This window comes from Epinephelus lanceolatus, chromosome 21 (genome assembly GCF_041903045.1).
Source record: "Epinephelus lanceolatus isolate andai-2023 chromosome 21, ASM4190304v1, whole genome shotgun sequence".
In the NCBI taxonomy this organism is placed as follows: Eukaryota; Metazoa; Chordata; class Actinopteri; order Perciformes; family Serranidae; genus Epinephelus; species Epinephelus lanceolatus.
The window spans coordinates 35,076,007-35,218,920 of record NC_135754.1 but is presented as its reverse complement, the minus strand read 5'-3'; the positions used below and the strand labels follow the sequence as shown (position 1 = coordinate 35,218,920).

General features: G+C 42.0%; 8 protein-coding genes across 13 annotated transcripts in view; 6 read left to right on the top strand and 2 right to left on the bottom strand.

The window, feature by feature from the left end:
• Window positions 1-5,291, top strand: part of ankfn1a (ankyrin repeat and fibronectin type III domain containing 1a) — a 167,460-nt gene extending 162,169 nt beyond the window's left edge. For all 3 annotated transcript variants that reach the window (XM_033611087.2, XM_078163443.1, XM_078163442.1), the window contains 3 exons: window positions 1-18; window positions 2,883-3,671; window positions 5,161-5,291. The exon at window positions 1-18 is cut by the window's left edge and continues 175 nt beyond it. In XM_033611087.2, the coding sequence (XP_033466978.2) occupies window positions 1-18; window positions 2,883-3,645 (781 nt within the window). In that variant the 3' untranslated portion in view covers window positions 3,646-3,671; window positions 5,161-5,291. The remainder of the gene's footprint in view (window positions 19-2,882; window positions 3,672-5,160) is intronic.
• Window positions 5,292-25,039: 19,748 nt separating this feature from the next.
• Window positions 25,040-27,649, top strand: nog3 (noggin 3). Its single transcript, XM_033612011.2, has one exon. The coding sequence runs from the start codon at window positions 25,427-25,429 to the stop codon at window positions 26,096-26,098; it is 672 nt and encodes a 223-aa protein (XP_033467902.1). The 5' UTR covers window positions 25,040-25,426; the 3' UTR covers window positions 26,099-27,649.
• Window positions 27,650-38,992: 11,343 nt separating this feature from the next.
• On the bottom strand, window positions 38,993-46,235 carry LOC117246623 (chromobox protein homolog 2-like). Of its 2 annotated transcripts, none has more exons than XM_033610484.2 (5): window positions 46,152-46,235; window positions 46,025-46,068; window positions 43,719-43,784; window positions 42,684-42,753; window positions 38,993-42,602 (listed from the first exon to the last, which is right to left on the bottom strand). In XM_033610484.2, exons 1-5 carry the CDS (start codon window positions 46,215-46,217, stop codon window positions 41,184-41,186), a joined length of 1,665 nt encoding a protein of 554 aa, XP_033466375.1. In that variant the 5' UTR covers window positions 46,218-46,235; the 3' UTR covers window positions 38,993-41,183. The 2 variants fall into 2 exon arrangements, with proteins under 2 accessions (XP_033466375.1, XP_033466376.1); XM_033610485.2 differs by having other exon boundaries at window positions 38,993-42,599.
• A 3,694-nt stretch (window positions 46,236-49,929) lies between these two features.
• On the top strand, window positions 49,930-53,754 carry cox11 (cytochrome c oxidase assembly homolog 11 (yeast)). The gene is made up of 5 exons (XM_033610711.2): window positions 49,930-50,067; window positions 50,953-51,319; window positions 51,396-51,551; window positions 51,914-52,039; window positions 52,659-53,754. The coding sequence occupies exons 2-5, from the start codon at window positions 51,008-51,010 to the stop codon at window positions 52,845-52,847; spliced, it is 783 nt and encodes a 260-aa protein (XP_033466602.2). The 5' UTR covers window positions 49,930-50,067; window positions 50,953-51,007; the 3' UTR covers window positions 52,848-53,754.
• Window positions 53,755-55,210: 1,456 nt separating this feature from the next.
• rab40b (RAB40B, member RAS oncogene family) lies at window positions 55,211-86,366 on the top strand. Its single transcript, XM_033610687.2, has 6 exons — window positions 55,211-55,852; window positions 73,247-73,307; window positions 76,983-77,043; window positions 78,157-78,234; window positions 80,102-80,324; window positions 82,987-86,366. The coding sequence occupies exons 1-6, from the start codon at window positions 55,711-55,713 to the stop codon at window positions 83,277-83,279; spliced, it is 858 nt and encodes a 285-aa protein (XP_033466578.1). The 5' UTR covers window positions 55,211-55,710; the 3' UTR covers window positions 83,280-86,366.
• A 1,536-nt stretch (window positions 86,367-87,902) lies between these two features.
• On the top strand, window positions 87,903-102,414 carry LOC117247166 (prolyl 4-hydroxylase subunit alpha-1-like). 2 transcript variants are annotated; one of them, XM_033611473.2, is made up of 15 exons: window positions 87,903-88,059; window positions 91,593-91,676; window positions 92,040-92,136; window positions 92,627-92,778; window positions 92,872-93,009; window positions 95,689-95,943; window positions 96,428-96,618; window positions 96,714-96,890; window positions 97,428-97,498; window positions 97,788-97,887; window positions 98,424-98,477; window positions 98,601-98,666; window positions 98,749-98,817; window positions 99,528-99,624; window positions 100,190-102,414. In XM_033611473.2, the coding sequence occupies exons 2-15, from the start codon at window positions 91,598-91,600 to the stop codon at window positions 100,258-100,260; spliced, it is 1,617 nt and encodes a 538-aa protein (XP_033467364.1). In that variant the 5' UTR covers window positions 87,903-88,059; window positions 91,593-91,597; the 3' UTR covers window positions 100,261-102,414. The 2 variants fall into 2 exon arrangements, with proteins under 2 accessions (XP_033467364.1, XP_033467362.1); XM_033611471.2 differs by having other exon boundaries at window positions 87,912-88,201.
• Window positions 102,415-103,695: 1,281 nt separating this feature from the next.
• On the bottom strand, window positions 103,696-116,555 carry arg1 (arginase 1). The gene is made up of 8 exons (XM_033611474.2): window positions 116,159-116,555; window positions 116,004-116,076; window positions 113,129-113,303; window positions 110,239-110,398; window positions 109,582-109,676; window positions 105,363-105,467; window positions 104,983-105,119; window positions 103,696-104,398 (listed from the first exon to the last, which is right to left on the bottom strand). The coding sequence occupies exons 1-8, from the start codon at window positions 116,288-116,290 to the stop codon at window positions 104,235-104,237; spliced, it is 1,041 nt and encodes a 346-aa protein (XP_033467365.1). The 5' UTR covers window positions 116,291-116,555; the 3' UTR covers window positions 103,696-104,234.
• Window positions 116,556-119,461: 2,906 nt separating this feature from the next.
• Window positions 119,462-142,694, top strand: heatr1 (HEAT repeat containing 1). 2 transcript variants are annotated; one of them, XM_033611773.2, is made up of 45 exons: window positions 119,462-119,575; window positions 120,705-120,863; window positions 120,953-121,169; window positions 122,647-122,788; window positions 123,308-123,409; window positions 123,514-123,654; window positions 123,898-124,109; window positions 124,280-124,413; window positions 124,545-124,632; window positions 124,964-125,065; window positions 125,398-125,515; window positions 125,636-125,743; window positions 126,841-126,939; window positions 127,073-127,161; window positions 127,253-127,449; window positions 127,757-127,878; window positions 128,804-129,013; window positions 129,405-129,579; window positions 129,667-129,815; window positions 129,962-130,154; window positions 130,253-130,425; window positions 130,852-131,016; window positions 131,118-131,360; window positions 132,354-132,485; window positions 132,646-132,749; window positions 132,944-133,090; window positions 133,265-133,383; window positions 133,486-133,607; window positions 134,482-134,610; window positions 134,717-134,941; window positions 135,189-135,318; window positions 135,641-135,819; window positions 136,002-136,054; window positions 136,151-136,274; window positions 137,312-137,452; window positions 137,545-137,849; window positions 137,974-138,124; window positions 138,215-138,385; window positions 138,726-138,860; window positions 139,506-139,610; window positions 139,712-139,874; window positions 140,568-140,713; window positions 140,952-141,110; window positions 141,372-141,480; window positions 142,467-142,694. In XM_033611773.2, exons 2-45 carry the CDS (start codon window positions 120,722-120,724, stop codon window positions 142,553-142,555), a joined length of 6,459 nt encoding a protein of 2,152 aa, XP_033467664.2. In that variant the 5' UTR covers window positions 119,462-119,575; window positions 120,705-120,721; the 3' UTR covers window positions 142,556-142,694. The 2 variants fall into 2 exon arrangements, with proteins under 2 accessions (XP_033467664.2, XP_033467663.2); XM_033611772.2 differs by having other exon boundaries at window positions 126,838-126,939.
• The last annotated feature ends 220 nt before the right edge of the window (window positions 142,695-142,914 follow it).

Below are 142,914 nucleotides of genomic sequence, written 5' to 3'. Positions count from 1 at the left end.
CCAGATCCACGAGCTCAGGTGAGAAGATTCATCTTGTTGTTAGGAACACATTGGCAGCAGCAGCTCAAACTGTACGTCTGCTCAGATTCTCACTTTAATGGAAGTGATGTATTTGTTATTTGTTCAAACTTTGTCTGATCATACATTTAATGAGAATCTCTAATGAGTGACACCAGCTGTGTTTGCTTCAAAGTGATTTTAGGATGATTCAGTCTGGATTAAGAGATAAGAGACTTTATTTTCATCCATCTGTATACGGTGTCGTACCTGCTCCCTGGTGCAAAAACAAAAACAAAAACAAGGAATAATGAACATTCAGACACATAAGGTGTAATAAAATATAAAAACAGGCTCCAACATGTGCTAATGGGAGAAAAATACAGACACTTTTGTCTTCGCTCCCATTTTTTGTGAGTTGAAGTTAAGATTTAAAACTTTTTCTATCAACACAAAAAGCTTGTTTCTCTCAGATGTTCACAAATTTGTTAAAATCCATGTTCGTGAGCTCTTTGCCAACATAATCCATGATATATTCATCTGACTTATGTAACACAGGTGTGCGTAGGGATGGTCACAAGAAAGCAACACTATAAAATGTGCAGTTTGATCAACAACTTTAAGGGAGCATGTCACTGACATGCTGACTGCAGGAATGTCCACCAGAGCTGTTGCCTGTGAGCTTTCAACCATCAGACATCTCCAGTGTTGTTTCTGTGAATTTGGCAGTACACCCAACCAGCCTCAACACTCTGTCTCATTCCCTGGGTGTCCGATACATCAGCCTGGTCAGTGGCCCTTAGGCTTCCCTCACCAAAGCACAAGGTACCTTAAAGCGTCTGCATTAGATGCACTGGCCTTTTAACTTACTCCAATGTAATCCCATCCGTGGCAATAACATAGAAAGAGCGAGAACGTCTGAGTAGGGCAGATCATCATCATCATCAGGTGACACACTCGTTAAGTTACTGTAACAAACGTGGTTATATTAACCCATGATTGTCTTTCTAAACTTAACTAAGTAGTTTTGTTGCCTAATCCTGTTTCCTCTGATGAAAAAAGTTTGTTTTAAAAGGCACTGCCGCATGTAATAAGTTGAAATTGGCATGTCCATAACTGACACTAGAGGGGCTAAAGGGTAGGACCACTGACCACGCAGCTGTATTTGACAAGTTGGAAGTGAGAACAAAGGAAGTGGCTGGTCTCAGACGATCTTGCAGGTGAAGAAGCTGCATGCGGAGGTCCTAGATCGGCTCACCAGACTTTGGTAGTCAAAGGTCATCGTGACCTCACAAGACATGTTTTTGCCTTAACTCAAGAATTCATGTGTTAATTATGACAAAATGTCACCCAAACGTCTGACAGGATGAATGTGATGACTTTTTATATCCAACATGTCGAAGATCACCTTCACATAATGATCAGTAGAAACACTTTTCTGGCCGTTACTCAACGTCATATCTCAGGAACAGAAGGGGAGACATTTGGTCAGACACTGAATTAGTGACACTAATCTTGAAACTGTGCTGATTGTATAGATCTTCTGTGTGTGAAGCATCCATGTTTTAGAATATGTTGCTTCTTTGCAGTAACATTTGAAGTGTTAGCCCCTTTTCCACCAACATTTCCTGGAACTTTTATTGCCTGGAATTTATTTACCTTGGTAAAAGAATTCCTGGTAATCTGTGTGGTTTGCGTTTCCACCACACCTTAACGTTCCGGAAAATGTATTCAAATTAGCGTGATGACGTAGATGATTCGTCGTGTGTCCTGTATTTGGCTCCGCCAGCTTGTTTACTGGTAACATGGCAACATTAGTGCGGGTGTAGAGAGTCAGGGCTGTTTAAGACATAACGTTAGTGTCGGTGGATGAGAGACTGTGGACGGAGCATATTGAATATCACTGTCTACATGTTTACATGTTCATGCTGCTGAACACATGTATTGATAAAGTATTGGCTTCTTACTCGCTAAGGGTTAATGTCACTGACAGTAACGAGTGTAGCTGCCATCAACTCAAGTCATTTTCGAGTTATCTTCACTTCGTTTCCACCGCCGCCACTCGGCTGTTCACCGGTTACCGTGTCACATCAGTGTGTGTGTGTGTGGAGGAGTTAAGCCCCGGCACAAAAGAACCGATACCGTCAGCGCTTATCAATACTACGGTCTTTAATATTTTAGCCCCAGGGCTAATTTAGCACCAGGTTTCGGTACCCATCCTAAATCATAACAGAAAGGAAGTGAAGCTTGTAGAAATTAATTTAAGTTTGCAGCGGCTGCCCGTGCCAGGAAGTGCGGAACGCTGCAAGTGTGTGTGTCCCACCAATCAGTGTTCCTCAGCACACAGCCCCGCCCCTCAAGAATTCCGTGGGAAAGTTTGGGGTTGAGGGAAAGTTTTTTACCTGGGTAATTTCGGTGTAAATGTGCAGAGGTGTTTCAAAATGAGAAAAGTTCCTGCGGTGGAAAAGGGGCTATTGTCAACTGTCGTGACTACACATGACTCTGAATTTAAAATGTAACTGCAACTGGTTCACAGAGGCACACACCCTGACATGACTGTCTGATTAAATCTTAAATGAAATGTCTCTTCAAGATCCTACAGAGTTTCATTTTAATTATTTTTGTTAGTTTTAGATTCACATTAGTAAAAGTAAAACGATGGTTATTGGTCATCAGACAAATAAATGGACCATCAGATTAAATAAATTAAATTTTTGCTGTTGTAAAAACCAGTCAGAGTCTCTGCTGAGTTCAATCAGTCAACAACCACAGTCTGAACTTTGTCTGTTTGGAAACTGGAACTGTGTGCGATCACGGGACATGAACGTCCTCCTCTGTGTCCCCGTCATAAATCTGATGGATCATGTTTTCCTCCCGTCTCTCAGGTACAGCGTCTGCCCCCCCACAGACCTCCCCCTCTCCCCATCGGTGAAAGATCCTAAATCCTCCCCCCTCCTCCCTCACTCCCCCTCTCTATCTACAGACTTCCCCCTCTCTCCTTCCTGTCTGCCTCGCTCGCCGTCCTTCTCCAGAACCCTCCCCACCTCGCCGTCCCTCCCCCTCTCTCCCAGATTCTCCAAAGACCTCCCCCTGTCCCTCCCCCTCTCCCCGGCGCTGTCCGATACCACCAAGACTCTGGAGGGCCTCTCGCTCTCCCAGAGCCACCAGGACGGCGTCGTCACCCCCCTCAGGGCCCTCGCCAACCCCCCCGCCAAACGCAAACTGCTCTCCAGGAGTCACCGGGGCCAGTACTTCAGCGGGCCCCAGCGTTGGCTCAGGGGCCACAGCGGGGAGAGCCACACAGGATCTTTATCTGAAGGCATCTACACCAAGCAGCTGGACCTAGACCTGCCTCCGCCCGGGGACACCACCTACGTTAGCCACGCCTCCTGCGTCCTGGAGAGCCGGAAGGGCCGACACCGAGAGCCGCGGCCCCACGTCCGCAGGATCTTTGTGGAGCCCTGCAAAGAGCTGTCGCCGGGCCACGAGAGGAGAGGCTGGGAGGAGGAGGAGGAGGAGGAGGTGAAGGCTGCAGGCGTGTCAGTGGTCGTGGAGGGGGAGGAGCCAGAGGGAGCTGCCACACAGGACGTAGACTCAGATGACCAAACGAACGCCCAAGTGTCAGAGATACTCAGCAGCACGCTGTAGAGTGGGACAGCAGCTGGAGGCAGCAGGTCGGTTCACCTCAGACACACCTGAGCTTTTAAAGCTACACCAGGCAGAAGTTTAGATCCTCAGCACTGAACGCCAGAGTGCACAAACGTGTCGTCAGATCCTTCATCTCTCCTCTCGTTTATTATCTGACTGCGTATAAAACAACAGCTTATCACGAGCAGCAGCTGCATCAGTATCTACACAGGATGCTTTCAGGTACAGTATTGAGTGTAGGTCACTCAGAGCCCAACACACAATAGACGTAAAGTGTAAAAATACACTTTACGTCACGTTTATACAAAACTCACAGTCTGTCAAAAGCTTTCAGCACCTCACATGGTCCTCCTCTGCCGTTGTTATATTTTCATCCGTCGTGTTTTAATGACTTCTCGTCTGTTTTGGGCTTTTTAATGCTCATGATAATGGTTGAAAGGTCAGCAGAAAGCTGTTGAGAGCTGTGATTGTTCTTGTAAACAAACCTCCAGATAAAAAATAAGGCGACGTTTCAATAATTAACACTTCACACCTGCTGCTGCTCAGCTGGTTGTAAAGTTACAGGTTGTAAACAAACTGTAACTGTAGTGTATCTTCCCTCTCTCTAACTATAGTCACAGAATCTCTTACGTTCATCTGCGTGAATCACAAAATCGTTGGTAACTTTAAAGTCGCATATTTTAACTTTTGGTCCAAATGACATCAAGACACTTTGTAAAAAAGTGACGAATCAACACATGAGAACAGAGAGAACATTTTTCCTTCAAGGACTAAATTTTGTATCACATCCTGATACCTTAACAACATAATAGGTTGTTTGTGAATGACTCACAAAACGATGACTGTAACCTTTAATAGGCACAGTTTCAGACACGCAGTTAAATTTTGGAAAGGTCGCAGTTTGGTTAGTTTAGGAAAAGTTTGTTATGTAACTTAAGTACATGCATAAATAATTTCAGTTAACCATCATCTCTCTCGGGAAAAGCTTGTGTCTCCAAAACGGCTAATTTCCAGGAAAGGTGACGGACCATCAGTAGTAGCTTTAGCAGCTCTAATTCACCCAGTGGTGACAGCAGCACGTAAGCACGTTTAAGGAAAAAAATTACAAGGTTTCTGCCCACCAGCGACAGTATGTTACACAAAAATAAAATAAGACAACGCTGACTTTTGGTCTCATGGTTAAAAGTCCTGTCTTTGTTTGACTCATCCGTCCACCCGACCTCTTGTGTCACCTGACTTCCTCCTTTGCTCCCGTCATAATTACTCAGCCACTAGACGTCACCACTTAACAACAGACGTAAATATGAGTCATTAAAGCTGCTGTACAAACAACCTATAGGGTCACTTTTTGGGGAGGACGATCCTCTGAGTTCACAGTTAAAACGCTCGCACCATGTGTCGCTGCCCAGTGTAGCTTTAAAATGCTCTCAGGCTTTGTGAGCGTCAAACCGAAACATCAGTTCAAATCAGCACTGTCTCTCTCTCTGTGTCTGTGTCTGTGTCTCTCAACAACAGTGCTGATTGGCCGGGCCTGTTTCGACGAGCCGCCCCCCCCCCCCACCTTCAGACCTCCATAGATTGTAAACTAAACTAAAAAGTTGCTGGTTCAACTCCGCCAAGTCTCAGAACCCATGGCATCGACTGTTACAAAGAAAATAATCAATGCAACGAGAAACCGAGCACTGCTTCTTCTTCTTCTTCTTCTTCTTCTTCTTCTCCTCTGACCAGGAACTTTGCACACTTTGACTCTGCACGTCAACCAAAAACACAAAGCTGGTTCCACTGATTTATTTTTCCCCAGTTTAGTTCAAATCTCTCGATCAGATGGTTTGGTGGCCCGTCCTCAGAGCATGGATTCTCCTCTACTTGAAGTGAATGTACAGTTGAGTCTGTTTGTGTGGTTGAATCCCGTCTTTGTTCCTTTGAGCTGCTCCCAGCAGGTTCTAATGTGGTCCAATGAGTTTAACGTGGTCAGTTTAAAGAGATGATATAAATATATATATGAGTCACTAAACACAGACCACTACAGAAACCTTAAAGTATTTTTCTAGTCTCCGATGAAAGATATTTTACCTGAGACATTGATGAATAGTCAGAGCTGTATTTTGTCGGCATGAAGTAGTTTGTAGCTGTCGTTTGTTTTTGGTTTTTGGACTAAAGCTTTGTGTCCAGTTCGTGCCTCCTCCTGGTTCAGCATGACGATGTCAGGGGTCGGGGGGGGGTTTAGCTCGGGGGGGGTCAGGATCAGTCTGCACTTTGCCTCTCGGACTCTGACAGTGTTTGTGTTGTTGCTTTCTGTTTTCGGCTGTCGTGTTTCCTCAGAGGCTGCTGGTGTGTTTTATGTTCCACGTGCACCAAACATTGCAACCATTTAATTTCTGACGCGGAACTCCAGATTCTTCAGACGTATGCACGGCCTTTTAAAGAGTGCGTTTTTAATGTTTGCACATTGAGGAATAAAAGCTAATTGAATATATTTGATGCAGTTGGGCATTAACTGTGGCAGCTTCTCTCATTAATGACTGTATGAAGTTTCCATTTACAGGCTGTGTTTGAATGTGTAGCTCAGAGACTAAAATTACAACCAGACTGACACTACAACCCTCGTACTGCAGCGATCCTTCAGTCGTACTGCAGCCGCCTCTTCGTTTTGGTGGGTATAAATATGTTTATTTGCTTTTTCTAAGGAGAGTTAAAAGATCAAATTTCTGTACGTTCAGTTTGAAGCTAGAGCCTGGAGGTGATTAGCTTTTCACCAAAATTAGCTTAGCATAAAGAATGAAAGCAGTGGGAAACAGCTAAAAATGCTCCCACTAATCAACATGTGATATTTTGTTTGTTTTCTTGATGAAGAAACGTGGAGACAAGCTAGCTGTTTCCCTCTGCTAACAGTCTTTATGCTAAGCTAACCTCCAGAATCTCTTTACAGATACCCATCTTCACATCTCACTCTCACAAAGAAGGAAAATAAACATATTTCCAAAACTGTTTCTTTAACATTATTTTAAAATTGGTTGTTTAAACTCTAAACTACTCTCTGGTTGGTTCTTTCTGTTTTCATAACATTAAATTAATTTATCAGATTTTAGAAAGTGGCAATGTCACGAAAAAAATGTCAGAAACACGAGCGGTCAGACGATCAGACAGTTTATAAACATTTAATGTGGAGGTCAGACTGAGAGTGTGTTCTCACATCACGTACTGTTTATTTTAAAGGTTCATTGTATATTTATTTTATGCATCACCAAATTTAGTTTTGAGATTTGATCATAAATGAACAATTTAGATTCTGAATTTGATTTTTCAGAACCATGTCTGCTAGAAAACATAAAATGACTCAGTGTGATTTAAAGACGATTCTCGATAAAAATTTGATTTGTTTTTGCAAATTTGTTTCATGTACAGATGCTCAACTTAAAGAGAAATTACAGTATGGAAGATGCGCAAACATTTTTCATGCATGAAAAAATAAATTTAAGGAAAAGGAAATATATGTACATGTACACAGATGGACACAAATATACTCTTAGGAAAACATAAATAACATAAATCACATATTACTGATTATCAACCTGACCTGTAATGAAAACAACAAAACAAAAACATTTCTAAAAGTGTGACTAAAATTAATCAGTTACTATCATGATCTTTTGAGTGTTCATACCTGCGACTACCAATATTTGTAAGCAACTTTACAAAAAACAAGCCCAAAGTCGCAGCTAATAAGCAGACCTGGCAACCCTGCAGCTTGTCCTCCTCACATTTCTTCCGTCCTCCTGCGTGCTGACGTGGGACGTATCCCGCCTCTCATTGGCTGATGCTTTTTCTCATTCTTGTCACACTTCTCCAGTTTTCTAGCATGCCAGATATCCAGTCCCAGTCACAGACGAGGGGGCGACTTGCTCGTAGGCTTGTTCACACATGAAGACTCGTTGTGGCAGACTATCTGCCGACTCACCTCCGACCCAAGGTGGCTCTCAAGATCCTCTGCGACGTCAAAATTGAGGTGAAAATCGTGAAATGTGAACTAGGCTTTAATCTGTCTGAATTTAGTATTTTCAGACTCGTGTCATAGAGCCTGTTTACACCTGGTATTAAAACACATTTCGGTGATCCAAACACAAGTGGACAGCTGAGACACATTGCCGTTCACACCTGTGTCTGTCATGATTTTATTTCTACCTACGTCCCTTAAACGAGGAGGTCAAACGGCCCCACAGTCTCGCTAGCATGCTCGCTAGTTGTGTTGCTACAGCTGGAGTTATAGAGCGTTAGAGTGCCGTCACCAAAATAACGATAGCGTATTTTCATGTTATATCCTTGTCAGGGACGCATCAGGGCGCCTTAACATTTAAACCACAAAAGACGTGGTCAAATGCGTCCCAGACCACCTCGGCAAGTGGTTTGAGTGATCACAGTGCATCATGGTGGTTGTTTATACCTGTATTTAGCGCTGACCACTTGTGACAGGATCTCCCAAGAGGCCAGGTATAAATTTTAATTACCTCCACCAAGGAGGTTATGTTTTCACCAGCGTTGGTCTGCTTGTCTGTTTGTCTGCAAAATAACTCAAAAAGTTCGGAACGGATTTTGATGACATTTTCAGGAAAAGTTGATAATGGGACAGGGAACAGATGATAAAATGTTGGTGGTGTTCGGTTGAAGCGAAGTGGATAGAATAATAAAATGGCGGGAAATCCAGGCTGCTTGGCGGAGGTCTGCGCTCTCTGAGTGCTTTTCTAGATTTTGTTAATTGTTCAACTTCACAAAGTCAAACTCTCAGAACAATTGTTTCACGAAGGAGGCGTCATTGGTAGTCCGCAAATCTTAGACCTCAGGCTCCTTCCAGCAGTGCTCATTAAATATGTATATAAATTAATTTAATAAGTAAAAACACAAGTTCAAAATAAGTTTGTCTGATAGTTTGTATCCAACATGTCTGATCACCTCACCGCTCGAGTTTCTTCTCACCGACATCATTAAAATCTCTTTAACTTTTTGAAACATTTTCATAACCAATAAAATAAATGACCAGAGAAACAGAAATCAAACCCCGGTGTTAATGAACCAAACCTTCTAATTATGTCAGCGTTCACTAACTGACTGTGATGTCTGATTGGTGGCAAGAGAAGTTGCAGCAGTTCAGATTTACGACGTTGGATTTTGTTTTTGTCTGAGTTGATGTTTGCATTCAAGGCTTCAGTCTGAACGTTCGTCCTCAGGTGTTCAGTCAGTTTATGTAGAGAAAGGCTTTTATTCTGGAATGTTAAACCCCACCTGAAGCTTCAGTCAGGTGTCTCCAAACACACGACTCAGAAACTGTTTGTTAACTTGTGAGGGCTCCGATCTTCAGCCTGTAATGTGACACACGCTTATGTATTTATTTCTGTCTTCATGTTTCTGACACACAACCTCACCTCCAGTATTTTTGTTACCACACAAACAAACTGAGACAAACTTCTATCTGTATGTTTTTGATGCCACTTCTGACTTTAATTTATTTGCAGCAAATGGACGATATTTTTTTTCCTTTGGACTACGTTTAAAAAAAACAAAACAAAAGAAGGCTCCAGTGTTTTCATGCATTTTGACATTTTGCAACCTGAACTCACATGAATGGATGTATTTTAACAACTGAAATAAACATTGTCTCATGTTGGATGTTGTGCACTTAAACCTGAGAGTTTGTCTTCTGTCAGACGTCGGTGAAGAAGCTGCGGACGGAGGTCACCTGCCACAAAGCTGTACTCTATAATAATACATTCAGTGTCTGAATTATACTGTTGTTTCTGTTATTGAAGAAACAGCTGATCATAAACTTTTCAATACTAGTGATAATTAAATGATTTTTTTTAACCTGAAGAAACTGCTGGTGAAACTCTTCAGCTCAGGACAAACACACAACCTGTGTGTCACTTTTCATCACTGCTTCGTCCTCACTGCCATATCTAAGGCATTCTGGGTAATTGAGTCAAGCTCTGCCAGTCAGAGGAGGAGTTACCTGAGAGCTGCAGAGGAAGTGGTGAGTTACAGATCATCGTCTCACTTACTTCTACTTCTCATGTCATTTTACTCACATTATTTCATCTTTTCCTTGTGAAGTGTTTAAACTGTTTCCTGTTTAAAGTCTCTCTCTGTGAAAAACACTTGAGGTTCTCCTCCAATCAGCACCACTCTGAAGACTGGTTACCATGACAGCAGCAAGATAAGTGCACCTCGTTTCACCAGCATTTCTGTAACGTTTCGGCTCATTGAAAAGGACAGACAGATGGAAACATGGATGTTTTACAAAAACTACTCAACATTAAAATACACTTAAAGTACCAAAGGTGAAAGTACTCAGTGTGCTGAATCATAATCTGACTATATAATAATGAAAACTCTGTGTGTGTGTCTGTTCCACGTTTTTCTCCTCACTGACTTGGTCAATCCATGTGAAATTTGGCACAGTGGTAGAGGGTCATGGGAGGATGTGAATGAAGCAATATTACATCAATTGGCCAAAGGGGGGCGCTATAGCAACCCATTGAAATGTCAAACTTTGAATGGGCATATCTCATGCCCCGTATGTGGTAGAGACATGAAACTTTGCACAGAGATGCCTCTCCTCATGAGGAACACATTTGCCTCAAGAACCCATAACTTCCGCTTATATAGACTTTCCGCCATTTTGAATTTTTTGAAAAACACTTCAAATGGATCTCTTCCTAGGAAGTTTGAGCGATCTGCATGAAACTGGGTGAACATAATCTAGGGACCAATATCTAAAGTTCCCTCTTGGCAAAAGTTGGAAAACTTACTAAAACTGAGCTTCTATAAGGCAATGAATATTGCGGAGGGCGTGGCTCATCACATAAAGGTGTATAACATCTCAAGGGTTTCACCCATCACCACGCAACTTTGTAGGCATATGACCACACATAATCTGAGGGGACCCCTCCATTATTGACCCCATCAAACAAAATGGGGGCGCTAGAGAGCTCATTTCTTATCTAGGCCTAACCGCCATATGGATTTTTACTAAACTTGGTAGATATGTAGAACAGGACGCCTCAAGGTGACTGGAGAAATTTAACTCTAATTGGCAACTGGGTGGCGCTATAACAACAGAAAAATGCTTCAAAATGGCTAAAATGCGACCGATCGCTGTGGCTCCCCCTGTGGACCAATGTTGGTGTTTTCTAATGTTTGGTATGACTAAGTCATGGTATGGTATGCTGTACATAATCACGGAAACTGTCAGTGTGTCATTCTGTCAGTCAGTCATTCTGTCTGTCCCACGTTTTTCTACTCACTGACGTGGTCAATCTATGTGAAACTGCACATAGGCATTGAGGACTGGCATAGGTAGAAGGTGACAAAGCTACCAATGGGTATGGACTAGTGTCTATAATAATATTGGATTATAATTATTGTTGCATTAATGTGTTCATCATTTTGAATGGATAGTTCATCATTTTTAAGTGAGGATGTATTAAGTACTTATCCATAGACCGTACATTACATGCAGCAGATGTCAGTCAGCACGCCTCCAATTTAGAGAAACAATCTGTAGTATTGACACAGAAGCTCAGCAATGTACTGCTGTGGACAGGTCTTCAGCAAAATGTATTTCAATATCAGTTTAAAGGCTCTGTATGTAAGAATGTGGCCAAAACGGTTACTGCACTCAAATTCAAAATACTGCCGCGGGTCGTGTCCGCCCCCCCTCCACTACAGATTCGAGGTAGCTGGACAGCAGCACGCTGGAGACTGATTTGTTTGCCCACGGACGGCTGCTGTGGCAGGGCCGCGTCACTGGGTCCTTGATCTTTGGTTTTCCAGCGGACCGCAAGTCCGGCTTCTCTGCTGCTAACGCAGCTGCCGGGATACAGCTGAGGAGGAGCCGGCTGCTAATGCTATGTACTGGGACACTGCTAATGCTGCTTGCCGTGCTGCTGTAGCTCAGTCGTAACTGTAACTGATGCTGAGACTCTACTGACTGCGTGACTGGTAGACGGCAGTGGGTGGCACAACAGGCCAAAACACAAATTCAAAACATAAACATGATTTGCGGACCGTAAATTTTTTTTTAAATGCGAATATTCTGGCTGTACTATTGTTGTCGGTGAGATCAGTATGTTATATGAACATTATTCCTTAGTCTCTGTGACATATTAGGAGGATTTTACGACTATTTGCTTTAGATTTCTTACATATAGCTCCTTTAAGTGTATGCTATATTTAGAATATTTTCTCCATTTTACCTCAGTCTGTTCAGACAGTCCTCTTAAATGTGGGCGGGGTTGTTGTCACTCACTGCTCCGTCCAGCACTCGCTGTATTTCCTCATCAGCGGTGACACAGATGGAAGTCTGCACCTGGTTTATCGTCCACAGAACGAGGCTGCACGCCCACATTTTCACAACAAAATAGAACAGGCTGCAGTGAGAGTCTCTCTCCATGGGATATTTAAAAATAGCAGCTTTGTGCATTTAGTCCTTCTCAGGCAAGCTCAGGGGTTTAGTGTTGCTGTAGCCCACAGGAAGTGAGGATTAGAATATATGACCTTCACATAATCCGCTCCAAATTAATCTGTATTTTTAAAGTCATTACTAAAAGTGTGTGTCATATAAAAACTAAAGTGACAGTCAAAGTTGTCACAGTGAAATTTAAGGTGTGCTGATGGATTCACGTCATCAACTCATGCATTGAGTAACATTACAAGTTAACGTTCCACCTTAAAAGTTGCCGGCAGTCGACCCAGTGAATGAAGTTATTTTTTTCTCTTTCATTTTATAGTTGTAGTTTACTGATGTATGAACAGAGGTTACATAAAACCAGAGTGACCGTCCTCTACTGACCAATCAGACTGCAGGGTTTCTAGCTCCACCTTTTAGTACCAGATCTGTGTGCTAGGTACCCCAACAGAGGGGGGACCAAACATGGGGATGCTAAGGAACGCTTCTGCTGGTACCATCCACAACTTTTACTGTGGAAACAGAAAAAAAATGAACTGTTCTGAACTGAACTGCGCAGTGGAAACAGGGCTGTAGATATGGATGCCGCATTAATGGCTTCCTCATCAGAAATCGCTGTCTGACACAAAGGTAAAGTAGTTTATTAGTAGTATTTATTAGTTATATTTTGCATTAATAATCTGAATCTGTAAAGTAACTAAAGTTATCAGATGACTGTAGTGCAGCAGAGAGTTACGTGTTTCCCTCTGACAAGTAGAAGTAAAAAGCTGCAGAAAATGAAATGTAACTCAGACTTTGTGCTTCAGTACTTGAGTACATGTACTCTGACTGTCTGCAGACATGAGTCGAGGGATTCCTGCGGTGTTACTGGCTGCTGGACAGAAAGCTCTCTGGTGTCACTTCCTGTCAGCTGGTTTCTGTGTGACTGGAGGTGTCGGAGGAATCTCCTGACCGACTGGCAGCTGAGCTGCAGCGGTCGCAGGACGCCGTGTGGGAGGGTGTGAACCAACTGGAATCTCACACCACCGCTGGCGGGGAGTTTTCCCGCCGGAGCGCTCGAAAAGCATTTTGGAGCGTCGGTCCAAACCACAGGATTGCTGCTGAAGGAGTCAGAGAGAATCATTTATTCACTTCAGACTGTGAACTGCAAACTCTGCACACAAACATGTCGGAGTAATGTGAAGGAATCAGACAATCTGCATGTTTTTATACCACATCTGTCCCAGATTATTAAAACCAGATCAGACTTTTATCCATGTCTCTCCACCAACATGTCCTCCTGAAGGAGATTTATTTGTATATGAACAGTAATATTAGCTTCAGGTCCGTCACTTCACATGAACACAGTGACTTTATAAACCAAACAAAGAATATCTAGTTCTGCTGTGAGTCCTTAAAGGAATACTTCCCTGCAAAACGACCTTTTTTATAAATCAAGCTAATCAAGATTAGTCGAGCTGTGTTACCTCAAACTCATCAAGAAAACGTAGCTTTTCTCATGCTTCCATGGAGAACGGCAAACATATCAATTAACTGATTGATTGGGGACCAGGTTCAACAGCAGCAACCGTATCAAAGCATCCATTAAACTCACACACAGCTCATGCAGTATAATCCATCCTGAGGTTTTGTGTTTGTTTTTTTCAACTGGATTTGACAAAAGCTGAACGTGTCTGGAGCGACACCGAGTCCTGATATAGAGAGCGAAACTTAAAGGGATAGTGCACCCAAAAATGAAAATTCAGCCATTATCTACTCACCCATATGCCGAGGGAGGCTCAGGTGAAGTTTTAGAGTCCTCACATCACTTGTGGAGATCCAAGGGGAGAGGAGGTAGCAATGTGAGCGTGGTGCACAGAGAGGCAGTCAGAGCTACAGGCTACAATGAGGCTAAAAACAGAGTTCAAATGAGGTTTTTCCAAACAGCTTTTTATGTCAGGGCTTCAGGACACTTGGATCACTACGGACGAGCAGTATGGAGATATTTTGTGGTTTCAATTATGTGTTTTTGGACGTTTGAATCTGGGGCGCCATCAGCCTCCATTAGGTAGAGTTGTGTTGCTACCTCCTCTCCCCTTGGATCTCTGCAAGTGATGTGAGGACTCTAAAACTTCACCTGAGCCTCCCTCGACATATGGGTGAGTAGATAATGGCTGAATTTTCATTTTTGGGTGCACTATCCCTTTAATGTTGAGCTCACGTCATCAGGACGGTCTCACCAGGCTAAAATATCTGCAGCTGGAAACCCAGTGATGACTCGGTAACAAATAACCAGTTTTGTTGTTTGTTGGTCTCGAGCAGAGGTCTGCAGCTCGGCAGGCGTCTCTCCAAGGTGTCACACGATCCACCACCCCCTCCACCTCCTCACAAACACTCAGCTTATACACTACATCACTTTAGAAATGTTGATTTGATATGATGAAACGTGCAACATATTTGTGGTTTGCAGAAACAGTGCCAACGTTTTCTTCTCGGCTGCAACACAAGAATCTTTAAAATAATCCTTTAAATTACAAACCCTGCAGGAACAAACCTCCTCGCACTGACTGTTAAGAGTTTGAATCTGTGCTGAAGAGTTCATTTGGATTTATTGGGTAAGATCGGGTTTGGGTTGATAGTGAGCAGGAACAACATCTGGTTCAACATCTGTATTTCACAGCAAAGTCTCGTCTTTCCAGAGAGAACGAGGACGTTAAAGATAATGTATTCTTCTGGCTGCTTTGAAATGATAATTCTTCTTCTGCAGAAAGAATGAGGGAGGGAGCTGGTGAAATATGAGCAGAGGGGGAGCAAGTATTCAGATCTTCTACTGCAGTAAAAGTACTAATATCACACTGTGAAAATGTTCAAGTCCTGCATCCAAAGGTATTTAATAAGTATCATCAGCAAAATGTAGTAAAAGTACTTAAAGTGTGTGTTGCAGTGAAGTGTTGGATGATGTCGGTGTTTTCCTTCTGGATGAATATCCCTGCTGCATTCATGTGTCTGTGTCACTTCAAAGGTTAAAGGTTGAGCTCGTGTTAACTCCTGTCTCTGCTGTTTTATTTAGCCTCAGGAGAAGGAGCGTTTACTGGAGTGGTGGAGGAACTGTGTTGACCTGTCTCTGCCACCTTGAAGCCTTCTCACTAAATGGAGCGTCCAAATTGCTCCAGTTTGTCTCACCATCAAAGGAGCGACACAAACAACGAGCCGCGGTCACGAACTGTTTGTGCTTCGTGCTGGGAGGCCGTTTGATTCGCTGCGAAGATTAAAACTACATTTACCAACACAGAGTGAAGTGGACGAGCCACTGATCCACTGCGCTGGGCCGTATCACCGCCCCGCTCTGGAAAAATCAAAGGAAAGTGTGATTCAAAACATGTGGATACGTCCGTCTGTCTGTCTGTAGTGGAAACACACAGCAGCAAAGTGGGATCTATGGAAAATGTTAATGGCAGTACGAGGCTTTTGATGATAAGTGAACGTGATCGCTGGACTCTGACGTGACGTAATGTTTTTACCTCCAGAGAAAAGTGACAATCTGGCTGCGTCTGTGTTTGATGATCACAGTTTCTGTAGCTTCAAGTTTAAAACCTTTTTAATCAGAATCAGGTTTCATACACGCAGAGTTTACCTTTCAGTGCAGAACAATAAAGGATAAAAGCAAACACTGTTCTGCAGAAGTTAAGAAACAAATACAGATATATAAAAATATGTTCCTGTTTCACCATATATAATGTGATTTAATACCTGTTCCATGATTAAGCAGTGAAAATATAGAAAGAATAAAGAACCAGTGGGGACAATAAGGCCTGAAATATTTAGGCAGCAGTTTATAACAATAAATCCTGATGACATAATTGTATTTATGTGACCTGGGCGCAGATAAGTAGCAGAGAATGGATCATCATTTGGCGTCTTTGAGTAGGGCAACGACCAAACGTTTGTCGACCAGAAAGGTCATTCGCCTGCAAGATTTCATTGGTCGCTTAGTCGCAGAAAAAAATGTGACTCTCTCAGGAGCAGCACCTTGTCAAAATAAATCCAAACCTATATGACTGGACCATGTGAGAGTTTAATTTGAAAGGACAGACACAGGAAGTGTCCACGCTCAGCAGTCAGACAGGAGTCAGGTTAATTTCCAGGGCTGGTACCTGCGGTTATTCCACAGCCCAATATCACAGATTCAGCTGCTGCCATCTTCATCATTTGGAGCCAGAGTCTCTGCAGTACCAAGTTCCCGCCTCTCTGCCAATCACCAGCAGCACCATTGATCGTGAGCACACCGATTGGCTCACACAGCTGCCGATCATGATGTCAAACCCCATTTTTATAGCCTTGCATAAAATTAACGGTGCACCGTTTTGAGCTGAATTTTTGTTGGACACCTCAAACACCTCCTCACGTAACTATAGAAACTTAAACAAGGTGTGAGCTGGTGGGAGGGAGATCACTGGGCAGCTGAAAGCTTCTAAATGATCATCGCTAACCACAACCTGCTGCTGGTGTTTTAAGGCATGTATGCAATAATCTGTAGTGGAATACATTTTAAAATTTGTCCTCCCAACATTAGTATTGTGGCTTCTAAATAAATTCAAAAATAGCCGCCCACAGACGCCTTAACAGGAGATCTGATGGACTCATTGTCTTTGGTTTAGTTCTACTCACTGCTTGATGATCCAGGTGCTTCAGTTGGTTTTAGAGGTGACTGATTTGCAGGATATGTGGAAGGTTGCAAGACGACGTTATCAACTGATTGTCTTGACTGTTGGAATTTAAAAAAACTAAGTTAAAATCAGCGGGGTGTTAAAGGGAAATTTCGGTTTATTTCAACCTGTCTCCTATCGTCCTAAATTTGTTTCAAGTGACTAGTGACATAAAAATAATAGTTAGCATGTTAGCCGTTAGCCTAGATAGTAGTAGTAGTAGTAGATAGTAGCGTCAGACCTGTTAAAACGTAAGTGAACGGGCAACCTTCAAGTGCAAAGTTAGTCCACTAAACAAGCTTTTTTTCCACAAAGACCGCCTCCTATCGTTAGGATAAATGTCAGAGAACATATAGAAAACGACATGTAAACGTGTTGTCTTACCTTACCGTGAAATCTGCCTGAAATCTGCAGGCACAGTATGAGATCGCTGCTTGTTCTCGCGATATTTCAGCCACACTTTGGAAAGCAGAGCTAAATTGTAAACAAACATGGCAGCACACCAGTAAGGTAAGACAACACGTTTACATGTCGTTTTCTATATGTTCTCTGACATTTATCCTAACGATAGGAGGCGGTCTTTGTGGAAAAAAAAAGCTTGTTTAGTGGACTAACTTTGCACTTGAAGGTTGCCCGTTCACTTACGTTTTAACAGGTCTGACGCTAATATGCACCCCGGCTGTATCTAGGCTAACGGCTAACATGCTAACTATTATTTTTATGTCACTAGTCACTTGAAACAAATTTAGGACGTTAGGAGACAGGTTGAAATAAACCGAAATTTCCCTTTAACAACTTTGTCAAACAATAAAGAACTAAGATTAACCACACACTCGGTTAAACACTGTAACCTCGTGGCGTCTTCCACACTCCACACTCACCTCAGCACACCTGCCTTTAATTAAAGGTTCCCGATATGCCAGGTGGCCAGGCGGTGCATTAGAGTGACTCAAAAAATAATAGGAAACTAGGACTTGCTAGAAATGGCTCTAACAATTATATGTCGTCGCATCTTAAGTTAGCTAATGTTAGAAAAATGCTTGCTAGCTAACGTATAGCTATGTCAAAAGAATGTCACATCACCAGCCGTGGACGTATTTAGAGACCTGGATACAGCGTTGAAGGTGAGACCCTGTTCATTCCTGTGAAAGTTGGTCAGTGGCGCATGAAGCCAAAAAAGTTCTGTTTCCACAGTATGAAATTACGCAAAATGATCGGCACTGCTTCTGCATCATTGCGCCTACAGAGCAGACACACTAGAGATTTCCACCAGCTACCAATGGTTCAGCGCGTCGCTAACTTGAATGGGGATTAAATGATTTAGGCCGTGTTGACACGAAAACGAGCCGCTGAAAACAGAATCGCTTCTCATTTTCGTTTTGAAAAAAGTTCCGCGTTCAGACGAAAACCTTTTGACAACAGCCGACATGCGCTTCCTTCTACAGAGTGGTGATGTATAAACAAAATGGCAACCACATGAACGTTTGTCTAGACGGACGATGAGGTGGAGTTGCTACAGTAAATTACACTTTGCTGGAGAAGCGTTGATAAATTTGTTGTCCATTGTTGTTGTGATGGTCAAATTCTCACACATGCCTAGTGACTGGAACCATAGAGAGCATGTGCGAAAAGGTGGTGCTGTTTCCAAAAAATTGCACTCTGGAAACTTTTTTCAATACGTTGCGTTTTCAAGGACCCAAACGGCTGTCGTGTGAACGATCGAGGTGGATCGACTGTTTTCAGTTGAGATCGTTGTATAAACGGGACCTGAATCGTGCGGCTCCTCTAGACTTCCCAAATGTTATTAGACCGAACGGATCAAATCCTGAAGTCATTTCGCAGGTTGTAACACTCAAAAATATCCACTTATTTATTTATCTCTTTCCCAGTGTAAGTCAATGGTAAAAAGTCTTATTGTTCCCAAAGGCTTCACATGATGGACCCTGTAATCTGCAGTTCCACTGTTTGGCCACTATGAAAATTGGTTTCAACGCTTCGCTCACTTCCTGAGGGCTTGTCACCAAAGTCATCCAGGTTTACCTCTGCCTTGTTTCCATGGTAACGTTACAGAGGTTGGAAAAGGACGGACAGGTTGGTTGCTGACATATTTTTAAGATGACATGAATTATGGTTTGACAGTAAAGGCCAACAGACCTTTGTGGACATTGTCTCTGTGAGGCTACGTGCTGCTCCGAAATAACTTTAGGTGTTACTCATTTAGATATACACAACATCATTATATGATTCTGTCTGTCAAGCTTGTCCGACCTCACGATGATAACTGGGGGGGGGGGGGGGGGGGGCTTTGGATCAGTCAGTTGGTCAGCGGCTGTGTTCCATATCTCTCTCTCTGTTGCTGCTGTCTGTATATCTGTGTTAAAATAAAACCTTGACAGTTCTTCTTGAATCCTCTGACAGTACCAACAGAGGCAGCTACAGAACGTCAAATACCATAAATATGATCAATGACGTGGTTTGACGAGATGAAATCTCTCTAACTGGTGTTAACGTCTCCTCAGAGGCTGGCTGCTGCCTTCAGGGCTCAGTGGTGACATTTCCCTGAAAGTCCTCGCAACCTCCAGCAGATCCATCCGAGCGTGAACACGGGTCTCCTGTGGGTCCTTCTCTGGGACCCTGATATGGAAGTGAAGGATGAAAGGTTTACAAAGAGACAGGAAGTCTTATCTGACTTCCTCTCCACAGAGATATGACAGTTTAGCGGCGCCCGTCACAGACTGAAAATTACTAACAAACTCCTTTTTAACAGCAGACAGGAGGGAGGAGGGTCACAGGGTGAGGAAGAAGAAGAACTCATTCTGGATCACTGATTCCTAACCCAGCCTCTCTGGTAAGAACTGCTTTGGTTCATTTTGTCTTAAAAACTCTTTTCAAATGCAAAATAATGGAATTTTTACATCAATTAATTTTGACCTTTTTCACTTTAATTTGACAGGACAGCTGAAGTGTTTGAGGGCGACTTCCTGCAGGGGATGACCTGCAGCAAAGCCTTTGTAAATGGTACAGCAGCTCCGCCCACTGAGCCACTGGACACCTCATCATGCTCATTTTCACCACTGGGGCTTTCAATTGATTTAAATATTTATTCATTTATACATACGATTAATCACACGACTTTCCTTAGTTAACTCGTGATTAATCAGAAATTAATCGCACATTTTTTATCTGTTCTAAATGAACCTTAAAGGAATATTTTTCAAATTTCAATATTCGTACCAACATGGGAGTGGACAAATATGTTTACTTTATGCAAATGTATATTTATAATTATTGCAACAATCCAACACAATGACAGATACTGTCCAGAATAACCTCTGAGGTTCTGACTGCTCACAACAGGCTGAAAGCATAACATGGCAAACTGGAATCACGCAGGCAACAACAGATGGACATATTGACCTGAACGTAACATTACTTAGAGACACTAAAGCCTAGTTCACATTACACGATTTTCACCGCGATTTTGACGTCGCAGAGGATCTTGAGAGCCACCTTGGGTTGGAGGTGAGTCGGCAGATAGTCTGCCACGACGAGTCCTCATGTGTGAACACGCCTACGAGCAAGTCGCCCCCTCGTCTGTGACTGGGACTGGATATCTGGCATGCTAGAAAACTGGAGAAGTGTGACACGACTGAGAAAGAGCATCAGCCAATGAGAGGCGGGATACGTCCCATGTCAGCACGCAGGAGGATGGAAGAAATGTGAGGAGGACAAGCTGCAGGGTTGCCAGGTCCGCTTATTAGCCGCAACGTTGGGCTTGTGTTTTTTGTAAACTTGCTTACAAATATTGGTAGTCACGGGTTGCGGCTTTTTGGGCTTGTTTCTAAAGTGGAGTTGCTTATTTGGGCTTGCTCTCTAAACGTCACCTTTCTCTATATATATGTGTTGCTTTTTTTGGGCTTGTTTCCATAGCCCTGGTTGCTTGTTTCTCTTCCAAGATCTGGCAACACTGACAAGCCGGCAAGCAACAACAACAATGGCGGCGTCCACAGGATCACGGGGAGCGCGTTGTGTTTGGACCCAGGCCCTGGAGGCAGATCTGATTCAACACTGGGAAAAATATCCATGACTTTACCATGTGTCGTCTCCAAGTTTGGTGACGTCACCGCGTTATCTGGGGCTCAGTCGGCGAGGGCTCGGTGGAGAAATCTTGTGGTGTGCACACACAGGTCATAACACAGTTGGCGAGACTCCCAATGACAGAAACACACGTCGCCAGGTATGAACACTCAAAAGATTATGAAAAATCGTGTAATGTGAACTAGGCTTAACACAACATAGTGTCCAACTTTACACTCATAAAGGTTCATTAAACACCCTGTTTTTAAGGAGCTCGACGTACTCTGGTTGTAAAATTCACATCGACAGTAAATGCAGATAACTTTGGTCTTTGTCGATTTGTTTCTGCTCGCCATCCATAAAGTTACTGCTATATCACTTCCTGATTTCCCAACCAGGTGGGCTGAGTTTCATAATTATAGAAAGTATGTGCGTTAATTGCGTGTCAAAAAAATTGGTGGCAACCACCAGCTTTCACCTGGGAGAGCAGTGTTTGCGTCCTGTAAGATTCTAAACCCTGTTTCTCTTTCCTAAACCCAACCATGTGAGTGTGTTGAAAAAAAACAACGTTAATTTGCGTACTGATGTAGTGCTTTTATTTTGAAAGAGACTGTATGCAAACTGTACATTTCCTGTGAAAACAGAAGTGTATTTTGAAAACAGACAATGCATGTAACAGGCTGAAGTTGACACGGCGTCCCAGAACGTCAACAACCAACACACCCAGGGTACCTTGGACGTCATATGTGGACGTGGAAAGTCCATGACCAAACGTGGACATGTGACGAGGTCACAGTGAGAGTGTGACAGTAGAGACAACCCATTCAAAGGTCGGCGTACAGTCAGCGATGTGCCCTCTGGACAATATAACCAGTATGTGCAGGGAATGTTTGGTAACTAGTAACTTTTCTCAGCAGGTAGCACTCCAACATAACAAAGTAACGTTACCCAGTGCTGCTGTTGGTGGACTGAGGGACGTCTCTTCAACCACAAACCGTTAAAGCTCCACAGTGTCCGGTCTGTGATGTGACTTTATGACGCAGAGTCTTCCTGTCACTAATGACCTTTTACAGAGTAAAGAAAGCTGCCGCTGCTCTCAGGTCACACCACTCGCTGCAGCGTTACAGCTCCGTGTGGACACATTAACCCAACAGGAACCAGGTCCACACATTCAGGGCCTGTTTGTCCCCATCTCAGCGCGGCCCAGAGCAGCACAGTCGGCCCTTTATCTCCGCCCGGCTTCTTCTGCATTAGTGTCTCAGACAAGAGTTGTTTTTTTATCAGCCTCATAATTCAACCTTTACAACATGAGCAAACATACCAACGGTCTCTGCCTGCAGGCTGCAGGAGTCCCAGCTGCGGACTGACCCAACGAATTGTGACCGTTTAAGTGTCTTTATCTGCTTCCACACTTCATTTATAGGCTGCTGGAATTAACGTTTTACTGTTACAGCACTTTTCTTCCACACTTTATAGTTTAACTGCAGAAAAGCCTCATATTTATTCTTTAATCCAAATATTTCTCAGAGAAGATGAAACATAATCAGCCTGAGTTAATCCTACTTAATTAAATTTTCAGTAATGAAATGTTTAATTGGTTAAGGAGTTAACATTAAAGCGCCGTCAGTGTGTGGAAACAAACCAGGCTCCAGTGAAAATGTTGCCTGATCTAAGCTGCAGGCTGATTTATTTATTCTGACGTGTGATTTTATTTCCCTCACAGTTGAAGATTTTCCACAGTTTGAGGCTGAATAAAGTTTCAGATGAACTCTGTGACTGATATGTTTCAGTTCATCTGCTCCAGTTGAAATCCTGACCGGATCAGTTTGAGCTGAACTATATGAACGGACATAAAACAACAGTTTGAAGTGAAGAGAAGCTCTGCTGCGTCAGTCTGAGCACATGATGAGAGCTCTTCTGACAGGTCGTCTGTCTGCGCCTCTGCTCAGGGGTGTAAATACAGATAGTGCAGTTGCATTAGGGCTCATGGGGTGGTGGGGGCTGTAGAGAGAGCAGGCCCATGCTCAAAGAAGAACTCACGTCAAATTAAAAGTGGTGCAATCTGTTGTATTTATACCCGCAGCTCGGTCACCAGAAGAAAATGTTGCCATTGTCCATTCCTGCAAAACAAAGATACGTTACATCTGGACGTTTCATACGTGTCATATCAACGTATGAGCTGACTTTAGCCACTTCTACACCGCCTGTTCAAGGCGGGAATTTCACGCCATTATGCCGCCTCGCCGCTCTGTATAAAAGGTACAATTGAAGAATTGGCATACAGAGTTGTCTCGCCTTTAAGCCACCATGGGAGGTAGTAACAGCTCCGAAACAGAGTCTGTAAAGACATGACATCAAACAGAATGGGAGCATGGATGGGCAGGACGGGTGTGATGTTGTGATGCGTTATGTGTACAACCCACTGCTGGAGATTTAAAATGAGCTGTTAGCAGTTAGCAGCTAACTCAGAGAAGAAAAACAGGGGCATATTACAGTATATATATATTTATTGCAGATTGCAACCAGCTGTAACTTTGGAATTCCTAAAAATTCCTTCAGTGTTCAGGAGTTTTTTACCAGGAGCTGAATTATCCACAGAAGTCTCTTCCTCTCTACACAAACAGACCAGCTGATTTAAAGCTGTAAAAACACTGAATAAATCAGTTCCACGTTACAAATCAGTGTTTTTCCAGCGCTGCTCGTGATGGAGGGGGCTGCTAACTACAGTGGCTGATGAGGAAACACCGTTGTCCCTATCTAGAGCCAGTGTTTGGTTTGTCCGTTCTGGGCTACTGTAGAAACATGATGGTGCAACATGGTGATCTCTGTAGACGAGGACAGCAATGTCTCTATTTTTTTATTTTTTTAAAAAGAAAAAAAAAAAAGTTTTTAGTGGCACCACCCCCGCTGGAAACACAGCACCTCGTCACGAAGAAACATCCATGTCTGAAGGCTAGAAGGCGTCAAGAAAGGCAGCAATAACTCGCTAACAAACTACTGCTTCATCAGTAAAAAAAAAACAACCGCTTTTTGTCGCACCATCCCCGGTGGAAACACAGGGATGAGTCGCAAAAACACCCATGTTCAATTGATAAAAAGCTGCTGAAAAAGCCATGACGACTCACTAAAACACAGCTGCTTTATTAGTAAAAGGACAACTGTTTTTCATGGCACCATCCCCGGTGGAAACACAGCAGCTGGTCACTAAAAAACATCCATGTCCGGGGGCTAGAAAGCTGAAAGAAAAGCAGTGGTGACTCGCTAAAAAACAACCACTTTATCAGTCAAGTAACAACAGCATTATGGGTAAAAAAAACAACTGCTTTTTTTGGCACTACCCCCGGTGGAAACACAAGGATGAATTGCAAAAACACCCACGTTCAGTGGCTGAAAATCTGCTGGAAACACAGTGATGATAAAAAACAACCGCTCTTTGGTGTTTGTTGGTGTTTAACAGTGGCCTGCAGCTTGGCGACATCACACCTAGGTGTCACACCATCCACCATCCCGTCCACCTCCACGTGACAGAGTCAGCTCAGATACTACGTCACTCCAGAAACGTTGACATGAGACGCATGAAATGTACAAATGTATCTGTGGTTTGGAGAAATGTAAAATGGCAGCATGTTGTTGTGGTGACCTCCTGCAGCACACTGCTGCCTCTGCTGCTGCACTGCACCTCATTCACACCAACACACTGCAACACAAACCAACACGACCACTAAAACAACCACTGCATTCATCTTCACCAGCACCACCACAACCAGCTCCACCATCATCATCACTCACTGCATCCACAGTTCTCCCACTGCAACCAGCTCTGCACACCGCTCGCTCTGAAGACAATGACTCATCAATATTACACATCATTTACACATCTTATGAAATATATGATGTTCATGTGACTGTGATGAGTTGAGTTTATAATTCTCTCTCTCTTTACTTTATATTTTATTGATCTGAGGACTTCTACAGTGACTGATGTGTCATCATGACGTCAGTAACTTAAAACTTTATAACTGTACTGTAGTGCTACTGTCAGCCTATTATCGCTGCTGAAACTACGTCATCATCATTAATATAATGAGGGTGCTTGTGTGTAAACTGTGCGTGCCTCCGCGGGGTGGGAGGAGGGAGCGGGGTTACATCACCGCCCTGCTGGATATTCGGGTGCAGTCAGAGGCGCCTGTAGTTGGGCTGCAGGAGGAGCAGAAGAGGAGCAGCAGAGGAGCAGAGGAGCAGCAGCCGGTGCGCCAACATGCGGACTGAGAGCAGCGACCTGCGGGCCGCTGAGCCGTCTCACCGGGACCTGCTGACCGGGGCAGCTCGGGGCTGAGTCCTCTCCCGATCATGGACTGTGACGCGTCTCTCTGATCCACCAGCTCAAGTCTGAAAGTTACTGACAAGTTTTGGAGCGCTCGCGCGGTTCCTCCCCCGGTGTGAGCGCTGCGTCTGCTGCGCGCGCTCAGCTCTGACTTGGATATCTCCCGCGGGGCGCGCGTGTGTTTCTCGTGGAGGATTACCTGTGAACACTGTGACTGGGTCACCTGGAGCCGCTCACATGGATCACTCGTGTTACCTGTGGGCTGTGTTTGTGCTCGTGCTCTCTCTGGGCTTCAGGATAGAGGAGGGCATGTGCCAACACTACTATCTCCTCCGGCCCATCCCCAGTGACACTCTGCCCATACTGGACATACAGGAGGACCCGGATCCGGTGCTGGACCCTCGGGAGAAGGACCTGAACGAGACGGAGCTCAGGAGCGCGCTGGGCAGCCACTTCGACCCGCACTCCATGTCCCTCTCCCCGCCGGAGGACAAGTATTCGGGGAGCGAGGACGCGAGCGAGGCGAACCTGCGGCAGAAGCTCTCCGGAGCGATGCCCAAAGACATCCGGGCCATGGAGTTCGAGGTCCAGCACGGCAAGAAGCAGAAGCCGAGTAAAAAACTGCGGAGAAGGCTGCAACTGTGGCTGTGGTCTTACACCGTGTGCCCGGTTGTTTACGCATGGAACGACCTGGGCATCAGATTCTGGCCGCGCTACCTGAAGGTGGGGAGCTGCTACAATAAGCGGTCTTGTTCGATCCCTGAAGGGATGTTCTGCAAAGCTGCCAAATCGACTCATTTTACGATCCTGCGATGGCGCTGCCTGCAGAAAAAGGGGGCTCTGAAATGCGCCTGGATACCCGTTCAGTACCCGGTCATATCAGAGTGCAAGTGCTCGTGTCTCAACTGAAAACGACTCTGTGCTGCTGCTACAAACTTTTATCATGATTTGAATGCACAAGCAGCAAAACAGCTTCATCAGACATGTAAAGAGTCAGGAACACTCGTTAAGAACTCTGTCATTAATGATTTAAACACATCTCTCTGTCTTGTTCCAACATCTTGACCTGAAAAATATTCATGTAAGAAAAGTTGGACTCAAACCAAAGTGTCTGAATCAGCTGAGGAGCACTGCGCAGGGTCAGAATGTAAATTTGATGTACATGTTTTTATTTTATTTTTATGTGACGACAGAACTTTGTATAAAAAGGAAGGTCAGTATTATTAATGTAATCAAATCTACTGTATTTGTTCAATGTATCTGGATTGTACCTGTTTATATTTATACTGGAGATATTTCCTGAGGTTCAAATGAATTTATGGAGACGTGAAGAGTTCTGCTCCAAACATCAGAGATCTGTTTGAATCAGAGCTCTTCATGACAAACTCCTCATCTTCAAGAGCTGTAAAATAAAAAGGGACAGTTGGTTTATAAATCACGTGACTGAGACTCTGTGTTCCTTCATTTACTGCAGTAACAGTACCGATACCACACTGTGAAAATACTCTGTTACTGTGAAAATGTTCCCTCAGTATGTGAGTAGGGGAGACCGGGGCTGGTTGGCACACTTTTTACTCTCTTACATTTTTCTGTGGCATAATTTATGTCAGAATATTCTACGTGAAAGGTTAATGTTTCGGCTGTAAAAGAAAAATGTGAGCGTGTGCTTGGGCAGTGACTTGCGGCATTAGAAACCAATGGAAAAAGGCGTCCTTTAATGTCGGCGTGATACGCGGCTGATTGTCATTATAGTTTAACGGGGCCCAGCGGTGACGGGGGGGACAAAGAGGAAAATTAAGGCAGCAAAAGTCCAATTGGGGCGCGAGGGCCGATGGATGGGTCCGACAAACACCGACTTTCACCAAAGAGAGCATGTGTGTTCACGTCCCATAAGATATAAGATTCTAACCACGTGCTTTTGGACGTAATGCTTTTATTTTGAAAGAGACTATGCAAACTGTACATTTCCTGTGAAAACAGAAGTGTATTTTGAAAACAGACAATGCATGTAACAGGCTGAAGTTGACACGGCGTCCCAGAACGTCAACAACCAACACACACGGTACCTTGGACGTCATATGTGGACGTGGAAAGTCCGTGACCAAACGTGGACATGTGACGAGGTCGCAGTGAGGATGTGTTGCTCAGTGGTGTTGTGTGTCCACCAAAGCGGTTTCTTTCCCTGTCACAGGGCACGTTAACTCTTTCCAGGGGCATAAATATAGACAGTGTAGTTTCGCTGGGGCCGAGGGGCCCGTAGAGAGAGCGGGCCCTTGCAAGTGACTAATTAAAGAATGGTGTCATTTGCTATGTATGTCCTCAAAGAACAAACCCATCTACATCATGGTTTACTTAATTATTTTTTGTTTTTCAAAATAGTCAGCAGCAATCTAAAACAAAATTATACACTTTTTCTACATCAGCTATACAATCTATAAATAAACTATAAAAACAATTCAATTACAGGCTCAATTTTCTTTGATATTTTTGTCAGATATGCAGCGATGATTGTGGGTAATATGTGTGTTGATGTTGTCCAGTGTCAAATGTCAGTATATGTTGGATGTGTTTCCAGTCACATCTCCTCCAGCTGCAGATCAGCGCTGACACACAGTCCTGTCCTTACACATAACTCTCTCTGCGGTGCTGCTGTAGCTGACGACACACGGGGAACCAGCAGGTGGGTTTTCAGCTCCGGTGTTTTAATCTGCGCTCGTCACAGTGACTGACTCACACGCCATATCATAGGCCCACAAATATTTATCCATATCTGACCCTCCCTGTGTCTAAGGAGATTCATTCATTTTAAAAGTCTGGGCTATTAAATTGTTCTATAGCATCAGTATTCTTAATATAATCAGTTGATTAAACCCTGTATGTGAACACATGAATGTGTCAGACCTGAGCTGTAATAAACAACATGACCCTCATCCATTCAAAATCAACATTAGTGCTTCTGAACTCGTTTTTGGTGAAAGTAGTGTAATAAGTAACTAATTACACAGAGAGTAATATTGTCAAGTAACATTTCTTTAAATTGAAGGTAACTAGTAATATGTAATCTCTGTGTCTCACCACAGAACATCGAACCGGACAGATTAGAGAAATCTGACACACACTACAGAAGTTAACTTTGGGGATGATGATGTCACTTTCAATACAACCTTACTAATGTTAAATATCTCTGTAACGCTGCATTATAATTGATACATTACAATTACTAACATTATTCAAAGGGAGAGCTTGGGAAGTATTTCTAAATTCAAAATAAATCATAAAAATAAAAAGTGAGATGAAACGCCACAAGAGGAAATCTGGCTTTCACTTGTGTTAGTGAGCATTTTAAAAGACTGACACTTTTAAATCCTCCCATCACTTTGAATTAGTTCAGTCTGAGCACTACAATACCCATGAGCCTCAGCTGCTTCCTCAATAGCCAGTCAGAGGTTTGAATCAGAACCTGTCACAGTGTAACTAAACATCAAAACTGGTTCACTATCAGAAACTTCTGTGGGGTTTCTCCTAAAGCAGGCAGCAGCCATCTTTTCCCACAATATATTTTAATACAGAAATACAGCCTGTGGTTTGGTCTGCAAGATTCAAAGTTCCAGCTTCTTTTGTTTATCAAAGAAGCAGAGCTGAAGTATTCACATCCTTTACTCACGTAAAAACAGCACTACCACATCATCTTACTTCAGTAAAAACACCAAAATATACTTAAAGTACAAAAGTGAAAGTACTCATGCAGAATGGCTCCAAAGGACAAGCAAACCATCACTGGCTCTCGATAAGGAAATTCACGTTTTCACTTGGACCACCATAGTTAGCAGCCCCTCCGCGACATGCAGCATCATGAAAACCGTTTTTTTTTATGGTAAAAATGAAGAGGCCATTAACCATCAGATGACGGGGACGGTGAAGGACGGGCCGACTTACAAGAGAATCGTCGAAGGACTGACCAGCCGCGGCTTCCCTCCCACGTCACTGTTTACGTCACACGCTGAGCTACACGTTTTGTTACTTGCTCACGCCCCCCATTGCCCTGAAAAAGGTGCATTCTGTATAAACAAAAGTAGGTAGGCGGCATTTTGCTGCACTCCCCGATTTTGTTTTTATACTGCCAATGCTGAAAGAACACTGATTGGGCTTTCCTGCAAATTTGCACAATTCCTATTTTAAAAAGGCGAGAGAAAACAAGGTGAGCAGACATTAGCCAATTCTAAGCTAACGGCCAGTCTCTGACAGGCCAAACAGAACTGGAGACACACTGATTTGTAATGTCTAAAAACCTCCTGAACAGTGAACTCTGAAGGAATTCTAACTGGTTGCTGGACACTAAATCCCCCTAAATCTTACACACCACTCACTGAAGAACAGAACTTGAGTAAATGTACTTAGTTACATTCCAGCGCTGCAAAGTAACAGATATTCTCTGATACAGTTGTTCAGATGAATTAGCTTTAAGACGAGTCAGTAATAAACTGACTGGTGTGCGTTCAGTTTTCGTTGTTGATGTACAAAGCAGCCTGAGTATCAGACGGCTGATCTCGAGATGTTTTAACGAGTGTTCTGCTGCAGGTTCAAAGCTCCTCAGGACTTTTTCATCTTGTGAGATTTCACTGATGTGAAGCCGCCGTGTCCTTGACTCTGAGTCCGTCTGTTATCATGAGACTCTCAGGTTTATATTCTTTCATGTTTGGATGAACAGTGAGAAGATAATGTGTCTGTGTGTTGATGTTGAGTGTTTGTGATAAACTGAAGGATGAAGTCTTCCTTTTTGTGTTGCCAAATAAACTCTTTAAAAACCCTCTTGTGTGGATACCACCTGACATGTTCCACCCACTCAAACACCGTGCAGACCAAGCCCCCCCCCCCCCTCATGGCAGCAGTACTCCCCAATGGCAGTGGCCCCCCAGCAGGATAATGCACCATGCCACACTGCAAACATGGCTCAGGAATGGTCCAAGGAATGTGACAAAGACCTCAAAGTGTCAGCCTGACCTCCCAATTCCCCAGATCCCAGTCTGAATGAGCATCTGTGGCACGTGCCATTAACCCACCTCACAACCCACTGGACTAAATGGATTTGCCGCCAATGCACTGGTGCCAGACACCGCAGGACACTCCCAGAGATCCTGTGTCCATGTCTCAACAGGTCAGAGCCAGGTCCGATCCAAGGAGGCCCCACCTGGGATTAGGGGTACATCTGGGGTACCGGCACATTACAAAAATCCTTGAGCAGATTGGGACCTGCGAAATTTAGAAGCCAAGTCGACACCTAGAGCTTTTTGTCACGCTCCACAGGCCATTTCTACACAATTTGTGTAGTGTGGCATGCTGCTTCTTTCAACTGGGGGGCCACTGCCACTGGGGAGTACTGTTGCCATGAGGGGGGGTACTTGGTCTGCACGGTGTTTGAGTGGGTGGAACATGTCAGGTGGTATCCACATGAATGCCAGAACCAAAGGTTTCCCAGCAGAAAAATGCACTGGAACAAGTTATTCACTTCATCTGTCAGTGGTTTAAAGGTTTCTGCTGATCAGTGTATGTGCAAGACTTTTACTTTTAATTGAATATTTTCTCAGTGTGTTCAAACAGACTCTTATCACTTCAGGGTGGGCAGGTATTCAGGTCGAGGTCAGGACTGGTTTCGATCTGTGTGTGTGTGTGTGTGTGTGTGTGTGTGTGTGTGTGTGTGTGTGCGTTCCCTTTCATGCCTCCGTTTCGACAGCTCTGTGTTCAGGGAGGATGTGATGTCTTGATGATACTGTAACAGTCCAGCATGTTTTTTAACCTGTTGTATGTGACTGTGCCCTCTGATGAAGAAACAGCTGAACGGTCCAAATTACATTAGTTTTTATACTTTTAAAATTTTAAAAATCAAGAAAATTTCTCTTGTATTTCTATTTTTTGCTGCACCATAACTGACTGAACTGTGACACCACTGCATCACATAGAAACCGAATTCTGTGTACCGTTACACCCCTGTCCATATCAGTGAACACTTCTCCTTTCCCAAGATAATCCATTCCCCTGATGAGTGTGACACATCAAGACAGTGATCAAACAGTATCGTCACTACAGAGGTGTGTGTTGGGATGGTCACAATAAAAGGACACGCTAAACTGTGACACACCAGGTGTTTTTAAATAGGAGTTGTGCAAATTTGCAGGAAAGTCCAATTCAGCATTGGCAGTATAAAAACAAAATTGGGGAGTGCAGCAAAATGCCGCCTACCTACTTTTGTTTATACAGAATGTGCCTTTTTCGGGGCAATGGGGGGCATGAGCAAGTAACAAAACGTGTAGCTCAGCGTGTGACATACTCCGAGGGAAGCCGCGGCTGGTCAGTCCTTCGATGATTCTCTCATAAGTCGGCTCGTTCTTCACCGTCCCCGTCATCTGATGGTTAATGGCCTCTTTGTTTGCGAGGACAAGGAGGGCGCACAATTCCTTGTCTCCCCAGTTGCTCATCTTTACAGTGTCTGTCAGGTTTGTGTTTCCCTCTTGCTACTAGCTGCTCGCTAATTCCTGCTATCAGCTGTTTCCTGTTTATCCACTGCCAGTGGGTCGCACGTGCGGCATCATCAACAGCTCCTCCCACAAGTCATCAACAGCCCCTCCCGTGGTGGAAGGGCGCCTTGTTCTTTTAAAACCAAAAAGGTTCAGAAAATTGGGCACCTCGGATCAACTCGGCAATCGCTCGCAACTTGACGGCAAAACGGCCCAACATTCACAGAAAATCTGGCAGCGTAAAAGGAGCTAGTGACACAGATGCAGCATGTCGCTGGCAAGCTGACTGCAGGAATGTCCGCCAGAGCTGTTGCCTGCGAACTGAATGTTCATTTCATGACCGTAAGACATCTCTGATGTTGTTTCTGTGAATTGGGCAGTACATCCAACCACCCTCACAACTGCATGTCAGTTACGGAGAGAAACAGCTGTCAGGTCAAGGCCATGATGAGGATGAAGAGTATGAAGGTGAGACAAGGGGACTGAACTAACGAAAGTTCAGTCAGGAAGACAATACTTTTTATTTTCAGGCTGTTTTTTGTTGCAAGTTTTGTTTCTCAGCCATTCGGTCCTTGCACATACGCTCACTCACTGTCTCTAGGTGTCAGTGTTCGGGGCTGTCAGTGAGTCATCAGCTGATTCACAATCAACCAATAGCACAGCGACACAACCTCTCCGTCAGCCTATCATCTTACTGCTCCTCATTTTAAATATGGTTCTTCCCCTGCTGTAGTTCTTTCTTGCTGCAGTCGTATGCATCCTCCACCTCCCCATCACCACCTCGTCTTTACGGATTTATCAGCCTCATCCTCCTCAGCAGCCTCAGAGTCATCAACCACCACCACCAGTGTGTGGACTCCATGGGGGGATTTATCCTGCTGCCGCGCAGATGTCCCTCGATCACAACATATCTCCCTCTGGTGTCCAAGTGCCAAAAGACCTCTGTTAAATCTTAATCAGCACAAATCATCTGTTAATCTGTAAACACATTTTCTGTATTAAATATTATCTTGACTTTGTTCCTCTGTCTCTCCTGACTGAAACTCTTCAGCCGTACAAACAAATTGTTGCATCACCTGTTGCGGCTGCTGGTCTCACATGACACACAGGTGAATACGCTGGATGTGGAGGCCCTGAGCTGGTGTGGTTACATGTCTGCAGTTGTGAGGTTGGTTGGATGTACTGCCAAATTCACGCAAACGACACTGGGGACGTCTCATGGTCGCGAAATGAACACTCGGTTCGCAGGCAACAGCTCTGGCGGACGTTCCTGCAGTCAGCATGCCAACGACACGCTGCATCTGTGTCCTTCTACTGTCACCATCCCAACACACACCTGTGTCGTTATGATGCTGTTTGATCCCCGTCTTGATATGTCACACCTGTCAGGTGGATGTTGCTCAGGTGGTAGTGGTAGTAGAAGATTGGTGGTTCGATGCCCGGCTCCTCCAGTCTCAAGTCACATGTACACAGATATACAGATAAATGTCCTCCCAGACACAGCAGTGAACACAGTGTGTGTGTGTGTGTGTGGGCAGTCAGTGTGTTCTGACAGGTAGGACGAGTGGGAGAAGTCGGATGTTACACTGAGACAATTCAAGGTCTTCACTCTGGTGTGAGGAGACAGATGGCTTCTGCAGCCGCCCACTGACAGGTCTGACTGCCGCCAGCACACACACACACACACACACACACACACACACACACACACACACACATCAGTCCTGCTATCTGTGTAGTTTTCAGCGTCCTCCGTCCCCATAATCATTACCCTGCATCATGACTACCCACTGAGGAAGCAATGTCTGTGGACGTCCAAGTCTAGTTGATAACACGTCCACAGACGTTGCTTGCTCAGTGGGTACTTAAAGTAAATTTTATGTGAATACTTTTGTACTTTTCTCTGATGCAGGACTTTTACTTGTATCAGAGTATTTTTACTCTGTAGTATTACAGCTTTCACTGAAGTCAAAGATCAGAATCTCAAGACTTTTTTTGTCACCACTGATAAAAAGAGTAAGAAATAAAAACTAAGGAATACAAACTGACACACACACTGGGACTTGTCAGTGTGTGTGTGTGTGTGTGTGTGTGTGTGTGTGTCAGCAGCAGATTGATGACAGTCTGGTTGTGTTTGTACCAACATGGAGACTCAAGTCAGACACACACAGTCTGCTGTTAGGTCATCCCACTGTGTTTGTGTGTGTTATTTCCTAATCATTTCCTGGGTGATCTGGTGTGAATAAAAGGGGGAAACATCTAATGAGACATTTTTGACCAGAATAGTTAAAAAAAAAAACCTGTCTGGAGCCACAAAATATATTTGAGCTTTATATGAAGGTAACACAGCCGATTATGTTTAAATCAGCCTATCAACATTATTAACAGGTCAAAATGAGCATTCATGAATGTTTGACCACAACACAGCCTCTCTGGAGTGGGATAGTTTGTTTGGCAGATGTATGACGCACATTTTAGTTGATAATATGTGAAAATGTTTTTCTTATTCGGTGTATAGGTGCCACATTTTTACTGTTTGAGAATGTGAGAACTTCTGAAGACTTACATCAATGATAAATGAAAATTAAAATGTTAAAAAATAACCATTATTCATTTACATGTTGCCGACCCCTGGCCAACATGGAGCGCACAATTTAACATGTATGAAGACTCAAGTTTCCAATAACCTCCTGAGACCCTGTGTCCTCATATGAGGACCTCACATTTTGGGTTTACTGAACCTTAAAGGGATAGTGCACCCAAAAATGAAAATTCAGCCATTATCTACTCACCCATATGCCGAGGGAGGCTCAGGTGAAGTTTTAGAGTCCTCACATCACTTGCAGAGATCCAAGGGGAGAGGAGGTAGCAACACAACTGACCGTAAGACATGGACACTGCCTTCATGTGTGTTCAGGTGCTTTCGCTGGTCTCGCGCACACATGACTGCGGTGCCCAGAGAGGCAGTCAGAGCTACAGGCTACAATGAGGCTAAAAACAGAGTTCAAATGAGGTTTTTCCAAACAACTTTTTATGTCAGGGCTTCAGGACACTTGGATCACTACGGACGAGCAGTATGGAGATATTTTGTGGTTTCAATTATGTGTTTTTGGACGTTTGAATCTGGGGCGCCGTCAGCCTCCATTAGGTGGAGTTGTGTTGCTACCTCCTCTCCCCTTGGATCTCTGCAAGTGATGTGAGGACTCTAAAACTTCACCTGAGCCTCCCTCGACATATGGGTGAGTAGATAATGGCTGAATTTTCATTTTTGGGTGCACTATCCCTTTAACTTTATTTTACTTAACTCAGACCTGTTGTCCTTGTTCATGGACTCTTTTGGTGCCATCTAGTGGTAGTAAGAGCACAATACACTAATCCATGTAAAAACAAGATGGCACCCATCTCTGCCAAGTCAGTCTGCAGCCGATCCCGACACAAAAGTGGATAAGGTCCAGAACCTGATCACATTTTATAGTTGAAACTTGTTTATTTATGATTAAAAATGTTTGTAGTTTGATATGGCAACAGATTTGACCAATTTTAGCAACAATAAGAAGATAAGTTGTTGATAATTAGGAATTACTTGTTATTATCATCTGGTTTGAGGACAGTGGGACTTAATTATGATTCACAATGTTTAGTTTTTTGTACTTATCAGGTCCTACTGATCCCATATAGCAAGGAGAAATTTAAAAGCATACCAAACAAAAGTTCGGGTCTCAGGAGGATAAGAAATTAACAAATTATCAGATATTATTAGAGACAGATATTCGTCAGATATTAAATATTTCCTTGTACTTTCAGTACATTCTTCTGGTGATATCCCTGTACTTTTACTTAAGTAGGATTTCATATGCAGGTCTTTTATTGTAATGAAGTATTTCTACTTTATGATGTTGGTACGTATGTGTGGGAGGAAACCAGGGTAACGTTTTAGTTCTATTAATAATTTCCTACATAATCTGGTGCAAGTGACGAGGAGAACAGAGGATATTTGCCTCCGTTCCTCCCTTGATCCATGTTTCTCTCACACACCTTTTAAAATGTATTTTTTACAAAGTCAGGCATCCGTCTTTCTGTTATCTTTTGAAACAATGATTTCTCTCTGTTAGCAAAAGACATGACAGTGTTTATTGGTGCTCCGGCAGCAGAAGAAGACAATGCGTAGGATCCACACTCTATATATATATATATATATATATATATATATATATATATATATATATATATATACATGGAAAATAAGCCAAACATGGCGTGCACCAAAAAATATTTGAGTTTCAACAGTCAGGCTTCCACCTCACTGTCTGCAACGCCAACTTCCTGTCTCCAAAATGTTGGTTCACATGGGTCAAAGTTTCTCCCATCATGTTTTTATACATCACAGCGTTTGTGTGACAAGTGGCAAACTCCTCTTTCAGGCCTCGTTTTGTGCGTACGCAGTGTTTATAAATGAGTTCCTATGAAAGTTGTTCAGTGAAGCCAAAAAGCTCAGTTTCTGTGGAATGAAATTACCCAGATCTTCTGCCTGCTGAGCCACTGACTTCCGGTTCAGCACTCAGCGAGCTTCAATGGGTATAAGATGATTTAATCTCGTGACTCTTTTAGACTTTTGAAATGTTATCAAACCAAATGGATTAAATCTAGATCATGAAACGAGTCATTTCATCGAGGTTGTGACGCTCAAAAAAACGTATCCACTGACTCACAGACGTTTCTTTCACAACATCAGTCTACGGGAGAAAGTCTCTGTGGGCTCCATGACATCACGTGACACACTGTTGTTGTAACGCCACTTTTGGCTTTGTGTTGTCAAGCCCTGCACTGTTCCTGGGGGGTTGGTTTGGAACAAATCCCTGTGCAGGGGCGGACTAAACCATTGTGCACCTTTAAAGGGTGAGAGCTGCCCCAGAGAGCTTACACTATTTTTTTTACACAAAGTAGAGGAGAAACAAAAAAGTAGAAATAAAACCAAACTTTTTATTTCAGGCTTTTTGAGCCTGCCCTCCTCCCGCTGGGGCCCCGGGTCATCAGTTCAACACTCCCCCTGTACAGACCTGTTTCCCCACATAATGATCCGTATTATTGACTTCTGTCACTTTAATAACACCGATCATATTTCTGCAGTAAACAGAATTTAAATGAATGACTTGTTCTTGTAATGAAGTATTTTTAGATGTTGGTATTTGTACTTTTACTTCAGGAGAAGATGTGACAGGACTCGTCCACCTGTGAGCGTGAAGCAGTGTATCCAGCAGCCACCAGGGGGCAGCAGCGAGTCGCTGTCTGTCATTCAGACTCCATTAAAATAAATGACTTGTGTCAGTGTGACAACATGTGAAGGTGTGTGTGTTGGTTCTGACTGCATAAACTACATGAAGCCGAGGCTGCGTCAGTGTGTGTGTGTGTGTGTGTGTGTGATCACACTGCCCCACACTGTTCACACACTGTTTATACATACCAGTGTGTGTGAGGGCCCCTCTGTCTGTCGCAGCCTGTTTACTCAAACTTTATTTTGGGAAAATTCCACCAACTCTCTGCACGACTGTGGACATAAATCACCGACGCTGCTGCAACCTCTGTCACTCACACACACTCACACACACACACACACACACACACACACGGACCTGCAGACATCGTGTGTGTAAGTGTGTGTGTGATGAGTTGTGTTTTTGTTGCTGTAACTATACGAACATTTACACAAGTGTTTTCACAGTTTTTCTTCACATTTCAGACACAAATATTGTTTTTAATTTGACAGCTGCAGTTATTAATGTAATAACAGGTGATATTAAGATGATAATAACAATAATAATAATAATAAAGTGTCATTCTGCACTGGGATTAAATTAATGTTAAATCTGATACATTCTCTCATAATGCAGACAGTTATTATTGATTGAATCTGTTTGTTAATCTGTGTGTTCACAGGATTTGTTCGTCTGTTTCATTTCAGATTATAAACCTGGTAATTTGGTTCATCAGTACATTCATAAATATGTTTATTAATCTGTGTGTTCACAGGAATTATTATTATTAATGCATTAATTATTTAATTATTTATTAATCAATCATTTACACGGTTTATCTGTTTATTTAAATGGTTTATTAACTGTTTGTTAATTTTATCTTCTCACTGAATTATTCGACTGGTGAACGTTACCTGACAAAATGTATGTTTCACTTTTTGTCACACAGATGGATTTATTAATCCATTCACTGTTTATTAATGTGTTCATTTATCAGTCTGTTTCCTCATTTAAGTTAAGCTCAGTTTATGAATTCATTTGCACATTTAATTAATGATTTTACATGACTAATTAATTCACATCTGATCAGTGTGTTCACCGGGGTTATTAATCCATTCACTCAGTTCACTACTTCATTCCTTCTCAGTTTAGTGAGCTGTTTGTTTACACAGTTCACGAGTCGTGTAGATTATTAATCCATTCATTGTGTTTATTATTACATTCATTCACTCATTAACCTGATCAATCAGTCGGTTCATCGATCTCTCAGTTCACTTTATTTATTTTCCTGTTTTCTAAATCGTTTAATCCAGTTTTATGGTGGGTTCATTTAATCGTTTGTATCCACAGTGTTCATACACAGATTATTAATTGTTTGTTTGGTTGGTTTTCAAGTTTTTCATATGCACAGATTATTAATCTGTTCTTCACTGGGTTAAGTAAATCTTCATCTTTAATTCAAACAGTTTATTAATCCATTGGGTTTAATTTTTAACCATTTACACAGATTATTAATCTGTTCTTTCTTTGACTTCATTAAATTCCACACACAGATCAATAATCCTTTCTTTCACTGGATTTATAAAATTGTTTTTAAAGCAGATTATTAATCCGTTCTCACGCTGAGTTCATTCAATTGTTGCATTTAGTTGTTTGTTCACACAAATTATTCAGTCCATTAGTTTGCTGGGTTTATTAAATCATTTGTGCACGCAGATTATTAGTCCATTCTTTTGCTGGGAATATATAATCCACCTGCACATACAGTAGATTATTAATCTGTTTGCTCAGTTTATTGTTCCGTTTGTGGTTTGTCTCAACAACAAAATGAGTAAATAGTGTTTGTGATAGGTGATTCAACAAAAGTATAAATTACAAAAACCCAGATTATCTCCTGGATTTTACAAACAGACCGAAAGTGGAGCTGATCAGGTCAGATTCTTCTTCTTCTACCTGGACACACAGGTGGAGTCACTACAAACAGTCCAACCGAGACACCTGCTGGTGAAGATGTGAAGCGCAGTCACAGCCTGAAACAGTTTAGTTCTTTAGGTACTTACGGTTTATTTCAAATACCTTGAAAATGGCAGAGAGGCACACAGGCTACAAGAATCTGAAGCTAGTCAGCCAATATGAGCACCAGATAGATATCGGTCATCACATGAAAAAACAAAACATATTTACAAATATAAATTAACACATATTTCAACTCCAAAAGACACTGTGACAGCCAATGTATTAAAATGGTATAAAATTGGTAAATAGAAGTGATAATGGGATGTCAGCTTACATTGATACTGTGCGTAGTGCAAGGAATACTGTCAATAATACAAATCAATAAACAAGATCATTCACATTCAATAACAGCTTTGGTCCGAAGAGAACTGAAAGACGAGGACAGAAACCTGACGGGTGTGTGTGTGTGTGTGGATGAAGATGAACCAATCACAGACGGACTTCACTTGTTGTTGTTTTTTTTTGTATGTTTTTGAATATTTAATTTAAACATGCTGCCCTGGATGAAGCCACATATTTAGTTTGGATACAGGTCCGAAAAGCACAACATGTCCTACTCAAACTAATGGTCACAAGCAGCTGAGTGGTGGCAGTGGGCTCGATAGACTGGGAGGAACCTGAGGCACTGGAGAGGTGATGATGTCATACATCCATCTGTAGTTCTTAAACCTTGTTTCTACACCGTTTAATAAAACGCAGTCTGTGAGCTGAGAGGAGATCCGTCACCTGATCTGAAAACCCAGCGTCGGTCATTGGAAAGGTAAAAAAGAATCATCTTCACTCAAAGTCCTCTTACTCGCTTTTTGTTTTCTTTCATTTGCACCGTCATGGTCTTCATCGCTGGATGGAGCTGTCACATGACCTGTGATCACATGATCAAAAATGCATTCACATGATGACAATGGAGCAAACTGTATCTGCCGATGAAGACCACGAGATTAGGCAGAAGACCGAGTAAGTGGCCTTTGACTGACGACTAAGTTGTTGATCTACTGTCCAAACCAAACTCCATTCATAAAAGTTATGATTTAACCCCCGACTGTGCAGAGTGAGGTCTGTGGTTTTTGTCGGAGCAACGAGGATTTTATATCTTTTTGTTTTCAGTTTTTAATTCTAAACCGCAAACCAGCTTCCATTCAGAAAACCATTTAATGCCACTCGACTCTCCTCAGTGAGGTCTGTGGTTTCTCGGAGCAACTGGGACTTTATTCCTTTTGTGTCTGTTTTTAGCTCTGGATGCTTCACAGCAAACCAAACTCCATTCAAGAAAGTTACGATTTAATGCCTCCCGACTCTCCTCAGTCACGTCTGTGGTTTCTCTGAGCACGAAGAATCTCATTATCTCCGCTTTGTTTTTTTTGTTTGTTTGTCAGCAGAGTTACGTAAAAACTACTGCACCGATTTTTATGAAACTGTGGAAGGGTGTAGAACGGGAACCCCTTAAATTTTGGAGCGGCTCCAAAAATCATTTTTCACTTTCATTAACACTGCAAGGTTGGGCGTTTGGCCTTGGTGGAGGTCTGTGCTCTTGTTTTAGATGCTCCACCACACACCAAACTCAGTTTTATATTTAGGTCTCTGCGCCAGATGCTTCTGATGCAAGTCTGTGGGTTAATCTAAGCAGCTGGGACTTTGTTTCCAGGAAATGATCTTGAGGTATTAATTATTAAGTGCACCACCACAAACTAAAGTCCATTTACCTCCCTTATATGAAGGTGGAAGCAGCAGAGATCTCAGAGAGCTGATCTGCATGTCTGGAGAAAACAGTACAATTGAACTGAGACGCTGGTGTTTGAAGACAAGTATCAGCCCTGCAAACTGTGACTGCAGGACGATGGGTGGAGGAATAACTTCCAGGACTGAATAATAATCCTTGGACTGTCACTCCTCCCTCTCAGGACACAGACTGCGTGTTACTATCAGGTGCAAACAGGGTCTAAACTTCAGGGTTCCTACACTGTTTCAACAACCAAAAGGGATTTCATATGCAGTATGATCTCTCCACCGTGTGTTTGTCTTCTACTACTTATGTAACATCACTGGATTACTGAAACCACACAAACTGTATCGTCTGTTCGGCAGCACAAGAAGCTCCCAGACTTTTTTGTGCATTTCTAAACGTATAAAGAGCCGAGAACGCCTGGATCGTAGGAACCCTGAGAGCTGTTGTAGGAAGTGTTGTAGGACAGTTCAGCTCAGCTCTGCAGTCGTCCTTCAGTGATTCCGTGAGTTGAAGAATCCCACGCTGGTCGGCGACTCCTTCACTGTCACCGTGATGAAGTTGGCCGTGACGTCTGTGACGAATACGTGCTCCAGGAGGCTCCGGGCCGGCCGCCAGTCTGTCTCTGTGTCGGACTCCGTGGCGTCGTTGCCGAGGCTGGGCCTGCTGTTGTTTGGGTACAGCGAGGCGTCGTGCTCTGATTCGCTGCTGCTGGTCTCATCTGAGTCGCCGGTGCTGAGCTCATTCAGGCTCCGGTTCTGAGAGCCGAGCCCGTGTTTCCTCTCCTCGTGCCTCCCGCTGCTGTTTCCCCGCGCAGAGCTGTTTCCTGTCATCTTCTTAGTGTCTCCTAACATCTCCTTCCCCCTGTCCTCCCTTAACCTCGCCTGCTCTGCACCGCCGCCTGCTGCCAGTCCAGACCGCTGCCCACTGGCTGATGTTCGAGTCTCTTTGATCCCACCCACTCCTCCTTTAACAACCATGCCGCTGCCGCTCCTTAAGCTCGACCTCGACGACGCAGCTCCGGCGTTGTTCCCCTGAAGGCTGCTGCCGGCCGGCAGCTTGCTGACGCTCTGCAGGTTGAGAGCTCGGAGGTTGAGTGCCTGGTTGGCTCTGTCTCGAGGCGTGGGTGAGGATGACGCTTTGGAGAGGTTCTGCTGCTTGTGTTGAACCAACCCAGTGCCGTCGTGCCTCCTCTGGTTCAGCGGGGAGCGCTGCACCGCCGTCTGGCCTCCCCCGAAGTTGCCGTGCAAACCCAACGACCCTGAACCTCCACCTTGTTTCAGCGCGGACACCTTGTACCCGTCTCCTCTGCTGCTGCTCGTTTCTGAGATGGAGCGCTTCAGCTCGGACAGAGAGTTCTTACTTTGTGGGGACGGACTGGTTTTGCTGTAGGAGGAGGACGGAGACATGGAGCGACTGGTCCAGATGCAGCTGAGGGATCCCGGTTTGGAGGCGGCTGTCTGGGAGAAGGAGCTGGCGGAGGTCTGGGAGGCGGAGGCGGCCTCGTCTCTGGAGGTCCTGCTCAGCCCGGTGTAAGTGAAGCTGGCCGGCTGCAGAGGTTTCTTCACCCCGGGTCGAGGCTCCTCCCTGGGTTGTCTGAGCACCTGGTGGTGGCGTGGTGGAGGAGGAGGTGGAGGAGGTGAAGGAGGAGGAGGCGGTCTGCTCTTTGCTTGTCTTAACGCCCTCAGGTCAGGGTGGAGCGGCTTCCTCCCACGCTTCTTCTTTCGGGGAGGGTCGGGTTTGGCGAGCACAATCTGAGGCCTCTTCTGGGGGACGGGGTGGACACGAGGGCCGGGCTTCGCTTTCTTTGTGTGCTCTTCATCCTCTGAGGAAGAGGACGAGGCGGACGATGTAAGGCCAGAGGAAGAGGAGGATGAGGAGCGGCTGTCTTTTGTGGCTGCCGGTGCAGGCTGCTGAAAAGATGAAGAATAAAATGACTCGAACTGAAGTAAAGTTTCTTCTGTACATGAAACACTGGAGGAAAGAAGAGTTACCAGAATCTTCCGCGGTCGTCCTCTCGGTCTCTTTCCTTTCTTCTGGAACAGAAGCTCTCGCTCTTGTTCTCTGAGAAACATTTACACAATATTTCACATCAAACATGCAGATTCATATAAACAGGTGGACAGACTGTTATACGAATATGTCAGCTTGTAAAAAACACACTTTACATTGAAGTACAGTGAATATCTGGCACGGAGCTTTTAATTTGAAGCGTCGTTTCCTGTTACTGAGTGAGTGACAAACAGACAGCAGACTGTGTGGACCTTAAACTACTGACTTAGAAATCTGGACCCCGTGGATGGACCACTTAGGAACCACTGATTTAACACATCTTACTGCTAAGGGGCCGTACACACGCCATGTTTTTTGCACCCTCACATCCATTGTTTTCAATGTAGAGGCCTGGCAGGCACGCTAAAACACCAACGTGACACCATCGCTGTGCGCACATGCTCCTGAGCACCTGTTTTTCAGGGCACCTCACAGAAAAAGGCACAAGAGCAGCACCTTGCACCCGACCTCACGTTTTCCAGGCGGCTCAAGACGCAGCATATGCACGGCCTCTAATTGGTCCTGTTGCTTCAGTTTATTTTGAGGTTTAAAGGTTAATTTACTGAAGGCCATGAGATGTGGTTGAAAGCGCTGGAACATTTCCAGTGAGCGGACATTATCCTAAGAATTTTATGTAAAACTAAAAACAGTGTTGTGGAGATTTGTTACTTTTCTCTGTTTTATTTGAATATATGTGAATGTTTTGGTCGGTCAGTCGGAAAAAAAATTAACGTGAGAACATCACCTTTAAAAATTGTTGTTTTTCACCAGACTAAAAGATGAAGGGAATATATCGCTATAAAAACTGACAGATTAAACAATAATAAAAATAAGCTGCAGCTCAATGTTGTGTCTTTTGTCTTTAAATCACTTCAATCTTCATCAATATTTGTTTCTTTACTTTCAACAACACCTGCTACTATCTCAAAATGTCCCATAAAAATAATCTACTTACACACACACACACACACACACACCTCTTATGGAAAGCTGCCAGCAGCCTCGGGTCCAATATATTTTCTTCTGGCTCCCAACTGTTGTGCCTGAAAACATCAGAAAACTGTTTTAACACAACAGAAAAACTTTAAAGACGAACAGCAGGATTAATTAAACCTCTCCTCTGTATTTTATACTTTTAGTTTTTCAGTTTGGGTTCTGTGTCACAACTTAAGACCTGCAGCAGGTGATTTTTATGGACATTTGAGGGGCGGCACAACAAGCTGAGACCAAAGTACTGAGATATCATCACTTCATATAGTCGACAGAAACAACTGGAAACAGCAGTTTGTGTTTGTGAGAGGAAACTGAAACTAAATGCATACAGTCATTTCATCCATTTTAATTTTAAAGTGAAGTTCAGTGAGTTTAAACTCTGCTTGATTCAGCAACATGTAAACTATGACAGACCCTGCAGGATGAAGGAGGTTTAACTATTTATAGTTAATGATTGATGATTTCAGTCATTTTTTAAGCAGAAATCTCGAAACATTCTCATTTTCCAGCCTCTAATGTGCAAATATTCTGCTTATATCTGATTTCTGTTGCTGCAAACTGAATATTTCTGGATTGTTGTTCAGACAAAACAAGACGTGATGAGCATTTACAATCATTTTCTGACATTAATCAGGATTAATCAAGAAAATAATCGGCAAACTAAGAGAAAATGAAATAATTATTTTCAGCCCTAATTATAACATATAATCTGAAGTCCAAATAAAACCTCCAGTGACACTGAACCTAAACTGGTGTCATACTGGTTTGTGACCACAATAACTGGAGGGTTAATGTACACATTAAAGCATTTATTATATTTTTTTGACATTTCATTTATGATTAAGCAAAATAATAATAATCATTAGAGCAGTGGTTCTCAACTGGTGGGTCGGGACCCAAAAGTGGGTCGCAGGGTCATTTTGACTGGGTCACGGCTTCACAAATCTTTTGTGAAATATTGTAACTTTTTTCCTCAAAATTTTATGGCCTTTTCTTAAAGTTTTACGATTTCTGTCTCAAAGTTTTATGATTTTTTTCTCAATATTTTGACTTTTTAACAAAATTTTATGATTTTTCCTTGAAATCTTACTTTTTTCTCAAAATTTTATGATTTCTTTCAAAAATTTTACGACTTTTTTCTAAAAATTTTAACTTTGTTCATGTAATTTTACAACTTTTTTTCCTAGAAATATTTTCTAGAAATTCTCAAAATGTTAGTCTGTATATTACATACAACAGTCAATGCAAAGATGATGAATAGACATGAATATGTGCCAAAAGACTACTGTATTTCATGAAAAAAGTCATAAAATTTCAAGGAAGTGTCTGTGAAATAGTATTTGAGTGGAGAGTCAAAAATTTGGGTCACGACTTAATGACTGAGGAAAAATGTGGGTCCTGAGGACAGACCAGTTGAGAACCACTGCATTAGAGTAATCAGTGATAAAAATAACTGTTGTTACAAATGATTTAACACAAAGTCTCCACATCTGTCACACAGTGTGTTAAATTAAAGCACATCTTTGGGATTATCATCTCTGTACATTGCACACATTATAATTTATACTGTGCATGTTTGCTTCACTTTAAAATCAAATATATCTTTCATATTTTTATCATCAATCCTTAACTGTCTCAGTACTTGCTTTTTATTTTCTGTTAATTATTTATTATTATTATTTTAATTCACTGTTATGCACGAAAACACCAACTCCTTGTTTGTGAAAACCTTCGACCAATAAACCTGATCAGATTATAATATAAAATATAAACTATAGTCCTAATATGACACAGTAGAACATGTTTAGTGTGCAGCAGGAGTCCAGTGACACTGAGCAGCACCCAGCTGCACAGATGATGATGTTTACTGGTGTCATACTGGTTTGTGACCATAATAACTGGAGGATTAATGTATATGAGCATGAAACAATTTCTGTATTTTCCGTGTCTGATCCTGATGCAGGTGAGCCAGAGGAGCCTGCAGCCTGCACTGGTGCATCTGGTCCATACACAGTATATACACATAGTGGTGTTAGCATCAGCTGCTCGGTGTGGACACGGCACAGACAAGCGGAATAATGAGAGCAGAAATGGCTGCTGCAGCTCAGTGTATCGGCTCCGTGTTTATCGGTCAGTGTGTTAAAGATAAACCTGCTGTCTATATTTGTATTGTGTGGATAAACTCCCCCGGCAGCAGAGTAAACACCGCGGCAGAGCCCGGCATTGTTTGGTGCCATTTTTCAGTGTATGTGTCGTTAGCATCTGTGTGGCTAGCAGCTAGCTTACTTACTTAGACGACCACCCTCTCCACTTCACCAGATACTCAAACTTCCCCTGTGAAAGAGGAAACAAGATGTCACAACATGTCCGGAGGAAACTACGGTTCCCGCTGAGCCCTCAGCCGCCGCTGCTCTTACCTTTCTCGGCCGTTTGCTGAGGATGCATTCCGCATCAAATACCTGGCCGACTGTGACCCCCTCCATTACTACAGCAGCCCCGAGGAACGAGCACGGAGAGCGATTTTGACCTGCCGCGGCCACCGTAGATCATTTACTATCACATTTATAACCACTGTATAAACCTGTTTTACATCCTTTATTATCACATTTATAAACACTGTAAAAACCTGTTTTATTCCTTTATTATCACATTTATAAACACTGTATAAACCTGTTTTACATCCATTATTATCACATTTATAAACACTGTATAAACCTGTTTTACATCCTTTATTATCACATTTATAAACACTGTATAAACCTGTTTTATTCCTTTATTATCACATTTATAAACACTGTATAAACCTGTTTTACATCCATTATTATCACATTTATAAACACTGTATAAACCCGTTTTATTCCTTTATTATCACATTTATAAACACTGTATAAACCTGTTTTACATCCTTTATTATCACATTTATAAACACTGTATAAACCTGTTTTACATCCTTTATTATCACATTTATAAACACTGTAAAAACCTGTTTTATTCCTTTATTATCACATTTATAAACACTGTATAAACCTGTTTTACATCCATTATTATCACATTTATAAACACTGTATAAACCTGTTTTACATCCTTTATTATCACATTTATAAACACTGTAAAAACCTGTTTTACATCCTTTATTATCACATTTATAAACACTGTATAAACCTGTTTTACATCCATTATTATCACATTTATAAACACTGTATAAACCTGTTTTACATCCTTTATTATCACATTTATAAACACTGTATAAACCTGTTTTACATTCTTTATTATCACATTTATAAACACTGTATAAACCTGTTTTATTCCTTTATTATCACATTTATAAACACTGTATAAACCTGTTTTATTCCTTTATTATCACATTTATAAACACTGTATAAACCTGTTTTACATCCTTTATTATCACATTTATAAACACTGTATAAACCTGTTTTACATCCATTATTATCAGATTTATAAACACTGTATAAACCTGTTTTACATCCTTTATTATCACATTTATAAACACTGTATAAACCTGTTTTATTCCTTTATTATCACATTTATAAACACTGTATAAACCTGTTTTACATCCATTATTATCACATTTATAAACACTGTATAAACCTGTTTTACATCCTTTATTATCAGATTTATAAACACTGTATAAACCTGTTTTACATCCTTTATTATCACATTTATAAACACTGTATAAACCTGTTTTATTCCTTTATTATCACATTTATAAACACTGTATAAACCTGTTTTACATCCATTATTATCACATTTATAAACACTGTATAAACCTGTTTTACATCCATTATTATCACATTTATAAACACTGTATAAACCTGTTTTACATCCTTTATTATCACATTTATAAACACTGTAAAAACCTGTTTTACATCCTTTATTATCACATTTATAAACACTGTATAAACCTGTTTTACATCCATTATTATCACATTTATAAACACTGTATAAACCTGTTTTACATCCTTTATTATCACATTTATAAACACTATAAACCTGTTTTACATCCATTATTATCACATTTATAAACACTGTATAAACCCATTTTATTCCTTTATTATCACATTTATAAACACTGTATAAACCTGTTTTACATCCTTTATTATCACATTTATAAACACTGTATAAACCTGTTTTACATCCTTTATTATCACATTTATAAACACTATAAACCTGTTTTACATCCATTATTATCACATTTATAAACACTGTATAAACCCGTTTTATTCCTTTATTATCACATTTATAAACACTGTATAAACCTGTTTTACATCCTTTATTATCACATTTATAAACACTGTATAAACCTGTTTTACATCCTTTATTATCACATTTATAAACACTGTATAAACCTGTTTTACATCCATTATTATCACATTTATAAACACTGTATAAACCTGTTTTACATCCTTTATTATCACATTTATAACATCTGTATAAACCTGTTTTACATCCTTTATTATCACATTTATAAACACTGTATAAACCTGTTTTATTCCTTTATTATCACATTTATAAACACTGTATAAACCTGTTTTACATCCTTTATTATCACATTTATAAACACTGTATAAACCTGTTTTACATCCTTTATTATCACATTTATAAACACTGTATAAACCTGTTTTACATCCTTTATTATCACATTTATAAACACTGTATAAACCTGTTTTACATCCTTTATTATCACATTTATAAACACTGTATAAACCTGTTTTACATCCATTATTATCACATTTATAAACACTGTATAAACCTGTTTTACATCCTTTATTATCACATTTATAAACACTGTATAAACCTGTTTTACATCCTTTATTATCACATTTATAAACACTATAAACCTGTTTTACATTCTTTATTATCACATTTATAAACACTGTATAAACCTGTTTTACATCTTTTATTATCACATTTATAAACACTGTATAAACCTGTTTTACATCCTTTATTATCACATTTATAACATCTGTATAAATCTGTTACACATCCATTATTATCACATTTATAACCTCTCTACAAACATGTTATACACTTTAATATCATTATCATTATTACATTAATAACCTATGCAATATTATCACATTCATATCATTTGTAACATAACTTCTGTATAAACCTGTTACACATCCTTTACTTAAGTACAATTAAAACCATGAAAACAAATATATCAAAGTATTAAAATATTACTAAATTATATAGTTAATTATTAATGATTGGTGGAAACTTGAGCACCTTTATCTTATTTTATTTTATTCTATTTTATTTTATTTTTTCTCACGATTTAATGTGTATGGTTTTTATTTCATTATTTATTTTTATTTAATTTTATTTTATTTGTTTTTATTTATTTATTTTTTTCTTTTTTTAATTAATTAATTAATTTATTCATTTATTTATTTTTATTTCTCAGTCTGTTTTCACTGTGTTTCATGTTACATTGTTTTGTCATTTGTCTGCTGAGTGGATGTCATCATCTTTCTGCAAAACTAATCTAGCTACGGGTATAAATAAATTAACCTGAACCTGAACCTGAACCTAAAGCATTACTTTAAACAATGAAATTATTAAAATACTGCTAAAATGATAACAACAAATTATTAATATATTATTGAAAATAAATATTTCAAATTATTAAAAAGAATTACCTAAAATATACCAGTTAAACTGCTAAAGTTTTATGTAACACAATTATGTTAAATTGATAAAATATTGCTGAAAATACGTAAGTTAGATTGCTGAAACATTACATAAAATAACTGTATTGATTAATTAAAATCTTACAGAAAATATACTGGACAAACCAGTATTACTTTTTACTGAAATTAATTATAGTAAATTATTATATGATATTACTGAAAATATGCAGATTATACTGCAGAACTATTAAATAAAATAATGGTATTAAATTATTACAATATCAATTAAAATATACCAGATAAACTGCTTGCATATAACTGAAATTAGTATATTAAATTACTAAAATAGAGCTGAAAATATACCGAAAATAAGCTGCAGAAATATTAGTGTAAATAATTATATTATATCACTAAAATATAACTGAAAATAATTATGTTAAATTATGAACTGAACTGAATTGAAATTGACAACTCTTAATCAAGTTTGTCAACACATTATAATCACCGTATTATTAATAAACACCATATGACCTGTGTGTGGGCGGAACCTTTGTGCCCGCATCTAATAGAGGAGCTAATTCTGTGTTGCACTCTATGTTTCCGGTGTGTGTTTCCGTCTAAGATGTTTGGTAACATGTTTCTGTTCAGCGGTGAATGACAGCGGAGTTCCTCCTCAAAGGTAACAGCGTGCGAAACATTATTTTAAATATTTATATGTATTATATTTATATATAAATTAAACGTGTTTTCAACCAAACTAGTAGTTTTGTTAGCATGGTGGCTAAGCTAAGCTAATACGCCGGTGACTCCTGGACACTGCAGGTCAGAGACATTTACTGGTCCCTCCTTCTGTTACAAAAGCGAATTTAAAATAAATATTTCAGACAAACAACCTGTTCATTCAGTATAATTAAAGCGAAATAGAACCTTTAATTTCACTTTGGCTTATAACAGTTGTATCACCTTGCTTTACTGCGGTTAAACTAACTCACGAACCTCGTTCAAAAACATGACAATTTAAGACTTTTATGGGATTTCACAGACAGATATGTAAACTACAATACAACGGGATACATTATGAGGATGGTCGGTGTTCGCTGGTGTATTCGGCAAACATGGGACCAACCTAAATGATTAAAATGTCAGTTTTAGCAAGCACTTGGTTTCTACTGACCGCCACAGATAGGGTAATCATATTTCTGGCTCAATCCACATAGAAAAGTTGGTGCTTAGAGACTGACTCATATCATAGAGTGACTTTTATTAAGTTGGGGTTAGTATTTAGTCCTATTAAAACAGGCATATGTCATGTTAGTTGGCAACCTGGCACTGAAATTAAACCTTTTTTGAATGGAGTTTGGTTAGCAAGTAAGGTGGCATCAAAATCCAGCTTTTTTTGACTGGACTTTGGTTTGTGTTCTCACCTTCTGGAGGAGTATTGGTTGGATTTATTTATTTCAAATGTGAGCGTTTCTAATATTTAATAGACTAAATGATAATATATATATATATATATATATATATATATATATATATATGACTGCCGCTGTTTGTCCTCCATCAGGTGAGTTCACCCCACCGACCCAACCTCAGGTGTGGACTAACTGCAGGTACCAGCCATGCTGCTCCCCCTTCTTCTGCGCCCGTCCCTCCGCTGCTCTCAGGCCTCTCAGGTCCTGTTAACACGATGTGTGCGCTGCGACGCCTCTCGGACACTGCACTCTCAGGCTGAGCACTTCCTGCGACGGAGGCTCCCCCTGCGCCTCCACACACAGAGCCGAGGCACCAAGAGCCGAGGAAGGAAGTCCAGGAGCCAGGAGGAGGATTGGAAAACCAGGAACAAGACAGTGCTGACGTACATCGCCGCTGCAGGGGTGGGGATGATCGGCCTGTCGTACGCTGCAGTGCCGCTCTACAGGCTCTACTGCCAGGTGAGGAGACACTTCCTGTCCCTGATGTGCTCAAGCTCAGCACCTGCATGTGTGACCTTTCTGTTTTGTCTGTCAGGCCTCGGGGCTCGGCGGCATGGCGGTGGCCGGACATGACGCAGATCAGGTGGAGACGATGAAGCCGGTGAAGGAGCGGGTCCTTAAGATCACCTTCAACGCAGACACACACGCCAGCATGCAGTGGAACTTCAGACCGCAGCAGACAGAGATCTACGTAAGATCTGGTTCCTCCTCAACACCAACACTCCTTATCAATAGAAATCAGATTATTGTACAGCAAGTCTCGTGAAAACTCTGTGTGTGAGAATGTGAAGGCGACACATCTTAAGTCTCTCCAACCTGTCACTTAACAAATGTTTCCTCAGAAGTCTTTTATTTCTTATTTAAAGCAAATCTGACGGCAGTTAGTTTATTTTTATGCTGAATGTTGATCTTGTTTCATGTGATATGTTTCTTGCCTTATTCTTTCCATTATTGGTTGAAGACTGAAATAAATTCAAAGTCTGGCTGCATGACGATGACCTGTGGATGACCTTTCTGAGATTAATCAGAAACTTTAATGTGTTTGTTGTGCAGGTGGTTCCAGGTGAGACGGCGCTCGCTTTCTACAGAGCAAAGAACCCCACAAATAAACCCATCATCGGCATCTCCACCTACAACGTGGTGCCCTTCGAGGCCGGACAGTACTTCAACAAGATCCAGGTAGTGTAACGTCATACTAATATTATCATTGTTATTTTTATCTTTATTTGTAGTGTTTTTGTTACCTTAAAATGAGTCGTTGTCTGCAGAGGTCGCCATATAGCACCACCATGTTTCTACAGTAGCCCAGAACAGACAAACCAAACAGTAACTCTAGATTGGGACATTTGTGTTTTTGCATCTCTACTGTAGTTCGCAGTCAGAAAAACACTAATTTTTGCAACATGTAACTGCTTTATTAATTGTTTTTACCGGTTTAAACCGCTATTTTTTGTTTATTTTTTGGAGAGAAAGAAACCTCTGTGGATAATTCAGCTCCCGGTAAAAACCTCTGTAACAATGAACACTGAAGGAATTGTAACTGGGAGAAGTTATAGCTGGTTGCAATCAGCAGTCCTCACTGCTCAGTGTCACTAAATCCCCCTAAATCTGAGGCACTGGACCTTTAAGTGTGTTCCTTCTACGTCTTTAACATTCTGTGTGTTTATGTAAAAAAAGCAGCCTGACAGAACGGTTTTATTATCTTTGAAAGTGATTTTTCACAATAAAAACATTTAAAAGAGGATCCAGATTGTCTGAATACATCACAACTAATATTTCTGTGGTCGTCCCTCTGCAGTGTTTCTGCTTCGAGGAGCAGCGACTGAACCCTCACGAGGAGGTGGACATGCCCGTCTTCTTCTACATCGACCCGGAGTTTGACGAAGACCCCCGGATGGCCCGAGTGGACACCATCACCCTGTCCTACACCTTCTTCGAGGCCAAGGAGGGTCAGAAGCTCCCTCTGCCCGGATACAGCTACAACTGATCCGTACACACAGGGAGGGTCACGGAAACCATGTGAATGTGAATGTGAAATGCATTGCCCCCCAAAAAAGACTTAAACCAAACAACAACCAGATTTTTTTTTTTATTAAATCAAGAAAAAAGCTTCAATGTAGGTCTTGTTGTTTTCAGTGTCTCAGAGTTTGAGGGTCCACTGTAAAGGTTGTAAACAAAATATTCTAGATTTTATTCTGAGAATAAAGTTAAAATATTTGAAGAAAGATGTGTAATATTCTTCAATAGAAAAGTCAGCGTCCTGATTTAATTTAATACGAGATGGGAGCAGGGTGTCATCTGAGGTTTCACATAAAAGCAGCTTCAGGATTCATGTATTCACTCAGTGTAGCCTGAGAAAAAGAAGACATTTTGCAGATTTTTTTTTCTTTTAAAAAGTTGCATTTTCCCCCTAAATATTTTACCTTAATTCTCAAAATATCACATTTATTTTTTCTAACAGTGGTCCTAATTCTCTGTAACAGAATAAACCAGGTGTTCACTCATCCTGGAAAACCTGGAATTCTTCAATGCAGCTTCACAGTCATTGAAAAGTCCTGAAACAAGTTTAAAGTATCAGAATCTATAAATTCCTTCTCGGTGGCTGATACACATTTGAAGGTGTCGAGGTGAAACCTTTCTGAGAAAAGAGTTCGCTGGATGAGTTTTTCTACATTTCACCTGAACTGAGGAACAAAAACTGTCAGAACTCTGGAGACTGAACTTTTCTCTGTCGATGAAAGACATGGAGACTTCAGACCCGAAGACCTCCAACTGTTGGTGTGTGTGCATTCTGACATCTGAGAGACTGTACATGTATAAATGAGATCATGATTACAGCTGATAATTGTTTTAAAGACTGAAAATATATGAATAAATTATGACTACAAACTGAATCTGGACCTCTGCAGAGATTTCACTGAACCGACAGTTGTTTTTAAAGGTTTTTAAAAATCACCGTTCAAGATTTTCAAACCAGTTTAACAACACAGCGATGAAAACATTCGAAGACGTGAGACTGTTAATGGGCAGCGTGAGAGAATTAAATATTTAGGATCTATGTTGTTTTACGAGCTCTAATTTCATGAACAAAAAACTTGACATTAAGATGGTGCCGTGCTGCGATAACTGTCGCCAGAGCCATTATGTTCTCAGGTTGTCCGTCCATCTTTTCCGAGGTATGTACATCCGTCTGTTTATATTAATGTTGGCCTGTCTGTTTGTACGTGTGTCCCATTCTCATGAGCACGACATCTCAAGAACACCTTCAGGGAATTTCTTCAAATTTATCACAAACGTCCACTTGGACTCAGTGATGAACAGATTAGAATTAGGTGGTCAAAGGTCACTGTGACCTCACAAAGCATGTTTTTGGCCATAACTCAAGAATTCACACACCCAATTATAACAAAATTCCGCACAAATATCTTCTAAAGGATAAAAACAGGATAAAATAATGAAGGTCAAAAGGTCAAAGGTCAGCTTGACAGTGACATCATCATGTTTTAACGTCATATCTCAGGAACAGAAGGGGAGACAATTGAATTGGTTACTCTGATCTTGAAATTGTGCTGATTGTAGAGATCTTCTGTGTGGGAAGCATCCATGTTTTAGAATATGTTACATCTTTGCAGCAGCATGTGAAGCATTGACAACTGTCCTGACTTCACATGAGTCTGGACAGATGTGAATTTTTGTTCTATAATTCAGTTTGGACACCAGGTGGCAGCAGAAGAAAAGCAACACTTCAGTGCTGCATGTTTGAAGGTGGCATTTGTTTATACAGGAATCTGGAGATGATCCATAACTCCGCTCTGAAATGTCATCGTTTTGTCTAAATCAAATGTGACAGTAATGAACAAAAACAAATTATTAATTCTGAGATAACAGTGGCCTCGAAAAATATTTGAAGGGTCCAGTTTATCACTCACAACTATGTTTCTATGAGTTTGTAATCACCTGTTTTTGTTTTCATAACCGTAGTTAAGTTAGATGTCTCTAAATTCCAAACACTGGACCTTTAATTAACAAATTTTCTTCCATTTAAAGTCTAATTTCAGATCGTTATTAATGTCTTCAGATAATGCATGTGGGATTATTTTGATCATGTGATGTTGGCACCAAGGATGATCTGTCATGCTTTTATTTTGTAGACTCAGAAAGGAAGTGGTGCGGTCATCTCAGCCCGTCCAGCCTGACGTCACTCCTGGGAGCCAATCAAACTCCTGCTCGCGTGTGTTGACGGACGTCTTCAACGTCAGGCATGAGGTTGCCCTAGCAACTCACAGGGTGGACCAATCAGACGGAGGCAGGAAGGGCTGAACTTCGCCCCCCCACCACCTCTCCTCCTCTCCTCCGCCATCCCCATCCTCGACACCACCTCCGCTGGAGCAGGAGGCGGAGGGAGTGAGGCCACAGACCCATCAGCTCTTCCTCCTCAGTCCGGAGTCCTGGAGCCGAACTGAACCAGAGGATTTTTACCTTCGTGCGTAAAAGCGCGGCGCGTCCAGAGCGCGCGGATGGCACAGAGGACGCAGTAACCGCGTCCTGTGATTGTTGTCAGTGTTGGTGGTTCACGCTGGACACTTGTAGCTCTTCTGGACACAGGCTGAACCAGGTGACCCAACTGTTTGTTGCGTGTAAACAGGCGCAGAGTCTCTCGTGGATCGCGGGGAGACTTTAACCGTCGCGGATTTATTTCGGCGGACTTTACACGTCTCTGTCTCCCGTCCTCCCGCTTTGGACCGGGGTGTTAAAGGAGGAGGAGGAGGAGGAGGAAGAGGGGGTGGTCGGCTGTGTGCTGCCGAGTCTCATCTCATGATGGGACACGGCAGCTGTCATCTGCCGCGAGGATGAGCCACAGAAGCAGCCCGGCCAGGGCGTATGACTTTCTGCTCAAGTTCCTGCTGGTGGGGGACAGCGATGTGGGGAAGGGCGAGATCCTGGCGAGCCTGCAGGACGGAGCCACCGAGTCCCCTTACGGATACAACATGGGTGAGTGACCAGCGGGCTGGAGGGGGGTGTGGGGTGTGTGTGTGTGGGACTCAGTGGGTGGAGAGGAGGTCATTTATTTATCTCGAACCCGCCTGTCAGGTTCTTTTTGGGGGTTTTACGCGCATGGATTTCCTGGTTTTACGCACGGGTTACGCAAGGGCGGAGAGCTCTGAGCACTAGAGGATCAAACCAGATCAGATCCAGGAGCTCTCATGACACAAACCAACTCATCACACACACACACACACACACACGATTTGATGATTTACTGGTCGGTTCCTTTGGCACTGAATCCCAGGCTAAAGTCTAAAGTTAATAAACTGGGACACACTAAAGCTTTAGTCAACAGTGTAAAGTACCGAAGTACGTTTACTCAAGCACTGAACTGAAGTACAAGTTTGAGGTACTTGTACTTTTCTTGACTGTTTCCATTTTCTGCCCTTTTTTTAATAACTCAAGTACAACTCAGTTTTACATTTTCAACAGCTGTTGTTATTGAACAGCTTCATTCTGTAGAGCCGTAACAGTGCACGATCATATCTATGCAGTACCTTATATTGTGTGAGCTTTCCCCTGGCTTCTTCCACATAATCACCACATCCTGACACAATGTTAGACAATCTGTCACCATCAGTTTCTCCCTCGAGGTCCCTTTGCCAAATCAGTTTCACACTAAGAGATGTTATCACACAGGAGGGAGTTAGTTACTTCATAAAGCTGTGAAGCCTTGTGGCTTTCCAGTGGACATTTGAGATAGTTTATAATTATGTTATCAGCTATATTGTAGGACTTTGACATAATACAACTTCTTATCTGTAAAAACGTCCTCGCTCAACCAGATCCTCAAAACCACGGGAATGCCACTGCTTCCAATACATAGTATAATTTTCTGCTCTTTTATACTTCTCCTCCTCCTCTACATCCAAGAGGGAAATATTGTCCTTTTTACCGCACTACATTTATCTGACAGCTTTAGTTACTTCACAGATTGAACATTAAAACCATATGACAAGCTAATTAATTAAAATATAGTATTGATGTTTGATTGATTCATCATCTCACATGTATCTGGTGACCCTTTGCAGGGCCCTGACCCTGAGGTTGGGAACCACTGGACTAAAGTAACTAAAGTTAAAACAAGCTTGTGTTTCGGGTAAGAACTGTGTAATCATAGGAGCTTTAAAGGCCTTATCCCTGGGGGGACGCCAGAGAACCCCAGGCCCCAGTTTGAGAACCACTCTGCAGTTACACCTCCAAAACACTGGTTGGTGATGGAGTTTCTATGAAATGCTGTAAAGTTTAGTTGATTCAAAACACACATTAAACACACAGTAAACACGCATTAAAAATGGCTTAATAAAGACAGTTTCAAACACAAATCAGCTTCACTATAACTCGCAGCATTCACAGACAAAGCACTTGTCTTTATCTGGACACATTTTCCCCACAAATACAACATGCTAATGTTTTTAGCACAAGCCTATGGCATTTTACATTGTATAAATTAGCCTAGCAGCTAGCAGAGATTTCCTCTGCTCATATGAAGCCAGGATAAATCACACACAGGACTTAAAATGCTATTTTTGTGGAGGCTTTATTGTCTTCACAATTCATTGTTTCTTATCTGTGAAATTAAAGTGAATAAAAGCTTTGTTTCCGCTGAGGGAAATGGTCTCATCTTACAGAGACAGACAGGAGGTCTGTGTTGCTGAGAGGCGTAGTTATATTTCTGGGCAGGTGCATGTCAGCCTACGTTGTAGGGTACAGTGCAGGCTCTACGCTGACACAGAGCCTACACCGCGGGTATACCATTGATTCGATGCAAAAATATAAATCCCGCATAACACCTAGCGCTAGCAGTGGTTGTGGGCGGGATGGAGGCCAAATCCAGAATTTTTCAGTGAGGCAGAAAGAGTAGATCTGCTTCCAGACCCCTCTCAGAGTTTTTATGCCTCTTGGCTGGCGATAGTCATGGCCAGAGGAATTATGATTTTGGGTTGTCCGTCCATCCCATTCTCGTGAACGCGATATCTCAAGAACCCCCCCCCCCCCCCCCCCCGAGGGGATTTCTTCAAATTTGGCGCAAACGTCCACTTGGACTCAGTGATGAACAGATTAGGTTTGGCGGTCAAAGGTCACTGTGACCTTACATCAGTCTCATTCTCTTGAATGCAATACCTACAGACGACCTTGAGGGGATTTCTTCAAATCTGGCGCAAGCGTCCACTCAGACTCAAGGATAACCTGATTGGATTTTAGTGGTCATATGTCAAGGTCACTGTGACCTTGTGTGAAAGCAATATGTCAAGATCACCTTGAGGACATTTCCTCAAATTTGGCACAAATGTTGACTTGAACTCTACAATGAATTTATCAGATTTTGGCGGTCAAAGGTCAAGGTCACTGTGACCTCACAAAACATGTTTTTGGTTTTACAGCATCATCCATATTTGAGGCATTGTTAACTGTCATAACAACATATGACTGTAGATTGACATGGATGTAAACTTTAATTGTAACTTGATTGGTCTGCAGAGGCATACAAACAGGAAGCGGTAATTCTGTTTTTTTTATGGAGGAAAATCATGTTAAACCAGATACTCGTATGATTATACTCGAAACGTTTCTGGAGGGGGGCTTAAAGGAAAAAACCTGATGTGTTGAGCTGTTACTGCAGACTCTGCACAGTGTGTACTATGTTGCAGCTGAATGAGGTCTAATGTTGGCAGATGTTGATTTCTCCAGCGTGTCTGTGCACGTCGTCTCAGCAGCTGTGGGAAAACATCTTCACTTCTGTCAGCAGAGTCTGTTGATCTGCAGTTGATCTGCCTGCTGTCGTCCTGCAGCGTCACTCAGTCTGAAACTGTTTCACCAATTATAAAGAAATCAGGACGTTCAAACAAGAATGAGCCGAATCACGAGAAATTATTCGTAGATTAACATCCGTCACTGATGTTTGATGGACAGAATTAAAGGAGTGGTGACTGTCTGCTGTTAGGAGTTGTTGAGTTTGGTGGAGAGAGTGAAACTCAGTCATTAAAAAGTACACTGAAGAAGGTGTTCCTGACCTTTACCAACAACATGAAAGTAGTGACCTGTTAGTTGCCAGCTTTGCTTCAGACTGCAGTTATCACAGTGAAACTGCTTTTTATATTTTCATGATAGAGTATTAAATGATTTTGTCCCATCAGACGCAGGAAGATTCAAAGTGTTCTCCAGGATGGAAGTGATGTGTCTGACTTCCTGGACAGTAGGAGACGGTTGTAGGTTTGCAGGGTTGGTAGTGTTCGTCGTCAGTGCCCCTCTGTATCCGTTAAATTTACATTTCAGTAGTTTGTATGACAAACTTTGGCTGACATGAGGCGTCAGTGATGTCAGGTACTTCTTGATTATTTAGCGGCAGGTTCAGGTTGATGTTATGGATTAAATCTACCATGATACATTTTATTACATTTTATAATTCAGCCTGTGATTTACAGTTTAATTGTGTTGTATGAATTATAAGATCTTCATCAGTTCCTTCTGCAACTGAAACATAGGTGCAGAGAACAAGAATACAGAAGAACAAGGGAGCAACAACTGGTTATTTTAGAGGAAAGGAGGAATAAATTATCCTCTATTTATTATTTATTCTTGTAAATACTGGGACCTTTGGGGGTTCAGTTCTGGTAAACAAAACAATTACCTTTCTTTACCCCCACAGGTTTAGTCGTGTATTATAACTAGACATAATTATTTTATAGGTTCCACAGAATATAATAGAGTGTTGTTGACACAGTGTTTCCCAGATGTTTGTTCTCCAGCACTGCACCCTGTAAGAAAACACTGTTTACAAAAATACTTGCAATATAATTGATTTTCTTAGTACCAACTGAGCATGGTTTAAACACCACAGCCTACCTGAGTATTGTTGCTGAGCGTGTCCATCCCTTTATGACCACAGTGTACCCATCTTCTGATGGCTACTTCCAGCAGGATAACGCACCATGTCACAAAGCTCACATCATCTCAAACATGACAATGACTTCACTGTACTCCAATGGCCTCCACAGTCACCAGATCTCAGTCCAATAGAGCACCTTTGGGATGTGGTGGAACGGGAGATTCTCATCATGGATGTGCAGCCGACAAATCTGCAGCAACTGTGTGATGTCATCATGTCAATATGGACCAAAGTCTCTGAGGAATGTTTCCAGCACCTTGTTGAATCTATGACACCAAGAATTACAAAGGGGGTCCAACCTGGTGAATTATTTTTATCAATGCTGGCATGTTTTTTGACAGTTGCAAAACAATGACGTCAGTTCAATCATCAGTGCTGCTGGAAACTAACAACAACAAGGATTCATGGTGGAGAGGAAGAAATGGTTTGAAGTGTGTCTTCATTTCATGTAGAAACATGACATCAGTGCTGCATGTGACGTCGGTAAAATGATAATATCAAGTAAGACTAGAAACACCAGCAGTATGATGAAATATCTCTCTACCAACATGGGCCTAACTTCCATGAGTCCCATGTGTTTGACACGCTACACACAAGTGCCACAGCTTCCCAACCAAGCAGCACATCTGTTATCAAGGATAAATATCGTGTTGTAATAACATCAGTACCACACAGGCAGGACGAGGAGAGTTTCTCTTTGACTGAGAAAACCTTAATGAAGACTAATGTTCTACAAATTTACACTGTGTTCAGACTCACAGATAATAAAACAGTGTACTCGGGTACTGTTCGCGTGTACTTGGGTACAGTTCGTGTGTACTCAGTACAGTTCGTGTGTACTTGGGTGTAGTTCATGTGTACTCGGGTACAGTTCGCGTGTACTTGGGTGTAGTTCATGTGTACTCAGTACAGTTCGTGTGTACTTGGGTACAGTTCGCGTGTACTTGGGTATAGTTCATGTGTACTCAGTACAGTTCGTGTGTACTCGGGTGTAGTTTGTGTGTACTCGGGTACAGTTCGTGTGTACTTGGGTACAGTTCGTGTGTACTTGGGTACAGTTCGCGTGTACTTGGGTATAGTTCATGTGTACTCAGTACAGTTCGTGTGTACTCGGGTGTAGTTTGTGTGTACTCGGATACAGTTCGTGTGTACTCAGGTACAGTTCGTGTGTACTTGGGTACAGTTCGTGTGTACTCGGGTACAGTTCGTGTGTACTTGGGTACAGTTCGTGTGTACTCGGGTACAGTTCGTGTGTACTCGGGTACAGCTCGTGTGTACTTGGGTACAGTTCGTGTGTACTCGGGTACAGTTCGTGTGTACTCGGGTACAGTTCGTGTGTACTCGGGTACAGTTCGTGTGTACTCGGGTACAGCTCGTGTGTACTTGGGTACAGTTCGTGTGTACTTGGGTACAGCTCGTGTGTACTTGGGTACAGTTCGCGTGTACTTGGGTACAGCTCGTGTGTACTTGGGTATAGTTCGCGTGTACTTGGGTACAGCTCGTGTGTACTTGGGTACAGTTCGCGTGTACTTGGGTATAGTTCATGTGTACTCAGTACAGTTCGTGTGTACTCGGGTGTAGTTTGTGTGTACTCGGATACAGTTCGTGTGTACTCGGGTACAGTTCGTGTGTACTTGGGTACAGTTCGTGTGTACTCGGATACAGTTCGTGTGTACTTGGGTACAGTTCGTGTGTACTCGGATACAGTTCGCATGTACTTAGGTACAGTTCGTGTGTACTTGGGTACAGTTCGTGTGTACTCGGATACAGTTCGCATGTACTTAGGTACAGTTTGTGTGTACTCGGGTACAGTTCGTGTGTACTCGGATACAGTTCATGTGTACTTGGGTACAGTTCGTGTGTACTCGGATACAGTTCGCATGTACTTAGGTACAGTTCGTGTGTACTCGGGTACAGTTCGTATGTACTTGGGTACAGTTCGTGTGTACTCGGATACAGTTCGTGTGGACTTGGATACAGTTCGCATGTACTTAGGTACAGTTTGTGTGTACTCAGGTACAGTTCATATGTACTCGGGTATAGTTCATGTGTACTCGGGTACAGATCATGTGTACTCAGGGAATGTTCATATGTACTCGGAAAGTGTTCATGTGTACTCGGAAAATGTTCATGTGTACTCGGGGAATGTTCATGTGTACTCGGAAAATGTTCATGTGTACTCGGGGAATGTTCATGTGTACTCAGGGAATGTTCATGTGTACTCAGGGAATGTTCATGTCTGTTCGGGTATGGTTTACATCAGCCATTAAAACCAGCTGTACCAAAACACAGAAGTGGACTGCTGTTTAAGGCGAGTAGCCGTTAGCGTGTAGAGCCGCAAAGACATTTTTCAATGCTGCCGATCTCTGAAATCTGCGTATGCATACAGCACGTGTTGATCTCATGCTCTAATGGCTGATACAGTGAAGGCAGATGAAAGGGGCGCTCTTGACATTGTCTACAAAACATAAACAATGTAAACAACATCACTAAAAGTGAAAAGAGTCCCAGTAAATACCTCGTTTGTACCTGATTAATCCAACAAAATAACACAGTTGTAAAATGTCTCTGTGATTATATTTTCATGCTTCAGATGTAAATCATGAAAAAACAATAATTCCTAAAAGTGAATGTTTTATCTGAGTACTTCATCACACTGGTGCAAAAAATCATAAAAATTCAATGTGAACCAATATAAACATAACACTGCGCATGTGTGTGTGTGTGTGTGTGGTGTATTAATAAACGCTGGCAGCAGCTGCTCATGACTCACTCTCACTCTGCAGGAGGGCGTCTAGGACGAGCCGACGTTCTGCAGCTTTACACATGATGTAACTGTGAGGTCGACGACTGTGACTTTATACATTTATTGATCACATTTATTAATCTGATGTCATGACTGAAGCATTTACTACCTGTTGTTCTGGGACAGAGCCAAGCATCTTTTTGTAGGTGTGTTTTGTTTTCATGTCGAATTTCAAGTGATTTCAACATTTTAACTGACAGGAAACTTCAGCTTTATTTTACAGTGAAACACTCTGTATGCGTACTAATACAGCAGCAGAGCTTTGTGTTTTCAGAGCTAATGTCTCTGCTTCACTTTGTGACTCTGACTCTGAAAAGACAACTGGATCCTCACATGAACATGAAGCTCTCCTGCTGCAGCTTTTAATATTTCAGGCGTTCAGCTGACAGCAGCATCCGGAGTGACTTCAGTGTGACAACAGCGAAAAACCTCAGTGCTTCAGACTGCTGACATAACCATCAGCACAGAGGAGGTCAGAGGTCAGGGAGGACAGAGGTGGAGTAACATCAGAGGGATTGAGGAGACTGACTCATACTGGACGCCTGAGCACACATATATAAGGAGTGAGCATTGTCTCTACTGTATTCTGTTGTAAAGAACAGACTGTGTTTATAAAGGTTATGGTACTAATTATGTCTGGGCGATAAGGCCAAAAATGTTGTCATGATGAAAAGGTTTGTATCAGATATTGATAATGATAACAATAAATGTTAAAGGAACAGTGTGTAGGATTTAGTGACATCTAGTGGAGAGGACTGCACCCAGCTGAAACTTCTCCCATGTGCCATAACGTGAGCTCCCAGTTGGGATTCCATCAGTGTTCATTGTTCAGGAGGTTTGAACCAGGAGCTGGTTCTTCCTCTCTGAAGTAAACAGACCAGGTGATTATGAGTGCTGTATCGTAGGCAACTGGACTTGCTTGTGTTTCTTGAAGACATTTTGCCTCTCATCTAAGAAGCTTCTTCAGTTCTAAAGGACTGGTTCGGAGTTGCAGGCTTTAAACCCTGTGTGAGTGTGAACCCTTACAGAGGCGTAGGGGTCAACTGGGAGCTCTTAAGCCTAGTTCACATTACACGATTTTCATCGCGATTTTGACGTCGCAGAGGATCTTGAGAGCCACCTTGGGTCGGAGATGAGTCGGCAGATAGTCCGCCACGACGAGTCCTCATGTGTGAACAAGCCTCTCGTCTGCGACTGGGACTGGATATCTGGCATGCTAGAAAACTGGAGAAGTGTGACATGACTGACAAAGAGCATCAGCCAATGAGAGGCGGGATACATCCCACGTCAGCACGCAGGAGGACGGAAGAAATGTGAGGAGGACAAGCCGCAGGGTTGCCAGGTCCGTTTATTAGCCGCGACTTTGGGCTTGTCTTTTTTGTAAAGTCGCTTACAAATATTGGTAGTCGTGGGTTGGGTTTTTTTGGGCTTGTTTCTAAAGTGGAGTTGCTTATTTGGGCTTGCTCTCTAAACGTCGCCTTCCTCTATATATATCCGTCGCTTCTTTTGGGCTTGTTTCCATAGCCCTGGTTGCTTGTTTCTCTCCCAAGATCTGGCAACACTGACAAGCTGGCAAGTAACAACAACAATGGCGGTGTCCACAGGATCACGGGGAGCGCGTTGTGTTTGGACCCAGGCTCTGGAGGCAGATCTGATTCAACACTGGGAAGAATATCCATGCCTTTACGATGTATCGTCTCTAAGTTAAAAAACATAGTTTGGTGATGTCATCGCATTATCTGGGGCTCTGTTGGCGAGGGCTTGGTGGAGAAATCTTGTGGTGTAAACACACAGGTTGTAACGCAGTTGGCGAGACTCCCGATGACAGAAACACACGTTGCCAGGTATGAACACTCAAAAGATTACCATAGTCTCCGCGAAGCAAAATCAGGGTGAAAATTGTGTAATGTGAACTAGCCTTTAGTTTCAGAGTCGTTAAGGTCACAGTGTGAGTCGTTAGGGTCAGGTGGGACCACGGGTGAATGGGTGTGAAGTTGCCTGGGCTCCCAGACAACTTCACACTGAAGAAGCTTCTTGGATGAGAGGCGAAGCGTCTTCAAGAAACGCAAGCGAGTCCAGTTGCCTACGATATAGCACTTATGATTACCATGACCTGGATGACTGAGAATCTTCACCGACAAGACAGACCATGTGATTAAAGCCGCTGAAAACACTTAATAAAGCAGTTTCACATCACAAATCAGTGTTTCTCTGATACATGGTGGCTGACAGTTCTGGGCTGCTGTAGAAACATGGTGGTGAGGGGCGGGCCGATTCATCTACGTCATCGATAATGAAAATACGTCAAATTGCGAAATGTTCATCGGTGCGTCGCAATAAAGTAGGCTGCACCCAGAGAACATGCTACAGCTGAAAGCCTCATCTACAAAGAGAAAATGACTTCTTAAAAATACATTGCCAGTAATTATCTAAACTGTGGCTTAATTACATCAAACATTTGTCAAACATTGGTTAATTTATATCGAAGAAAACTACGACTATCGTTTTGTTGCCCGGTCCTATTGTCATATTTCCATCATGAGCTAGAGCTCTTTAATCACCTCATCTCATTGTGTCCTCTTCTACACAGACTGGAGAATAAGCTCCACCAGCTTATATATTATATTCATGCAACAGGAGTGGATTCAAACGGGCATCATTTTCTAGAAATTTGGTTAAAATGTGTTGTAAATGTTCCTTTAAAGCCTTTGGTTGGTTGGTCCACCACTTCATTTCAGAGTTAAACACCTCAACAACAGCTGCTGGATGGATTGTGATTAAATGTTCTTCATGTTCCCCTCAGGATGAACCGTTATGACTTTGGTGATCCTCTGACTTTTCATTTAGCGCCATCATGAAGTCGGCATTTTAATGTATCCAGTGCTTTGGTTTACGACCTTCTGACCTCATACCTGCAGAACTAATGACATAAAAACCAACTTCTGCCCCACAGTCGATGAATAACTCGTCCTAACAGTTAGAAGTGACCATGTGCTGCGTCGTGTCGTCCAAAAACAGAGCTGAAATGTTTGATGGTTAAAAAAATAAAAAGCAACATCACATCTCTGTATTTTTCATGTGCGAGCCGACAAGGTCACCCCAATCTGTATGAGTGGGATCACACATCCAGAGGAGTGAGTCAGCCTCTCCTGGCAGCACCAACAGCATCTCCACTTTCTTCATCATTATACCCCCACCAAGCCACACACACACACACACACACACACACATTCGTAGAGTTTCCCTGAGGCTCGACTCTCAGGGATTTTCAAAGCTTGGACTGTTTGCTGAAGTGTTTTTGTGAAGTTACACAACACTCAAAAAGATATTACGAAAAGAAAGAGGCGTTCATGGGCGTTAAAAACTAATTGTAAACAAGCAATTCTTTATGTGTGAGTAATTATCAACGCCACATAAAACATATAAAATAAACGGAGAGGGTGTTTGTGTGCATTTTTGTGAGCTTGCGTCAGTGTGTTCTCTAATCAAGGCTTCCCCGTGTGGTTTCTGGCACCGCAGCTCCTCTCTGGACTTGGCTGCAGAGTGAAGCCCCCATCGGGGACGCCTGCCTGCGGCCTCCACGGTTGTTGATACTGATCCAGTGGATCCTGCAGATGTCCCGTATTTTCCCTGCAAAACTCCCCCGACAGGGAGGCAGCCGGCCACAGCTATGCCTCCGTCTCCCGTCGTACCTCCTATTAAAGGAGGTGACCCAGAAATGGCAGACATTTAGGCTTCGCCGCTCTGGTTTTCCATCAGCTGAGCCAAACAGCCTGAAGTTGGGGAAACCGTGTTGTCACTGGCTGGTTCAGGAAACCCATCAAAACCCAACACATCTCCCCAGAGAGCCAGAGTCCCCTTAAAGGATAAATGCAAACTAGCTGGAGTGGCTAAAAATCTAATAACTCTCTAATAACCCCGTCACACTTTTATTGAGCTGTTTTATTGTGTTATCAAATCTCAGCATTTAACTTGGTGCATATAAAGTTATACTCACTGATTTAAAGGAAAACTGATGCTTTTTTATTTTCTTTCATATATACAGTACAGGCCAAAAGTTTGGACACACCTTCTCATTCAATGCGTTTTCTTTATTTTCATGACTATTTACATTGTAGATTCTCACTGAAGGCATCAAAACTATGAATGAACACGTGGAGTTATGTACTTAACAAAAAAAGGTGAAATAACTGAAAACATGTTTTATATTCTAGTTTCTTCAAAATAGCCACCCTTTGCTCTGATTACTGCTTTGCACACTCTTGGCATTCTCTCCATGAGCTTCAAGAGGTAGTCACCTGAAATGGTTTTCCAACAGTCTTGAAGGAGTTCCCAGAGGTGTTTAGCACTTGTTGGCCCCTTTGCCTTCACTCTGCGGTCCAGCTCAGCCCAAACCATCTCAATTGGGTTCAGGTCCGGTGACTGTGGAGGCCAGGTCATCTGCCGCAGCACTCCATCACTCTCCTTCTTGGTCAAATAGCCCTTACACAGCCTGGAGGTGTGTTTGGTGTCATTGTCCTGTTGAAAAATAAATGATCGTCCAACTAAACACAAACCGGATGGGATGGCGTGTCGCTGCAGGATGCTGTGGTAGCCATGCTGGTTCAGTGTGCCTTCAATTTTGAATAAATCCCCAACAGTGTCACCAGCAAAACACCCCCACACCATCACACCTCCTCCTCCATGCTTCACAGTGGGAACCAGGCATGTGGAATCCATCCGTTCACCTTTTCTGCGTCTCACAAAGACACGGCGGTTGGAACCAAAGATCTCAAATTTGGACTCATCAGACCAAAGCACAGATTTCCACTGGTCTAATGTCCATTCCTTGTGTTTCTTGGCCCAAACAAATCTCTTCTGCTTGTTGCCTCTCCTTAGCAGTGGTTTCCTAGCAGCTATTTGACCATGAAGGCCTGATTTGCGCAGTCTCCTCTTAACAGTTGTTCTAGAGATGGGTCTGCTGCTAGAACTCTGTGTGGCATTCATCTGGTCTCTGATCTGAGCTGCTGTCAACTTGCGATTTCTGAGGCTGGTGACTCGGATGAACTTATCCTCAGAAGCAGAGGTGACTCTTGGTCTTCCTTTCCTGGGTCGGTCCTCATGTGTGCCAGTTTCGTTGTAGCGCTTGATGGTTTTTGCGACTCCACTTGGGGACACATTTAAAGTTTTTGCAATTTTCCGGACTGACTGACCTTCATTTCTTAAAGTAATGATGGCCACTCGTTTTTCTTTAGTTAGCTGATTGGTTCTTGCCATAATATGAATTTTAACAGTTGTCCAATAGGGCTGTCGGCTGTGTATTAACCTGACTTCTGCACAACACAACTGATGGTCCCAACCCCATTGATAAAGCAAGAAATTCCACTAATGAACCCTGATAAGGCACACCTGTGAAGTGGAAACCATTTCAGGTGACTACCTCTTGAAGGTCATGGAGAGAATGCCAAGAGTGTGCAAAGCAGTAATCAGAGCAAAGGGTGGCTATTTTGAAGAAACTAGAATATAAAACATGTTTTCAGTTATTTCACCTTTTTTTGTTAAGTACATAACTCCACATGTGTTCATTCATAGTTTTGATGCCTTCAGTGAGAATCTACAATGTAAATAGTCATGAAAATAAAGAAAACGCATTGAATGAGAAGGTGTGTCCAAACTTTTGGCCTGTACTGTATATATATATATATATGTATATATATGAAATGTTATAATGCCAGAAGTTTATATTTAATGTGGTTAAAGTTTTAAATAATGAGTTAAATGTATGTGGGTATGTAACATTCAATCATTCAATCAATCAATCAATCAATCAATTTTATTTATAAAGCCCAATATCACAAATCACAATCTGCCTCACAGGAAATCCCTGTGAGCAAAAACCTCAGGCTTCTTCCTGCTGTGCCTTTTTACATACACTGCTACATGTAGCTACATGCTAACGTCAGGGAAATGTGTAATCTTAGTTGCTAGTGTTGTTAATTTCTCCCTGATTTCAGATCATATTCCTGCTGGAACACGTCTGGTTGTGTTTAGAAGTTCTTATTGGGGATTTTTCACATTACAAAGTGCAGCTTTTCTCTGTTACAGTCATTCTCTGGCTGTAAAGACAGTGCAGAGGCCATGGATGTATAAAGAGAACAGAATCTATTACCTCTGCAGCTCTGCAGCAAGTTGCTGAGTGGTGCATGAAGCCAAAATAATTGAACTTCCTGGTTGTGAAATTACCCAGATCTGCAGCATTGTTGAGAGTCAGTATAGACCTTCTAGGGCCGATGTCACAATGATGTCATGTTATTATCTGTAGGTAAAGCTGCCTCTCCCCCACAGGGCTGTAGGCTCCATAGGAGTCTTAAAATGTGTTTGTCTTGTTGTGTTATTGGGAGCCAGAATAGAAGGAGTCATGGCTCAAAACCAGCCGCCACTGCCCGTCAACAAAAACAAAGATGGTTAAATGTGATAAGACCAAAGGACTGGACGGAGGCCATCATCAAAAATGCTCACATGTGCAGCGCACACTTCATATCAGGTTAGGGAAAAAGTATTTCCTGTTGTAGGGATGAATAAGGTTATGTGTATTAAGGGTTATCATGTCCACCTCATCAGAAACTGGGGAGGGATTAAGAGGAATATTGGATTTCTCTGCAACGCTAACTTTTTAGCACATTAGCTAACGTTAGCTTCCATAGCAAAACAAACAAGTGTGGTCCTCCTTTGTAAGATTGGCTTCCTGTGACATCATCCATCCACTGAGTGAGAGCATACGGGTCGGCCAGTCTGGTCCCGTTGGTCAGTGTTTACTTATTCAAGTAACACTGGCGGTCCCGGAGAGTGAGTGACCTGACATGGTGCGTTGGTAAATTCAGTCTGACGCTCTACACTAAAATGAGAGCCCTGTTGGTGGAAGAAACGCAGCGTTATATTTCTACATGAATGAACCAACGGTTAAGTTAATCACACATTCACTCCGCTCGGCACGAGTGCACTCCCACACTCTGAATGAGTATTTCTGAACGCACCACTCACATCATCTCCCTCCATTGTCTAAAACAAGACAACAGAACTTGTTAGCTAGCGCTAGCTAATGTCTGTGGAGAACTGTTCTGCCTCCAGCTAAGCCCCGCCCACCAACAAACATCATATCATCAACAGTAAAAGGGTCTATAGCTGCAGCTGGAGCAGCAACATGACTCTCCCACCATACCTACACGTCATTACACAATCACCCCCTTCACTATTTCATTGGAAAGAAAATGTGTTAGATTAAAAGAGAGGCGGTTATGGTCAGGGTCAAATCTCGTTACGTATAAGGTCAATCACGTTTTCATGTATCAATAATTAAGTAAATGAATAAAGTTGATTATTGCTACATTTGGCCTCATATTTGTACACTATAACGTCGCGTTGCAGCAGGGTTCAAATAACCGCCATGTTGACGGGTTTGTCTCGTACTGGTGGTTTCTTATGTAGGCACCAAATGGAACATCAGCAAAATAGGTTCCCTTAAATAGAATAAAACCTGTGTTTTAATAATGCACAGTTGTATTTAAAACAGTTGTAATGGTCCTTTAAAACAGTTAACACTGTAAACATCATCAGCATACACACACACACACACACACACACACACACCCACCAGCAGTCTGTAATGTTTCACTGTGTTGACGTCCGTCTATAAACCTCACTGTTTCCAACCTCTTATGTAACACCACTTTCCCAAGATGCTTCATGTATCATGCAGCATACCAGAGGGAGTGTGTGTGTGTGTGAGTGTGTTGGTTTTCCTCCCAGAATAACTCTTACATTATATCACATCTTGTCTTCCTCCTCTCTTCTCTCTCTGATCCACCTCAGGTCTCCGTCGCTCTGCATTTACTCAAGTACTGTACTCACGTAGTTGTACATAGACTTAGATTTAAATTATTGATGCTCCACCTTCACCAGCTGCAACATTACATCACATCAATAATTATAAACCAGTAATTATCATTATTCTTTGTTTGAACGGGGGCATCTCCACATGACTTGATTTGTGCTCTTGCGGACGTTTAATCACTTTGCTTTGCTTCACCAGCTTTATCATCCTTTACTTGTCAAAAAGCTGTTTTTCATGTTTTTGGTGCTGCTGTCTGTGTGAGACCAGTCGACGCAACGTTAAAAAAGCATGTGTTTCTGTAATTATGCTCATTATATGCAAAAAATGTTGACGCTGAATATTTATATAGGTGATGACGATGCTCTGTAGCCAGTCGCTCTAATAACCAATTAGCTAATGCTAGTGACATGGCTCTAGCTGGGCTAAGTGCTTGGTGTTGCTGTTTAGCAACAGGCAAATCGGTGAGCTACCGTTAGCTGTATGGAAGCAGCAACAGTTGCATTTAAATGTGGTTGTATTTACTGTGTTGACAAGAAGATTATATATGAACGCACCCCTGTTGAGGCATTCGCAACCTCGTAAATGGAAATGTTCTCAGAGCTCAACTGTGACAGTGAAGCCTGTTTAGTCCTGTCAGCAGTCATGTCAAGAGATCACTGTGTTCATTGTTTAAAACACCGACTGGTGCAGCTAGCGCTAAACCGGAAAAATGAGCACTGTTGGGTAAGAAGATAATGACTGATGAATGATATGCCATGCCTGCTGATAACACAGCTGAGGGGGAGCATATAGAGAGTGAAGAGGGTAGGACCCAGCATCGTGCCTTGAGGGACACCACAGGTGACATAGTGAACTTGTGATTTTGCCTCTCCCAATGCAACATACTCAGTTCGCCCAGTGAGGTAGGATGTGAACCACTTGTGGATGGTATCAGTGAGGCTGATGGTGGAATGCAGGCAGTGAAGGAGGATTATTCTGCAGAATTACTATTTTTACAATCAGTACTTGAAGTATACTTTATACTAATACTTTCAAAATCCCCTTCACTACAGGAAACAACAACAACCTCCAAACTAACAACTTAATTGACCAAGATATGGATCGTGCAAGAAGTTATGCCTGCTTTGTTCTTTGTGACTTGTTGTAAAAATCTACAACAAACAAACCAACTTTTGGACGCACCTCAGAAAAGCCCAGACGCCGTTTTGCGCCAAGAGTCTGATCTTGGACCATCCAGACTCATTGCCGATCAGCAAACCTTGTGTTGCCGCTGTCAGTGGAGCTGCTCTCTTCTTGGAGAGTCAGCCTTGTTAGCACGAGCTAACGCAGCAGCAGCAGCAGCGCCAACACCCGACACTGAGCTGTACCTGCACTGCAAATTACAAAAGATATGATTCAAACTTTTAAAATGACATGCAATTTATTTGATTTAATTATTTGCGTTTGGTGTGAAAAGACTTTCAAAGTGAACTGGTTTTGCTGGTTTAAGTGCACACAGGTAAACACTGTATGTGACTGGCAGCGTCTCCTACTGTAACTCATGTTAATGGGTCCTTTAAGGTCTGTGTGTGTGTGTGTGTGTTCTCTGCGTGTGTGTTTTGGCAGCCATTGTTGAAGCATCACAGTTGGAGCGTCGTCACTTGCAGACAGCTCCTGATAATTACTGTTATAAAAGAGACGAGCCGCTCGCTGCTTTTTGTTCCCGCTGGGGACTCATGTGACAGCAGCCTGATATTAGCAGCTAATATGTGTGTGTGTGTGTGTGTGTGTGTGTGTGTGTGTGTAAAGCTGGTGGGTGCTGGTACAAATCTCTGGAACTCTGAAGTAAATCTGTGGCCATCTTGAAGCCTCCAGCGGTGGATTTTCTTAATCTGCTGTCAGAGGAGGACGTGCGGATGGAGGCTGAGAGGTTGCCGGTTCTAATCCCTGTGAAACCTCTTTAAAGTGAGAAGAAGGGATAAAAAATGATTTCTCTTACACCATGTAACAGGAGCGTTAACACCAGTCGCTGTTCAGCCAACGTTACATAAGAGATTTTGCATTCGAAACTATAAACAGTCACTAAAATATGAAACTTGCTCACAGTGCATGAAGGTTGTTCGTGTTGTGGCTTCATGTTTGAGTTCAGTTCTGGAGCAGGTTCATGAAGCTTCAGATAAACGTCAGTTCTTTACTCAAGTTAGAACATACGGGGATATTTCACCGATTTTCAACCAGGTCTGTGTCACCACATTGTGCGGAGAGTGTGTGCAGATAAAGAGTGCTAAGGTGACCCTTGTGCAGGCAGCACCATGAACTCCCTGCCCATGCCATGTGCAAAGTCCGACGGGTGAAACACGTCATTTGGTGTCATCAGAGACGTGTTTTGTGGGTAGAATGTGTATATATGTAATATTACAACACAAAATACATAACACAACCCCCCCCCCCAAATTTAAAGATATGTCTGTACCTCACAGTGGTGATCCATCAGCACACGCCATTACCTCAGGGTAGGACACCTCCCAGGCCCTGAACTCTCCTATGAACAGAATGTATCATGTCATTTCCTGCACGATCGATAAGGACGCCGCAACAGTGTCATACATCAAATAGTTTACTCACAGCCAGAGGATCCGCGGTTACACTCCGCATAATGCTGGTAACTTCAGTCAACAAGAGGCAGTTTGGTTATTTGAGTCTTTTCAGCAGGAAATGTAACCTGAAATTGTTTTTATAGTTTTTCCTTTAATAACAAGAGACTCATGCATTTGTTGTTTGGTTGTTTTGTTTCAGGAATCGACTACAAGACGACCACCATCCTTCTGGACGGGAGGAGAGTCAAGCTGCAGCTCTGGTACTGGACACACCAAACACACACTCGTATCCTTTCAGTCTCTCTCTCTGAATCATGCCGGTCTGCACCTTCACAGATATTTGTTAAATCAAATATTTTCTATTTGGAAAACTATGACATCATATCCCCAATTTGCATATGCCCATTGTTACACTGTATGATGAGCATGCTCCAGAAATGATGTTTACCTCGTCATCCGTCCACACGAGTCACATTTTGGTTTCACCATAGCACCTTGTACAGAGGAGGACTGGAGGCAAATGTGAAAAATGTATTTGAGTCCAGAGTTTAAAGTCAGATTTTAAAGCTGGAGTGTGTCAGATTTAGGGGGGAAATAGTGGCATCTAGTGGTGAACTGCAGGTTGCAACCAGCTGAAAACATCTGCCAGACAGAAGTTGATGGATATAAGTGTTTGTAATTAAACAGACAGACCTGGTGATTTAAAGGAGTAAAACACCCAGTAACACAGTTTCATGATACAGATTCATGTATCTGATGAGCTTTGGCATTTCGCTGCTAGTGTAACACATGCTAATGTGCAGTCACCTTTTTGTCTCTGATAACATAAGATCCAGACGTTCAGGAGGTTTTCACCCGAAGCAGAGTTGAACCAGAGAATGGAATGTTTTTTTGGGTAGAAAAAAACAAAGCCAACAGCGTGAACCGGGAGAAGCAGAGGTAAAAAAAGAAAAAGTTGGAAAATGTCTCGTGGGCAGACGTGGAGTATTGAGGAGGTGCAGGCGCTTCTTGATATAAACTTGGTGTTGCTCCATTGTTTTGTGGCGACCAAGCCGGCTGAAGGGGATGGATTTCCGTTTTCGGTCCTGGCCAATCGTTGAGCCGGGTTTTCTTCTTCCTCATGCTTTTTTTTTCTTCCTGGTCAGTGGTCGTTTTGGCTAATACCGCCCCCAAACGAGCAGCTGTTGTAACTATGTGACGTTGTCCAGGTGGTTTGATCCGCTTTAAAAAGTGCAGTGTGACAGTGAACCAAACCAAATGAAGGTGTGAAATTTTTCTGCATTCCCCGCCCAATCGAACCAAGACCCCTGGACTATCATGGTGTGAATGCGCCTTTACTTTCACTGTCACTGGCGAGTGTGTTTATAAACAGTAACGTACAGTTCTACAAAGTCCACCTTTGGTTATATTGTAAAGCACACTCTAAGTATGTGCTAACACAGCATTGCAGCTTTGCCACACTGACTCCTGATGAGCCAAATCATTTTTGCACTTGAAGGTAGCATCTTATCAGACTTTCAGATCAGCGTGCAGCGTCATGCAGACTGATCTGAGAGGACGAACTCAAAGCCTCTCACTGTGTTGGAGTAACCATCTGAATAAACTCTACGGTTTATATGAGAAACAGTTTCACCACTGCAGTGACATGAAGGCAAATAAGTTTTAATGCAGGCAACAAAAAACAATCACAGGCTGCGTTAATGCGTCTGTTGCATATAGATGTTCTGAAGCATTGCACGTTCACTTGGAGGAGAACGATGTTGGTGGGATTACAGTGCACTTAATGTACTGAACACACACGTACACACGCTCAGTCACCCATGGCTCTAAACTCTCGGCCCTCTCAGAGGTATTTTTAGAGCTGTTTTGCTTTTAGCCGAGTCAATATTAAATTATAAATCTTAAACTTTGTTTGATGTTTAAGCGGATGAGATGCTTTAGCTCTTGTGCGTGTGTGTTTCTGAGCGCACATGTGTGTGTCTGTCCCCTGGCTACACACACTTTGAGTAAATCCCCGCCTGACCCCATGTGACGTCCCCACACAACGACACACAGAACTCCTGTTTGCGATCATTCAGTCCCGTCCTGTTCTGGCTCCTGTAAACAACAACAGATGGAGTCTCTCAGTATCAGCTCATGATGAATCTTACTGGTTTTGTTGGACCACCTGACTTACAGAGCGGCAGCTGGCCCGGTCAGAGGCAGCAGGCCAGCAGCCAGCGAGTCCTCACGAGCCAACCCAAACACTGCTGTGGTATTCAGCTCTGCTGCTTGTTTTTCACTGCGGACACAAAAACAACAGAGCAGTCATGTTCTCTGGAGGCTGGAGAGGAGGACTTTGTTATGGTCGGAGCATTTTTAAAGCCACTCCTGCATCTTGTTTTCAGCTCCAGAGGACAGAGAGATGACCCACAGTGAAGACAATCATTACACAATAATGTCAACAAGATAAAACTTTATTTACACGGTGTGGTTCATGCAAAACAACGTAACAGTGTGCTTTTTCATAAAAAGAAAGACGTTCAGGAGTCAAGATAAACAAGTAATGCCAACACTCTCTTATACAATGACAGAACAGGTCGATTTCCACCAACTTCCAGAACGGCTTATACGACAGAGGTGGGTGGAAAAATCACAGCATAGTGACGCGATATTTTGTGTGGCGATATCGTTACAATACATCGATGTTAAGTATCAATCTTTTGTTGTAAACATTATGAATTTTTGTAAATACATACTTTTGTTTCAAGAATAATAAAATCAGTTGCTTTCTCGGTCCACAAGATGGTGCTGATTTTTTTTTCCTGGTGAGGTCAGCAAACGTCTCAGTCAGCAGCATTTGGCAGGAAGTTCATCAAACAAAAGATGGAGGCACCGGAGAAAGAAATCAGAAATGCGCCGTCGGCGTTTAAATCAAACATCTGGGCTTATTTTGGACTTTTGCACGCAGAAGGAGGACTTGAATATGACACGTGATTTATGAGCAGTGTCATATGAGAATTAAGTACTGTGTGAATACTACGAACATTTTATTTTATTTATTTAATTTTTCACATATTAGCAAAATTCTATGGCATTTTACATTGTAATCTAGCAACTAGCGATCTTTTCCTCTTCTCATATAAATCCAGGGACAGTGGCAACATTTAACAAAGGTAACGGCACACAGTTTGGCTCCATTACAACTCACAAGGTTCACTGACAAAACAACTGTCCTGTACTAAACACGTTTTTTAAATACAACATGCTAACGTTATTAGCACAAGCCTATGGCATTTTACATGGTATACATTAGCCTAGCGGCTGGCAATCTTTCCCTCTCATATGAAACATGGATAAATCCCGAAGTATAACTCACATACAAGACTTAAAATGCTATTTTAATGGAGGCTTTATTGTGTTCTTAATTTATTGTTTCTTGTCTGTGAACTAAAAGTAAATACAAGCTCCATTTCCACTGAGGGAAATGGTGTCAGTATACAGAAACAGACAAGGAGGTCTGCGTCACCACGACGCGTAATTACAATTCTGGGGAGGTGCATGTCAGGCCACGTCGTAGGTTACGGCATAGGCTCCAAATCGACGTGGCGCCTACACTGTAACCTATGCGTCGATTCAACTCAGAACTATAAATTAAGAGATAAACGTCATGAAAGAATCGTAGCTCCGAAGCTACCTGGTTCGGTTTCAGAAAAACATCTTGGTTTGGCAGTAAAGAAAGTATTTGTAGCTTCGTGGAGGGTCAAGATAGAAAAAAAAAAGGAGTCACACCCCAGCCACGTGCTCCCTCCTCTGATAGATAAAGAACAGTTCCTTAGTGTTTGTTTAGATAGTGATGACACTTCAGTAAGATTCCTCAGAAGGTCATAAAAACTCAAAAGTCAAAAGAACGTGTGTGAAGTATCTGACATTTCAGTATCTGTCTGTTGTTGCAGGGACACGTCTGGTCAAGGACGATTTTGCACCATCTTCAGATCTTATTCCAGAGGAGCACAGGTACGTTTCCTCCACAGCCCACCGTCACTGCAGACGGAGTCAGGTAGTTGCAGCATGTTGGATCGTTAACAGCTGAGCCCTGCTGATACTCCGTCAGTCCCATTAATACTGAAATGTAGAGTTTACTGTTTGTTTTTCCTCTCAGGCTTCATTCACACATCTAAGTCCAGATATTTGAATTCATCAGAGCAGTGTTTTTATTTTGAGTCCTTTCTCAGAGCTTCTGTGCGTGTTGTTGTTCTGACCTCAGACTCTCTCTCTGAGCTCTGAGAGGAGGTGTGAAGAAACTCATCAAACAGCCGCACACCGCGTTGTTCCCCAGCAGAGACAAAAAGAAAACACTTTTCATTGAATGAAGTTGTTGTCATCATCACTCAGTTGGGCTTTTAGTGGGTACAGAGGAGATATCACCATGGCAACAGTGACACTATCGCCACAGCGAGGTTGAGAGCTGATCATGAATCTTTACTGTGTGTGTGACTTGGTCGTGACGTAAGCATCCATGTAGTGTTGTGTTGGTGCTGCAGCTATAACATGTCACAGCTGCAACTAACAATTATTTTCATTATTAATTAATCAGTTTGTTAATAAAATGTCAGAAAATAGTGAGAAACATTTGTTATAGAGCTCCGTGTGAAGTCTTCAAATGTCATTTAAGGGGGTCAGTTGAGGTGGTTCGGGCATCTGTTCCAGGTCCCCCCTGGGTGCCTCCTGTTAGAGGTGTTTCGGGTACGTCCCACTGGTAGGAGGCCCCGGGGCAGATCCAGAACACATCTGGCCTGGGAATGCCTTGGGGTCCCCCAGGAGGAGCTGGAAAGTGTTGCTGGGGAGAGGGACGTCTGGGGTGCTTTGCTCAGCCTGCTGCCCCTGAGACCCAGCCCCGGATAAGTGAATGAAAATGCGTGGATATTTTTACAGAAGTGTGATGCATTCACTTCAAGAAAACAAAAAGTTAAAATGAAGTACAGTACACTTAGTAACACTGCGTGACTGCTGGAGACTATCTGAGCCAATTTTTTTTGTTTTCAAAGTGAGTTAATTAGTCACAAATTACAGTTAAAGCTTTCCTGACACATTAATTGTCATTTGTAAAAACCTCCTTCTGTCTCTCAGGGAGTTATTCTGGTGTATGACATCACCAACCGCTGGTCCTTTGATGGGATCGACAGGTGGATCAAAGAGATAGACGAGGTCAGTGATCCATCCATCCATCAGTCTCTGTGTTTTATCGTCACGTCTGAAGAGATATTTCTCTGCAGTCAGCACATTGTTTACCATTCAGATGTTATTAAATCTCAGCTCCTCTCTGAATGAGTCAGCCACGTTCACAACAACAACCCACTCACTGCAAACAATGCTGCTCTCACACAGGAACCCAACACACACTCTACCAGTAATTTGACCAATTTAATTTGATTCTTGTTGTTCAGAGCCCACCTAGCTGTGTGTTCAGGATTAGATCCAAGATGAAGTGTGATGGCTGTTCAATTTCATGTCTGTTACTATAGAAATCATCTGCATTCTTTCATTTCGGCAGATTATAACCTGCCATAAAATCTTTAAATCTCATGTTCAGACTCAAACCAACAGTGGATGAATTTACTGTAGACTACAGACTATGTGTCGGTCCAAGACCTAGATCATTACACTAACCAACACACACAATATTGTACTTCTACACTTGTGGGGTCCCTCAGATCCATATGTATTCTCCAGCCCAACTCTGGAGCTGAAAAATGAATCCAACACTGAAGTCCCAAAAACTGCAGTTCCTCTAATGTCCACTTGAGGCTGACTCAAGAGCAAGTCAGTCCCCACAGACCCCAATGTTAAAACTTCACAGCAGAAATAAACATGCTTACAGCCTGGTATAAAAAACAGTTTTAGTCTCTATTACTAGTTTATGAACTCACTCGTTTTAACATTAATAAGGCGTAAAATTAAGCATCATTGAGGACGTGACCACTTGTACCTTTTTACCACCGAATTAGCTCTTGTTCTTGAACCAGTTCCGTTGGTGCTATCCAGCGAACCAGCCTACATTTCTAGGGCTGTACTGGACTAAGTATTATGTCAGTCGAATCAGATTTGGCGGTTTAATACGAATATCCGATGACTTTTTTATTTTTTTATTTTTAAATCCTATAAAATTTTTAATAGGATCAGGTTCTGATCCAATTTTGATTATGTTTGAAATGCTCTGAACGTTTTAAAATGGTAAGTCACTACCATGGTGACAGCATTGGTTTGGTAACGTGACCATTGTGTAACCCCAGATTTACAGTAAAGGTATAGTGTTAGCTATTTTAATGTGTTTTACTTCATGAAACTTCATTGTAACATTTTGTTCATCTAAAAAAAGTCTTGGTCAGTGTTTGGTTGTAGCTAAAGACCCTCTAAGGAGTCGGAGTTTCTGTTTTTTATGTTAAGCAAACTTTGTTTTAATGGTTTTAAGCCTGTTTTTCATAAGCTAAAAGTAGTATTAGCATTTCCGCAGTTAGCTAACCATAGCTGCAAATGCTAACGGAACTAGCAGTTAGCGTTACAGTTAGCTCCCCCCGATTGTTCAAGTATGGTCACTTCTAGCTCCAATAATCCAAGATGGAAACTGCCAAATTGCCAAACTTGAGGCTACACTTGAGAAGTACACAAACCAATGGGTGACATCACAGTGGCTATGTACAATATTTTATACCATCTATGCTCCAGTCCCTGACTTTAACATCACAACTAAATGCCTAACCCTAACCTGATTCTAACCTGAACCTTAAAACAAAGTCTGAACCTTCAAACAGCCCGGACTGTCCTCACTTTGCAATATGTGCCCATGGTCCTCACAATGATAGATGTACAAGAAAAGAAACACACACACACACACTAAAACAACACGCCCCAAATATTGATTACAGCACTTTTTTTTGATCTGATGTTGTTTGTTAAGATTTGAGGGGGTTCTTATAAACCAGTTCTCACCCTGGATCCCAGAGAGGCCGGCAGACTGAATCAGTATCCACCAAATGACTCCTGTCATAATCTTCTGTTACTTGTATTTACCCAGCATGCCCCAGGAGTGCCCAAGATCCTTGTTGGGAACCGCCTGCACCTGGCCTACAAGCGTCAGGTGACCACCGAGCAGGCGCAGGTGTACGCAGAGAAGCTGGGCGTCACCTTCTTCGAGGTCAGCCCGCTGTGTAACTTTAACATCACCGAATCGTTCACCGAACTCGCTCGTATCGTGCTGATGAGACACGGCATGGAGCGGCTGTGGAGGCCCAACAAAGGTCAGTCAGCACGGTGCAGTGGTGAAGGAAGTACTCAGATACTTTATAGGAGTAAAAGTATGATTACCACACTGTAAAAATACTCTGTTATATGTAACAGGTGGTTTTATGGGGAGGTTCATTTGTTGGAGTATTTTTGATGACATCTCCCTCTTTAAAAACAAAAAGCTTCTTCTGGGCTCCTCGTGTACTGAGAATGATTTGTGTTGAGTGTAGTGGCAGGTCTGTGCTGCCCTCTGCTGGACGACACTGAAACACACTGCACCTTGTCTCTCTGTTGTCTGTGCTGTGATTTGATTTTAATAATGTGACGTCAAAATGAAAAATATTGAATTCTGTTATTAACCTCCTGAGACGTGAGCTTTTGTTTGGTATGTATTTTTAATTTCTCCTGGCTATTTGGGAGAAATAGGACCTGATAAGTATAAAAAATGAATCATTGTCAATATATATATCTTTATTTAACCAGGTAAAAGTCTCTTTTTCAAGAGCGACCTGGCAGAGAGAGCGGCACGAGCACTGTTACAACAATAAGCAGCAAGCAGACAAGAACAACTGTCACACACCATGAATGAGCAAGAACAGCATCCATTTAATATGCAATACAAAAATAGTTGAATAAATAAACATGTTCAATATACTTAAAATGATTACAGTTATAATTTGAGTCACAGTCACATTGCCCGCGAGTGCTGTTTTCTTGATCCTTAATAATTAATTTAAATTCCCCCATCGGTACCAGCTCAGAAAATTTCAGGTCCTTCTGTAAATAATTATTCTAATAAATAATAATTAGGATTTTATTTGTACAGCACTGATCTAAACAAGGTTACAAAGTGATTCACAAAGTGCATGAAAATAAGACAACAATACAATATTTAAAAAAAAATGTTAAGAGCTGAGAAAAATAGTGAGCACAGAGGCAAAAACAGAACAAAAAGAAATAAAACACTAAAGCTACAAATCAAAAAGTATAAATCAGCATTGTTTTAAGCAGTGATTTAAAAACGTGTAATGTGTTAGCACACCTGATCTCCTCAGGCAGAGAACTCCAGAGCCTCGGGGCCTCGATGGTAAAAGTCTGGTCACCTTTAGTTACCAACCTCTATCTAGGGACGACTTGTGAGGGTTGACTCGAGGATCTCAGGTCACGACTTGGAGTGCAGGTAGTCAGAAGCTCAGCTATAAAACAGGGCTAAACCATGATGAGCTTTAAGAGTCTTGCCCGGTTCTTTTCAAACCTTGAGGACTAATAACTGTGACTGAGGTCATATTGATTTTTTTTTTTTTTGTATGTAAACAGATAAACACAAACCAGCCCAAGCTGAGATTTATATATAAAAACAAACCAATGTGAGAGTCTGTGGATGGACAGAGAAAGCCATTTATAATACAACATGATATAATATAAAGCACAATGATATACAGTATCCATCTTCTTTAGGCACTGCCCAGGTTCGTTCATAAAGAGCAGATCGCTGTTGTCCAATAAAGGGAAAAAAGTTGTTGAAACAAATGACGTCCTCATGTGGTGACATTGCGTTTATTTTAAATAGTCACAAGTGGATGGAAAAGTATAAAACTTTAGGTAACACTTTACTTGAAGGTATCTACATAAGATTGACATAACACTGTCATAACTATGACATAACAGGGTCATGAACCTGTCATGAACATTATGTACATGTCATAAACGTTTATGACTGCTGTCATTAAGTGTCATCCGGTTTTTGTAATGACAAGTTGACATTGTTTGGGTTGTCTTTATTATGACAACTTGACATTAATCAAAGTGACATTACCAGAAGATGTCTTTGTCATGACAAGTTGACATTAAAATTGGGATTTCCTTATTATGACAACTTGACATTAACATACAGACAACTTCTGGTAATGTCATCCTGGTTAATGTCAAGTTGTCATAATAAGGACATCCCAAACAAATTTAATTGTCACTTGTAACTTGTCATGACAAAGACATCTTCTGGTAATGTCACTTTGATTAATGTCAAGTTGTCATAATAAAGACAACCCAAACAATGTCAACTTGTCATTACAAAAAACGAATGACACTTAATGACAGCAGTCATAAACATGTACATAATGTTTATGACAAGTTCATGACAGTGTCATGTCATAGTTATGTAGATACCTTCAAGTAAAGTGTTACCAAACTTTATTTTAATGGAAACAATCAATGCAACATTTGTCTAACTGCAAGTTGGGGGTCACTGTTCAAGTCTACGGGGCTGTGCACATGTCATGTCTTTAACCGCCCAGAAAACGCGATGTCAGGTGCTGCGTTCCTACTCTGTGCCAGCTTTCAAGAGCGCGGAGAAAGGGTGCGTCTGAGGTTGCTAAGCAACCATAACAAGCACTGTATCATATACTACTTACCCGAAATTCTGAGTATAGAGCTGATCTTCTTCCATTGTTGAGGACAATGGGTCTAAGTTAAGATAATGAAGTAGAAGGTGCAGCAATCCCGAAATGTAATGTCGTCATATGAGGACGCAGGAGAGACAACATGATTAATTATTTTTACTTTATCATGTGATGTTGATGTTGAATCATGACACAGTAAATGTGTAAGAGCTTCATGTGACAGCGCCCTTCGTGCAAAAAGAGTTTCAGACATTTTTATTGTCTCTCTGTGTTTCAGTGTTGAGCCTTCAGGACCTGTGCTGTCGCTCCATCGTCTCCTGCACTCCGGTCCACCTGGTCGATAAACTCCCCCTCCCTCTGGCTCTGAAGTCTCACCTGAAGTCCTTCTCCATGGCCAACGGCCTCAATGCCCGCATGATGCATGGACGCTCCTACTCCGTCACTGCCAACGCTCACCACGGCGCCACCAAGAGGACGGGAGGGACACTGCTGAAAAAACCCAAACTAATCCGGCCGCCGCCGCTGAGCCCGTCTGCACAGAGCTGCAGGAACAGCTGTAAAATATCCTAACACCTGGACCTGTCAGTGAACGCACGTCACCTGTTTTATGACACAGAGGCTTTTTTTGTTCTTAAACCTCAGACGACGATGATGATGATGATGATGATGACCTGCTACTTCCAACTGATACTGCCAAGCAGCATAACAGCAGGAGGTGGAAACAGAAATATAAATCTCTCTCACAGGAACACAGAGCGCTCGTTAGCTTCTTTTTAACACTAGTTTCTGTTTCTGAGAACGAGCCTCAACCTCACAGTGTGTTGTTCCTCACAGAGTTTCCTTTATTAGTCTGTCTAAGCAGCTAAAACTTTTTAACTCTATGCTTTAAATGCTGATGTGACGGATGTTATTAGCTCCATCTCATATTGTTCTCGTACGTTTTGAATCCATGTTGTATGAGGATCAAGTTTCAACCACCAAATGTTAAATTAAACTCTTTATTAAGATTCAAAAACTGCAGCTCCAGAAAGATTTTGGTGACAGTGTCCTGAAAACACGTTTTAGCTGTGGTCGTTGAATGCTGACAAAATTATTGGTAAAGCTCCAGTGTGTAGGGTTTAGGGGCATATATTGGCAGAAATGGTACATACTATTAGTTTGTAATTACATCCCTAGAGCCAGTCTGTGACACCAGGGATCAGCACACCCGGGTCCCTATGAACCTGGCCCCGATGCAAGTCCCTGCAGGTGGTGGGCCCACAGGCAGGTGGCTCCTTGTAGGTCATTCAGGCTAAGGGCCCGTCCCAATACCCCCCCTTAGCTCTACCCCTTGGCCCTACCCCTACATTTGTGCGTTCCCGTGAGGGGTAGTGGTGTCCCAATTCCTTTTTGCGTGTAGGGGTAGTGGGCATAACGAGGGGTAGTGGGTATGAAACTAGCCCTTCGGAGCGAGGGATTTCAGATGCTGATTTGCCAGCGAGGGGTAGACATTGCCATGGCTACCACCGAGCAAGAGACGATGAATAAAGTTCATACATAGCTAACGTTACCGTCGTCAGGTTGCTTGTTAGCTAGCTAGCTAGCTCGCACTATCTGGCATCTGTCATCTGTCCTGTCGGTTGGAAATGTAGATGGCTCACAGCTTCCTGTTTAAAATAGTTATGTACGCGTGAACGTAACCGACGCGGTGACGTAGTGAGTGGTGTCCCAATTCCTAGGGAAAGATTTCAAACCCTACCCCTCGTTGCTTCATTTTGAGGGCCAAGGGGTAGTGGGCGGGGAGGGGGGGTAGTGGGGTTGGGCCTATGTCTGACCGGGCACCATGGCCTAAGGCCTGGCCGTTTTAAATGAATGAAAGCGTCTGTGAGTTAAAACACACTGATGAGTTAAAGCAGCGGAACAGAAGCTAAACAAGAACGGGACGTGGATGAGACCTCAGATCTCATGACATACATGATGATGATTCACGTAAACAGCTGAAAGTCAAACTCTTCATTATCTACTTTTTAAGAGGACTGTTGATGAACTTTGGACAAAAAGCAAAATCACCCGAAACACTGTTAAAAACAGCTGTTGGGTGACGTTTGATGTCTGTGTTGCTGTCATGGATTAACTGTTAATTCACAAACGACTGTGTCGACAGGAAATGTGGTCAGAGTGACAGGGTGAGGACTTCTGTCTGAAGCCGCCATTGTTTGAAACCGATGTTCATTAATTCACCAGTACCACAGATTATCGGGGCCACTGCTGGCAAACAAATCTGAGGTTGAAATATTTTTTGGAAAAAATAGTTGAAATTTTGAGAGAAAAAAGTGTAATATTTTTAGAGAGATGTCAGTTTGTCAAGGAAAAAGATAAAAGTAAAATAAAATTATGAAAATGTCATATTTTGATGAATAAAAGCAAAAATAAAGGTGAAATATTACAAAACAATTTACAGTTTCTGATAAGTAAAAAACCTTTATGTTAAGTACTGTTAATATAAAACAAAATAACAGACATCTCCCCCAATTTAATTATAACACGACATTTTGCTTCAACATGAGATATTAAGTAAAAATATGAGATTGTAACTAAGTGAAAATTTGTTTTAGTATTGCATTTCCAAAATTATTTGATTCTCCAAAAAGTCTGCACTTTTTTAATATATATATGTAAAATTTGGGTCTTGAAAAATTACAATTTTTATTTTTGCAAAAAAACAGATTTTTTTCTCATAAAATTAGGACTTTTATCTTGCAATATTTCTTTTTGAAATTTTATAACTTTATAGTGGAATTACTATGACTTTTTCTCACAATGTTCCAACTTAATTTTTGAAATATTTGTAGAGTTTTGACCTGAAAATATTACTTTTTTTAATTTCAAAAAGTCAACAAAATAACTTTATTCATATTTCACATGAACTTTTCCTCAAAATTTTACTTTTTTTAATTACAAATTTACATTTAAATATTCCTGTTTTGTTTTTTCCTCAAAATTTCAACTTTTTTTTTCCTGAATATATTTTGACTTTATTCTTGATAAGTTTTTTGTTTTCCTGACAGTGGCCTGACCAGCACTCAAACCACTGACTCACAGCAACATGTTTGTGACTCCCCTCCGCAGAGAGCTTTAAGACATTAAAGGAAACTTTAGGAATCACAAACTGAAGAAGAAATCTGTAAAAACAAATGACTTCATCACCGCAAGAAGACGGATCTTATTATTGATGTTTAACTGCAGCTAAATTTTCCTTTGACGCCTCTTTAACGGTGAGTTGTTGTGTTCACAGTCGTGCAGCTTCTTCCTCAGGATGTTTTCTACTCACACATATCTGAACATGTAAAGCACTTTGGACACTGTATTTTCTCTCAACACACTGAGATCACACCCTCCTCTTCTTTATGGCCTGATTCACTGGCTCTCCAGACACACTTACAGCTGCAATTTGTGTACAATATTTGTACGTAATGTAAATATCACTGTTTGATACAACGATAAATAATAACCTGTGGGATTTGTATCTGTTTTCAGTGTACAGTGACGTTATATTTTTTCCTGAGTGACGCCAAAGACTCAGCTGACAGAGGAGGTCACTGAACAGACGGCTGTGTTTTGCACTGTTTATCAATGTTTAATAAGATGCACCTTTACAATAAACTGTACCCACCGTGAGGCTGCGGTTTGTGGTCTAAGAAATAACATATTGTTTGCCTTACGAATGAAATATAGAAACATAAGTATTAAAACACTGTTGCCAACCTTTCTTAGTCTGGTGTGACCAGTAGGGGTGGGAATCACCAGAGGTCCCACGATAATATATTATCACGATACCTGAAGTCACGATACAATATTGTTGCGATTTTAAATGTATTGCGATATGCTGAGTATCACGATAACAAATATTGCAATATATTGTGATTAGCTTTTTTCAACCGCAAATTATGTTCCCAAAGGAAAACTTTGTCAACATCTGTTTGATCTAATAAGATAAAGTTTTTAGTCTGTTCATCTCACTGAACATCATTATGTTTGTAGTGGACAGAAAAAAAATTGATTGTATAGATTCTAGTAGGCCCCAGAGCCCTACAACATGACCTCCAGTAGGCTACTGGTGTGCATGTTTCTGACCACACTGTCAGAAACAGACACCATGAGGGTGGCATGAGGGCCCCACGTCCTCTAGTGGGACCTGTGCTCACAGCCCAGCACTGTGCAGCTCCATCATTCACCAGAGAACACCAGAACTGGCAGGTCCACCATCGGCACCCCGTTCTCTTCACAGATGAGAGCAGGTTCGCACTGAGCACATGTGACAGGCGTTAAAGAGTCTGGAGACGCCGTGGTGAACGTTATGCTGCCGGTGACATCATCCAGCATGACGGGTTTGGTGGTGGGTCAGTGATGGTCTGGGGAGGCAGATCCTTGGAGGGTCACGCAGACCTCCATGTCAGAGCCAACAGTATGCTGACTGCTGTTAGGCACTGGGATGATATCCTCCTGGTGCAGAGGGCCCTGGGTTCCTCCTGGTGCAGCCGGCCCTAGGTTCCTCCTGGTGCGGAGGGCCCTGGGTTCCTCCTGGTGCAGGACCTCGCCTCATGTGTCCAGAGTGGGTAGGCAGTTCCTGGATGATGAAGACATTGCTGCCATTGACCTCTCGGCGCCGCCAAGTACCACCACAGACTGTCCAGGAGCTCACTGATGCCCTGATCCAGGTCTGGGAGGAGATCCCCCAGGACACCATCTGCCAACTCATCAGGAGCCCAGACATTGTCAGGAGGTCATACAGGCAGGCGAGGGCTGTACACACTACAGTCACATGATGAGTCGGATCAACCTGTGATTTTAATGTTTACTTTGATTTTCGGTGTGATTTTGAATTCAACCCTCAGTGGGTTGGTGATTTTGGTTTCCACTGACCGTTGGTACGTCATTTTGTTCTCAACAAATTACACAATGTACATCAGTAAACACTTTACACTTTGAGCAGTGTACAACTTTGTCCTTTTTAAATGATAAACAAATGACCATTCATAACAATATGACTTTTGTGTGATTATTATTCATGATTTATACTGTTATGGTGCTAAAGTCCCAAACTAACAAACTACCATTACATATAGACAGAAAGTTCAGTGTAGTGATTCACCCTCCGGTCCAGCAGGTGGCGGGAAAACGTTCTGAGCCGCCATTTTGTAAGAAGCAGCGGAGGAGACGGAGAAGAAGAAGACTAGTAGGAGGAGGAAGAAGAAGTGTGTGTTTACTGGTGCTAGCTTGACTTTGGAGCAACACAAGTGGGAATTTGGGGAATTTGTTGACTTCGTTTCAAACCACCGTGGGAGTTGTTGTTGTCACGGTTATTTTTACGGTAACACCTCCTCTGTCATGTCTTCTTCGTGCCCGTTATGGCGGGATGACATTAGACAGAAACTCTGTGTAGAACTCTGGTTTATCTAGAAATTTCCTCAGCTGCTTCCTCACTTTACTACAGACAACAGTCCCGCTGTCAGGTAACGTTACAGCAGATATTAGTTTGTTATTTTGACCTTCATATGTGTTTATTTCGTGTCTGTGAGCAGAATAAATCCTCCCAGTTCAGACACAGGTCACTGGGTGATGTCAGGACACGCCTAACTGCTTCTCTTCACATTCTCTGTTTTAAGGTTAAATTAAAGTTAAAGTTTCAGACAGCTCAGCTCAGGATCTGAAACGACGAGATAAAATTTACTGTTTTGTCCAAATGTACAAACAACAACAATAAATACATCCAATATCAGGAAACACATGTAGTTATTCAGGTTGTTTTGTGTTGTCTTTGCTGAGGAATGATGTTAAACTGTCTGTAACACCGATTAACGGTTAATTTAATGAGGCCATTTTCTTTAAGGGAAACGAAACTGATATAAATGAAAGAAATTTTTGATAAAAAACACAAACAATTGTTTGTTTAAAACGTTGAGATAAGTTACCCTTGTTTTAAAATTGTAACTCCATCATTACTATTATTATTTGTATTTGTGTTTGTATTTATTTCTTTTTTCAGGTACAATTATGTACATGAAGCAAGGATGCGCAGTTAATATCGGCACGTCATCGGTATTGGCCGATATTGGCCAGTATGCTTTTTCTTATGTTGCACAATAAATGAATAATATAGACACTGAGAAGTATTGAATTTGATATCTTTAGTGACCTGATGATCACTAAAATTAGTTGGGTAAAAGTGGATATATCGATATCGGTATTGGTTATTAGCCAAACAAGTTGTTTGATATCGGATTGGGAAAAAGGGGAAAAAATATTGTGCGTCCTTGTTAATTAGCATTACTGTAAATGTGCCAGTGTCTGCTGGAAAGCAAATTTTTAACTGTTGTCCGCTGGCCTGATGTTAGATTAGCCATTTAAAACAAAACAAAAGAAAACAAGAACCTGTTAAAGCAACACTTACCTTTCTGGAAACTTTTCGTTGTTTAGGTTAAAATGCTATTAATATGCTGATGACACGCTAAAAATGTACGTGAATTCCACCAGAGATACAAACTTATAATTATACCATTCTCATATGGTTCTAAGAAAACTCCGGCCAATCTTTGCACTCAGACCAAATGCAGTGATTGGCCGAGCGCCTACTGTAGCGTAGCTTTTGAAACATTAACATTATCTCCCTTGTGCGTTTCCACTTACTAGTAACGTTAACGCTACTATCCAGCGTTAGCACTGTAACCTTATTCTAAAACTCATCAGTCATCACTAACCCCGGATAAGTTTCAAAACTCCGGGGTTGTGTTTGACCTCACTGAAGTGCCAGGTATGACCAAGTTCTGCCTCGCTATCTGAGCAATGTTTGGATACTTCCACCACAAGAGTGGATCCTGGTCGGCTCGTAGTGGTGTCTCATTCTGGTAACGTTTCATCTCTTCTTCAAAAGGTAGAAGTTGCTTTAAACACACAACATGAAAAATTTAGTTTTCTTCTGTTGGGATAAAAAAGTTAAGCTCAATATACCACGTCAAAAATAGAAATGCACTAACTAAACATTCCGAGATATGAAGTCCATTAAAAGGACTGAGATATTCCTTGGTTTATTCTATGAGACAGTAGGAGTGGCAGAAAAAAAATCAGTACAGCAAAGTATGGCGAGATATTTGTGTGGTAATATTGTGTCATGATACCGTTGCCAAGTAACGATTTTTCACATTTTTTTTTATTTAATTATTTTTTATTATTATATAAATTATTAATAATATAAACAGATTAAGATTGTACCCACTGGAGTGCCTTTTCAGTTTACCATTTACAAAGTGCTGCAATAAAAATGACTAAGATGAAAAGACTAATTCAATAAAACTGTTGATGTCGCCATCAAGTTTTCCTTTGGGGACATCATTTGCAGTTGGAAAAAGGTAATAAATCGCAATATATTGCAGTATATGTTATTGCAATAGCATATCGCAACAGATTTAACATGGCAATAGTATTGTATTGTGACTTGATGAGACAGTAGGAAAGTTTATTTTTTATTTTATTTTATTTTATTTAAAAGGGACAATGCACATTAATGAACAACAGTAAAAACAGTGTAAATGTGCCAAAGTTAGCGCAACGCTAATTCACATATGGAGTCCCTTGGCAGGTAACAAAAATACACAATTTAAGTAGGAAATAACAACAATAAAAAACGGGGGATTTCACATTCAAAAATAGCAGCTAATGGGTCTATGAAGTGCAAAGTGCCAATTTACAGTATCATTTTATAAAGTGCATGGTTGCCTATTTAAAGTGCGTAATATGAAGTAGTATACTATATAAATAAATCTGTTCGCCCAGTTGGGTCAGTCCATTCCTGTCGCCTGGAATAGGCCAAGCCACTGGGGTTCTGCTAATCAGTACCGTATAAGAAAACCAAACATACAATACAATCAAATTTGACAAGGCAGAAAACATTCAGGACACAAAATACAAAAGGGATGAGTGTATGATAATTGAAGAGAAATGTGGTGCAGGTCTGCACTCATACAGACACGCACCACATAACTGTACAGATTAGTGATGATTACAATGTTGATTGGTTTTAAGCCAGTTTTTGAGATGAGTTTTGAATGTACCAAGTGTGGGGTATTCTCTTATTGTGAAAGGTCTATCATTCCATATGTTAGTGCCTCTAACTGATAAAACAGTTTGGCTAAATGTTGTACGTCTGAAAGGCATCTCACAATCTCCTCTGATTGTGGCCCTGGTTGTAGTGCCATTGACAGGTTTTGGTTTAATAAATTCTTGTAGTGGTGGTGGTGCAAGTCCATGGAGTACTTTATAAATAGTGCAAGCATATTTGAAAATTTTGAAGTTTTCAAAGCTTAGGAAATTATGTTTCACCAGAATATGACAGTGATGATATGCGATTGGTTTTTTATCAAATATTTTTAAGGCTCTTTTGTATAGTGATTCTATTTGGTCTAGTGTAGTTATGTGACTTGATGAGACAGTAGGAAAGTTAACATTTTGTCCCTGCATCTTAATTAGAAAATTAGAAGTGCCAGACTCAGCGGAACGTCTTCACTTGTCTTGTTTTGTCCGACCATCAGTCCAAAACTCAGAGATATGAAACAGAGAAACAGAAAGTTCTCACAGTGGAGAAACCATTAGTGAGGAGCGATCAGCATCTTTGGTTGAGAAATATTAATCATTTAGCAAAAATAGGTGCAGATCAGTTTTCTGTCTATTGATTAAATGATTCATTGTTTTCTACAAACCAATTTTTTTCATTCAGGAAATTAAATGCTGTCTTTACACAAACAGCTATATATGATCTTTGTCTCTGTAAAATAAATCAACAAAATGATGATTTAAATCAGGAGCTCTGATCAATAAACTTGTGTGTCCGCCTGGTTTCTCTCTCTGCAGGCTGGATGGCTTTCTGTTGGCTGTTGATCCACATCCTCCTCTTCAGCTGCTGCTCAGCTCACAATGACTTCTTCACCTCCATCGGTGAGTGAATCCAGTGTTTGTTTTCCTCCTGTTCATTCATACATCGTACTCCTCTGCTTCACTCTGGATATAAACAAATGAAAAGAGGATTTAAAAAAACATCCAGATAACTTCTGTGTTTGTTCCTCAGCTGTTATAAAAGTTTCATACAGAAGGAGACACACTGTCATGGTACAATCAAACCTGGTATGAGCAAGGTGTACCTAATAAAGTGACCAGTTATTGTATTTTGGTTTTAAACTGTTAGAATGAACTGTTACCAAAAAAAAACAATCAGTTTGAAGACGTCACGTTGGATGTTGAGAAAATGATTCTTCTATTCTGACAGTTATTTGATCAAATGATGAAACTGTGTGTCCTCAGGTCAGATGACTGACCTGCTGTTCACAGAGAAGGACCTGGTCACCTCGCTGAAAGACTACATCCGAGCAGAGGAGAGCAAACTGGAGCAGATTAAGAAGTAAGAGACGTCTCAGGTGTTGTTTTGTCAGTACACCACAGACAGACTGATGCTGAAACTGTCTTTGTGAAATGAACAAAATGATAATAACACAAATGATTCATCAGTCAAACCAGATAAATCAAAGTTGATGTATGTGATTTATTGAGATTAATTAATCACAGACCATGTTATTAATTAATTTTGAATCAGTGGACAGTCCTGGTTAAAAATGATATATTTTGAGAGCAGAGTGTGAAAACGCTTCAGCATGTCTTTGTGTTTGATCTGTGGTGTGTGTTACGGGATGAGGGTGCGCTCTGAATAGTTGTTCCCTCTGGTAGTTGCAACTAAACAAAAGTTTTCCTGAAACATTGTCTGACCTGAGAACAGACCCAGTTTTCTGCTCCATTTCTGTTGTCTGTCTTGGAGGTGTGGCCGCAGATTAAATACACACTCTGTTACCTGTGTGTGTGTGTGTGTGTGTGTGTGTGTGTGTGTTCATCCTCAGATGGGCGGACAAACTGGACGTCCTCTCTGTAGCAGCCACCCAGGACCCCGAGGGTTTCCTGGGACACCCGGTGAACGCCTTCAAACTGATGAAGAGGCTGAACACAGAGTGGGGGGAGCTGGAGAGCCTGGTGCTCACTGACACGGCTGATGGTGAACACACATATATGATTTGTGTATTTCATCATGTCCTTCATCCTTCATTATTAGTGACACTAGCCGTTTTTCTTCTGTGGTGTTCTTCAGTGTTCATCTCTAACCTCACCATCCAGAGGCAGTACTTCCCCAACGATGACGACCAGATCGGAGCCGCCAAAGCACTGATGAGGCTGCTGGACACCTATCAGCTGGACACCAACACCATCTCCACCGGGCAGCTGCCAGGTGAGAGCAAAGCCTGGCCGTCAGAAATTAACATTACAACAAGATTATTTTTGGCCACTATGGTCACAATAAGAAAGAATATATACAACAATATGCGTCAGGAATCTACAAGAAAAATAGATGATAATAAAGACACAATATTTGCACATAAAGCCTCGTTTCCTGGACTGTCTGAACAGACCGAGGGTCTAGGTACCATGTCTGAAGGGTTACTGTTGGTTCCAAAGGTACTGGACTGAAAGTGTTTGGTGGAAGTAGGGCGACTCAGAATTATGTCAGTCGAATCAGATTCAGGCTTTTAAATATGTATATTTGCTGATGTATTTATTTACTTTTTCATTTGAAGTTTTGAAGGTTGGGTTCAGTTAGATGTTCAGTGTGACAGCATCATTCATGTAATATAGTAAACAAGCTAACAACAGGTCGGAAATGTGCAACATTTTTTGCCAACACTAGCTATCAAACCAAAGTCAGAGACTGTGTCGTATTAAGTGTCTGTGAGCTGTTTATTCAGCACCTCCAAGTAGAAGAGAGAAGATGATGTTCTCTCAGAGCCTTATGGTGGAAAGCTTCTCCTCCTCTGTGCCGCTACATGACGTTCACAGCTGTCTGTACCAAAGAGTACTGCTCGACTCAAAGCAATCTTAGTGGACTGAGGAGTCTCTAGACTCACAAGTCAGTCTTTAGACGCTTTGCTTAACTAAAGACTGATGACTTTCTCCCTGATTTTGTGTTTAGATGGGCGGATACAATTTCAGAGTTTAAAAAAACTCCCTACATTGCAGAACCAATAGAAAATCTGCAGGGCGGTCCTTCGGTGGCTCGCTGAACTCTTGTGCTTGTAAACATAGTCCCACTAGAAACATGTGTAGCGGTACAAAATGGCTCAGCTGCGCTCGCAGAAAACGCCGTCAAAGTTAGTGGATGTTTGTCGCGTTTGCGGCGACACATTCTCGCCAACTAAAAGAAACAAACATAATCTTTTACAAGGCCATGACTCATCCGTCCAGCCGGACTATAGAGGGAATCGCCTATATATATCTCACATTTTTCACATCACTGTATCACAGTTTAGACTAATCCGATGTTTGTAAAGTCTATAAACACAATGATTGAACAAACATTACTATTTCTTAGCCGTTAGCGGTGTCTGTAATAGGTAATAACTCATTAAACGGTCCGTGAAAAAAAAGTATTTTTTCCAGCGGATATCTTAGTTACAACATGATTGAGCTAGCAAAGCAGTTTTGTGTTGCTATGTGTGGTATTTATTCAGTTTTGGGAAATCACGATGTCTAGAAAGCATCAGTGACTGCAGCTGACAGGGACAGGTAACAGCAGCAGCAAAGCTAACATCAGGACGTCATCTGTTAAAAGCCTCCCGTTGTCAGATACGACATGAAACTACTCCAGTTAGCTCAATCATGTTGTAACTCAGACATCCGCTGGAAAAAATATTTTCTTCACGGATGGGCACACGTTTGATAAAACGGAGTTTAATCTCTCAGCATCCATTTTCAAGCTCTCTGTGCGTTTGTTTCCTTGCGGACGAGAAAAGGGGGAGCGCACATTTCCGAGAAGGCGTGTCCTTTTCAAAAATGCAAGAAGCGTTGCTTTGTTGCCGGCCTTTTCCGCCGGTGTGTTAAACACACTTTAGAAAGGAGTGTCCCCAGACTATCAGAAGGCGGAGATCTCTGATTGTCTGGTGGCGAGACTAAGGAGTCTCCAACTGATGATTCGAATCTCTGACTTTCGAGGGGCAGCCCTAATAAAAAGTTGCAATATTTATAGTTTTCTTAGTTTTATTTAGTTTTTTTAGTTCTAATGTCACAGCAGAGGTGTTACCATTCAGTCATAGAAGAAATACAGAGACTCAGTTTATCACATAAATGTTATTAAGCCAATTTTATTTATATTTCAGAGTTCATAGCCTGTAAAACATGTTGTCATGCTGCGTCCTCTTGCTTGATAATAATTTGGACTACCAGAAAGTCTCACCTTAGGAGCAGGGATGTTTTTGGCACCACGAAGTAAACTTAGGCAATGCAGCTTTATTTGTGTAACACCTTTCATACACCAGGGCAATGTAAAGTGTTTTACAGAGCAATAAAATATAAAACATGATAAAGGATACAGATTTACAATAAAAGAATAAATAGACAAAAATATTTAAAAGGTAAATTTAATTACTAAATGATTTAAAATGTAATAAAAAAGTGCAAAGATTTAAAGAAGTATTTAAAATGAGTTAAAATCAAGTTTAAAAATCAGTTTGCAGTCAGTACAGGGTGGAGCGGGCAGTGTAAAAAAGGAATGTATTTAGTTTTGACTTTGAAGTGTTCAGAGTCGGGTCTGTCTAACATCTGGGAGGTTATTATGGGTTTGTGCTGCCTCTTAGGACGGTCAGTAGGCCGGCCCGAGAGGTCCTCAAGGTCCGAGAAGGTTCATATGTTTCAAGCATGTCAGAGATATATTTGGGTGCTGAGCTGCAGAGTGATTTATACACAAGCTGCAGGATGTTGAGAGCTGACACTCAGTCTGTCTTTAGACCCCGAGAGCTCAGTAAATGTTCCTAAGTTCCATAAAATGTCCCGGCTGTGGAAAAAAAGACAGATAGAGAACCCTAAGTGAGAAACATCCACTCAGGAAGGATTTTGTGCCCCTCTCTCGCTGCCTCAGGCACGTCCTTGGTGGCCTCACACCGGACCACTCTGACTGTGGATGACTGCTACGACCTCGGGAAGGTGGCATACTCGGAGGCGGACTACTACCACACGGAGCTGTGGATGGTTCAGGCCCTGAAGCAGCTGGACGGGGGAGAGGCGTCTGACACCGTGGACGCCGTCACCATCCTGGACTACCTAAGCTACTCTGTCTACCAGCAGGGGGACCTGGAGGGAGCGCTGACCTACACCCAGAGGCTGCTGGAGCTCGGTCAGTAATGGGATGCACAGAATTTTATGGAGGACAAAAAATGAATTAAGTATCAACAAATAAACAAATAATATATAATAACATATAACATATAAAATAAACAAGAATAAATAAATATAGAAACACTTATAGAAACACTAATGTATAAATAAATACAAAAATAAATAAATAAATACACGAATGAATAAATGTCTAAATAAATAAATAATTAAAGAAATTAAAGAAATATAAATAATATAAATAAATACTGAAATAATAAATGAATAAATAAATAAAAGTAGTTGTACAAAAATGCAGAAATAAATATTAATTTATTTATCTTGTGTTTAATTATCAACTTTATTTATTTATGCATTTTCATATTCATTTCAATGTTTATTATTTAATTTATTTATGAATTTATTTTTATATTTATTTATGTCCTCCATGTACCATTTGACCTTTTTTTTTTTGACTGAGCTGGATTATGACACTTCCTGTTTAGACCCGACGCACCAGCGAGCCAACGGGAACCTGAAGTACTTTGAGTATCAGCTGGCCAAACAGAAGAAGGTGGAGGGGACTGAGAACGAGAGTGAGGTCAGGCAGAGGAGGGAGACCCAGAGTCGACCTGCCGATTACCTGCCAGAGAGGAAGAAGTACGAGCAGCTGTGTCGTGGCGAGGGCATCAGGATGGTGAGGAGACGGAAACAAACACATAAAAACGCTTCACTGTTAGATATCATTATCATCATCATCATCATCATCATCCCGCCTGTCTTTTCTGACAGAACCCTCGCAGGCAGAGCCGCCTCTTCTGCCGTTACTATGACAACAACCGCCACCCGAAATACGTGATTGGTCCGGTGAAGCAGGAGGATGAGTGGGACCGCCCCCGCATAGTCCGATACCACGACATCGTGTCGGACGCTGAGATGGAGAAGGTGAAAGAGCTGGCTAAACCCCGGGTGAGTCAGTCATGTTTGTGTTTATGTGCTCTAATACAAGATGCTAATGTTAGCATGCCAGGCTAACTCACTCACTCATCAGCTACAGCAGTAACAATCACTTCTGTTTTAAAGTTATGAATCAGCTGTAATATTGATGTGTTTTTTTCTTTCCTTCATAGATAACTGTTTTAACAGAGTTACAAACAGTTTAATTCAGACACCAAGTGTGTCATAATGATCTGACAGAATACAAACGGTTATAAAATAACCACAGTCAAACAGAATATAACTATTATTAAATGATAATAATCTAATCCGGGCCAGGTTTGGTCCTGCAGCTCTCCCCTCTGTGTCCTCAGCCCCTGTAACTGTATCAGTACTTTTAATATTACAGCTCTGTTTTCTGCTCACATGTTGATGAATGAACAAACATGAGAGCAGGAAACGGAGCTGATGTTGCCTCCCTGACTGCAGCATCTCTGTGTCAGCTACTGACCTGTCTCCCTCTCTCTCTCTCTGTCTCTCTGTGTATTTATAATGTGATGGATGAACTAGCTCAGACGTGCCACGGTTCACGACCCTCAGACAGGCAAACTGACCACGGCCCACTACAGAGTCTCCAAGAGGTAAGAAGAGCTGGCTCCACTTTTTGAATGGTGAACACAGACTGACACCACCTGCTGGTGTGGAGAGTTATTTCCTCTCACGCAGGCGCAGAACGTACATGTTGGCTGTCGTCTTTGTTAGTGTGTTCAAGTGCAACTTTTTGGCCGAGGCACAGGCAACGTAATAGTCGGCCTTTGTTTCCACTGGTTCTTTGATTTCAGTTCGGTGCGTGTCTTTACTGTTCAGTTAATGATTTTAAATGTGTGACAGTATCCTCCTCTCCTCTCCTCTCCTCTCCTCCTCCCTCAGCGCTTGGCTCGGAGCGTTTGAACATCCGGTGGTGGACAGGATCAACCAGAGGATCGAGGACATCACCGGCCTGGACGTCACCACAGCAGAGGAGCTGCAGGTAACACTCACCTGGAGTCTCATTAATAAATATTGTGTACACACAGACTTGATGGGAAATTAGCGATGCAGATGGTGAGGAGGAAGCCTGATTGTAGAAACGATCAAATAGTTTTTGCCGCACACCATTTCTGGCTTTTGTATGTACGTGCATTTTTAGTGTGGATCCTACACATTGTTTTATAAAGGAGAGCCCAGGTCACACAAGTGTCTTTTTAAGTTTATAAACTCATTCAGAAGCACACGCCCCGTGCACAGCACTCTCAGTCCCTTTGACTTGGGGCAGGTGATGGCAGGAAACATCAGATTGATAGTGTATCAGTAGATGCACCCCACACAAGAGGGCTGAACCGCTTCTTCTTTTAATTTAATCTTCATTTGAAACACTTTGCCCACAGCTTCATAAGTTAACATACAGACACCATGAACTCATGTAAACCAGGTCCAGAGTGCTGCTAATACATTTACAACTTTAATTTGATATACATATATATATATATATATATATGTTCTTCATTTCTTAAAATGCTGCTGCAGGTGGCGAACTATGGTGTTGGAGGACAGTACGAGCCGCACTTCGACTTTGGACGGGTAAGTAAATGTTTAACTTGTGCAGCAGGAGTCACTGAGGTGTTGTGTGTTTCACTGTCTGCAAATAATTCACCTCTAAAATCACAAACGACCCTCCAGATTTGTCCTGATTTTTTTCTTCAGAAAGATGAACCAGATGCTTTTGAAGAGCTCGGGACAGGAAACAGAATCGCCACCTGGCTGCTCTACGTCAGTCATCATTAATATTAATTATTATTAATCAGTATTAAACAATGTGCTGCTGAAGCTGATGAGCTGTCTCCTCCTGCAGATGAGTGATGTACAGGCAGGGGGCGCCACAGTCTTCACGGAAGTCGGAGCTGCTGTGTGGCCCAAAAAGGTACTGTTCACTTCAGAGGATCAGTTAACTGATTATTGTCACTGACCTTTAAACTTCTGACTGTTTCCATGATTAATTTTTTGATAATAGAATCATATTTAATTTATTTTCAAAGAAGATGAAGAAACGAGCAAATATTCACATTAGAGAAGTTAGAACATGTGAATGTTGGGGATTGTTCTGCTTGTTTAAATGACTAAAGTGATTATTAATTTACTGACTATTTATTTTAGTTGTAGTTCAGATTTTATCTGATTTTTTTAATTGTGTAGTCTTTATATATATGAAACAATGCACTTTTTAATGCTCATGTTACATATATTTTTAATTTTTGAAATTTTATTTTGGTATTTCTTCTTTCTAATCCTTATTATTTACGGTTATTATTGAAAGTAATTAATACACAGTGGTCTGTCAGCACATTCTTTGGAGTATGCTGCACCTAACATTATAAAGATATGTGACAAATAAAACTTTAAGACTTGAATCTTAATAAACAGTTTAAAAAGGTTGAATTATTTTTATAAAAACTTTTTTTGTAGCCATATTTTTAGAAACAAGAAACAGGTACAGGTGATGTTTTTATTAATATTTGATGTTTAATTTCCAAGGGTTCCTTTGAAGCTGCAGCGACAGTTACAGCTAATGGACGAGTAGATAAATGGTTTCAGCTCTAACAGTGAAGTGTCGCTGTTTGTGTGTGTGTTCAGGGGACGGCAGTGTTCTGGTATAATCTGCACCCCAGTGGAGAAGGAGACTTTCTGACCAGACACGCTGCCTGTCCTGTTCTGGTCGGAAACAAGTGGGGTGAGTTGTCAACAGAAATGTAATGTAACATCAGTTGAAGCCATTTTCTCGCTCGTGCATGTCCGTTAAAGGTAACAGAAAAAATTAAACAGCCAGATAACTACGCTAGATGATGCGCAGTGTAACGTTAGCAGTGGTGCCGAATATTTAAGTGACGACTGCTGAACTTGATAAGCCTGATATATAATGCATGGATGGAGACACAATATAAACAGGACGGTGCATTCTGCTGCCGGCGCTCCAGGATGCTTTTACTTCAAGTGTCCGTGCAGAGCAGTTTTACCACCAGTACAGATATTCCCACCTTTTACTTGATGATAATCGTGCTCGTAAAAAAGTAGATCTGTATCAGTCACTGGTTTCAACTCCAGTGTAAATGTTCCTGAACATCTGACTGTGGCTCCAGAACAGAATCAGACCAACACACAGCTCTTTATAGATCTGATGTTTGTAAAGTGCGTCTGTATATTTCTGTCTTTGATTGTTCACACAGTCACGATTTTAAACACAGTTGCGTCGTCATCATCTGAATCTGAATCTGAATCATCTCTCTGTCTGCCTGCAGTGTCCAATAAATGGATCCATGAACGAGGGCAGGAGTTCAGGAGGCGCTGTGGCCTCCGGGAGACTGACTGACAACCAGCCTCCTCCTCCTCCTCCTCCTCCTCCTCCTCCTCCTCCTCCTCCCAACCCTTCAAGCTGCTGAGGCTGTGGCGGCACATGTGATCTGATTTATTTTTATCTGAAGAGTGAGTGTGTTCAGTGTGTGTGTGTGTGTGTTACAGTGTGTGTGCTCCATCACCTTTTTTAAAACTCCATAATCACAATCTAATATCAGGTTTACTGACAAAACACACGACTCGGACAGATATCAGTCTGATGTCACTCAGTACACCCAGCCTCTCCCAAAATGTTACCATGGCGACTGCTGCAGTGTCGTCACATAGCGCCACTCCACTGTTTGACTTCCAGCTGCTTTTTTTAACTCCCTACCATAAATATTTTATGTGTTTATTCGCACTGTTAACGCCTTCTGTCTGATGTGTTCATGAAGGTAATTTAAGTCAAAACCACTCCATCACGGGGCGCCAACTAGCTCGCCCAGTGGAGCCAGCGCCCCGTGTATAAAGGCTGTGTCCTAGCTGCAGCGGCTGCTGGTTTGATTCCAACTCCAGACCTTTGCTGCACGTCACCCCCTCTCTCTTCTGTCCCCGTTTCACACTACACTTTCTAAGACTTGCTGCCTTGCTAAAGGCAAAAAAGCCAAAAAAGAAATCTTAAAAGAAAAGAAAAGAAAAGAAAAACTCCATCACTTGCCTTTTTTTACTGAAGCAAAAGCATTAACACCACTGTGCACAGATTCTCTGTGGTGTGGTCATAAAGTAAATTAGAATACAAACTTCTTGTCACACCATCATGATCTCCTCCTCCCTCTCTGACTAGTTACACCCCTCTTTTCCACCAATACAATCTGTGTATCTGTGTATATGTGTGTGTGTGTGTGTGTGTGTGTGTGTGTGTGTGTGTGGCTATTTCAGCCTTGAGGTCATTCACTGACAAACAACAGATGACATTTAAAGGAGGCACGCTCTGTGACCGTGTATCCCTCCTCCTGCTCCTCGTGTTGTCTTTTATTTGAACAGTCAAACACGTGCAGCTCTGCTGAAGGTCACACTTGAATTTCACCCTTTAATCTTTAATTGTAACAGTTGTCACATGAGGGCAGATGTTTTTAAAACTGCTGTGTGAAACACATACAAACAGCAGCATCACGGAGTAAATTATTAAAAGCGTTTCCCACAGAATTAGAATCTGTTATGGCGCTGATTGCCGACCATCAGCTGTTGCTGCCGTTTGAAGCAGTGCCTCCCTGAGCCACTGTCTTCGTGCTCTCTCTGCGTGGTTAGCACGAGCTAACATGGTAAACATGTTCTCATAACTACTCGTCATATTTTGCTCTGCAGCAGCGGTTAACATCCAGCACCAAGCAGTTAATCTCACACCAACACCAGAATGGTTTGATTTTGTTGTTTAACCTGTTAATAACCATTGGTTAACGCTAGCATTGTGATGCTAACAGTTAGCCAGGTCACTGTGCCTGTGTCACAGAGCTCCAGTCCTGCAGCACTAGTGTCATGAGTCTCACAGAGAGACGGAGGGGCTGAGCGAATCATTATGCTTACGTATTTTTTTAATAATCTGAGTCTGTAGAGCAACAAAAGCAGTTACATAAATGTAGGCAAGTAAAAAGTACAATATTTACCATTGAGATGTAGCAGAGTAGACATATAACGTGAAATACATGAAATATGTACATCAGCATAGGCATAAAGTACAGTGCTAGAATAAATAAATGTACTCAGTTACATCCCACCATTAGAAAACATAAAGTGGAATAAATGGGAATCATCATCAATGTAAATTCAAATCTCACCTGGTCATGTATAGTTAAAGAATAATGTGAATAAATTGAAATAGGTCTTTAATATGAGGCTTCAGATTTCCTCCTGAAGACATCAGCATACATGTGCACATGTGAGTGTTGTTTTACCACAGCAGGCTTTTAAAAACGTCTCCTTTAAATGTCCAGCTGTCCTCCATCACTGACCTCAGATCTCTTTCACTGCTGCAGAAATCCTGTCCGCCTAATACACAAACAATACTATTATTTTATGCAAAGAAATGTGAGGTGCACTCCTGTTTATGTGTGACAGATGATTTTGTTACAAGAACAAATGTAAAGAATGTAATGGAGTTGCTTTGTGAGATGTAAAATATGTTTCTAATCAATGAATAAATATAAAGAACTGCTGCAACAGATAAAAAACTCTCTACTGACTGATGCAACGACAAAATGTCACTTTCCAAATACTCAAACTCAACACTGGAATCTACTTGTGTGTTATTTGTTATTTCATTTTATTTGACATGTTCTCCCTGTGTCAGCGTGGGTTTCCTCCAGGTGCTCCAACATGTTCTCCCTTTGTCAGCGTGGGTTTCCTCCAGGTGCTCCGACATGTTCTCCCTGTGTCAGCGTGGGTTTCCTCCGGGTGCTCCGACATGTTCTCCCCGTGTTAGTGTGGGTTTCCTCCAGATGCTCCAACATGTTCTCTTCGTGATAGCGTAGGTTTCCTCCAGGTGCTCCAATATGTTCTCCCTGTGTCAGCGTGGGTTTCCTCCAGGTGCTCCGACATGTTCTCCCTTTGTCAGCGTGGGTTTCCTCCAGGTGCTCCGACATGTTCTCCCTGTGTCAGCGTAGGTTTCCTCCAGGTGCTCCGACATGTCCTCCCCGTGTTAGTGTGGGTTTCCTCCAGATGCTCCAACATGTTCTCTTCATGATAGCGTAGGTTTCCTCCAGGTGCTCCGACATGTTCTCCCAGTGTCAGCGTGGGTTGTGTGTCTTCCCTCCTTTGTTCTCAAACTTTTATGCTTTAATATCCTGTTTCCGCCAGGAGAAGCGTCAAAATAAAAGTTCCATAGGATCAAAAGAAAAAGGGGACACCCAAAATAAAGGTTGACAGGAAGTAACTTAGATTCAACCTTATTTACAGACCGGAATTTACCCTTTAAAAGTCAGTTGCATCCACCGACTTAGCACCTGTGTTTGAGGACTTTGGTTGGTGGCCGCTGCATCAACAACTGCTGCCGCCCGGTGCATATTATACGGCCGCGACAGGTGCCTTTGTGCGTTGGTATCTGACGCCCAGATCACTGTCAGAGTGTTGGTATTTGACAAGTTTGGATGGGAACAGGCTGATAAATGAGACTTGGATTAGCCTGCAGGAGTCGTGTGAGAGTTTCTAAACAGGTGTTTTCATATAGTTTTGCTGTTGTTGAACGCAGCCTTGTTTTATTTCAATTTTTGGATTCTTCGTTCACTGTGCAGGAAGCAAAGTTTTCTTCAAGAACTCAATGTAACACACGTTATTAATACAGAAATGGTCTTTTTGCTGACAAAATATTCTTTTACAGTATTTGAGCAAATATACTTAGTTACATTCAACCTTCTTTGACTTCATCACCATGGTTACAGACTGTAGTAGCATAAACATTATAAACTTTCACTGATTGTTTGATTTTAACAGGATGAATTTTATTTTATTACATTTTCAGATAATAAAACATTGTCTTTAATTTATTTTGGTGAATTCACATTTGAGGTAGTTTCATTAAATTTACAGATCAAACAGTTCGTCAATAGGTCAGTGAATTGATCAACAGAACACTGACGACAATGTTCACCATCAATTGCTTGTTATTTATTTTTCTGCTTTGCTGCTTTACATCACTTTAATGCAAAGTCTTCACAAGTCACTCTTTTACTCTTCTGACAGTTCAGAGATGAAACAATCAATAAATAACATAATTTATGCTTTGTTGTTTTTTAAAATTGACCTCCTGAAAGCAGAGAGCGAGCGTTCCGTCCACAGGAGCATCTTTGGTTTAAAGCGCCATAGGTTGGACTTCTGCACTTCCTTGACATCACGGAGTTTAATCATCTCTGAGGTCTTTAAGTTAAAATCTGATTGTCCCTTTAGTTCCTGCAGGTGATCAGAGACGTTCAGGTGTCCATCAGAGCAGTCGGAGAAGCCGGTGTCGTCCCCTACCCATCAAGGCTCGGGCAAGCGGTAATCTGGTGGGTGGTTTCCCTCACGGAGACGTCCAAAACAGGCGAGCAGCACATCCACCGCCGTGTTAACCGTGGACTGGATTTGATCTTCGGTCTGGCCCCTCAGAGGATTCACCTCCACCAGGTCCACCGCTGACAGAAGACCTGCAGGACGAGCACAGGTGTGAGGGGACACTTCATCAAACAGTCGGGGTTTTGTATTCTTAAAAAGTCTTAAAGGGCATTTTCAATCAGATGTGTCATCGCAGTGTGTGCAGACGAACAGTGTTTGGCTTCCCACTGATCCACAAGTGGAGGTCTGCGGGACTTTGAGCCGGCAAATGAGGGGGGAGCTCCAGGTGTTTGGTTTCCATCCTGTGCCACGAGCGCTCGCAGCTCATTTGCCACTGGAGGTCCACCAGACTTTTGCATGCACGCACTGCTATGACACAGTGCTGGCTGAAAATCAGTAATGTTTCCTTTTAACTTCCTAATTTGCTATTTTTAAAGCTACAGTATCTGTTATATTTCACAGATGGACTTTCAGTGGTTGGACCGCCCCCTGACTCCTAGCTGGATCAGAAAACTCTCCAGCTATGTAATTTCAGAGTGGTGGGAAGTGAGAGGGAGGGACTGTGGAGTACATCCATGGGTGTGCTAGCTAGCTAGCAGCGGTCTTTATCAATGGTGCTGGCTGGCAGTCATGCAGAAGTCTAAAGTGGCAGACACGTTCCGAGACTGAGTCGTACCTGTCTTACACACGTTTTCAGCGATGTAGACTCCCTCTCTGTAGGATAGCCCTCCGACTACAGATGTCCCTGTTGCCGGGGCAACAGATGGGTCAATGGCATCGATGTCGTAGCTCAGGTGGATCGGTTTCTTTACTCTGTTCAAATAATAAAAAAAACATTTATTATGAATATTAATATGATAACGTGCAGAGTGAGTATAACTGACTCTCACCACTACAATCATTTAGTGACTGCTCTAGAGCTTTTGATCATGTCACACAGTCTTCTTCAAAAGTTTTCATGCAGAGTTCAACTCTGTTGTTTAGTGAATGCTCGATAGTTGCTCAGGTGGCTCCTCAGAGTGCTAGTAGGTCTTTAGATACAAAATAAAAGTTTACTTGGCGAAGAGGTAGTCGCAGGTCTCCTCCATGACTTTGGCTATGCCAAGCTGATCAACCTCCGACATGGAAAACGCCTTCACACCTAAAAGCTTCAGGATATAGCTGGAAAAATAAAAGAAACATGAGTTATTATTTTATTCTGACTTGTTTGCTGTTTCACTGTTGACCAGTGGGCACCAACGCTTCTGACCAAAAAGACAGATAAGTGGTGTGAAATCTTTGCGGAGCCAAGACGGCTCACCAACAAAGTACCACTAAAAATATTCTGCTTTCCACAAAGTAACATTCAGATCCTCTCCTGAAGTAAAAGTACTGATACCACACTGTGAAAAAACCCCACACGTCTCGTCACTTTGCTGATTTTCAACCAGCTCTGTGTCGTCGCAGTGAGAGCAGATAAACAGTGTTTGGCTTCTCCCTGTGCCGTGAGTGCCCAAAGCTCCCCACCTATCCACCAGCAAAGGTCGGTCACCATGCAGACTTTTGCTCACTCTGCAGTGACACAGAGCTGGTTCAAAAACTATATATTTCCTTAAAGTAAAAGTATGTAAGTGTAATCTATGGGTTGCCAAATTTTAAAATTTTGTAGCCTAACAATATTCTAGCTGATATATTTTGAATATTTAGCAAATTTTCCTCACATTTAAGACGCAAATTCATGTAAAACATGTTATATGTAAATATTTACATATTTACAATGTGTTTATTTGTAAAAAAAAAAGTTATATCTAAATGTTGAATCTAAACGCTAGGTTTAAATGTAAAATCGAAATATTAAAAACTAAATCTAAATGTTTAATTTGGACGAGTCAAGGAATGTTACTTCTAAATGTTGAAAATAATAATTAAATCTATATTAACAGGCTAAATCTCAATGTTAAATCTGCATCTAAAAATTAAATCTAAATCTAAACAACCTTTAAATGATAAATATAAATATTGAAATATAATCTGAATGTTAAAAATATTAATTAGGGACCGAGCCTACAGGCAGAGGACTGCTCACACAGCAGTCCATTGTTTTTGCTCCGTTTATTATTATTCTTTCTCCCGCCGCCTCTTTGAACTGGAATTTGACCCCCTAAACATGCTCAAAAACTCACCAAAATTGGCACGCACATCAGAACTGGTGAAAAATTTTAGAAAATCATAACATTAACCCCTAAAGTGCCAAAATGGGCTCTCTAGCGCCACCTAGGCACACAAAAATGGCCGCTACGGCCTGTAGGAACGTCGTAGAAACATGGAACTAAAAGTGGCGTGTTCGTCTCATGAAGACCTAAAAATCACGCGCTGACACCCCTGACCTAAATCCAACAGGAAGTGAGCTATTTGCCCTTTCAAAGTAAGATTTTGCCTTAAAACTGCCTTTCCTAAAAAATCTTCTTCTCATACACCGCTTATCCAATCGGCTTCAAACTTGCACACATGACAGATCAACTCGTTCTAATCAAAAGTTATTTGTAACTTTTTCATTACTCGCTTAGTTTGGATTTTATGGGCTCCATAAGGTGAGATGTCAGAAAAACGTCCTGACGATCTTCGAAAGCTGTCCCATGGGAAATGAATGGCAGCAGGGGGGAGAAAGAGACCAATCTTAGGGCTTTTTCTAGCATTTATAGCGTCTCCATACTTTGTGCTACAGACTCCATTCCAACTCTCAAATGTTGCCACAGGTCTCATCTATTCACTCATGTTTTCATCTTTTTCATATCTTTTACCGTTTTTCATCTGTGCCTCTCAAAGTACCATGAGCAAAAGTGGAGAAATTCTCAGTTTACAATGGGTGTGTATTGCATGGAATGCTGTGAGCTAGAGTGGAGAGGGCTCTAAAAATCGTCTAAAACTTTTGTCTTTAACTCGCTGCCATGGCCACAATTTTCATTGTACACACAATTTATACCACAAAACGTAGGAAAATTTGTCCAGCTCACAGATATGTTGACATGGAATCTCTCACACGTACACATTTTTGCTGAGTGGCTCCAAAGCGAAGGGAGCGCTGATTTTTTTCTCATTCACTCCCATGTAAACTCAGAGGAGAAATTTCTGGAAATAGCTGAGGTGCAACACATTTTAAACTCGCTCCCCTGACCACATTTTTGACTCGAGAAATATAAAACGCGACACGTGCGTTCACGAGACGTGGCTGTCTCTCAAAATCACTTTATTTTCTTGCTTGGACCAACGGTTTGGGTATGCGAAGCATTTGTTCGAGGAGTTAAATCCCTTTATAAACAGCCTTTGGTGATCTGCTCTCCTGACGTGTCTGTGTCTGCCACAGGTGCGGGCAAGTCATTAATCGCCATGACAACGGCTGCACACACAGACACAGCCACAGGGCTCTCTGGTCTGTGTGTCTCACAATCTTTAAAGGACAGATTACAGCAGCAGAAACTTCATTTGAAACAGAACACACACATTATTAACCCCTACAGTGCCAAAATGGGCTCTCTAGCGCCACATAGGTGCACTAAACTGGCCACTGCAGCCCGTAGGAATGTCGTATCAAGATCAAACCAAAACTGGTGTGTTTGACTTACAAATCACGCGTTGACACCCATGACCTAATTCCAACAGGAAGTGAGCTACTTGACCTTTCAAAGTAAGATTTCACCTCAAACGTGCTCTCAAAAAAAACACATCTCCTCCTACATTGTTTATCATATCGCCTTCAAACAGGGACACGTGACAGCTCAACTGCTGCTAAACAGATCTTCTTTATAACTTTATCTCTCTCACCATTACTTTTTTTTGATGATTGGACCAGCGGTTTGGGAATGGGAAGAACTTCTTCGAGGAGTTAAATCTCCACTAAAACAGGTCTCTCTGTGTTCTGTCACTCTCTCTGCTCTTCTGCCAGGTGCACTTACTTCATCACCATGGCAACCGCTGTCACACACAAACTCACAGAAACATGATGTGTGTGTGTGTCTAAATCTTACATGCAGACATGACAGGGGCACAAACTCCATTTTAACCCATTAGGTGCCAGAGTTTATTGAGGAAAATATTCCATTTTCATTTCAACATTTCAAAAGGCTGTGGCTTGAAAGTGGTGAAAGATAAAGGCATACTGTAAATGAGAAAACTATTCATCATGACCCAAAGTTTGTCACTGGAGTAAATTCACTCATCTAATTTGCATATTGTGGTGTCATTAGGCGGTGACCATATTGGATTTCATAAAGCTCAGTAAAACAACATTTTGAACATATTTACACAGTAGATTTCTTTTGTTTTGTGCTGTTTTTGTCATCTCATCCTCAAAATAAAGGACGAGGAATCTGATGAGAAGAAATTCACTCATCTAATTTGCATATCGTGACATCACTTATCCATACCTACAGCTACAGAAAGCATTCAAACATTAAAACGTTCAGCTCTGTAAGGATTTTCTGATGTTTGTGGCAATATATTTGATATTTCTAAATAATTCACAGTGACAACTTAACTTGGGGGCCGAAACGGGCGCGAGTGCGAGGTCCCGCCAAACGCTGCTTGCAGCTTTAATTCAATCTATATTTAGAGGCTAAATGTAAATGTTAAAGCCAAAGCTAAGTGTTAAATCTAGTCTTAATATTAAATCACTGAATGTCACTGAACGTCAATCTAAATATTAAATCTTAATATCAAATCTAAATATTAAATCTAAATGCTAAGTCTAGTCTTTATAGTCAATCTAAATGGTACATCTAAATTTTAAATCTAAATGTAGATGCTAAATCTAAATATTGAATCCAAATGTTAAGTCTAGTCTATATATTCAATCTAAATCTAAATGCTACATCTAAACGTTAAATATAAATGTTAAATTTACATATTAATTTTTAGTTAAATCTAATTAATTAAATCTATTCTTATAGTCTAAATATAAATGTTAAATATAAATGTCAAATCAGCCTACTTTAGATTAATCCACAAGTACATTGTTCAATTCCACCACTGGAAATTTGTTTATATTTTCTTGTAGAGAATAAATTAAGTAAATTATTACCTGATAAACATTTGAATGTTCGCACATTTAGCTCAGAGCACCTCAGTGTTTGACTACAACCTCACAGAGCTGCTGACTGTAGATTCAAATTAATCTCAGTCAATCTTTGGAGTCAAACAGCTGTTTGGAAACAGTAAAAGACTATTGAGACTATTACCGAGTGTCAGCAATGTCTGGAAGTGAAATTAAAATCTAAAACTCGACAGTCTAAAAACCTACTGCTCTGCTGGATCCACGTCTCTCAGACCGATGTAGACCAGGTCTTTGGCCGACACACACGGTTTGATCCACGACAAGTTCGGCAGGGCGGGAATCTGATGACAGAAAAAACGACAGTAATTATGATACGTTATGTTACCTTACGCTATTCTACATTACGTTATTCAAAACTATCTGTACTATCACAACCCTGTCACTTTACCTCGTCATTTTGTCTTCTTATTTTTACTTCTGGTTTTGTTTAGTTTTATATACCTCTTCTTTTTCTTCTTCTGGTGATCTGTACTTACTTCTGTCTTTGTGGTGCTACAACACTTACCTGAATTTCCCCTCTGGAGAGCAATAAAGGCAAATCTTATCTCATCATATCTTATTTTAAAGTATCGAATCACATCATATCATAAGGTACCTAATCGTATCGAATCATCGCATCACATTACATCGCATCATATTGTATCGTATCTTGTAATATTGTCTCACTGAATCATATCGTATCTTTAATGAACTTATATCTTCTCATATCTTATCTATAACCCAGGTTGACTACTTTGAGGTGTCAATTTCACTCTTTCGGTTCAATTCAAAGACTCGTAGACAAACTCTTCTACTAACAGACACAGTTAGCGGGTTCCTTCCACGTGTCCCTAATAAACTGACCTTTGAGTGCAGCTCGTGGAGGAGGTAAGACATGGGCTGTCCGTGCATGTTTCCAGTGTACGTGGTCAGTGGCGTGTTGATGTCTGCATGGGCGTCGACCCACAGGACACTCAGCTCCCCGACCGCCGCCGAGTGACCGTGAATGGAGCCGATCGCCAGACTGATGAACCAATGACAAACCAGAGAGATGTCGCCATGGAAACACTCAAAACATTACATCATTCTAGAAGATGGTTTTGGTCAGTCCTGGATAGAAAGTACACTTTACTCCAGTATTTTCATTTGATTCTACTTTTACTTTGTATTCTATTTCATTTTTCTGTCATTTCAGTATAAAGTCATTAAAATGAGCTCCTGCAACATTAAAGTGATGAACACATTAATGCATCAATAATTACAATCCTTTAATATATTATATATTATTCTAAAATGGGCCATTCTACATAACGAGTACTTTTATTTTTGGTCCTATAAATATATTTTGAAGCTAATACCTGTACTTGTAGAAAATTATGAAGGCATTCTTGTAACAGAGAATTTCTGCCCTTTGGTTTTACTACTTTAAATAGATATCTGAATACTGGGTTTAATGGTTGAAAAAAAGGAGATTTTTTTTTAAGCTTTTTAAATTAAGTTTACAGGTTTTATTGATGTGAAAAGAACCTTTAAAGCAAAATCAACCGTATCCAATTGAAGGTGAATTTATCCTTTAGATTTTTTATTTCACTGGTAAATATGATTAACGTCTCTCCATTAAGTCTTTAATCTGAGAAATAACATGTTTGTATTCTGCTCTGATGGACAGTTCAAGTCTAAATCTAAAAGTGTGAACCAACAGTTTAGTGTTGAGCACAGACTGACTGTCTGAACTGATCGATCACTCTGTTTGATCTGAGCTGAAGTGGACCGTGTGTCCTGCTGGTGGATGATTGACAGACGTGACGCTGCTGTTTTTTTACTGAACACACACCAGAGTCAGTTCAGCTATTCACTACATTAAAGTCAGCAGCGTGTGATAAATAACAGACACTGAATACACTTTAAGTGTGAAGAGGGGGTTAACATTTCCACTATATTAAAATCTATTCAAGTACCTCAGTAGTTGAACTTTACTTACTTTACTTACTTCTGCTGCACTACATTTACCTGACAGCTTTTTACATGTTGAGATTTTTCCACACACTCATATACAATAATGTATTAGTCACAGGGGACATTTTTATACTTTCAATACTTTAATTACATTTTCATTACATACTTGGTAGCACTTTATTTGAATGGGTGTACATGAGACTGACATGACATGACATGACACCTGTGTAAATACAATAAAAGAAAAACTATCTCTTGATTTGTCTAATGCTTTCGTTTGGGTATTTAAAATAATTTAGCCGCATAATAAATCCTAATCACATCTTTACGACAAGTCAAAATTGTATCACTCTAGTTGATGTCAAGGAAAACACCAACCCAATCACCAGAAAAAAGATTGGCATTGCGCATTTCTGCAAACCACGGATACATTTGTACGTTATTATATAGCGGCTACACTGAAACTTTACTTTTTAATAAAGCTGTGGTTGAAGTGTGATCAGGTTTAGGCATAAAAACCAATTATGGTTGGAAATTATCATATTTTGATAGCAATAAATTCTCTGGAAATGCGGCCATCAGTGGCTAAAAAAACAACTGCATTTCATGGCACTATCCCAACTGGAAACATAGTAATGGGCCAATAGAAACACCCACATTTGGTGGCTAAAAAGGAGGTGGAAATGCAGCCCCATTGCTTAAAAACAATTGCTTTGCGTAGCACAATCCCAGCTGGAAACACAGCAACAGGTTGCTAAAAAACACCCACATTTGGTGGCTAAAAAGGTGCTGGAAATGCAGCCCCATTGCTAAAAAAACAATTGCTTTGCATAACACATTCCCAGCTGGAAACATAGCAATGACTAAATAAAATACGACCAAGTTTTGTGCCACTATCTCAGCTGGAAACACAGCAACAGGTTGCTAAAAACACCCACATTTGGTGGCTAAAAGGAGCTGGAAATGCAGCCCAATTGCTAAAAAAACAATGGCTTTTTGTAGCACATTCCCTGCTAGAAACATAGCGGTGACTAAGTAGGAAAGAACTGCATTTCGTAGCACATTCCCAGCTGGAAACATAGCAATGACTAAATAAAATACAACCAAGTTTTGTGCAACTATCTCAGCTGGAAACACAGCAACAGGTTGCTAAAAACACCCACATTTGGTGGCTAAAAGGGAGCTGGAAATGCAGCCCAATCGCTAAAAAAACAATGGCTTTGCGTAGCACATTCCCAGCTGGAAACATAGCAATGACTAAATAAAATACAACCAAGTTTTGTGCCACTATCTCAGCTGGAAACACAGCAACAGGTTGCTAAAAACACCCACGTTTGGTGGCTAAATGCAGCGATGATTTGTTCAAAACTAACTGGTTTTGCTGTTTGTTGAGCTTGAACAGAGGTGTCACCATCATCCGTCACCTCCACCTCCACATGATGAAGTCAGCCCATATACTATGTCACTTTAGAAACACTGATATGACATGTATGAAACACATCTGTGATTTGCAGAAAAAAATGCCAACATTTTCTTTATATAAATATTCATGACCTGCCATGTTTATCACAGGTTATGATGTCCTGGTTAATGTCAAGTTGACCTAACAAAGACATCTCTACCAAACTGCCTGAATGACACGTAACATCCAGAAACATTCACAAAGACTCCTTCATGTTCATGATGCTGTCACGTCAGTCTCATGCACGCACATTCAAATAAAGTGCCACCACATACTTTTACTCAACTAACATTTTCAGTGCAGGACTTTTTACAGTGTATTAGTACTGAGACACACCTGTGGTCTCCTCCCAGCATCACTGACGTGTGTCCATCCTTCTTCACAGCCTGCACTTTCTCTGACAGCCTCTGGTTGGCGCTGCCCACCGCCCGCACACGTTTCAACTGACCCACCGGTTCATCGTCCACCACGTCCTCGAACACCAGGTTCCCATAATCCTTCACTGCACAGCCTTTATATATGAACACAGAAATCATGTTTTTATTTCTTCTTCCTCTCTCTATCCTTTATTTTTTTCTACTGAACATCAGAGTTGAGACAAGCAAAGGTTACAATCAGCTGGAAATTACAGTTAAATACAACAAATTTGTAACAGCAAATATGTTTTTGAGTTAAACATGATGCCAAGCAAATTACTTTGTATGACAGAAGCCCTGAGAGGCTCCGTAAAACCAAATCATTTGCAGGCAATGTCTTACATATGAAATTAACTATTTTTGGAAAGAAGACTGAACAGATCCGTTAATCAGGAGGTTCAAGAAACAAACATGGAGGCTGCGGAAAAGACAGAAAGAATTTAGGTTGTTTATTTTTCGGCTGGTTTGGCGTGTTGGAGTCGGATGTTTAAGCTGCGCTTTGTGTCATGGTTGTAAATATGACTTTAGGCCTTTTTGGAAATGACAGGGAAGTGAAGAGTGTGTGTGTGTGTGTGTGTGTGTGTGTGTGTGTGTGTGTGTGTGTGTGTCACTGGTCAGCCAGTTTGTTGTGCTCCTGGCTGTGGTGTATTTTGGCCTTCTCCATAACTCTCCTGCAAATACGAGCTCCTGTATGAGAGCTGCAGCGATGACAGTGTAAACCCGGCCTGTCGGCTGGTATTCAGAGTGGGTGCAACTGGATAATCAGAGTTTAATGGTGATGTATCAGTAACATTAGTGAGACAATAACCTGAATCAGTTCTCTCTTTCTCACTAGTGGAAGCCTTGATGTTGCAGCTGGGCAGTTCTTGGAGTTTGTAATAGAATCCATGAGACAGTTGCTCTCTCCTTATCCTTCTGCTAGTGTCCTTGTCACTACTGGTAGCATGAGGCGGGACCTGCAGCCCAGTCAGGTTGATACCAGACACCAGGAGACCGGCTGTTACACCAGGAGAGCTGGACAGGGCCGTAGAAGGGCATCAACCCAGCAGCAGGACCGCTATCTGCTCCTTTGTGTGAGGAGGAACAGGAGGAGCACTGCCAGAGCCCTACAACATGACCTCCAGCAGGCTACTGGTGTGCATGTTTCTGACCACACTGTCAGAAACAGACACCATGAGGGTGGCATGAGGGCCCCACGTCCTCTAGTGGGACCTGTGCTCACAGCCCAGCACCGTGCAGCTCCATCATTCACCAGAGAACACCAGAACTGGCAGGTCCACCATCGGCGCTCCGTTCTCTTCACAGATGAGAGCAGGTTCGCACTGAGCACATGTGACAGGCTGGTTGTTTTTTCCACAACAGTCTCTGTGTGAACATTAACCGTCAGTAGATCATCTCTCAGTCTCTGTGTAAATCTTTTCATTTTGCAATGCAAAGTAAACAGGTCTCTGCAGAGAGGACAACCTGCTGCAGGTGAAATGAGTGACTCATCAAACTCCTCTGTCCCTGTGAGCGCCACTCACACGTGTTCTGTTTTAGCTTGGACGGATGTCTCCCGTCCATAAGAAGACAGGACGTCACGTCCTCCAAACGAAACGACCAAATAATTCATTTGTCGGTCACGTATTGGTTCAACCCACAGTTCTCCAATCAGCTCCGGTTTTTGTGTCACAGCACACACACACACCTCAGAGTCACATACAGACACACACAGATCTATTTCTGTGGCCTGTGCGTGTGCTGTCATGAGGATCAAGGTCGGATGCCTCTCCGATCTTGTCTGATGTGTGCCATTAATAAAACTTAGACACACACACACACACACACACACACACACACACACGCTTCCTGCTCTGAGCTATAAGTCTCATCAGATTAAAGTCGTGTCCCAGATAAACAGTGAACACAGACAGTCTGTTACAACACTGTAATGACTAATAAAGTTGAGTTTAACATCAACACAGATTCTGTCAACGCTGACAGGAGACATTTTACTGCAGAAATACAGAATACTGAAACTACATGAGGCTGATAATACTTAATAATACTTTATAATACTGACTTATTTAATTATTCCACTTCTGGTGGACAATTTTTAACATTGTTGGAGCTCAGATCTTTAGTACTTCTGCTAAAGTACTAAAGATCTGAGCACTTGTCCCACCACTGAAAACCAGTACTTTTACTTTTGATACTTTGAGTACATGTAGCTGATACTCCTTAGTATAATATATAATACCACTGTGTATTTTTACTTTACTTTTAAGTCGGATTTTATGATGTATTTTTACACAGTTGCATTAGTGTTTCTTCCACCTCTGCAAACCAGGAGCCAGTTGCACAGAACACCTTAGGATTTCTCCTTAAGTATGACACCAAAGCTTTCCAAAACTGAGGGACTTAGTTAAGGGTACTGCACAGAATCTCTGAGAAGGTTTCCTTAGTAAAGTAAAAATATTAAGGCAGTTACTGCACTGAGAGATTTTATAGTGGTAAAATACTCCAGTTTCCAGGATAACCATTTCTTTGCTTGTGCTCAGCCTCGTGATCCCTTAAGGCTTTTGTGCAATGGTTTCACTAATTTTAAGGGATTCCTTAAGTACAGTATAAGACCAAGATAAGGAGAAACCTTAAATATTTAAGTGAACATTTAAGGAAAGCTGAAGGAGAATGCATGCGTTGTGTCATTGATTTTATTTCAGGAAAGCCTTAACATGGACTTTAAGGAAGATCTTACCTTAATATGAAAACTCCTTATTTATATTAGATGATCTGAGCGCGCGCACACACCTCACCTTGCTCGTGCAGTTTGCGCAGCAGTCCCGCAGCTCGGATCAGGTCCGGTCCTCTCTCCACTCCGTCTCGAGGCTGCGGCACAGCAAGAACAATTGGCTCACGCGCGCACACACACAGAGACGCACCCGGCTGCACCGTGTCCTCGTGCACTCACCTGTCCTTTGGAGAAAGGTGCTCCGATGATCCCCGCTGAGCGCTCGCGCTGCTGCTGCTGCTGCTGCTGATGATGATGATGATGAAGACACCGTGCGGAGACGAGTCCTCGCAGCGTCCTCGCGTTCCTCATGCTGACTGATACACCGACACGCCGACACACACACACCGACGGGAGCTTTCTAAAAACTCCCCCGTGATGTCACCGCCCGGGACACGAGGACGGGATGAGGTGTGACGTCATCGATGAGTTAATGAGCAGCTTGTTTCTTTACAGCCAGATTCCAGTACTAATATAAATAACATCAAATCCTTCTTTTATATGTGGTCACTGTACCTGCAGTTACAGTTCAGACTGTTGTCAGCTTCCTGTATAAATGTGTCTGTGGCTCAAACATCTGTCAGCTCTGCTGTTAAAAGGACTAGCCTATCCAAACCCTTTCAGTCCAGCACCTTCAACAGTAACCCTTCAGACATGGTACCTAGACCCTCGGTGTGTTCGTCCAGCACTCGCTGTATTTCCTCATCAGCGGTGACACAGATGGAAGTCTGCACCTGGTTTATCGTCCACAGAACGAGGCTGCACGCCCACATTTTCACAACAAAATAGAACAGGCTGCAGTGAGAGTCTCTCTCCATGGGATATTTAAAAATAGCAGCTTTGTGCATTTAGTCCTTCTCAGGCAAGCTCAGGGGTTTAGTGTTGCTGTAGCCACAGGAGGTGAGGATTAGAATATATGACCTTCACATAATCCGCTCCAAATTAATCTATATTTTTAAAGTCATTACTAAAAGTGTGTGTCATATAAAAACTAAAGTGATGCTCAAAGTTGTCACAGTGAAATTTAAGGTGTGCTGATGGATTCACGTCATCAACTCATGCATTGAGTAACATTACAAGTTAACGTTCCACCTTAAAAGTTGCCGGCAGTCGGCCCAGTGAATGAAGTTATTTTTTTCTCTTTCATTTTATAGTTGTAGTTTACTGATGTATGAACAGAGGTTACATAAAACCAGAGTGACCGTCCTCTACTGACCAATCAGACTGCAGGGTTTCTAGCTCCACCTTTTAGTACCAGATCTGTGTGCTAGGTACCCCAACAGAGGGGGGACCAAACATGGGGACGCTAAGGAACAGCTCTGTTGGTACCATCCACAACTTTTCACTGTGGAAACAGAAAAAAAGCATACTGAACTGTAGCGTACTGCTCGGTGGAAACGGGGCTATAATACTGTTACTTCAGCACCATGGACAGCAGTGTTTGTTTTGCGTGATGGAGAGTTTACAAAACAATTTCCGGCAGAAGACTGGACTGATTGTTGACTCAGGAAGTTCAACAAGCAAACAAGGAAGCTGCTAACCCCCCCACAAACATCCTCTTTGACTGAAAAATAAACAGATTGGAATTTTGTGGTCAGATGTTGCTGTGCCATCTGGTGTGTGTATGACCAAAGTGAGAGCTGTGTCTGAATACTTGGCGTAAGGTGTCAGTGGGTGTTGGCCTCCGCCAGGGTTGTCCCTTGTCATCGATCCTGTTTGCGATATTCATGGACAGGATCTCGAGGCGCAGCCGGTGGAGAGGAAGGGGTCCATTTTGGGGACCTCAGAAATGCATCTCTGCTGTTTGCAGACGATGTGGTTCTGTTGGCTTCATCACACCATGACCTCCAGCATGGCCTGGGGTGGTTTGTAGAGTCAGCACCTCCAAATCTGAGGTCATGGTTCTCTGCTGGAAAACGGCGGATTGCCTTCTCTGGGTTGGGGGAGAGTTACTGCCTCAAACAAGGGAGATCACGTATCTCGGGGTCTTGTTCACAGTGAGGGTAGAATGGAGCGTGAGATGAATCGGCAGTTTGGTGCAGCTTCTGCAGTGATGCAGGTGCTGCACTGGACCGTCGTGGTGAAGCTTTCAATTTCCTGTGCCATCTCCGTCCCAACCCTCACCTATTGTCATGAGCTCTGGGTAGTGACTGAAAGAATGAGGTTGCGGATACAAGCGTCTGAAATGAATTTCCTCCAGGGTATCTGGGCTCAGCCTTAGAGATAGGGGGCGGAGTCAGACATCTGGAGGGAGCTTGGAGTAGAGCCGCTGCTCCTCCATGTTGAGGTGGTTCAACATCTGATCTGGATCCTCCTGGGCGCCTCCTGTTAGAGGTGTTCTGGGCACGTCCCACTGGTAGGAGACCCTGGGGCAGACCCAGAACACACTGGAGGGATTATATATCTCATCTGGTTTGGGAACACCTTGGGGTCTGGAAAGTGTTGCTGGGGAGAGGGACGTCTAGGGTGCTTTGCTCAGCCTGCTGCCCCCGCGACCCGGTCCCGCATAAGTGGATGAAAATGGATGGATGGAGGTCAAAGGTCAGTGTGACCTCACAAAACATATTTTTTGCCATAACTCAAGAATTCACACACTATTTCTGACAAAACGTGACACGAATGTCTAACAGGATGAAATAATGAACGTCAAAAGGTAAATGGTCAGCTTGACTGTGACATCATCATTTTTAACGTCATATCTCAGGAACAGAAGGGGAGACATTTGGTCAGATACTGAATTGGTGACTCTGATCTTGAAACTGTGCTGATTGTATAGATCTTCTGTGTGTGAAGCATCCATGTTTTCACTGACATGGATGGAGACTGTCAGAGACACTGGGCTGGTGGGCGGGGTCATACAACCACGGAGAGGTAATTCTGGTTTAGATTTAGTTTGATAATGATGTTGACAAAATGTATGGTCATAAAACTGAACTTACACTCTAAAGAATAATGTACTGGTTTAACTTTAAAAAATTAAAGTAACAATTTCCATGCATCTTTTCAAGTAGTTCCATTATCAAGTCAGTCCTCTAAGTCTTTTATCATCTGACAAATTCATTTAGTTTAGTACAACCAATATGATTCTTTCTGACCTCGAAAAGCGTAAGTAAACCAACTTAATATTTATCCAAACGTTGTATTGATATTTAGCGGTTAAAATATTTTATGCAAGATATCATAACTTATTCATTTTAATTAATAAGTTGTCAAGCGACTAAAACATGTTAATGAAACAAACATATTTTTTTACGCTGAAAAACGTATTTATTTTAAGCATTATTCACTGATATAACCCCATGAATTATTTTTATTTTTTTAATGATACAATTGCGTTGTTTTCCTGAAAGATTTTTTTTAACATAATTAATAATTAATATTTTTTGTAATATTATTATTTTTAATAGTTTTTTTTATAAATATCTGCTGTGATAAAAACTGTCTGTATTATGTTCTCTCGTTTTATTAAAATACTAAAATAAGATATTCGGGTCAAGTCCCGCCTTACTGTGCTGTGATTGGCTCAGCGTGACGTGCCCCGGAAGAGGAATCATCCACAACGTGCACCCATGTGTTTGTCGGAGTTACAGAAAACAGGTCAGCGTTTCTTATTTTCATTATATCATTTTATTTCCTACATTATTTATAATATTATGACATTGTTCTGGTGTGTTTGAGTTCACGTTCGTTGGTCGCGAGACATTTTGTTTTCGTTACTGAGCTCAGAAGCCGCTAAGTTAGCTTAACTAGCTAGCATGTGTTGTAGCAAAACAGTAGCGCTAATCTAGTTTAACTAGTTGATGTAAAATGAACTAGTTGTGTAAATACAGTATAAAAAGACTTTCCTCTGGCTGCAGTCACCACACTGGATCATTATCTGAGTGATACCGCACTCAACGGGGTCGTTTTCTTGTGTGGGATTTATCTACGTGCCAAACTCCCTTGGAAAAACTGCAGTTTTAATGTTTTCCTGCCTTTTAGAAAGAGCAGGTTCTGCACAGAAGTGTTCTAAAAGCTGTTTCGTATTCACAAATATCCACTTTTCAAATCGGCTATAGCAAATTATAATAATTACTTGATGAAGTGTCTTTTGCTTCCTATTTTAGGGAGCGTGTCCCGCTCACCACGGTGCTGTAAAGGTTATTAAAGCATTAAGTTGACATGCCAAAGTTCCCAGAGGATTATGATTCATATTAAAGTAAAGTGGGGATCATTAGGTTATAATAGCAACCAGGAACCCTAATGGTACCAACCTCTCAGAGGAGCCTTTAAATCTTCGTTTTAACCAGCAGTTTGGCCTGATGTGATCTGCACCAGAGTCAGTTCATGTTAAACACATTGATTTAAAGTTTGAGTCCCACACTGTGAAGTGACCGAAGCAGCGTTTTGTTTCAGGACAGCTGAAGAATAATAGAGAGATTTGGTAATAACATGTTGACTGTCATTCATTGGCAAACCTCCTGGATCATGCGCAATAAATCAGAGGAGCTCTCCTAACTTCAGTGTGTACTTTCTATTCTCTTCGGCAATCTCAAGTTAAATTGGGTTTATTTAAATTCTCATTCATGATAACAGACTTTCTTAAAGACTTCATTAGGACAAGTTGAAGCATCCTGAAGCCTTTAGGGTAACGTTGGGTTCAGGTGAAAGTAACAGGAAACAGACTTTAGTATATAAACAAAAGGCCAGAGAAATGTGAGAGTGACTTTTGTGTGTCCGTCATCAGATTAAGAAGCCGTCATCATGACGTCTTTGGCCCACCAACTGAAGAGGCTCGCGCTGCCTCAGAGCGACCCCAACCTACTGACACGCAGAGAGGTCGCCTCGCTCCTCTTCGACCCCAAAGATGCTGCTTCCATGGACAGAAGCACCTTCTACGCCCTCGGTGAGTCCTGGACAGGTTCCCAAATGGCCAGCAGATGACTCCCACACATGTTGTGGTAAAACCTTACTGTCTGTCCTCTTCGTCTTCAGGCTGCACAGGGCTTGAGGAGCTGCTGGGAATCGAACCAGCCTTCCTGGAGTTCCAGGACACACTGTTCAGCCGGGCCTCGATGACCCTGGAGCGCAGTGTCCAGTCCAAAGAGGTCAACGAGAAGCTGGACGCCGGCATCTCGCTCTTCCTCACCCGCCTCTGCCCGTACTTCCTCCTCAAACCGGCCCACAAGTGCATCGAGTGGCTGGTCCACCGGTACGCATCTTAACGTCTTGCAGTATCACCACACCTCATTCTAACTGATATCTGTGACAGGTCTGATCCTGTCAGATTAATATTCATATATTTCACTACTAAATTATGTTTATACTTCTTATCAGCCGGATGTGTCAGTGTCTGGGAAAAAAAAGTGATTTATCATAATGTATGAAAATTTGTGATATTTCAAGAAAAAAAATCAACATTACAACAAACGGCACTTTTAAAGACAAAAACAATGTAAATTAAAATGTTAAAATTGTTCTATGTCAAGTAACAGTCATAATGTTATAAGAAAATGTAAAAAAAATTCAAGTAAAAGTCAGTATTAAATAAAAAAAACTGCATGTTTTGAAATGTTACATGAAAGATTTTAATATATTAAATAAAAGTTACTTCATGGTTTTAACATTTTGAAGAAAACAAACGTAATATATTTTTTAAAATTCAATAATGTCAGAATTTTGTGTACAAAATTTATAATATTGTGAAAAAAAGTGAAAAAGTTGTGATGCATCAAAAAGATTTCACTATTTCGATAAGCTTTAATATGAAAAAGACAAAAATCCTAATATTTTCTTAAAAATGTAGCATTTGAAGTAAAAGTGTGACATTATGAAAAAATATATTTTTAGTGAAAATCAGTGACATGAAAAACTGCATATTTCTAGAACACAGTTCTCATTAAAAGATAGTTATATTACTTAAAAATATTAATATTTTGAATGAAAGTTATTATATAACACGACACAGTTGTAACATTTTGAGGAAAACGGATCTAATAGTTTTCTAAAAGTCAATATTTCAACATAGTCATAATATTTTGAGGCAAAAGTTGTAATATTGTGTGAAAAAGTCAAAATATTTGACAAAGATGTCACATTTTTAGAAAAAGAAAATTTGTAATTTGTCATAACGTATAAAAAATATTTCACAACATTTCAACATTTAGATAAAGTTGTAAAATTTAAAGACAAAATTTGCGTTTCGCTCCTTTTGTTGTTAAACATTCTTGAATAAACTTTGTGTCAATCCTGATATTCTAGTGTGCGCTGGAAGTTTTTGAACTCTTGACTGTGATTTATCCTGCACCAGCTGGCACCTAGAAGAAGCACTGCGCCGCTGTGCACAGGGATTTACTGTTTTTTTATAATAGAAAATGTATTAAAAAAGTATAAAAAATTTACATAAGAAATGTGATATTTTGAGGAAAGAATCAAAGGAGATAAAAACGTTTTAATATTTAAAGAAAAATCAATCATAATTTGAGAAAAACTTCAAGTAAAAGCTGTAATATAAGAAAAAAAAGCTGAAAGTGTTCAAAAATTTAGAGTTGGCATCAAATATCAGGTCATATTTTTCGCTCATTGTACGCTCATGTCAAAGTGCAGCATAACTGAACCTTCAGATGTCAGAAGGTGTGTTTCAGATCAGCACCTGTGTTGTCACATGATGTTGTCCTGTTGTGTTTCAGCTTCCACATCCAGCTGTATAACGTCGACAGCCTGTTGGCGTGCGCGCTGCCGTATCACGACACCAACGTGTTCGTCAGAGTCCTGCAGCTCCTCAAGATCAAAGACGCCACCAACCGCTGGAACTGGCTGCACGGCCTGCAGGTCTGAACGCTGCGGCACACTGACACTGTGTTTATTAGCCATGAGCGCTGTGGTCTAATGGGCATGTAGCTACTTCCATCTTTCAGATGATACGTCATGTTTGTAGTCGACCAATGAAGATGAGTTTACATATCACCTTGGGTTCGTCCTTCACCTTCTTAAAATGATCCCACACTTTGGATTTCCTGCCCGACATGTTATTAACTAGCCTGTGGAATAACTGCAGGTACCAGCCCTGGAAATTAACCTGACTCCTGTCTGACTGCTGAGCGTGGACACTTCCTGTGTCTGTCCTTTCAAAGTAAAGTCACACATGGTCCAGTTATAGAGGTTTGGATTTATTTTGACAAGACGCAGCTCCTGATAGAGTTTCACATTTTGTTCAGTTTTGACAGTGACCAATGAAATCTTGCCTTTCTGGTCGACTAACGTTTGGTCGACCATCAGGGGGCAGCCTTAGTGTTTCTGACCATGAATATTAAGTGCTTCCTGTAAACGCTGCTGCTGTTGTCTCCATAGAAACCAGGCGTGCCTCTGTCCAGAGGAACATTGATCACTCACTGCTACACAGACCTGAGCTTCATGGACTTCATCTGCACCATGGTCACCAAGGCCATCCAGGTGACATCATCACCATGACATCACACTCTGATGTACAAACAAACGACATAAGTCTCACACGTTTGCTTTGTTTTCTTCTTCTTCTTCTTCTTCTTCTTCTTCAGGCGTACTCAGGACACTCTGGCAGTTGCTCCCAGCTCAGAGTGATCTTCTCCTTCTACGCCTCCTCCATCGTCCCCGCTCTGGACGCTATGGACAAAGTGTCCGACGCCATCATTTCCAAACTGCTGCCTTACGTTCAGAAGGTAACCGACTCGCTCTGCGTCCGTTCACCACATTATCCGTGCTATTTGTGTGTCTCTAGACCACCTGTCGAAGGTCGATGAGGGTCGAGAGGATACACTAATGAGGCTTAACATTTAACCTTTAGGATCCGTGGCGTCTTTTGTTCAGTAAAGAAAGTGTTTTCAGTTCCAGTGCAGGAACTCAGCTGTCATGTATGTAAGCATTTTAACCAAGGCTCGGCTCTGATGATGTCATCACTGCAGGGTCTGAAGTCGTCTCTGACGGACTACAAAGCCGCCACGTACATGATTGTGTGCCAGCTGGCGGTGAAGGTGGTGATGGAGGCGAGTCTGGTCGACACGCTCGCTGTGCACGTCAGCAAATCTCTGCTCAAAGAGCCCGTGTTGGCCAAGGAGGGTGTGGGCTGCCTCATCGTGCTGCTGCAGAACCAGAAGGAGGGCGCTGCCGGGCCCAGGTAGGATTGGACACGCCCACCTCAGGTGTCAGTTTATCTGATCTGAGGCTGGAATCTGTTTGTTTGTTTGTTTAGTGTGACATTAAGATGAGCGATTATTGTTATTATTTTCCCAACTTGGATCCGTGATGAGAACCTGTCCGTCCTCTCACGTTTGTGTTCTCCCTCAGAGCGTTTGGCCGTCTGAGCTCGATGCCTACGCTGGTGTCAACACTGCAGGCGATGGCGGCGAGTCATGATGTCAGCCCTCTGCTGCGCTACCTGCTGCCTCACCTGATCCACGCCGTGTTCACCTGCAGCTCAGGTGTGTTCAAACTGTCTCTCTGTGTGATGTGGAGTAATAAGAGTGGAATCATTTCCATCATAACATTGAGACGTTGTGTGATGTGTGAAGAGAAGCTCAGGGCTGAGTTTACCTGTTGTTCTGTGTCTCAGGTGAGACGCAGCCAGACAAGGTCGGCATGTTGGAGTCCATCCTGCAGTCTGTCCCTCTGACCAAAGGCCTGGACCAAACTGTGGCTCAGTAAACTCAATTCTTAATTGATTCATCACAACTTCTTAACAATTGAGTTTGACTGGAGGACTTAAAGCTGCTGATAAATATTATTATTATTATTATTATTATTATTAGTTTGTTTTATATTTTCAGTGTGCAGTGGTTTCTTTGTGCTGCATGTCCCACCACTAAAACATAGAAAAAATAAAATGAAACTTTATTCATTCAGAGGGAAGTTGTTGTGTGACAGCTGCATTAAAAAGTGGACTCTGCTGAGACGATGTAAAAACACAGGCTGCACATTTTGGAACAGAAACTCTTCATGACAGATGTTTGTGTTGCTGTGTTGCTCCTGCAGTTTGCTGTTGGACGAGTACCTGAGTCAGACTGAACTCTCTGCTGAAAACCTGTCTGCCCTCGACTGCCGTCTTCTTCCTCTGGTTCGACTGTTCGAGTCCAGGTGAGTCTGTGTGACGGAGATCGCCTCCACAGTTTACCTGATTTATTGTTGTTTTACTGTTAAATCTTAACAAGATGAAGGAAGCAAAGCAATGTACAAAACATAAATTAACCACATAAAAAAATCAATATCAGTTTAAGTGAGCGCTATATTTAGAATATTTTCACCCCTTTACCTTGCCATCAGCATTATTTGGTTTATGTGGCAGTGCTCCTGCCTGCTTCTCCAAACTGGGGGCGTGCCGACTGACATCTACTGTACGATTCCACTTCAACACACCCGAACTATCCCTTTAATGTGAGACTCATTGGCTGTGTCTTGTCCTCCATCAGATACTGTGGAGCTCTGGACGGTGTCCTCGCAGGTCATGTGACCGACGTCAGCAACCCTGAGCAGAAACATCTTTTCCACCAGTTCCTCTCTTTGTCCATGAGCAGTGGAAAACACCGGGTACACCACATTATTGTATTATCAGTATATAAAAATGACAGCATTCAGCAGTGAAAGTTAAAGTCTTACAGTGTTTGTCTTCTGTATAAATATTTTAAATTAATGTCTTTCTGTGTGCAGATTATGGGAGACTCAGACACGTCGTTGTTGCTCAGTCTGAAACACCCGCTGCCTTCCGTGAGAGTGTCAGCTGTGGAGCACCTGATGGACATTGTTACCTCCGGGCAGGTACGCCAGCAGATTTCACTTCCTGTTTCCAGACAGTTCAGGGAAAGTTAGAAACACTGGGGGCAGATGTCTCTGCTACATATAACCAAAATCAATGTTGATTTATTGTGATATTTTTCACTATATGGCATGATGAACTTACTTATGGTGTACCTCAAGGCTCGAATCTGGGTCCCATGCTTTTCTCTGTAGACCCTTTAAGGGCCGATGTTACAATGAGGTAATTTTTTCCACCTCATCAGAAACTGGAGCGGGATTAAGAGGAATATTGGATTTCTCTGGAACGCTAACTTTTTAGCACATTAGCTAACGTTAGCTTCCATAGCAAAACAAACTGTGTCGTCATCCTTTGTAAGATTGGCTTCCTGTGACATCATCCATCCACTGAGTGAGAGCATACAGGTCGGCCAGTCTGGTCCCGTTGGTCAGGGTTTACTTATTCGAGTAACACTGGCGGTCCCGGAGAGTGAGTGACCTGACATGGTGCGTTGGTAAATTCAGTCTGACGCTCTACACTAAAATGAGAGCCCTGTTGGTGGAAGAAACGCAGCGTTATATTTCTACATGAATGAACCAGCGGTTAAGTTAATCACACATTTCACTCCGCTCGGCGCTCTGCTGCTCCATCTCCACAGACAGAGTGTCCAGAGTGCGCTCTGCCACTCTGAGAGTGCGCTGCTCTGGATAACCCAACGCTACATTCAAACAGCGCTCCCAATTTATCAACGGTCCAGTTTGTGTCAGAGTGCGCTCCAAGACAACAGAACTTATTAGCTAGCACTAGCAAATGTCTGTGGAGAATTGTTTTGCTTCCAGCTAAGCCCCGCCCACCAAAACACATCATGCTGTTTACTAACAGTTAAAGGGTCGATTTATAGGCTCCTCCTTATTATAAACATAATGTGTGTGTTCATTTCTGTGCTGATGATAGTACCACATCTTGGGGCAAGATTATCCCCCAAAGAGAAGACAAATAATAATGATAATAAAATTAACTTTATTCATTTTAACTTCACCTTTTTTGCATCAACACTTTGCACCAAAGAGAAAACCACCTTCTTCTTCTAACGTCCTCTCCTGGTGTTTCTCCTCAGCAGCAGCAGAGTTTGGACGAAGACTTCCTGAAAGAGGCCGTCATGGACCGCCTGAAGGAAGACGTGCCGGAGGTCGTGGCTGCTGCCCTCAAGGTCCTTGAGGTGAGAGAGATGCTTTAACAAGTGTCATGGTGGTGGATGTGCGGGAGTGGAGGCTGCAGCACCCCCTACAGACCAGTCAGCACGGTGCGTTTTAAAGGAGCAGACAGGTGATGGTGTGCTGTTGTTGTTTCAGCTGCTGTTTGATGTGTTGGACCCTGAAGACACTGTGTCCTGTTTACTGTCACTGCTGCACAGAGTGGATCCGTCGGTGGCAGAGCACTGGTCAGTGAACCAAACACATCTTTATTGATATTGCACCTTGCTAGTTTTAATTGTCTTTATATTGTAACAGTGTGTCTGTGTTCCCCTGCAGGCTCCCAGTGCTGACAGAGGCGGTGCGTTTACTGTCTGACCCCCGGCTGGGAAAGGGGGACGCTGAGCTGCTGCAGAGGGCGGGCTGGAGGCTGCTGCCCTTCCTTGTGATCACTTCCTCACAGCTCCGCCTCGCCTCTTGCATCGCCCGATCCTCCATCATCACCCAACATCCGCTCACACTTAACTGGGCTCAAGGTAACGAGAAGAACCACTTCACTAAAAAGAACTTGTGAGCATTTAGACTTGTGTGGTGGTGTGTCTGTGTCACTCTGTAGTTACACCTCCACAACACTAGTTGGCGGTGAAGGTTTCTGTGAAGTGCTGTAAAGTTTAGTTGATTCAAAACACACATTAAACACACATTAAACACACTGTACAATATCAATAATGTGAGTTAAGATTTGTCCCTCGTAGTATCAGAAACTAAAGCTCACTGATTAACATTTCTCAGCCGGTTGATCAGGTTCGTTTGTGACTAACAGTGTTTGATGTGTCCACACAGAGCTGGACAAGGTGATGAAGAGGAGCTCTGAGTCCGACTTCATAGGTTTGGCCAACGAGCGTCTCGTCACCACGTTGACCACAAACCTGACAAACATGGAGCACTTCTCCAAACGAGACGCTGTGAGTTGTTACTTGAAATGTTTTTCAAACCCACAGGTTCCAACTGAAGATCTGTAAAAACACAAATATAGAGTTTCATCAGTTTTTCCTCAAACAGCTGCTCGCTGTAGTTTTTATCAAACACACTGGAGGAAATAGTGACTTTTTGGGGCTATTTCCAGCTTCTTTATTTATTTTATTGTATTAATTCCCTCATTATTTATTTTTGTATTTAATTTCTCATTTTTTAATCATTTTTAACTATATGTATTTTGCATTTATTTTTATTTTTTATTTTTAAATTTAGTTATATTTTTTTTAGTTAATTCGTATGCATTTATTTTTTTTTAAGTATATTTTTTAAAAAAAGTATTCATTTTTTCATTGTTTAAATTTTGTTTATTCATTTTTTAAATGTATTTTTTTTAATGTATTTAAATGTATTCTTTTTTTAAAAAATATAAATAATTTCCTTTAGAATTTCTCTCCCTGTTAATTTCCCCAAACTTATTTTGTCTTTTTTTTAATAGTCTTTATTTGTCAGAATTACAGTCTTACAGTAGTTGGGTTACTTCTCATAGAAACAAAAGAAAAGGAAAGTTCAAGTGTCAAATAAAGTTTCAGTAGCTACTGTACGTCCCTCACAGCCCACCCCACGATCCCAACATCTCAAATAACAAAAACTTACAAAATAATAATAAAGTAGATATGACAACAATATAAATAATAACACATACATAACACGAGGGGAAAAAACGACTTAAAGGAAATAAAACTTGGTTTGGTTCAGGAGTTCCTAGAAAAGATATATTTCTTTCTTCTTTTTCCCTTTTCTATTCTGTCTTTTAATCATTTTTATTTCTTATCTTATTCTCGTCCTCTGCAGAACATCAAGGAACACAACTGTGTGTAAATGCTGTGTCTCTGTGTGTTTTGTGTTCATCAGCTGGAGAAGCTGGCTCTGTGTGTGGAGCAGCAGCGGGGCTCCGGCCTCAGATGGAGGGCCTCCTTCCTGGTGCTGACTCGGACTCTTCTTCTCGGCCTTGGCGAGCTGAGCGAGACCCAGCACCTGCTCACCGCTCAGCGGGTCTACATGCTGCTGGAGACGCCCCTGCTGGAGGTCATCAGGGACACCGCCGGTGGTGCTGGTGCTCAGGTCAGACGAGATGAAGACAAAAGCTCAAACATTTAATAATAAAACACATGAAGACAGAAACTGTGACTGACCGAAAGAAAACTGATCTGGAAAAGGAATTTGATTTAATACAAACTTTTGATTTGCACTCATTTAAAATTTTATTTGACTTCTGACATCATCATGTTTTAACGTCATATCTCAGGAACAGAAGGGGAGACATTTGGTCAGATACTGAATATATGAATAAACTGAATAATCTTGAAACTGTGCTGATTGTATAGATCTACTGTGTGTGAAACATCCATGTTTTCACTGACATGGATGGAGACTGTCAGAGACACTGGACTGGTGGGCGGAGTCATACAACCACGGGGAGGTAATTCTGTTTTTTTTCTCTGTGTTTTAACAGGAAGCCGAGCACCGTGTCGCTGCCCCGTCCTCCTTCTCTGAAGCCCTGACTGTGTACCTGAGCAGGTGCGAGCAGCAGCCAGGTGACCAGCTGGACAGAGAGTTCAGCTTCGTCCTGATCGCGCTGCTCAGAGACTTCATCTCCTCCCTCAGGTGTCCTGATGCCTCCTTCAAAGGTGAGTTCCCCTCCTGACGTGTGACGGCTGTGGGTTCACCTGCAGAGACACTCAGTGTGTTGTGTGTGTGTGTGCGTGTGTGTTCAGGTGAGGTGTGGTGGAACCCGGAGAAGCTGGATACAAACACCTGCTGTTACCTGGGGCTCACCTGCCGCCTCTTCAGTGTCATCATGAGCGGCGCCGGCGAGGGTCCGGCAGCTGGCTGCTTCAGAGACTTAATGAAGCTGCTCATCCAGGTATGAGGTCACTTCCTGTTGACTGACGGCGATGGCTGTGAGTCAGCAGTAACTTTTTTTACTTTAAAGAAAGAATGTGAGAAAAATATGTTCATTCACTTTCTGGACTCACAACAAGAAATCACCGTCCTCTTCATCTCTTCCAGGTTCACCTGAGCGAGCCGTCGATGCTCTTCCGCTTCCTGTGCGTGCTGTGGGGTTACAGCAGTAACCATGGAGACCAGCTGGACATGAAGGTGGGCGCCATCCTGCAGACTCAGGCTCTGTACATGGGCCGAGCTCTGCTGAGCGCCCAGTCGACCACCACGCTGCAGGAGCTGGTCGCTGCAGACTCACCTGGTGAGAACATTTAGTTCCAACATTTAGCAACATGCTAACATGCTAAGCTAAGATGGTACTCATCATAACATCATACCTGCTCCGTCTGTCTCTCTCAGTGGTCCCGTCGTTGCTCTGCTGCCTCACCTCGCCGGTTCGGGAGGTGCGGAGGGCGGCCCTCGGTGCTCTGCAGAGCCTATCAGGAGCCGACACTTCTCCCTTCCAGCCAATCATGGAGAAGCTTCTGAAGACCTCAGAGGAGATCACTGCTGACCCGTCATACCTGAGCCAGGTGAGACGCTGAGTCATCGACACTGAGTCAGACAAGCCAGAGCAGTCAGTGACTTATAATTCTATGAGACAAATATTCAAGAGGTGAGCACGTAGTCTAACGTCACGTTCAGACTGCACGACATTTCGTCTGTTCTGACAGTCGCTGTGTCATAAAATCTTGCCGTGACTTTGCCGACAGACATGACAGACCACACGTTGGTCCACGACCAATCATAGCTGGTCTTTCAGGATGTGTGTGATGTCATCAAGTTATTCTCCTTCTATTTTTTTTTAATTATTATTATAATTATTATTATTTCAGTCACTGTGTCTGTTCATGTTCCAGCCAAACTGTTATTGTAGTAATGCAAAAAGTGTCACCAGTTCGGTGGAGCTACATTTTAAGTACCACATGCAAACTTTCCTCTCGGTGTGAACCCTGCAGGCCCTCGGCGTGCTTCATGAGGAGTGTGTGTCTGTGAAAGCCAAGACGCAGCAGAAGAAGCTTCAGGCGTCGATGCAGCAGCTGCTGCAGAGCGTTCAGACTCCCTGCTGCCCATCATACACCGCCGGCTGCCTGCTGCGAGCACTAAGCAATGTCAACGGACAGGTGAGGGCAGGAACACACCTGCACACTTACATCTTATCAGAACAAATGAACCACATGTCATTTCATTATGTGGATTTGGTATCTTCTCCTCCACCTCTCAGTCCGTTCTGTCCGAGCTGCTTCCTGTTCTGGATCGCCTCCTGGAGCAGAGCGGCCCAGACACCCCCACCCTGCTGCGGGCCGAGGCCCAGCTGATGCACCTTGTCCTGGGGAAATACAACGAGGCGTCGGCCCCCCTGCTGGCCGAAAACCAGAACTGTCTGGATCTGTTTATCAGAGCTCTGAGGACCTCGGCACAGCCACGCCCCGACATGCCCAGCTGCCAGATCATCGCTCTGGAACAGGTCAGGATAACCTCAACCTGGGGTTAAAAACAAAATCAGGGTTAATGTGGGATTAAATCAGGGTTAACAACAGGGTTAAATGTGGGATTAAATCAGGGTTAACAACAGGGTTAAATGTGGGATTAAATTTGTAGGATTTGTAAAGCAGGAATTGAATCATGGTTAAAACAGGGTTAAACCAAGGATTAAATTGGGGTTAAAACAGGGTTAATATGGGATTAGATTAGGGTTAAACCAGGGTCAAAAACAAGGTTAAAGCAGGCATTAAAATAGGGTTAAAAACAGGGTTAAATCTGGGATTAAATCAAGGTCAGTGCAGGGTTAACCAGGGATTAAATTAGTGTTAAAAACCGGTTAAATTCTGGGATTAAATCAGGTTTAAAAGCAGTGTTTAATTAGGGTTAAACCAGGATTAAAAACAGGTATAAACCAGCAATTAAATCAGGGTAAAAAACGCGGTTAAAACAGTGTTAATCAGTGAATCAGGGTCAAATCAGAGTTAAAAACAAGGTTAGACCAGGTTTAAAAATAGGTTTATACCAGGGATTAAATCAGGGATAAAATCAGGGATAAAAATAGGGTAAAACTGGAGGGAAAAACTACATTTAAGATATAAAAACTGTTTTAAAACAAGGAATGAAGAGAGGGTAAAACTGATGAAAATGATAAACCTTCAGCAACCAGGGTTGAAACTGAGGATGCGACAGGGACATCCAGCTTTACACAAAATATTAATCTTAATATAAACTATGGTAAGACGAGGAACATGCCAGATATTAACTGTGGTTAAAACTTAAACTACACTGTGAAGAAACCAGCGTTAAAACTTATTTTAAAACCAGGATTAACTGATATAAATCTAAGTTTAAAGGATGATCCCACAGTCTCTGCAGACGGCCACACTGGGACTGTTTGTCCTGTAAGGTGTGTTTCTGTACTGAAGGTTTAAAGATACTACTTGTGTCATCGTCTCTCTTTATTGTCTCTCTGCAGATCACGAAGCCGTTCTTCTCGGCCCTCGGAGACGAGACTGTGCAGCAGAAGCTGCTGTCGGTGATGTTTGACGTGCTGGTGGAGAGCAGGAGTCCTCTGGTGACCAACACCATCAGCAGCGTCTTTAAAGGGGTGAGACAACTGATAAATCCTGACTCAACTAATCTGTGACTTAAACAGGAACTTTAAGAGCTTCGTCTGTTCCTGCGTCCTTCTGATGAGTGTTGATCTAAAAACACGACTTCTTGGCAGTTAGTTTGTGACAGCAGTCCTCTAACTTTCTCTGTGACAGATCGCAGTTGATGGTCAGCTGGTGGCCAATGAGCTCGCTCCGCCAGAGAAACCCAAAGTGAGCGTGACGGTGCAGCAGACCCGTCGCAGCAGAATGAGTCTGAGGTGACGTTCATTTCTAACATGTGCTGTTTTATTTACTCACAGAGTTTAAAGTTCATCTGTCAGATCTGTGTCATTAAAGTTTGAAAAGACCTCATATCATGACCTCCGTCAATACAAACACTGACTCAAGGTAGCACCAGCTTCTGTGTGTGTTTGAGACAAAAGAGACATTGTGAAGTTGTTTCCCTGATCAGGAAGCCTCAGGAGGGCGGTGATGCTGGTCCAGAGGGGGGCGCTGTGTCGTGGCAGAGAGTCACTCTGATCCTGGAGCTGCTGCAGCACAAGAAGAAGCTGAAGAGAGCCCAGACGCTGGTGCCGGTTCTGTTCTCTCTGCTCGCCAGGTAAATGCTCAGGAGTCTGATGTGTGTTTGTGTCCTCGGGAGTCTGATGTGTGTTTGTGTCCTCAGGAGTCTGATGTGTGTTTGTGTCCTCGGGAGTCTGATGTGTGTTTGTGTCCTCAGGAGTCTGATGTGTGTTTGTGTCCTCAGGAGTCTGATGTGTGTTTGTGTCCTCAGGAGTCTGGAGTCAAGTCCTGGGGATCAGACCAACATGGAGTACACCAAACAGCTGCTGCTCAGCTGTCTGCTCAACGTCTGTCACAAGCTGTCTCCTGACGGGGGAGCTGTGGGACCCGGTAGGTCACAGAGGGAGGACAGATCCACCACAGAAGAAGAAATAAACATTACTGATCACTGTTTACTAACTGAGACTCTCCCTGATATGATCTCCTCTGCAGACGTCCTGGATGAAGATAAATTCAGTGTGGAGCTGGTGGTTCAGTGCATCAGAACATCTGACATGCCGCAGACTCACCACCACGCTCTGCTGCTGCTGGGTGCCGCTGCCACCATCTTCCCTGTGAGTGAACAAGTGGGCAGTCTCCTGTGTGTGAGATTAAAAGCACAAGAACCAAACAAACAGACAAGCTAATAGTTTAATCTGTTAATCTGAGCTAACATCATGTGATGATCTGAGTGAACATCATGTGATAATCTGAGCTAACATCGTGTGATAATCTGAGCTAACATCATGTGATAATCTGAGCTAACATGTGATAATCTGAGCTAACATCGTGTGATAATCTGAGCTAACATCGTGTGATAATCTGAGCTAACATCGTGTGATAATCTGAGCAAACATCGTGTGGTAATCTGAGCTAACGTTGTGTGATAATCTGAGCGAACATCGTGTGATAATCTGAGCGAACATCGTGTGATAATCTGAGCTAACATCGTGTGATAATCTGAGCTAACATCATGTGATAATCTGAGCGAACATCGTGTGATAATCTGAGCTAACATCGTGTGATAATCTGAGCTAACATCATATGATAATCTGAACTAACGTGATAATCTGAGCTAACGTGTGATCATCTGAGGAAACATCGTGTGGTAATCTGAGCTAACGTTGTGTGATAATCTGAGCTAACATTGTGTGATAATCTGAGCGAACATCGTGTGATAATCTGAGCTAACACCGTGTGATAATCTGAGCTAACATCATGTGATAATCTGAGCTAACATCATGTGATAGTCTGAGTGAACATCATGTGATAATCTGAGCTAACATCATGTGATAATCTGAGTTATGTGATAATCTGAGCTAACGTGTGATAATCTGAGCTAACATCATGTGATAATCTGAGCTAACACCATGTGATAATCTGAGCTAACACCATGTGATAATCTGAGTGAACATCATGTGATAATCTGCTCTGTGTCTGACCCTCCAGGAGAAAGTCCTGCACAACATCATGCCCATCTTCACCTTCATGGGAGCCAACATCATGCGTCTGGACGACGCCTACAGCTTCAGAGTCATTGACAAGACGCTGCAGATGGTCATACCTGCTCTGATTCAGGTGAGACCGACAGTTCAAGGGTTCCATCCCATAATATTCAGTAAAGAGTGGACAAACAAGTACATGATTTGATGTGACCCCTCTCTTCATCACGTCTCCTCCTCAGGCCCACCAGCTCTCTGATGGCACCTCTTCGACTCGAGTGGTCGCTGTGGTGACGAGGATCATGCACGTGTTTGCCGATGCTCTTCCGCACGTGCCCGACCACCGGCGGCTGCCCGTCCTCCAACAGCTGGTGACCACGCTGGGCCCCGCCCACTTCCTCTGGGTCCTGATGCTCCTGCTGTTCAAGCTGCACGCCACACAGACGGCCAGCTCCGTCAGCGAGAAGGTGAGTGGCAACACCAAACCCTTTCAGTACAGGACAGTAAATTTAAGGTGTGCGGATGGATTCACGCCATCAACTCATGCATTGAGTAACATAACACGATCGATATAAACTGGGTCTAAATTTATATCTGGCTTAAAATATATTGATATAGGGGTTCAAAGCAAATTAATGTTTTGGCGTCGATTGATCCTGCAGCAGTGAATGAAACCAGTGTTTCTGTCAGCATCATGTGTGTGTGTGTTCTTAGGATGCAGCTCTGGAGAAAGACGTGGACTTCTGGATCTCTCTCTGCTGTCAGTTCGAGGTGACCGACCAGCTCACCTCCCTCATCAACATCCTGGACTTCCTGCTGCAGCTTCCTGATGACAAAGACAACGGTGAGATGTTCTTCACATCATCAGCACATCAGACAGTCAGTAGATGGCGGTCGGCACGGCCCCAGTTTGGAGAACCAGGCAGGAGTAGCAGTGTAGCGTTGTGCTTTATTAATTATATGATACATTTAGATTATTTTCACCACTCTACCTTCAGACAGTCATTTCCTGCGGGAAACTGAAGCTGTTTTCAAAGCCAGACTCCACTGAGAAAAGTGTAAAAGTTGCCGAACTGTGACTTTAAAATATCAGAACAAAGAAGACTCCCAGTAGCCACAGTAAAGTCTCAGTGTATTTGACCCTGGATGTTTCCTGTCCTCTGCAGCTCCAGTGAAGCGCTCCGTCGGCCGGCGAGGAGCCAAGAAGGAGGAGACGGAGGAGGAGAAGGTGGAGGATCTGATCTTCAGCGTGGAGGCTCACAGCAGCAAAGAGCTGAGACACTTCAAGTTCCTCTGCGTCTCCTTCATGGCTCAGCTGCTCGGCTCGGCCAGCTTCATCGGGAAGGTGAGCGACGTCAAAAACGAGAGAGAGACGTTCTGTGACGTTTCAGAAAGAGCAGGGAAATGACCAAGACCAAGAAGTGTGATCACGTCACACTGATTTCAGCCTCTTCACTGTCTTCCACGTCTCTCCTAAAAATGAACTTCTATCTGAAAGCATTTCCTGATTTTGATTTTTGATTTCAGGTTGCTGACGGAGGTGATGCAGTCGATGAGTCTCTGCAGCAGCTGCAGCAGAGGTGAGTTTCTCCTCAACCAAACTTTAAACAGAGTCTCCACATGCAGTAGCAGGTGGACACGATCACACTGATTGATTGATTGATTGATTGTTTCAGGCTGCTGGAGGAGATCCTGCGTTACATCCACAGCGTCGCTCGCTGTGTGGAGGAAAACGCAGACAAACCCACCGCCAAGTTCTGGAGAGTTCTGCTCAATAAAGCCTACGATGTTCTGGACAAGGTAAATATAGCACAGTCAGCATGAACAGTGACTGCAGGTGTTTATTATAGTGTCTTACCTGTAACTGCAGAGACACACTTTCAGCAGTGTCGTTTTTATCCCTCCGTGCCGGAGATAGCTGCGGCTGTCTGTCTGTCTGTCCCATCCTTGTGAACACGATATCTCAAAAACACCTTGAAGGAATTTCTTAAGATTTGGCACAAACATCCACTTGGATTCAAAGATAAACTGTTTAGATTTTGGTGTTCAAGTGTCAAAGGTCAAGGCTGCTGTGACCTCATCTGTCTCATTCTTGTGATTGCAATATCTCAAGAAGCTCGAGTGATTTTTTTTTTTTTTTGTAAAATTTGGCACAAATGTTGTCATGGACTCAACGATGAACTGATATTTTGGTTGTCATAGGTCAAGGTCTCAGGAATTTCTCTGAAATTCTCAGGAATGAGATATCTCAAGAACGACTTGAGAGACTGTCTTTAAATTTGGCACAAATATTCATTTGGACTCAAATTTAAGGGTTAGAGGTCAAGGTCGCTGTGATCTTGCATCCCTCTCATTCTTGTGAACACAGTATCTCGAACAGCTTGAGCGAATCTCTTCACATTTGGCACTAGTTTTCACTTGGACTCAACAATGAACCGATTGGATTTTGGTGGTCAATGGTCAAGGTCATTGTGACCTTGCTTCTGTCTCATTCTCATAAACACAATATCTCAAGGACACCTCAAGGAATTTATTTAAGTTTGGCACAAACCTCCACTTGGACTTAAGAACAAACTGATTAGAATTTAGCGGTCAAAGGTCACTGTGACCTTACAAAATATATTCGGATCTGGTTGTTTTGGGGCACACCTGAGTGTGATTGCTGTGTTCACACCTACACAAACGAACCACACTGAGGGGGCAAACGTACTTGAGTTCAAGACAAACTTGAGTTGCGTGCGGAGGTGTACAACCGCAGGGTGGTAGTTGTAGTGATTTTATTGACAGTGTGTAAAAACACAACAAACCCTTTGTTATCGTTGTCTTCTGTTGCCCAGGTAAACTCCTTATTGCCCACGGATACCTTCATCACAGTGATGAGGGGGCTGATGGGAAATCAGCTGGCGTCCGTCAGGAGGAAAGCCATGGAGCTGCTGAACAACAAACTGCAGCAGCGGACGCAGTGGGACCAACAACAGGTGACACGTCGTTCATTCATTCCTCTCGTCTCATCATGTTCAACTCTTCGGTTCTTCTTCGTTGGTTCATAGAGTCTCTCTCTGTGTCTCAGGTCATGGTGCTGTTACAGCTGACTGGCGACCTCCTGAGCATTGTGGGTAAAAGTCACAGTAAGGTGACGGAGGCAGAGCAGGACGCGGAGCAGGCCATCAACCGGCAGACGGCGCTCTACAGCCTCAAGCTGCTCTGTCGCAGCTTCGGCTCCGACCACCAGGAGGCGTTCGTCCCCGTCCTGCTGCAGACGGTGGACATCGTCACGGCAACAGAGGAGGAGAAGAATGTGACAAGCAGCGCGCTGCTCTGCATCGCCGAGGTGGTCAGCACGCTTAAGGCCCTCGCCATCCCACAGTTACCAAGGTAACCAACCGGAAATACTTCAGAATTTTACTGCAGTTAAAATATGTAACCAGCACACTGGAGTCAAATCTTTAATATTTTTACTTATTACCATCAAAAATCTGCTGTCTGTCGTGTGGCGCAGGTTGATGCCAGCGGTGCTGCACGTGCTGACCGACAGGAAGGAGCTGCTGACCAATGAGATCTACCTGCTGAGCGCCGTCACCGCCCTCCAACGTGTCACTGAGACGCTGCCGCACTTCATCAGCCCGTACCTGCAGGACACCACGTCACAGGTCCGTCACCTGAGTGATGAGCAACACAAACTCCTAATATTCACACATAAACGTGTGGAGAATAAAGTCTGACACTTCCTGTTCCTGCAGGTCTGTCGGCTGACTCGACTGGCAGAGATTTCCTCGTCTTCGTCCACGGCCGCCGCTCAGCTGTCCACACGTCTCGCCTCCCTCAGGAGCACCCTCGCCACCAAGCTGCCCCCCAGGGTCCTACTGCCCACCGTCACCAGGTGCTACAGCAGCATGGTGCTCGACAGGAAGGTGGGACACTTCAAGTTTTCTCTGCTGCTCCCGTTTAACGACAGATTCATCTCATTTTATGGACACGAATTTGCACAAATAATTATTTTCAAAACCTTTATAAAATCAAACAATACGAGAAAACTCAGTGTTTTCTCCTCTGAATTCAGTCACCACTCAGATTCAGATTCAAACAGCTTTATTAATCTCACCAGGGGCATTTTGTTAGTTTGGACAGCTTGCCTTGCACACATACTATAACATACAGTAACACGTGGAGTTACCCATTCTGTAGTATGGGTGTTTTAAACACGCCCACACTGTCTGACGTTGACGGCTGACGGCGTGTGTTTCCCTGCAGGGTCAGCTGGGGGCGCTGATGAGCATCCTGAAGGAACACATCAGTCACATGGAGAAAGAGCAGCTCAGCTTCCACCAATCAGAGCTCACCTCCTTCTTCCTCACCGCCCTGGACTTCCGTGCCGAGCACTGTCAGGTCAGTCGGATGTTTCTTCCTTTTTATTGTTGTTGTTGTTTATTCAAACTTGCTGCTCAGATTCTCACTAATGGTACACACTTCAGTAAAAAAGAAAAAAAAAATCAGCGTCATCAGGATCTGTTTTTATTTATTTATGTCAAACAGTAGAAGAAGAGTCAAAGGCACAATTAAATTAAATTGAATTGAATTAAATTATTTGATTTTGTTTTGTTTTACCTTGTTTTATTTATTTATTTAATATTTATTTTATGTTTTTGTTTTACTTCATTTTATTTAAATTAATATATAAATTGTCTGTGTTTATTTTATTATTCTTTGACTTTTATTTTATTTTTTTAATTATGTAAATTTTCTTTATTTTAGTAGATTTTATTGTATTTAATTTTTTGTATTTTGTATTTTTTGTTATATTTTTCACAACTTAATTCAGTTTTATTGTTTTTAATTGATTTTTTTATAGTTTTTTTTTTTTTTTAAATCCACGTAGTTTACATTCATGTTTACTCGTGAGCAGTCTTCTTGTTCTTCTTCTTCTTGTTCTTCTTCTTCTTCTTGTTCTTCTTCTATTGCTGCACATGTTGAGGTGTAAAACTGCAGAAGGAACCTTTAAATCACAGCTGACTCTTTACTTCCTGTCTTCAGGGCGATCTGCAGAAAACACTGGAGATCGAAGGCCGTGTGATCGACTGTCTGCTCGCCATGGTGATGAAGCTGTCTGAGGTCACGTTCAGGCCGCTCTTCTTCAAGGTAACGTCACTTTAGTTCTGTCGTCACAGCGTTTCCACCAGCTGACGGTCGATCCATGGTTTGATCCGTGATGTCGTTGTTGTTGTTGTTTGTTCCTGCAGCTGTTAGACTGGAGTAAATCAGGCAGCAAAGAGCGCCTGCTGACTTTCTACCGCCTGTCGGACTTCATCGCAGAGAGACTCAAAGGACTCTTCGTCCTGTTCGCAGGAAACCTGGTGAAACCTTTCGCTGATCTGCTGCGACAGACGAACCGTTCCGACACAGGTGAGACAAAATATTTTACTCTAAAATGTTTTATTCTTTTTAATTTTATTTTATTATTAATATTTTATTTTTGGTTTTATTTGATTTTACCTGTTTCTTTTTTTTTTACTTTATTTTATTTTATTAATATTACATTTTACTTTGCTTTATTATATTTAATTATACTTTATTGTGTCTAAAATTAATTTATTTAATTTAATTAAATTTTGTTTTTCTTTCTTTTCATTTGTTTTACATTATTTAATTTTAATTAACTTTATTTGTTTTTTCCTGCTTTAAATATTTGTTTTTTATTTTATTAAAATTATTTTTTACTTTGCTTTATTTTAATTATACTCTATTTGACTATTTTATTTTATTTTTGTATTCTATTTCATGCTAAGATATTTTACTTCATTTAATTTATTGTGTTAGACTTTATTGTATTTAATTTACGTTGTTATATTTTACATTACTTTATTTAATTCAACTTAAATATGTATCATTGGACTTTATTTTGATTCCTTTATTTAACTTTAATTAAATTGACTTAATTTTATTTAACTTCACTTTGTTTTTTGTTTTACTTTATTTAATTTTAATCACATTTAACTTCATTTTATTTTTATTTTACTTTATTTAGGTTTAATTAAATGTGTAACCCATTTAAATTAACTTCTTTTAATTTTTTATTGATGATGTGTCTCTATTCAGATGAATTCCTGTTTGACAGCGAGGAGAAGATCAGTCAGCTGCTCCTCTTCATCCTCGACTGTCTCCACAAGATCTTCCTTTATGATACGCACAGGTTCCTCAGCAAAGAGCGAGCCGACGCCCTGCTGAGCCCGCTGCTCGACCAGGTCACACCTCACACACACACACACACACACACACACACACACACACACCTGTCTCACACACTTTGGGGAGGAGGGAAAGTTGAAGTATTTTCTTTTGCTGATTTTCTGTAAATGTGTTTAGAGTTTGTGCTGCGTTTGGATGGAGACCTGACTATGGACTCACCTATCTGTCTGTCTCCGTCTGTCTCTCTGTCTGTCCTCCATCTGTGTGTCTGTGTGTCTGTCTGTCTGTCTGCAGCTGGAGAACACAGTGGGTGGGGAGCAGGTGTACCAGCAGAGGGTGACTCAGCACCTGGTCCCCTGTGTGGGTCAGTTCTCTGTGGCGATGGCTGACGACTCTCAGTGGAAAACTCTCAACTACCAGATCCTCCTGAAGACCCGACACCCCGACTCCAAGGTACACACGCACACACACACACACACACACACACACACACACACACACAAACACACACACACACCTCAGTTACCTCTGTAGATCTGTGTCACAGTCAAACGTTTACTGCAGTGAACATCTGAATGTTTTCTCCACCACTGTTGATGTGGGCTGATATTAATATGTAAAAATGCCTCTTCCTCCTCCTCCTCTTCGTCCTCACTTCCTACCTCCAATTCCTTTTTACTTTCTCCTCCTCTTCCTCTTCTTCCTCCTCCTCAGGTGCGCTTCTCCTCCCTGTTGATGCTGATGGAGCTGGCGTCTAAATTGAAGGAAAACTACGTGGTGCTGCTGCCGGAGACCATCCCCTTCCTGGCTGAACTGATGGAGGGTGAGGACGGACACACACACACACACACACACACAGAGGCTGAACACATGTCGCAGTTTTTGTGCCCTCAGATCTTTTTCTGTCTTATATGTAGAAGAAACACTCAAAAGTAAGAGTGCTGCCATCACTGCACTCACGTGTTCCCAAGTGTTTGTTCTTCAGTGCGCCATGGTTGAGCTCTGACATAAACAAAGTCCAACTTTTGGAGCACATCAGTGTGCACCACATTGGCCCAAGTAGCACTGAGTGCCCGACCTCGCATTTTCCAGGTGGTTAAAGCTGCAGCGTGTCCAACCCTCATACTTCCTGCGATTAGTCGTCCAAACGATTAAACGTCCGCCCCCTCCGCTAGTTGGCACCAAAAATATTAGTTGGTTAAACCAATTAGTGTTTCATTCATGTACAAGGCTGCATAACTGTCATGCAGCTGCCCGCCACTAGTGGGTGCTACAGAGCTGTCAGACAGCAGTCCCCCTCCCCGCGGTAATGCTCCAGTAGACTGGAGTTTTAAACTGGAGAGATGTCCTCTCACAAAACCAGCGCGGTTTGGCAGCACTTTGATCTAGAAAATGAATTCAGCAGCAATGAATCTTTTTGAGACGTTATATTATTAGTTAACTTTAAGTGAGTTGTTGTCAGATAATGTGCAGGTTCACGTTCATACCGCACGGCGCAAAGTGTCTTCTACTTCAGCAGTGTTTAAAATCCAACATGGTCGTTGAAGATTGTGATTAAAGGCTTCAAAGGGCTCTGAATGCACACAATGTTTTTGGGACAATGTTTCAAATACTTAACAATAAATTGTGCTAAATTTGACTGTTTTCGGAGTGTTTTCGCTTTTTAGACCTGTCGACGAGTCTTCATTAAAATTTTTGTTTAGTCGCCAAAACATTCCGATAAAATGTAGGATTAAGTATCACATTATTATATGTGATGGTAGTAATATATCGTGTGTGTGTGTGTGTGTGTGTGTGTGTTTGTTTCAGATGAGTGTGAGGAGGTGGAGCAGCAGGTGCAGAAGGTTGTTCAGGAGATGGAGAACATCCTGGGAGAACCGCTACAGAGCTACTTCTAACATGTACACACAGTAACCACACACAGCAGGTGTGACGTTAAACTTGTAAACATCACGACGAGTCCGTCGGCCTGATCTGATGTGAAATTTGTACTTTTTTACTCATGTGTAAAGAAAATAAACATCTTTCTTTGTTGAAGTGTTTGTGTTTAATGTTTTGTATGAAGAACTTGTGTGCTCGTGTACGTTTCCATCTCAACACACACACCGGGTTCTTGTGTGTCAGACGCTGGAATAAAGTTATTTCAGGGTTTATATGGAGTGGTCAGAGGTCAAAGGTCACATAGAAGGGGTGCGGTGCTGCCAAACCTTGAGGACACCATTCAGGTTTCCCTAATATGTTCACTTCAGTATTTAAG

Excerpts from the sequence above, each read along its gene's own strand:
- nog3 (XM_033612011.2), top strand. The coding sequence starts at position 25,427 with ATGGATCACTCGTGTTACCTGTGGGCTGTGTTTGTGCTCGTGCTCTCT.
- LOC117246623 (XM_033610484.2), bottom strand. The coding sequence starts at position 46,217 with ATGGAGGGGGTCACAGTCGGCCAGGTATTTGATGCGGAATGCATCCTC. Across the intron at positions 43,785-46,024 it reads TGGAGAGGGTGGTCGTCTAA|GCACAACAGTTGGGAGCCAG; the intron begins GTAAGTAAGCTA and ends TGATGTTTTCAG. Across the intron at positions 42,603-42,683 it reads GACGACCGCGGAAGATTCTG|CAGCCTGCACCGGCAGCCAC; the intron begins GTAACTCTTCTT and ends TCATCTTTTCAG.
- cox11 (XM_033610711.2), top strand. The coding sequence starts at position 51,008 with ATGCTGCTCCCCCTTCTTCTGCGCCCGTCCCTCCGCTGCTCTCAGGCC. Across the intron at positions 51,320-51,395 it reads TCTACAGGCTCTACTGCCAG|GCCTCGGGGCTCGGCGGCAT; the intron begins GTGAGGAGACAC and ends TTTGTCTGTCAG. Across the intron at positions 52,040-52,658 it reads AGTACTTCAACAAGATCCAG|TGTTTCTGCTTCGAGGAGCA; the intron begins GTAGTGTAACGT and ends GTCCCTCTGCAG.
- rab40b (XM_033610687.2), top strand. The coding sequence starts at position 55,711 with ATGAGCCACAGAAGCAGCCCGGCCAGGGCGTATGACTTTCTGCTCAAG. Across the intron at positions 77,044-78,156 it reads CTTATTCCAGAGGAGCACAG|GGAGTTATTCTGGTGTATGA; the intron begins GTACGTTTCCTC and ends TCTGTCTCTCAG. Across the intron at positions 78,235-80,101 it reads GGATCAAAGAGATAGACGAG|CATGCCCCAGGAGTGCCCAA; the intron begins GTCAGTGATCCA and ends GTATTTACCCAG.
- LOC117247166 (XM_033611473.2), top strand. The coding sequence starts at position 91,598 with ATGGCTTTCTGTTGGCTGTTGATCCACATCCTCCTCTTCAGCTGCTGC. Across the intron at positions 93,010-95,688 it reads CTCCACCGGGCAGCTGCCAG|GCACGTCCTTGGTGGCCTCA; the intron begins GTGAGAGCAAAG and ends TCGCTGCCTCAG. Across the intron at positions 95,944-96,427 it reads CCAGAGGCTGCTGGAGCTCG|ACCCGACGCACCAGCGAGCC; the intron begins GTCAGTAATGGG and ends CTTCCTGTTTAG.
- arg1 (XM_033611474.2), bottom strand. The coding sequence starts at position 116,290 with ATGAGGAACGCGAGGACGCTGCGAGGACTCGTCTCCGCACGGTGTCTT. Across the intron at positions 113,304-116,003 it reads GCGCAAACTGCACGAGCAAG|GCTGTGCAGTGAAGGATTAT; the intron begins GTGAGGTGTGTG and ends TCATATATAAAG. Across the intron at positions 105,468-109,581 it reads GACGTGGATCCAGCAGAGCA|CTATATCCTGAAGCTTTTAG; the intron begins GTAGGTTTTTAG and ends TTATTTTTCCAG.
- heatr1 (XM_033611772.2), top strand. The coding sequence starts at position 120,722 with ATGACGTCTTTGGCCCACCAACTGAAGAGGCTCGCGCTGCCTCAGAGC. Across the intron at positions 136,055-136,150 it reads CTGCAGCAGCTGCAGCAGAG|GCTGCTGGAGGAGATCCTGC; the intron begins GTGAGTTTCTCC and ends TGATTGTTTCAG. Across the intron at positions 139,611-139,711 it reads TCAGGCCGCTCTTCTTCAAG|CTGTTAGACTGGAGTAAATC; the intron begins GTAACGTCACTT and ends TTGTTCCTGCAG.